The following is a 144,179-nucleotide window of genomic DNA, read 5'->3' on the forward strand; positions in this document are numbered from 1 at the left end:
AATCAGATCGAGATGGCAGCTATGTTCTCTGGTTCATCCCAGCTTTTGTTATTCATGGACGTTTGCAAAAATCTAAAAATAATCCGGGAGTGGGTGGGGCTGCAAGACCTAAATTTTCGAAGAAACTTAAGAGCGAGGGGGTTTGTGATGGGGGAGCTTAAAAATTTTCTAGAATAAAATTGAAGGATTTCGTGCACACTTTTGGTGAATTTTGTGAATTTTGCCCTCTCGATCGGCGGCCCCGGCTGCGTACGGTCATGTTTGCCATCTTAAAGTCTTTAAAAGGCCTATATTACATTGGTTTGAAACAATTTCGTTTGCAATAAGGCTCGTAATTTGCTGGAACTGCGACCCTGATCATGAAGAAACACCAGTCTGGGTCAGAAGGGAGGAAACAGAAGGAGCAAAAAGAACTCCAAGACTGTTTAATTCTCAAGAAATTTATTTTTGAATGTTATTAGAAACGCAACTTTTATACTCCATTTTTACACAAAGACCTTACCAAGGGGGGGGAGTCCCACAGCCTCTCCCACTCGATCGCTTCGGTATCTCACACTGTCAAAAATATTGTGCCCCCTTCGGGATTTTGCCCCCCCAAAACTGAAAGTGTTCCGGCGCGCCTGTGCACTACATATTCCCCTAACAAATATTTTGTTATGCCTCTGAAAGGGGGGGGGGGGCACGGGTTGGCTGTGCCCCTAACTGGATCCGCCACTGTCAATGGGCTACCCAGAATGGTAAAAGAAACATTGAAATAGATAATACATCAATAATCAATCAATTGATAATCTATCAGCATCATCACCGTTTTACGCTGGCAACAACTGTTCTTTTATGAAAATAAAACATGACGGGTGATGGCGCTCTCGCGCTAAGAGAAACGGTGCCATTTATTTCCCATCCTCGATGTGGAAACTTGTCATCTTCACTGGCAGACTGGGGTCAACATTAAAACAGATTTCCAAGATAGAAGAAGAAGGAAAATAAGAAGAAGAAGAAGAGGAAGAGGAAGAGGAAGAAGAAGAGGAAGAAGAAGAGGAGGAAGAAGAAGAGGAAGAAGATGAAGAAGAAGAGGAAGAAGAAGAAGAAAACAGATTTCCAAGAAAGAAGAAGGAGGAGAAGAAGAAGAAAACAGATTTCCAAGAAAGAAGAAGAAGGAGAAGAATAGGAAGAACAAGAAGAAGAAGAGGAAGAGGAGGAAGAAGAAGAAAGAAGAAGAAGAAAAGAAAACGTATCCGTAAGTCCGTAACGTAATGTGTGAGGGGAAGAAATGATGGATGGGAACGGATTATTAGTAGTACCCTTCTAAATTAGTCCGGCGTCTTTCAGCATGGACATTGGTATTTATTTTCTTTACGAATGTGTGCTCATTCATCCGTGAATAAATAAAACACAGGGCCCTGCATGGGAACGATTTTTGACAGTTGGGGTGCTGAAATCTTTCCTCAAAGGTGGGAGGGGGGGACATATATTTAGTTTTCAATTGTTCTTTTATACAAACACACACACACATTTGAGCAATGTTTGTATAGTTCTGAACAACAAGCGAATGTAACAAATACATAATAACTGCGAGCAGATATTTTTAATATACGCTCTGGCCTGATCGATCGACCTGTTATGAGGACTGTATGCAGTAACCAATGAAGGCAATACATATATCAACAATCAAATAATGCGAGCGCGAAGCGCAAGCTGAAAAAAAAGACATTCCGACCTAAATACAGGACATTCGAAACAATTTTTGTAATCATGAACAGGATAGGTAAATAACTATACAATTGATGCGAAGCGCGAGCGGAAACAGAATTGAGATTTCAGACCTAAAAACGAGACATTCTAAGCACTTTTCTAATCATGAACAGGATAGGTATATAACTATACAATTTATTGACGCGAGCGCGAAGTGCGAGCGGAGATTTCAGACCCCAAAACGGGACATTCTATTCATGTTGTGTAAATCAAGAAAATGATAGGTAATAGGATATCTTCCTACATTATTAATGTGAGCGCGAAGCACGAGCACATATTTTTGCTATTCTGATCTGAAACCTTATGATTTAAGCACGTTTAGAGTGGTACTCAAGACTGAATGTAAAATGGTTTGATCAGATAAAGCAAAATCAGACGAACAAAATAATGAAAATTTGATCAAAATCACACAAGGAATATCTAAGTTATTGAATTTTAAAGATTAGCATTATAATTCATGTGAAACACTTTTAGGCATGTCTTTACCAATATTCAATGAGCAAACGAATGATTTCCCACTTGTTCTTTTGTATTTTATTATATGAAATTAGGTTTATTAAATATTTTTCCCCTTCAAGAACCAAATTCAATTGAATTAACAAATGATTTAGTCCATTAGATATTCTTTGCTGCAACTTATTTCATTATTAGAGAGACATATCATTCACACTGGTATGCAAAAGTGAAACAATTTTTATTCCATGTAATAACTTAAGAAAATTCATAGTGGGAATGAAACATCATCAACCCATTATTACATATTCATGACGACATGCATATCACTGTTTAAAAAAAAATGTTGCTAAACTTGTTATCAGATCTTGATAAAAAAAAAATTATTTTGATAAAATGTATTTAATATAAATATTTTCACACCGGAGTACCCCCAAAACAAGTTGCGTATCTAAAAAAAAATTATGCGTGCGGCTGTTTAGATTAAGACCTAGTATCTGGGAATTTTAAATACCTTTTTTATATTATAAAACTCATTAATGCGAACGCGAAGCGCGAGCAGATAATATTTGATATTCCGATCTGAAAAAGGGTGAATTTAAACACTTTTTCAAGTACTATGTCGGAAAATTCTAAAGGGAGGGGGGTTCTACAAAACGTCGTTCATTTTCATTACATTCTGTCATTTATCATACCTACCAGATTTTCAGGAGGTGCTGCCTATGGAAAATAACACACGCAGCACCCCAAGAAAAATTTTGGGGGTGCTTTAATGCCCCCAGCATACCCGCTTCCCAGGGCCATGCGGCATTTCCAGGTACTCGGGAGCTAAGTACCCGGGTATATATAGTGGTGTATCCCCTATACCCTTTGCAAGTAAAATGCATTGGGCGACTAAATTGTTATATTACTTATATCATAGTGGGCGTCTTCAAATAATCATTGAAAATCACTATTTAAGGTGGTTTTTTCAAACCTCATTGATTCAAATGACCTCCACTGCTCAAAGAAAGTGCATGCCTTTTTGTTTCGTGTGTGTCTAGGCAGGGCCGCGGCGATTTGGCGCCATTTACGCCGAAAACATTAAAATGAAGCGAAATAAAGATAAACCAGACAGGTGATCAACCTTTATAAACCAAATGAATCCAACTGGCACGTGACATGCAATACAGCATGGCCATGCCATTTCTAATTTCATCGTGTTTATCATTGCAGGGCACGTGCACGTTCATGAACACTGATGCGTAATAAAAATTTCTTTATATTGTGTTCCCATTTATTACATTCCAAACAATTCATATTTAATACCAGTGTTTTATGTTTGGGCTGATATCACTTTTATTACTCTTTTTTGTAAAAAGCACTGTACTTTTGCCACTTTTTCGTCTTTATCATGTTTATTTTTTTTTTTACAGACATGGTGATTACAAGAAAGCCGGGACGTTTTCATTTATTAATTACTAGCAAATGACGATGTTTACTGCGTTGTTTTCAACAATTGGCGTTTGAAAAGGTGCAAATATATATGTAATATATTTTCAATATCAGCTCTTCTTTTTGTATGAGAGCATGTGCATGCCGCCTCAATTATTTTGGGGTTAACCAAGGAGTATTAAAGGGGTACTCTATAGGATGAATGTAGTATGATATGTATATACAAATACGAAAATCAAAGTTGCGACATTTTCAATGAGCAAACCCTACTTATTCTTTTGTATTATAAATATTTTATTCTACTGTAACACTATAATGTTTTTAATGATGGTTGATATATATTCGTAGTTATGGTAGCGTTCGATGGCGTATATATATATTGTGTTACAGTCGAATAAAGATGAGAAGACGATGATTATGCAGTTCCAATATAATATATTTATTCACCCTTCCTTGAAGGTAGAAAGGATGTAATATTGATGAGAAGTATACAATGAAGAAATATAAATAACAGTATATGTGAAAGCTATAGGACTCCTTTGTTTACGGCCATGGGATGGGCCAGGAGAACAAACTGTGAGATTTTATGCGGGGTGGAGCGGTAGCTCAATAACCCCAAAATCTATCTGAAATATCTATTTTGTACAACTGTATTTATACCCTGGACTTGGTATGACAATCACAATGTTTCTATGTTCTTGGACCAGTTGACTCATACTATTTCTGGGTAAGGAGGAAATGGGTGTGATAAGAAAGACCACAGTGAGTGAGAGTGGAAGAGAGAGACTGGGAGAGAGAAAGAGAGAACCAAGTATGAATGAGAAACCTTGAGTCCGTAATGGTCATTTTCATGGAAGAAACCTTGTGAGTGTGACGTAGTGATGAAGTGGACATAAACAAAGTAGTATTGGGTTAGTGAACCTTTGATTATACAGTTCAACTAATATCTCTTATTTTAAAACATATATTGATTATTTCTACTCTTACATTCGTCCCATTGTTTGAAAAGAAACGTCCTCGTTTCTAAATTATAAATGAATTCTGTTAACATTAGAAAATGCAGTACATGATACTACAAAAGTGTCATAAAGTAAAAGTCAGCCAGTTGAGATGAACGTACGGTATAATAATAAATGGAACTAAATTTATAGTAAAAAGTAAATGCGAGTAAATAGAAGAACAAAATACATGAATCAATTAAGGTTACATCTAAACTACACAAAAAAAAACAAAGCTATTATTACAGTATAACAAAAATTATTAACATTATGAACATGAAACTGTGCTATAAATAGAAAATAACAAACTTGCCTATGAATTATTGAGATTAAGAAATAAATGGAAAATCAATAATTCGTCAAATGTGTATATTATGTCAGGGAACAGTTACTCCAATATATGAAAACATGAAAAAAAATAAATCTTGAAATTGTATGTTCTGGACAAGAAACATCACTCAATGCCTGACCAGGTTTATGTCATAAACTGAACAACAGCTGGGAGTTAAAATCTTAGAGAATACATTTTGGTGGAATTATCAAATGTATGTACAAGTGTGTTGCACTTGTGAGTAAACTTATCTCTTGTAAGGAAATTGAGATAGCAATAGAAACATATTAGCAAACATTAAGATATCAATTTCTACACTAGAACCATAGCTTTATAACAACACAAATAATATTACTTAACACAATATAGATGAATACACAAAAACAGAGATCATACAAGAAAATATATATAATACAGCAGTCAAGCATACTATGCAAACGAAATGAATAACAAATGTTTGACATGAAACACATGCAATTAATTGTGGCTATAAACAAAAGAAAAGATTTTCAAAAGGCACATTTTCATCGGAAATATGGAACTCAAACTTAGAGAATTGATTATTTTGCAATGGCTGAACAATAGAATTGCATCATTAAATTGAAAATTTGAAACAATTTAAAAGATAATCAAGACAAAAGAACCTTAGGCCAAATGACAACTATTAAAAAAACATAAAACAATCTAAGGGAAATGTAGAGAGTAAAGGATTTGATGGTGGCCAATCATCCAAATTTCTTTCTTTAATCATTACTGTTGCTATTAATCATTTACATAAAAATTGCATAGATTTACTAAAAAGTGAATGAACTACATTTTCAACAAACTAAACTAACGAAAACAAGAAATACAGTAAATGCGGAATGAATCATGGTCAAAGTCAATCCAGTTCTGTTATCCAGATACATCTATCAATTTGTTATCAGCAACGTGTCATAAGAGGAGGACCAGGACCATGAGGGAGTGTGAGGGAAGTGAATCCATGGTGTAGACCATAGGATGTGAGTGGATCAGGGAAATTGAAGGAGGAGAGATGGCAGGTGTGAATATCACTTGCTTGTAACAAGAAGTTAAGATCGTCTAGGGCAACATTGTCCCGAGAAGATACTGACTTAATGTTAGTGGGGATGACCATAGTGTTCAATGGTTTGGAATTACCAGTGCTTACATGAGATCGGGATTCAAGATCATTACCATGATCAACAGGATCGGTATCCAAGGCTGGAGCTTTGTCAATTACAGTCTCTAATTGCGTTACCGTGGCAATGTTGGGGGAAGGTGGTACAGGAGGAGGAGGTGTAGAATGGGGAGGAGGAGGGGGAGAAGGAGGAATTGTCACACAAGGAGCAGAACATGCATCAAAATCATGACTACCTTCCTCGAAGTCAATCATAATCATGTTAGGTGTTGAAATGGCTGAGGAAGGAACAGTAGAAAGAGGAGATGAGATGGGTACATCTACATGCTGAGGGACCTGAGGAATTTTAATGTCAGGAGGGATCTCAGAGACAGGAAGAAATTCATCACTATGACATGGACTAGGACTAGGAGGTTGAGAAATAGGGGATGTCAGAGAGGAGTCGGGATCTGATAGGCACAGGGATGAAGAGTCGTCAGGAGATGATGAGGGATCAGGAAGATGTGGTGGAGGGGAATTGGTGGCTATTGGTTTCAAAGTGTTAGATGGTATAATGTAAGGATCCTGGAGGTCAGCATTTTTATACTGATCAAAGCCTTTGGTGCTGGGGTCAGTTTCACTAACACTGGTTTCATGATCAGTAGCAGGAGTAACTGGGGCAGATGAAAGGGGAGTCTCACAGGGGTCAGTGTCAGAATGGGACTGGGATGAGGTGGAAGCGTTGTCTAAATCAGAGGGCCTTTTTAGAGGGTTGGACCCATTCACAGGATCTATTTCCTTGATCAGCTCACAAAATAAATATGGAATGCTAGGACTGAAATCAGGATTGTTAGCTGGTGTGTAAGTCAGAGAGAAGGACTCGCGGTATTTAAGTCTGTCGAGAAAATCAGTCCCTAGAATTACATGGAAATCGAGCGTATCAACTACAATAAAGAAACATGGTGTTGACCATGAAATGCTTGCAGAATGGATTCTGGTAGCTATTGCCCCACAAATTCTAGGATCATCAATTCTAGCTTCTTGCAAATTAAGATAAGCTGATGCGTCTAAACCTTGAAGGCAGGGTAGGTTATCAGCAACGTATTTGCTAATGTAAGAATAGCGTGAGGTTGCATGAATTTGTGCGGGAAGAAATGTAAGTGAATTCTCAAACGTTACTACAATATGGGGTGTTTCAGGGTATTGCAATGAACCTCGTCTTAATGGGTTCATTTTTATCTAGGAAACTGCAAAGTAAATGAATGAAAAATTGAAAATTCATAATTGGAACTACATATGTATATAATGGAAAGGACTCACTCAGACCATGAAATCCAATATGATATAAATATATTAAAGAACATAAATATGTCCAAATCAAAAGTCTGCAGCAATCACAAGTTATGCAATCCAGAATGATGACCCTCTCTCGCCAGCACAACGTTAAGGAGCAATGAAAAAGAGAAGACGAAGAGTCGGGAATATAGAGATGTTGAATATTGGTGAAAGAAATGTCCGAATCATTGAAGAACCATGATCACAACTTTTTGGATGAATCTTGGAGAAGAAGACTTGATGCGCAGGAGATTCTTCCACAGGAACCAGACTGGTGATGGGAGCATATAGGGCATCAGAATAAAAGAGAAGTGAATGAAGCTCCAAACGAAGAAATAAACAAGTTTTGGCACTTTCAGTTATATACAATGTGTGAAATTGTTCTGGAAAGCGTCCAAACAAGTAGAATTACATAAGCAATCAAAATGCGAAGAAAATATAAAATACAGATGAAAATAGTTCATGTGAACTCCTGTTCACATATAAACGATGATCAGTTGAAAAGTATGTAAATACAAAATGGCATTTCTCCAGTTGAAGTACATGCAGCTAAACAATAAAGAAATAAACTCAGCAAAGCGTCCAAGTTAAATAAGCATATCGAAATCATCGATATGAGGTTGTATGTTGTTATTCGCACAGGAACAGTTTAAAGACAAAAAAATCCGAGCATTAGGTGCAAACCGTTTGCCGCTGCCACCAAATGTAACACTATAATGTTTTAATGATGGTTGATATATATTCGTAGTTATGGTAGCGTTCGATGGCGTATATATATATTGTGTTACAGTCGAATAAAGATGAGAAGACGATGATTATGCAGTTCCAATATAATATATTTATTCACCCTTCCTTGAAGGTAGAAAGGATGTAATATTGATGAGAAGTATACAATGAAGAAATATAAATAACAGTATATGTGAAAGCTATAGGACTCCTTTGTTTACGGCCATGGGATGGGCCAGGAGAACAAACTGTGAGATTTTATGCGGGGTGGAGCGGTAGCTCAATAACCCCAAAATCTATCTGAAATATCTATTTAGTACAACTGTATTTATACCCTGGACTTGGTATGACAATCACAATGTTTCTATGTTCTTGGACCAGTTGACTCATACTATTTCTGGGTAAGGAGGAAATGGGTGTGATAAGAAAGACCACAGTGAGTGAGAGTGGAAGAGAGAGACTGGGAGAGAGAAAGAGAGAACCAAGTATGAAGGAGAAACCTTGAGTCCGTAATGGTCATTTTCATGGAAGAAACCTTGTGAGTGTGACGTAGTGATGAAGTGGACATAAACAAAGTAGTATTGGGTTAGTGAACCTTTGATTATACAGTTCAACTAATATCTCTTATTTTAAAACATATATTGATTATTTCTACTCTTACACTAGTTATATCAACCTAGAATGAAAAAAATGGACCTACAACTGACTTAATGTGTGAGATGATCATTGCTTTTAAAGAAAAAATTATGCATGCATGTATACAAATATGGAGATGATTATGATATCATGTTCTAAAATAAGAAAATGGAAGGGGGAGGGGCATGATATCAGCCCACCTAATGAATATTCATGACGGCATGCAGTACTATTTACAGAGAATATTGGTAATTTTTGAAAAACACAAATTATAAAGGAAATGATTATACACAGCAAAAACTGTGGTGTTAACCGGTGTACATATTGGACCACACCAGTTATTTTACACCGGTATTAAATTGGTGGTGTTAGTTTTACACCTGTAGGTGTTATTACAACACCTTTGGTTGTTACATTTACACTCTTTGGTGTTATATTCAATCTTTAGGGTTTAATTTTAACACCTCAGGGTGTGGTCCTGTATTATTATTATTATCATTACTTATTATTTCTACTGCGCTTTTCCCATTAGGCCCAAAGCGCTTACAATGAATTAATAAGATGTAATATGTAAAAAAATTACAAAGTATGAAAGAGATGAGTTAATAATGACTTTTTGAAGATTGCTAATGATGGAGACTGTCTAATTATTAGTGGCAGGTCATTCCAGGATTTTGAAGCCGACACCGTAAAAGTTCTGTCACCAGCTAATGTACGGGTTAATGAATATGTGAGGCGAAGGTGATCACTGGCCGATCTAAGAGCTCTAGTTGGTGTATAAAGATTCAAGCAGTTACTTAAATACTGTGGAGCCTGTTTATTCAATGTTTTGTAGACAATCAAGAGTAATTTGAACGTAATTCTCTGTTTAAAAGGAAGCCAGTGAAGAGAATTAAAGAGTGGTTGGGAAGGATGATCCCGGGAAACCTGTAAAATTAATCGTGCTGCCCAATTTTGTAGTCGTTGAACATGGACTAATTGATTAGAGGGAATTGTAGAAAGGAGCCCATTGCAATAATCAATACGAGACAGAACCAATGAACGAACAGCATTGTGACAGGCAGACTGGTCAATAAACCTTCTGATTCTAGAAATGTTCCTTAAATAAAAAGTGACTGTGCTACAGATATGAGAGATATGGTACGACATTGACATGCGGGAATCAAATATGACACCAAGGTTTCGTATTTTTTCTGATGGTCTAATGAGTGTACCATCAACATCAAGTTGAACATTTGGAAGATTGCGCAAGTTATAAGTAGAGGCCGCAACAAAAAAAATCAGTTTTACTGTCATTTAGTTTTAGTTTATTCACTATCATCCACTGTCTTATATCTGATATTAGCACCGATTGGTGTCAGTTTTAACACCAAAGTTTTTACAGTGTATAAACTGATAATTCAAATATTTTATTTTGCATAAGGACTTATCTTATTATCTGCACACTAAAAATTATTAATTACTTTTCATCGTTCTAATTCTTTCAAAATCACAATATCACTTTCGAAAAAAAAATCGAAAAAAGGAAGGCCGTATATGTATTATTAAACACGCTTTAAAATTATTAGTCTTAAGGTATTTCCTTCCTTTGAAATACCTTCGGGTTATATAGGCCAATATATTTCATCTTTGAAGAAAAAACTCTGTAAAAGTGCATGGAGATCGTAGGTATCTTCAGGCAGTCTGCACACGCAAGGACAAGCAGTCTAACCCCCCCCCCCCTCCTCGCTGCCCGCCCTTCCCCTTCATGATTGTCTTCTTGGCTCTTTACAGCCGTGGTCATAGTCACACAAAAGCAATAAAATTATCAATATAAAAGAAGCCCCAGAGTAGTAAAAATCGCTTATTATCGAATAAGGATTAATCCACAGCCTCACTCAACATAACTTCAGCAAGATGACGTTTATGAGGTTGATTAAAGCATTAATAATTATTTTCTGCGTATTTTCTGGTAAGTATATAGCGCTAATCTCTTAAAGTTTTGATTTGATGTGATTTATTGTTTTCTTCTGCATTCATAACATTCGCATATAATATATTTTTTAAATTACATATAAGCAAACATGATATAATGGCTGTTTTTTTTTTTGGGGGGGGCATGAATCAAAAAGAAAAAAAATGGACTAAATAAACAGTCATTTTAAACAAATATGATCTATACTACCAAATAATGTTAACATTTACAGTTGCAGGGGAAGGATTGTCATTTTAAACAGATTACTTGAAAAAAAGACAACCCCGGCATAAAACTCATCAAATTAATAAATGTATTTATAAAGCAGAATGGTAATATTTGTTCATAATTTTTAAGATGAAGATGATAATTAAGAATGAGGATGATTGTGACAATGGTGAAGATGAAGGCCATGGATATGGTTACACTTCGTAATTCCGAAGGTTCTTTATTCCGAAGGTTCTTTAGTCCAAATGTTCTTTATTCCGAAGGTTCGTTAGTCCGAAAACGAAATAAGGTTCGTTAATCATTACGTTTTCGGACTATCGACCCTTCGGAATTACGAACCTCATTTCGTTTTCGGACTTACGAATCTTCGGAATTACGAACCATCGGAAATACGAACCTTCGGAATTACGAACCTTCGGAATATGTATGCTCATGGATATGATAATGGTGATGGTGGTTATGGGAGAGTATTTGGTGATTAAATTAAAAAAAGAGTGATTTAATGATTATCTGAGATACTGACACAGAAAACTTACTTCAAATATCCTGATGATAACATAAATTTAACGTTTGTCTAAAAAATGAGAATCTTTTAATAGGCTCTGGTATAGTGCTCCATATAAATCAAAGTTGAAAAGAGTGAAGATGTTAACAAAGAAATGAAAATCCATGTTTTATTGTTCGAAATGAAATCTGAAGTAGAAATACTCCGAAAGTTATCTTTGCCCAAAATTGATCGTGGGTCCGGCAGCCACTGAGCAATGCCTGATCGACTTAGCTCTATCCTTAGAATTGTTGAACGCCAAACAATGTAGCAGCAACTCCCATATTTTAGCGTCTGTTGGTCTGAGCAGCCAAGTAGCCGAAAATGTCACAATATTCAACCAAAATCACCTTAAATTCGTAGTGAAAAGCTTATTTTAAAAATTTCTTTCTTTTTTTTTTGCATGTAATTTTTTTCCTGGACTTAATGCACTCCCTCCCTACTTTTTTATTTTGATCTTTTTACTGAATCTTCTTCTCTTTTTTTTGACTTGTTAAAATAAAGCCAGCACCCCCTATTAAAAAAATCGTTCCCGGGCCCTTCATCAATATACAATAAGTGTTAAAGGGTGATGCTGAAACAATTTTCTGTCAAATAAAAGGGCATTATTATTCGTAGCTTCAAAGTAGTCGCCGTTATGGCCACAGTTAAACCCCTTTTACTGTGACCTTCAAGGATGCAGCATGGATCATCACGGATCTCAGTCCGGTGATCCGGGTGCCAAATTGATATTTTGCTACAATTGCCTGAGCGATCACGGATTTAGCTGGGCATGTACACGGAAAAGTAGGAAATGTACGGTTCACAAGGATAGACAAGGTAGCACTACGGATCTGCTTGATAAGCTTTCGGGAGTCAACACAGAATACACGGATGTTACTGGGTCCTTACACAGACCTTCACCATGTTCACGATGGCTTACGGTCTCTTCTGGGATATCTCTAGACCATTGGCCAAGATTGAAGTTTCTTTCACTTTTGCAACGTCTGAAGCGTACACAGACATGGCCAAGAACACGGACTATTGTTCACCTAAACAAACAATGGAAAATAATCGACCCGGAAGTAACCGGCATTAGGACCTCCCAGTTCTTGAAGGAGCCTCCCGGATGTATTCGGTAGCTACATGGATGTACAAGGTGGCTACGAGGATGAACGCGGATGAGATCCGACCGTGTACTCAGGGAAAAAAATTGAACATATATTCAACTTTTCTCCCGGATATGCCGGTACATCAAGGATGGCGCCAGATGAGAAGCCGGTATGTACACGGTAATCCCGGACTGTCCACGGATGACCCCAGATTGATAATCCAGGATGATCTATGTTGGATCCGTGAAGGTGTAAAAGGGGCTTTAGACATCAGTCCGTCACGGATCAGATTCGTATTGATCCGGGGGAGATATCCTACGCCCTGGGCATCCTTGCATGGTTGGGCGATCCGTTGAGGTTAGCTCGCCCTGTAGGTCAATGCATCAGTTTTGGGGAGGTCGAAAACATCCGGCGTCAGCAGTGGACTGCCTTGTTGCCCAAGCAATATGGTCCATGTAGCTACCGTGTTGGTCCGTGTAGTCTACGTGCTCTATACCAGTATGATCCGTGTGGATTGCCGTACGTGTGTACAGTCACGGACGCTCGCCGACGTTCATTCCGGGGCAAAACTATCACTGACATCCCCGGATCATTGCCGTGTAGATCCTTGAAGATCCTTCCTTATGTGACTGGGGGCTTAAGATTTCGTATCATTTGTTATGGGCCTGACTAGAGCAATAACACCAATTTCAACTGCGGTTGAGCCCATATCGCGAGGCACTTTCGCGTTATGCAATGTGTCACCTAACTCAGATATTGAAGGTTAACATGACAACACCAGATCGAGGCAAAGAGCTAAATCTCTGAGGAAAACATCACTATTCTAATTCAATTGTCATAGTTTATTCCCTATTTTTTTAAATGATAAAATTACTTTCTTCCTACAATTTCAGGAGAGGTATTACCCGGAGGATGCGATAAACAAAACAATCCAGTCGTCTGTGGTATTACCAGAAAGTCAGAAAACGGAGAGGCTATTCCTCTAGTAACTAAGGCTGCAGCACCATGTAAAGCAGACGTTATCAACAACCTTAGGTGCGGTATGCCAGGTAGGCACATTGATGATCCAGTAATTTCTCCTTTTATCGTTCTTTTACGTGTTCTGTCCGTCGTACGTGCGCACCGCGGAACGGAAACTCCCTAGTAGGCCGCTATTAAAGTGGTCGCGAACACTCTTACTTATTGAACAGATACCTCTAGTTTCACCATCTGTCTGTAGGCCTGCTATAGTCTGACCCCTGGGACTATTCATTACTTTTTAAAAGAAAAAAAAATACTATTGTACTTTTGGACATCATACACAACAGTTGGTTGGCATGGTTGGGGGAACATCTTAAGTCGTTTTACGTGCCCTTTTTCACCAAATAGGTTCGTATTATGTTAAACAACCCCATTTCCTACTTCTGAGAGAGTAAGTTCGTTCAATAATACCATGCTATGCCTACCTTTATCAAATTTTGCTATGATAATAATGAATATAATGATAGTCCGTTTTTATATAGCGCAAAACACATGACAAATATAGGCCCTACGTCTTTATAATTATATATGCGCTTCGGAAAACAAAGGAGAATTAGAGATGCGTTAGTGAGTTCACTTTGTTGAGGTTAGGTAAAATTTAAATAAATGGACTTTAAGGGCTGTTTTGAAGTTGTTAACTGACTCATTTGTTTTCAGGGAATTTGGGTGTTTGTTCCATAAAACAGGGGCTGCATGAGTAAATGAACGTTCACCATATGTTTTGGTTGATATTGGATCGAGGAACGATTACTGAATTCTTACCTTGTGAACGTAGATGACAAGTTGGCTTGTAGATATCAACTAAATCATTTAAGTATGAAGGATCAAGGCCATAGAAAGGCCTATACTAGTAACAAAATCTTAAAGGAAAAATCCACCCCAACAAAAAGTTGATTTGAATAAAAAGGGAGAGAGAAAAAAAGCGTAACACTGAAAATTTCATTGAAATCGGATGTAAAATAAGAAACTAATGACATCTTAAAGTTTCGCTTAATTTTACAAAACAGTTCTATTCACATCCTGGTTGGTATGCAAATGAGGAGACTTATGACGTCATCCACTCACTATTTCTTTTGTACTTTATTATGTGAAATATGAAATATTCTAATATTCTCCTCAATGTCAAGTATAACCATTAATTCCTCCTTGAACATGTGTAATTAGCATAGTTTAATACTATATGGTTCAATCAAGTTTGTCCTTATCTGTAAAAAATGAAAAGTTGTATATTTCAAGCAATAAACATAAAAAAATAGTGAGTGATGGAGATCATCGACTCTCTCATTTGCACGCCACTGAGTTGTGCATATCACTGTTTTGTGAAAAATAAGCGAAACCTTTCTTATTTTACATCCGATTTTGGTGAAATTTTCAGCGTTATGCTAATTTGATTTTTCTCTATCAAATCAACATTTTTTTTGGGTGGAGCTGACCTTTAATTTAGATTCAAAACTGGACCAGTAACCAATGTAAATGATGCTACGATAATATGGCGTTTACTTATTAATGCTCATAGAAATGTAACAAATTGTATAATGATTTTAATCCATTTTAATAGAGTATTTTGTATCATATATTGAGTGACAATGACTTTAATAAATGTCATCTTTTTTTCCACATCCTGTGGGGCTCCTGTCTGCCTCTGGAGATTGTCTTTCGAATCCTTGTAAAAACGACGGCACTTGCCTGGAGACATTGGACGGTTTCAGATGTGTCTGCGTTCCATTCTTTACAGGACCAATGTGTAGTAAGAATAGAAAACCTATTGGGTGCACAGCAAAAACTGTGGTGTTAACCGGTGTACATAGAGGACCACACCAGTTATTTTACACCGGTGTTAAATTGGTGGTGTTAGTTTTACACCTATAGTGTTATTACAACACCTTTTGTTGTTACTTTTACACTCTTTGGTGTTATGTTTAATCTCTATATAGGTTGTAATTTTAACACCTCAGGGTGTGGTCCTCTATTAACACCAATTGGTGTCAGTTTTAACACCGCAGTTTTTACAGTGTGGTATTCGAGTAGCCATAGTTTAGTTAAAGGGATGCTCCGGACTGAAAATATTTATATCTAAATAAAAGGAGTAAAATTTCATCAAAATCTGATAACGAATCGCGAAGTTATTTAACTTTTAAGTTAAGCAACATATTGTGAAAACAGTTTAATGTACATGTCGTCATGAATATTCATTAGATGGGCTGATGACGTCACATTCCCACTTTCCAATTTTTATTATGTTATTACTTGAAATCATAATTTTTTTCATTTTTTCATAGATGTGTGAATGTTAAGTCTCCCCTGTAATGAAATAAGTTGCAGCAATAAATATGTAATACACATAATCAGTTGTTATTCCAGTATTTTTGTTTCTTGAGGAAAAATTGAATAAATCTAATTTCATAATAAAATACAAAAGAACAAGTGGGGGTATGACATCATCTCATTTGCTCATTGAACTTTCATGAAGACATGCCTCGAACTGTTTCAACGGAATAATGCAAATATTTAAAATGCCATATTTTTTTTTGTTATTCCTTTCCTCCGTTTTTTATCAAATTTTGATTTTTTATTTGTTTTTATTTTACTTTATCTGGTCAAATCATATTATTACAAGCCTTGAGAACCCCTTTAAACCATAAATCTATTACATGGTTAAACCTGGGTTAATTTATGGGGTACCAATTGTCAACGAATTCACCTATTAAAATCATTTTGTATCATGTTGCAAACAGTTGCTAAGAAGTAACCGAGACATGATATGGGAAGAATAGGAAAATACGAAATTATTGTGAATTTTAATGAATAAATTGTTACATTAGTAAAATTTCCACAAATGCAGAACAAATTTATGAAGACCAGCATTCCATAAAAAGTGTGGTTTAGGTTGAATTATCAGAATCAGAATACCACCCAATTACCACTGTCATTCATTAATACAGATTATGCCATTTTGGGTGCAAGGAAATGTTGGATTTGGATAATCTGTCGTGAAAAAAAATCTACACATTAGGGTTGTGTATCCATCGGCACGATAAAAAATGAAGTGCTAATTCAGCACTTACAATGCTTGTATAGTGACTGCACTTCGAGTGATGATTTTCGAGTATAAATTTGAAGTAGAAAATCAGCACTGTAAGTGCTCAATTAGCACTTCTTTTTACAGTGTAAACATCAGTGTTGTTTTAAGATGAAAAGATCATGTGGGTGCTAGGCATATTACTGGACGATTTCACTTCTTACTCCGTAGGGTATACTTTTGTTGCCTGCTCTCTAACCATCAGTTTAGGGTATCATTATCGTAAAGGTCCGATACATATTATTAGCTAGAGTGTTAGAGTGTAAAACTCTTTGAGATAAAATGATATCCTTTTGTGGTCTGTTCTCAAAATGTGTCATTTAGAAGATGTGAATTAATGAGCTTATCTGCCATTGTTTGAAACACATTGTGACCTGTTTGAGGTATATTTTTCGGTTGAAATTCCAATATATATTTAAATATTTTTTTGTAATTCACAGCGACCTTCAACAGTCCTGGGGAATTCTGGAAGTAGAAGAAGAACTCTATAGAGTACCGAAGCGATGACCTCAGTTACCATGGTGCCATGGCGGGCCTGGTTCTAAACATGTGAACCCGCCGAATGAAAGCGGGTGCAGGAGAAAATTGGCTGCTCTTTTGGAATTGATCGCTTGCAACCTATTTTTCAGTCGTCTGTACTCATTTGCAAATACAAATGTGTAAAAACGATCTTCAGTTTGTTTAGAACTAGCCCGTCATGATGGTAACTGACGTCACACTTCGGTACTCTATAGTGGATTGTTGCCAATTTGAGACTGATGGCCATCACAACGGTGGATTACAGAAAGTTTGGTCCTGGAACACGTATTCGGATATCAAATTTTATCTAATGATTTAATTAATTTACATTTACCATGTTTACCGTTGGTAGCACTCTGTTTGTGATTGCCAATTCGTCTATTTCTATCTCGCCAACTCATCGTATAGTCTACCTTCATTTTAGTCTGATACCATTGCGTCCATCAACATTTCGTCTAACAACCATATGGTTCAATAACCATTTGGTCCAATCATCACTTCGCCTAATCACCAGTTCCTCTATGACCATTTCGTCTCATATCCTGTTGGTCTAATATCTATTTTTATTTTCATGCATTTCGCCCAATTAACACTTAGACCGAACGGTATATGGATTAAATGGCTATTGGACCAACTGGTAATTAGACGAAAATGGTGAGTTGACGAAATGGCAATTAGACGATCTTTAGTGGACGAACTGAGGATAGACCAAATGATAGTAGACGAGATGATAATTGGACGAATTGGCATTAGACCAAGAACCGTTGGTATTTGGTCTAAGACACTCGTAGGGTAAATCTTAACGTAGTCATAATACTGTCTATCGTACGATCTCCTTAGGGTGACGTAAGGCGATCGAGAAGAAAATAAACGTGTAAACATGGAGAGACAAAAGTGAAAACAGAAATTAACACAATACAGTAAGTGCAAATAGTGTTAAATATCCTACATGATTAACCGTTCTTAGTATTTCATTGAAGATATCGAGATCAGAAACTTTATACAGTTTCTGATAAAAATTGTATTCTTTCCCCGCCGAACATTGAAAATGTTCGGGTAAAAAAAAAATATTAAAAAAAATTCTGATCCCGCACCTGAGGCAAGTCTCAAACGATATACATTTTCACTGAAAGTCAGGGTTACACTAAAACCGAGTTCTCCGGAATGATTTCGGACCGATTCTGCCCGAATTCGGCCTAATTCGGATGGTTTCGGTGGATTCGAATGTTCCCGAATCCTTCCTGGATTTTCTCGCATTCGCGGAGGGAGAACAGAATACACCCGAAACCACCGAATACGTGTATTCGGATGGATTCGCAGCTGATTCGGTTCCGGTGTGACTAGGCCTTAAGCCAGGTTTACATCAAAACCGAATTCTCCTGAATAAATTCGGACCGATTCTAGCCGAATTCGGATGGTTTCGAGTGTTCCCGAAACCTTCCTGAATTTTCTCGCATTCGCGGAGTGAGAACAGAATACTCCCGAAAGCACCCGAATACGTGTATTTGGATGGATTCGCAGCTGATTCGGTCCCGGTGTAACCCGACATTATTTTATTGATAAATGTAAGGAAAGGAAAATTAAAGGTCAAGTCCACCTCAGAAAAAAATTGATTTGAATCAATAGAGAAAAATCAGACAAGCACAATGCTGAAGATTTCATCAAAATCGGATGTAAAATAAGAAAGTTATGCCATTTCAAAGTTTCGCTTATTTTTAACAAAATAGTTATATGAACGAGTCAGTTTCATCCAAATGAGTGAGTCTATGATGTCACTCACTCACTATTTCTTTTGTTTTTTATTGTTTGAATTATACAAGATTTCTATTTTTACGAATTTGATGATTAGGACCTCCTTGCCCGACAGTGGCGTAGCTAGGATTTTTTTCCCGGGGGGCACTGGGGGGTCCTTGCTTTTTCAGGGGGGGGGGGGCACCGGCCATTTTTCCGGTGTGTGTGTATGTGTCCACAAGGGCGGATCCGACTTTCGCCAATAGGGGACGGGGCCCGAAATTATCTTCACCTATATCAGTCACTTCTTAGTTTTATTCTTATAAAACAACATAAACATAAAATAATCTCATAAGCCTTATAAAAAAAGCGAGCGCGAAGCGCGAGCGATTTTTTTTTTAACTTTAATGTATTTTTTCCTGAAAATTTAATTTTCTGGGCAATGTTATGTGTGATCCTGAACAAGATTCGTATGTACCCCCAAGCGCGAACAGAAATTTTTATCAACTGTTCTAGCATTATCGAAAAGGGACCTGTTAAGGACTGCTTACAGTTACCCACGAAGACGGTATATATTTCAATAATGCGAGCGCGAAGCGCGAGCAAATTTCTAAAAAAATTTGTCATTCTAGGCACTTTTTGTATTAATTAATGGGATAGGTATGTAACTAAACAATTGATGCGAGCGCGAAGTGCGAGAGGAAGAAAATTTAGATTTTAGACCTAAAAGTGGGACACTCTATTCATATTTTGTAAGTCATAAATAGGATATAGTCAATTGGGTATCATTAATAATGCGATCGTGAAGCGTGATATTCTGATGTAAAACTGGATTAAGTACATTTTGAATAAAGAACATGCAGGCTATCGCGCATGTTTTAGATTTAGAATCTGGGCATTCTGAATACATGTGTTTAACTGAACATTATGGAATACACGTAGACAATATGAACTTGGCAAATCAAACAATGTGACCACGCAGCGTGAACTTAAAATGCTGATATGTAGACCATAAAACACTTTACAGAGCACTTAAATTTGTAATTGAAAAAAAAAATAATGAAAGCTCGATGTCCGAGCTAAAATATGTTTTGCATATTGACTTCAAAACTTGCTCCACATCAGCCTATTGAGCAAGATATTAATACCATCGAACTGGAAATTATGGCGCGAAGCGCCAGCAAAAATTTTATATAGTAACATGAAAATATTTTTTTTTATTTGCAAGTCCTCTTATCATGCTTATTATGTCATTCACTCGTCTTCCTCCTCTTATTTTCCTCTTCTTTTTTCTTCTGTCTTTCTTCTTCTTTTCCTTTTTCTTTCTTCTTTCTCCCTTTTTCTTTTTTTTGCTCTGCCAATTTTTCTGGGGGGGGGGCACCTGGGGGGCACACCAAATCTCAGGGGGGGGGCACGTGCCCCCCAGGCCCCCCTGTAGCTACGCCACTGTTGCCCGAAGCACAAAATGTTAAAATAATGGAATTCCACGTGTTCAGGGAGGAATGAAACTTCATTTCACACGAAAGTGATGAGAAAATCAAAATATTTCATATGATGCACCACGCCGTACACCGGGGTACCGTAGTACCCCGGGGTACGGCCAGGGGGTGGAAACTCCGCTTCTGCATCCGGTCAGAATTGAAGAAAATTTTGGAGGGTCAAAAGTGCACACTGCTCCCATTTTACATGTACAAGCCTATGGACACCGCAACTGCTTTGGTACACCAGCGAAATGGAGGCGTGGTCATAAACGTCCTTCGCGCATAGCGTAAAAATATGTAAATGAGCATTTGGTCACTAATTAGCATAATGCGCGACCTGATTTAATATCGTTTGTGATTATAACATCATTACACTCATTCATTCTTAAGTGCATGTAATCTTATTTTTATTGATCTATTTGTTCTTGCCTGTCACGATTATTACTGCACCTTTGATTTATTTTAGCTGCAAGTTGCCAGGATCTTTGCGAAAGCAATAACTGGAAACTTTATGGGAGGGAATTTAATTGAGCTTGATTTGCCCTCTTAAATTCATATAATTTTCTTTCTACTAATTACATTCACTATCATACAGAAGAAGATCCCAAAGAAAATGTTGCCATAATATTTTTTTCCCTTAAATCGTGTAAGTGTTCCTCGGTTGACAATAATGGTTGAATGTAATTACGATGGCATCTGTTTATGTTTCTGAAGCCCTTATTTGAAGAGCTCACTTTCAAAAAGGGGTTAGGTCCATTTTTTCATCAAATTTGATTCTTTTTTTGTCGCAATGTATAGATTTTTAGTAGCTCTATAAGATGATACCAAAGAAAATTTGAAATTCACATGAAAACGTGAATAAAAGTGGCAAAGAAAAATCACTTTTTAAATCAAAATTGATTGGATTCATTTCAGTATAGTTGCAAAAGGGTTTAGGTCCAAAATGATGTTTTACAGAATATATAGAAAAAATTGAAAACAGGTAGATTTCTTTTATACCCGGCCAATTTTATGTTCACATGATGGGCGAGTACATGACAATTTAGTTGAGTAATGCAATAGGTGAGAATAAAAAACATGGATTTTCTCGGAATGGTAAAAAGTGGACCTAACCCCTTTTGCAACCAAACTCTTTATTTATATTTTATTATTTTTAATTACAGAAAAAAAGAACCTTTATTTCATAATTTTGAAAAATAATAAGAACAAATCAAATACTTTTACATACTTATTGTAGTCCCCAATATAGGTCCTATTATGAATAGCAGTCGGGAGCACTTAATTTTAAATGGCGACTTCTATGACATTATCATATCAATAACCATGTCCTATATAGGTACAATATTTTAGGGGGATTCACAAAATTATCTAGGCAGGAGAGCAAACCGATCGTAAGCTATAGTATATTTATTTTTTATTTTCAACTGGAAATGAATCTGGTATAATTTTTATATGGAAAGAAAAATACATTTTATATACAGGTTCCAAATTTTGTAGAAATAATTCCCCTCCCCGTATACCCATCATGAACAGTAAGGTCTTATAATTGCTTCTTCTAAAACAAACAACTTTCTCTAACTGCCCCCATCTCCTGCCCCTTCTCTCGATCTCTTTCTCTTTCTCTCTCAGAAACTGACACACACAAATATATGCATAAACTGGCAAATAATTCTCCTGTCATTTTACATACTTTCCCACTCTTATCCTTATTTCTCTTGAAGAATATTTTGATTAACTGCTGTTTGCTCTCATGATGTCACAGTAGTATCACATTTGAGTACAAGGTGCAACATCTTGTGCCATTTGTGCATAAAAAATTTTGGTAGCAATATATCATCACAAATTGGTGATTAATAAATGAAAATGACCAAGATCAGATAATTTAATTCAAAATTAACATGTTTATTAAGAAATCCATTTTCTGAAACACTGAAAATAACATGACAACTAGAGTCTACAAGCATTAAATTAGATTTTAAAAAATAAAGGATTTAGTACATTTTCTACACTTAAGTCAAAATATACAATATTTATTAAAATTTCACTCAAAAGATGTTGATGAGCCTAATAATTAATATGAGGGATGCATCCAAGATTTCATAAAAAGAGCATAAAAATCTGAGATATTCTGTTTATTCTTTCCACACAAGTTTGTCACTCAAAAAAGGGTAAATTCCTTCCAAATTTGTGCGGACAAGAAATATTCTACTAATGTGAGAGCACTCCACATAAAAAAAAGGGGGGGGGGCATAATTCAAGAATCTCCCTAAACAGCTCCTTTCCAAGTCAGTGAATCACTAACAAAATTTGATATTGTCTACTGCAGAGGAAACCCATTTCAAAACTTTGAGTAAGATAGCAATAAATGCAATTTAATATCCCTACATAATTATTGAGCCATTATATGACGACTTGCAATTATGGTAACTTTGTCCAAGCCCATTGCAGCTACCATAAAGACCTTGATTTTTTGCTCAGCCCTGTTACCATGGTAATTGTCATAGTGACAAGATTACAATAGTAATAACTTGTTTATGGAATGAGTGATACTAAAATTATTTTTTAATCCTCTGATCACCTGTATTAACATTTATCTACGCATGATTTTTATTTCAAAATATAAATTTTTGTCTTGTATACAATAGTCCTTTAAACTGGAAATTATATTTAATTTCACAAAAACTTCTAAGAACTAGTAGAAATTTTAATTAATAAAAGGTGATACATTTGCCCTTCGAAAAAAAAAATTTCTTTCTTGTATTTTGAGTGAAATTTTGTATACTTTAATGTCATTGCCCGCTGATGAACCTGAACTCTTTTCTACAGATGTGCAGTTTAAAGAACATTCAGTGCTTTGTTGATATATCTATTCAAATTAATTTGAAGTAACTACTTATTAGCTTGGCCTTCATATATATTCCATCTTGGTACTTGTTGTGATACCAGTACTTAAACATCTTGGGCAGTGGGAAACCTGCATTGTAAGAAATGGAGAAAGAACAAAATGAGCTGCTGATGTAAATTATTTTTACTCATCTAGTCCAGTTTTATTAAGAAGATTTAAACTCTATTTAATACTTTTGTCACTTTTGTCCTACATCCAGATAAATTGATATATCAATATAACTATTTACAGTATGTTTTGATAATAAAGAGTCCAAATTAATTCAAATAGTTATCAGATGATAACTGTTAATATGTTTTTTATGTACATGTACATAGAAGGTATGGTCGGTGAAAATGGAAATACTGGTGAATCTGAATTCAAGCAAATATTAACTATCAATGGAGCTTTAATTGTACATGATATCTTATCTTGATTCAGCTTAATTAGCCATACCCCCTCCCCCCAAAAGAGGGAATATTTATTTATTTAGATTTATACTTTAGCTTAGATACAGCCTGTATTATTATCAAAACAACAAGCATATACCTTGGAATTTTCCAATTCAGATATCCTGTTCCTCATTAGAGTGAAACCCACACTTGCTGATCTGCATGGCTCTCAATTTTGTACCTCTGACTGGGTGTGAACTGCTAAAATCTTGGTCCTATTGGATCTGCAATAAACATTTTTTTTTTAAGTTTGAGAGTACGGTATTAGAGATAAATAAACTAACCCCAATAACTACTCTTCTTAAACAATATTTAAAAAAATTATCAAGCTGCCCATATCATTGGCCTAGATGAATACTCCAAAATTCATTATCTGGTCGGTCCAAAAACTTCAATCTCTCTCTATCATAAAGTTTCACAGAGAAGCATACCAGGTACCCGACTGTTTATTAAAGTAAAATGATTCCAACCAATATTGCCCCAGCTGTATAGCTGAATCAGGACCTGGTCTATACTGGTCCTGTATATAACTAAAGAATCACAACACATTTGAATGAAGTAAACACTAAGAACTTTTCAGAATACCACCCCAGGCCAGGCCCAGGGCATCCTGTTCAAATGGAAACTTGATTTGCGTCTAAGACATTTCATTCAAATCTAACACTAAATCAATTGGATTTCATTCATGATACTCTGAAGTAAAAAGTTTTTGAATAAAAGAAGCTGCTGAGAATTATACTTATTCATATAAAGATGAAATAGCGTGACGGACTAGACCTAAACTTCAACTTTCAAGCTTGAACTTAAGTTTGGGCCTAGACTAGTCCGTCCCCGCTATTTTCATACCCCATGACTACATCGACAATCTCGCTAGCCGGCTAGCACCGGCGATATCAAGACCGGATCCCGCTCTGACCAAAATCGAGTTTCTCGTTACTAAAACAGGAGGTCTGAAACAAGTCCACATCTACCCCTGATAATTGACAATAAAACTGAAATACAGGTTTACTTTTTGCCTACATGAAGCATTCCGATGAAGGTCTAGATCTACGAAAAATGGTAAGTTAGGCATATTTTTTTAGAAACTCAAATGACAGATGATTTATTTGGAAGTCAGGCAAAAGACATGGGAGTGACTGTATGGAAATGGTGGTTTACGTAGTAAAGTAATACGGGATGGGCCCCGAACCCCGGCAAACACATCACCATTGCAAGTGAGATCAAAACATGAAAATTAACTTAACTTACTTTTATTCTCATGGAATGTCAGTAGATTATTATTGATGTTCCCTCCAAGATTTTCTGCTCCAATGAAGTTCACTCAAAAATCACGATTTCGAACATCAATTCTATAAACAGATGATTAGTCGAGCTATTTCGTTGTAGAAACTGGAAATTCGCACAATCCAAAAGAACAACACTTCGCACAGATCTCGTGGGGAATTGTGGGAAGGAAAAACGTGTTTAATTCATAAGATATGAATAAAACATTAGCGTCTTAGCCAATCATGGAAGTGTATTTTGCGTAATTTGACGTCATTTCATGAATTAAACATTGACCCTCCAAAATCAACCTTCAAATTGTCCGCCGGCAGCCATGTTGGCTGTGTACAAAACCTATGGGAGAAAAGAACGCGCGAAAAGAGTTTCCTCTCTAGCTCCCTTCGGGAGCTTACGTATACGTAAGATCGTATCTCTGTGGGTACGGCGTTGTGCAGCGCCATCTTGTGTTGTAATAGTGTACAGTTACATTGTTGTCATGGTGATCACGGTCGTACGATCGGTGCGACAATCATGACAATGAATGGGGACAATGATCACAATGCCTATTTCCTTTCTTTGATACAATCTCATGCCAATAATAGAGATTATTAAAGATTAGCTTATAGTCCCAAAACTCGCCCTGGTACACGCAGTGGGGGTGGTGTAGGCTTATCACTCGTCCATCACAGGCACAGCGCAGTGCATGTGCAGAACGGAACAGAACAGAACATGAAAATTCGAATAAAGTTATCATTTGCATGCATTAATTGTTACATAAGATCACTAAAAAGAAAAAAAAATCTGTACAAAACATTAAAATATACTTGTACACATTTTTTGGTAACCCAGGGTACAGCGCAAAAAATAAAATAAATAATTCAACAAAATGGCAGATTATTATTTGGTACCCCAGGGTACCAAATACTGCATCATATAATAAAATACAAAAGAAATAGTGAGTGATGTCATCAGTTCCCTCATTTGCATACTGACCGAGATGTGCATATAACTGTTTTGTGAAATGAAGCGAAATTTTAAAATGTCATAACTTTCTTATTTTACATCCGATTTTGATGAAATTTTCAGTGTTCTGCTTGTTGGATTTTTCTCTTTTTATTCAAATAAAGTTTTTGTTGGGGTGGACTTGTCCTTTAAGAAATGAAAAGCGCAATAGACTTTTTGAACTGAAGTACATTTTAATAATTGAAAGAAATATATAATCAATTACGGAAATTACTTGAAGACTAATTGCAAAAGGAAAAGAATTGCATTGTTAGTGGTTTGGGTTCGTTGAGTTGAGATGTCAACTTTTTTTTACGAAGGGCTCGTAAGGCTTACATGCAATTAAAATCATGGATATACCTGGTTGATTTTAGGTAATGTAGTCATGATAGTGTAGAGACACATGTATTTATTGTTTTTCCCCCATGTTACATACTATACTAGGGCAAGTTTATTAATTTGCAAAGGTGGAATAAAATATCTTGTTAACCCAAATTAACCTTTCGTAATTCTCACACTCTGTAGGCCTACTATGACTTACTCATTGAAAGCAAGCTCTGGGTAGTCTGCTGTGCAAACCCTTCACTCGAGTCAGGGGTCTGAATGTGCAGCCTACTCATGCCTGGTGTACTGAAGGCTCTCTTTGAACCTATAGTCTTTGCATGGATACACACTTGTTGAACAAAGTTCCAATCAGGGTCTGTGCCTGCAGACTAAGCTCTGGGTGCATCTTACAATGATTTGCGAGTGATTAATATTGAACTCAAATGGCGATTGATCTAAATTTGTGTAGTTAAGAGATAGGGGTTTCAGATCAGTCGCAATTGCCGATAAAATCTATCGCAACTCTTTGTAAGACGGGGGCCTGTACCTATTCAAACTAGATTTACAAGTTCTAATTCTAATCTTCTTGAATACCGAGAGGGTAAACATGAAAATCATACAAATTCCGTCTATCATACTAGCATGGAATTACAAGAAAGAGGATCATTATTCTGGTAATGTAATAAAACTTGGCGTACTCCAAAGTATGCTTTAGGTGAAACTGTCCAGAATCATTAAGATTTTAGGACTTTGAATCTTGTTGCTGTGCTGTAATAAAGGAGACTTATGTGGCACTCTCTGAAAATGAATCACCATCTTTCAAAGAATTTTATCTACGATACCAGTCAATCTCCAGATGGCCTCCCACGTATGTTACGGTCTTAAAAATACACATCCAAGTCCGGAAAAGTGACAAATGTGGTCCACTGACTGGTTCACTAGACATACTGCATCAATTCTGAAAAATTGGTTGCTTTTCCTTCATGAATCTCAGGCAACCACCAATTAAGCTAGCATTTTCTTCATCATCACGCCACTTGGAATACGAAAGGTTGTAGGCCTAAATTTGGATACGTATATCAGCAAGTTTATGAAGTGGTCGGACACAGATGGGTATATAGCAGGCTATTTAGACGGAGACCCGCGGGATACTGTTATGTGGACTTATTTCAGAGTATTTTTCGGACACAAGAGCACTATACCCTTCACCCCCACCCATCCTCACATGTGAAAAAAGAGGGGCTTATTGACACGATGTTTATTAATTTTGTGCTTTAAAGATCATCAGTTCTATTCCGTAGTTCGTAGGTGGTACATCAGTCGGCGGTCTTATCTTCATTTCCGTGCGTTTAAGGGAGTAGTAATAACCATGCCATTGATACCAGACGATCCCAGTCCCGTAACTCTCTGATATCCCTCGCAGATATTCCCCATTAAGCGAGGCATAGTAGCAAGAATTGTACCACCAGGCACCATGGTACTCCCGGGCGCAGTTCTTGCTGGACCAGTTGTCGTTGTCACGGTCCTTGGTTGTGAACGGCTGGCCGCTGTGTGTCGTGAACGCGTCACCTGACGGATTCGACGAAGATGGCATCGGTGATGAACGTGGCGACGACGATGATGTCAGTGAAGAAAATCGTGAATAGGCATTAAGGTTTCAGTGGTGTCAGAATGGATCAAAAGAAGAAATGAAATGAGAATGAAAAAAGTTAATCTAATATATTTTGAACATTGAACACTTTTTGACCATTAATTTCACACAAATTAGTTCCTAATAACTTTTCAAACTTGATTCGATTCTGAAAGGAAAAGTTAGTTAACCCGGAAGGTAACCAATAGTCAGCTAACATTATAAACTCTTCTGTTAAACATTGTAGCCTATGGGAAATTAGTATTTAAAGAACTCATCGTGGGAAAGACATAGATTCACAGGGTTGATCCCGATGTAGAACGGAATAGGAGATAATTATTCGAAATTGTCATCAAATCATGAATATCAGGAAGAAAGTAACGCATCATAAAAGAGTGCATGATATGAGCCAATTACGTACGTGGAAGAAATTCATGCCCCATTCCACTTCCCCAAGTTTCGAAGACCCTGATTCAAAGGTCACCGAGGACCGAATGATCATGGGGCTACATTATATTCGCCATCATAGGCCTACAATCATGTCAACTTGACGAATGCATGTTGTACCCAATGTCGACTGTTCGTTGCCGACAACAAAAACTATTTGAGAACTGTTCCGAATAGACAATTATTCATTCGCAAACATTCGACGCAATTCCTTCCACAGTGGCTTGTTTTCATTTAGGACCCATGTGGTCACGTGGTCGCTAGAATTGGCCAATCAACATCAGCGATTCTGTCTTACAATAATTTTGACTATTTTGCAAATGCTCGCAAACTTTGCGGGAAATACATTCGCAAAAAAACATTTTGCTTGTTCAGAAATTGCGACAATGGAAACTGTAATTGAGAACGTTTTCACAATCTCTTTTGAGAAGACTGATTCTTTTTTACAAAACACTGAGAAATCCCATTTTGTCTCCTCCGCAAGCATTCGTCACTTGGCGAGAAACCATTAGCAATTAATATTCAACTCGTTGTGACTTACCAGCGGTGCCATGGTAAGAGCTAACAGTGACTCTATAATCCTCGTTCACATCACCAACTCTAAACACACGGTACTCTGCGAAAACTGTCACGTCGTTGAAATCTTCCAAATCTATCCTCAGATGGTACTCGTCTTGGGAAGTTAGGCGATGGATTTGGTCATTTCCGAGCCAGAATTCCCCATCCAAAGACCCGAAGCCCCGTCGGTAGCTCGCAAAGCCCCGGAAGAAATCCACCGAACCGTCCTGTCGCTTTTGTAGAACCTAGAAAAGTTGTGGTAAAGAATCATTTTATATTGTCCAGGATAGAATATTAGACATTATATTCAAAATTTATCCTCACACTAGAACCCCAATTCCACAGAGAACAAGACTGCTGAAAGACCTTTGAAAGACCATGAATTCTGGTTGATCTTTCAGAGGTCTCTCAATGAACCTACAATGGTCTTTGAGGTCTTACGCAAGTCCTGACCAATCTTTCAGTGGTCTTCGTGGTCTTCATGGGCTCCAAAACTTTTTGAAACGGTTCAAAACAGTCTTACAATTAACGTTCTTACAGGAAAATGGTCTTGCAGCAGTTTTTCGATGAACTTTCAAAGGTCTTAATAGTCTTTCCATTATCTTTCGGCAGTCTCTCAAGATTTTTGCGGAGATCACTGTAAGACTCATGAGAGATCATTGAAAGATCATTGAAAAACCAGGAAAGTCCATGGAAAGAATTCTGAAAGATCACTAGTTGCATAAAAGATCTCTGAAAGACCATTGAAAGATCTCTATAGGACTAGTCTAAGACCAGTAAGACAGGAGTCTTTCGGAGTTCTTTGAGAGGTCTTTCTGAGCCATTCGAAAGAGATGACAATTTCAGTGATCTGGAAGACCGTTGAAAGCTACCTCACTAATTTTAAGTCTTTCAGTGGTCTTTCAATGGTCTCCGTCCTTACATCATGTACGTCACCCTGAACCAAAGAATCATTTTCTCAACCCTATTACACTAACCCTATATCTTTCCAAAATAAAGATTGATGGGTGAACTCAAACGAATGTCTGGTCAATGAATAAATTCGAGAGAAGAGATCACCAAAGCACCTACCGTCCAACCCCCTCCGTCCGTCTCCATGTCACAGTAAACCTGGAATGGCCTTCCAGAGTCCAAGGTTTGGATGGTGTATACCCCACAATTTGTAGCTCCTCTGGATAGAACCTCGGAGCAATCCTTGGGCAAAGACAGAATGGAACCTGTGAAGATATACATGTATGAGGAAAAACAAAACATTCTGAATCATGTAGATCAATAGATCATTCAATAAATCAATATCATGAATATTAACGGAGAGCGATACATTAAGTTGCAAGATAAAAACAAATCCTGTTAATTAAATTAACCGCGATCACGATTCTACCTTTGCTTTCTCTATGGCGAGTGAATAAGTAATTGTAACGATGATGATGATGAAGATGATTATAGCATGATAATGTCACGTATAAGGTGTACTGAATGATACATAATATCACGGAAAATTGGTCTCGTAAATTTAGGTGATGATCGATGTCTCAAGAATATTCAAGGACAATTAGCATTGCTGATCTCCAATTTTTTTTCTTCATTCTACATGTTCTAATGAACACCCGATAGGGATACCAGAATGAAGTTATGACTACTGTGGAGAGTAAGTGGCCATGCTTTTCTGAAAGGCGATAATCAATGCAAGTCTCGTTTTGAGCTTTAAGTTAACCTTGTGTTGGTGTTGATCTCGGTATTGGTCACGGACCGAACTTAGCCTTGTCCTTGAGCAATGTCAGTTGCCAATAAGTCCTTTGTCCGGGTGGGTGTTTCATAAAGCTGATCGTAAGTTAAGAGCAACTTTAAGAACGACACTGGTGATCCTTTCTTGTGGTGAATGTTCATTGGCTGCAATGGTTTAGCGCGTAAGAATGGTTCACCAGTCGTTCTTAAAGTCGCTCTTAACTTACGAACAGCTTTATGAAACGATACCATGGGCCCTTGGCCCCGGCAGCGAGGCATTGCCTTGGGCGGCCTGACCTTGACAACGGTTTTGGGGCTTTTCTGGCTTTCATTACTCATAATAATACAATTCATGTATCAGCTAGATAGAAATAGTGTACCTAATGTCCTACAAAAGAAATTTATGAGAAACAATACTTTACATTCATATAATACGAGACAATCAAATGACTATCACCTAAAAGTAAAACAGTATTTTCTAGCAAAACTGTATTTTTCACAGGACCAAAACTCTGGAATTCTCTGGACAGAGAAATGAAAGAGGCAGCTAATCTTATCCGATTTAAATTACTCATCAAAAAATTTCTCCCGAATTCTTATTGATTCAATCTAATATTTGTGAACTTCATACTTATCCACGGTAGTATTGATTATTTTTTTAAGTCAATATTTAATTATGTATATAGTGTAAATACATTTGTGTTACAGTGTTTATATCTATATAATTTTATAGAATTTTGCTGATTATTTTACTCTAATTGTATCATATTACCCTTGTATAAAGTTTTGATAGGGGGTCTACATTTTACAAGCTCTGCTTTTTAGTAGGCCCCTCCACTTTTATCATTTCATTGCTACGTTTCAATCCTGCATATGTTATGCATTTTTTTTCATTGTAAACATGATTACGAAATGTACTTTGATGATTGTGGAATATGAATATATCAATACATAAAAAAAAATAAATAAATAAATACAACTGGAATAAAGGTCTAAACACAGAACGCTGTATCGTGCAGTATGATTATGGGGGAACTGAACTGAATGATGCATATATTGCGAATATAAAAACCGACAGACATTTAGGCCTTGGCAAGGTTCTGTTAACACCCTAGCACCCATGTTTACATACCCATATACACACACCTACCCACACACTCGGGATAATAATGAAAATACATGTGAATAAATGTATTTTTAAATTGAAGATTGGCTATTAAACTGGCCAAGTACTAAACGCGGTCAGGAGCTTACACTGCAAAAATGCCAGTGTTAATTTAACATCAGCCTGGTATCTATGTCCGTCCACACCCCTGCAGTTAAGAATCAAACCGATATTGGTTTAATACGAACTATTGTTGATGCTTTAATGTCAAATTGGTGTTAGCCTATATAACGCCAAACCAGTGTTGTTTCAACACATCTCTGGTGTAGACCGATACCAGCTAGTTAACACCGGCGTTTTTGCAGTGTAAGCCTAATTCGAATAGTGACTTTTCGTTTCCATCCACGACGTCCGACATATCCAAGAACTTAGGAAATGCGTTTGTCAATACCCTTAAAGGGATGGTCCGGGCTGGGGATATTTATATCTCGATAAATAAAGTAATATTCACAAACAAAATGCTGAAAATTTTATCAGAATCGGATAACAAATAACGAAGTTATTGAATTTGAAAGATTTGCATTATTTCGGTGAAATAGTTATAGGCATGTCTTAATGAATATTTATTAGGTGGGCTGATGATGCCATATAGCCCAACTTGTTCTTTTGTATTTTATTATATGAAATTAGGTTTATTCAAAATCTCTCTACCAAGAACTAAAGGACTAGGATTGACAACTGTGCATTAGTTATTTCATCACAATGGAGACACATCATTTACACATGTATGGAATAATGAACATTTATGATTTCATGTAATAACGTAAGAAAAAGGAAAGCGGAGATATGACATCATAAGCCAAACTAATAAATATGAATATTCATGACGATGTGCATATAACCATTTTCACACAAAATATCGATAAATTCAGTAACTTCGTTATTTGCTATCAAATTTTGAAGAAATTTTCAGCATTTTGCTCTGTAAATTTTACTCTATTTATTTAGACATAAGTTTCTGCCCGGACCATCCCTTTAATGACGATGAAGCCTTAGTCGAAAATTGGTGAATGGACTCTGCCCTGGACAAACGACATTATTTGCAATCTTTCGTCAGCTCTGAAACTTAGGAAGAAACTACTCTTCCGGTTCACCAAACTACGACAAAGAACTCCCAGTTGTTCATTGTCTATTTTGACGCTGAGCATTTTCAATACATTTGCTGTGTTCTTGAATGCGTTCCCGTTGTACTTGTGAACACTTACTAATGTTCACTGTGCAGGCCCTGTAAATTAAATGATACAGATGTTGGTACACTGTAAAAACTGTGGTGTTAAAACTGACACCAGTTGGTGTTAATAGAGGACCAAACCCTGAGGTGTTGAAATTACACCATAGAGGTTGAACATAACACCCAAGAGTATAAATGTTACCAATGGTGTTGTAATAGCACCTATAAGTGCTAAATTAACACTGCCAATTTAGCACCGGTGTAAAATAACTGGTGTGGTCCTCTATGTACGCCGGTTGACACAACAGTTTTTGCTGTGTACCTACCTAGAGTAGAAAATCCAGTTATATTTCCTTACTATTTTCTGTATAACTCTGAGAATACAACCTTTCAATGATATATATTCATTTGTTTTTAGTGTGTGGTTACACTTTCAAACATCACTGCATCACGATCCTTTTTATACAAATTCTGCTCAAATTCAGTCAAGATATTCCAGAACTCAATAACACCTCTCATACGTTGGCATTGAGTTTAACTCTTCTGAAAGTAGACCATTATTTTGGGAGATCAAGAAAACAACCGTACAAATAACAAGAAGGACTTCTGACCCGACACCGGATATCCGATATTATTTCCGATTTAACTATTTTTCTAGATTAGTGGCATATTGTTCCTGATTATACGACAATCGACGTTTTTGATTACCTGGGGGGGTATTCTGAAAAGTCTCGTAAGTTTCCACTTAAATATCCTTTTAAGTTACCCATTTAATGGAGCGCTAATGTACCTCCAAATTCGTATTCTGAAAACTCTATTAGCGCTCAATTAAGTCCCTTTAGGCCACTCCCCTACTGAGCCGAATTAACCAATCAAATGCGCTCTTACAACGTAAATTTTTCTCCTAGCGCGGAGTGTCTCTTCACTCTGCTGCCTTGCAGCGCAGCTAGCGCCCGGCTGCTGCAGGTGCACTGCACCACGAACTTGATACAAAGAATTTTTGCTGAAAAATAATGCTTAAGCATATTTGCATCGGAGATTAGAGGTTCGTTATGTTGTTGAAATTAACTGTTGTCTTTTCCCTTTCTCTCTCATTTATTGTACCTTTGTGCTTTTCTCTTTTTTTCGAACGCGTTCTGATTTTCACCACCCCTATCCATTGAATCCATTTGTAGCTTTCTTTTTCTTTTTTTTTTACAATATTTATTTGCTTTTGTCTCGGGGCCATGATAGGGGGGGGGGTCTTCTTTAACTTAATTCCTACTTTATTATAAAGAAATACATACTTTCTATTTATATGAGAAATCTCCAACAAAATTTGAATAAACATATTTTAAAAATTAAACAAGCATAATTTTAAAAAAGCCGAAATCTTATTGAAATTTGAGGTACAAACGTCATGACATAGGTTTTGATATGTGGAGAAAACGATGGCATCACTTCACTATTTTTTTCTTTTGTATTTTATTCTATATTCGTTTAAATACTAAAGGGGTCTATGCTTATTTTTCATTGTCAGAAACAAGGTTTAATTCACTCCTGCACATTGCTGCATCTGCCGTGATTTGGCAATTTCATTATTGTCAAAAAAAGTGTGCAAAAACAAAATAGTTTAGGATGCTAATAATAAAAGAAAATATAGAAAAATAATAGTCATGTTTTCCCCATAAGTACACAAATATTTCTGTCTCCCTTTTCCCCCTTTTCTAATTTATTTATTACCAAATATAGTCCCTCGGCCCTATTCCTTATTTTTACTTGTTTGTACACCACCTTTTCCCTCTTTATTCTATTCCTTTTGAGCTCTCTCCTTTATTCTCTTCCTTCCTCCTAGTATTAAACCGATTTGATGATATTTATACGAAATGAAAGCAACATTTAGCAAGATATGGTGAGACTTAATGGACCTCTTGTCACCATTATCTTTCCCCACTGGAAAGTCCGCTAATTGAGCGCTATGAGACTTTTCAGAATACCAAAAGTCTCGTAACTACTCAATTAAGTCTTCGCGCGGTCATAACGCGTAGTATTGCAAGTGCGCGCAACGCAACCCTGCCAAATAAGGAAAGGGGCACTTAAGTGACTTTTCAGAATACCAAAATGCTAATTGAGCGCTAATTGACCGCTAATTGAGCTTTCAGAATACCGCCCCTGAACTTCTGAAATATTGTTACTAAGCACTATATACGCTTTGAATAACCCTACCGTAGAGTGACCTGTAAATAAAAATCATGTGGTAGGAAACCAAAATAGCTCGGAACGTATGGGAATCGGGGGGGGGGGGGGGTCCTGGTTTTAATCTGAAAATATAATATTACAAATCTTCATTCATAATTACCATCATGGCTTTACTTGTATATATATATTATTGGACATCTAAGCCTATTTCTTCGGGTTCATCGGGGAAAAGTATATCCATAACTTCCCGTCTTATTTTATTTTCTTACCAGAATACAAGACAATTTACTATTTCTTTGTTAATTTTCGTCTTCTTTTTGTTGATGGTAATATTTCCATTATCAGTGCTGTGTTATATGAAAACTGAAAATTACAGCATTTGTGGTCTGCTGTGCAAACCATTCACTCAGGTAACAGGTCTGAATGTGCAGGCTATGATGCCTTCAATTGTGGACTGAAGGCCCTCTTGATCAGGAATTGAAACAACACGTTTTGCATGTACTAGTCTTTGCATGGAGACCCAATCATTGATTAAAGTTTCAGGGTATATGTCTGCAGATTACACTATTTGATTCCTTAGAGGTCCACGCCCATGGGTGTTAATCTTACATCCCCAGTGTCTTAATATAACACCTAACAGTGTTAAAGTACCAACCAAAATATGCTGTTTCTAACATTCTTGGTTGTTGCTGTTTGACACTGGAGTGGTGTGGTCCTCTATATGAACACCAACCAGTGTTATAGTTCTTGCTCTGTAGTGATACCTTCTTTTCTTCTATATTATCCTTGCTTGTATTTAGTTCACTGCAAAAACACCGGTGTTGATTTAACACCAGCCGTGATCGGAAAACACCATCAGGGAAGTGTTGAAAACAACACCAGTTAAGAATCAAACCGACATTGGTTTAACACTGATTAGTGTTGTTTGAATGTCTACCTGGTGTTAGCCTAAAGCCGAAATGGTGCTGTTTCAACACCTCTCTGGTGTTTTCCTATATAGACATCGGACTGGTGTTAAATGAACATCGGTATTTTTGCAGTGTTTGTTGAAAATATTAGGTAATTTCTGGGCAAGATGACGGCCCTGGGAAGCGGGGGTGCTGAAGCATCTCCCAAAATTTCCTTGGGGGTGTTGCGAGTATTATTTTTCCATAGGCAGCACCCCCAGGTGACCCTTCATTTTGTAATACCCCCCTCCCCTTTGGGGGCGGTGTTTTTGCCTTTCAAATTTACATCAGCACCCCCACTAAAAATCATTCACAGCTAGGGTTCGCACTTAATCTGCATTTGTTATCATTCGGAGCTTAAATGATGAGAAAAGTCTTATCTCAAAAGCACTTTCGATTTCGATTTGTGATTGTTACAGAATTCATGGTATTAAAATAAAACATCAAAATTATGCTTGGTTGGAATGACATGATCTGATTTGCATCTCAGTGTGAACTGTATTATTGTAAATTGTATTATTCGTAGGTCAACCACCGGAGATACAGGTCGTGTATTCAGAAAACACAAGTATCAAACCGGGTTGTCTGATTTTGTAATTCTGATATGAAAATACAAAGTGACAAATTGACAGGTGCTATTCAAAATCTTAAATTAATTTCTCGTCTGTTCTGCTTTCTCCTCATTATTATTATTATTATTATTTTTTTTTTTGGGGGGGGCATAGTCAACCAAAATATCAGGGGAAAATGACTTATACATAAGTGACAGAAAATGGTATTTAATTCAAGTGTAAATCATCAGTTCTTCTTAACCTGCCATGGAGGACTCAATGCAGTCTTTACCAATTAGTTTAGTCTTCGTTAGATTGCTGATATAGTACAGCGGATAGTATTTGAACCATCAATCTCTATACCACCAGCGTAATAACTTCCTCTCCAAAGGGGAAATGAGAGTCAAAACAAACACCATTTTCACAACTATCTCGGGTTAAAAGTTTGGAGTTTGTTTCATATGTACATTAAATTGTGATTGTCAAAACTGAACAGAATTCACGCTCTGCATAAATCTGAAATGAAATTAGGTTCAATAATACTAAATAGGTTCATTATTGCGGATTGAAATTAGGTTGTTGCACAGGGCATGGCATGAGAGTTCTTTTGAAGCTTGGTTTCAGCCCCGGGGGGGCACTCAGTATATAATGCATAGTGGGTATGTGCCGCGGAGGGGACCCCCATTTTCACACTCAAATTTCCGTTCCAAGGCATAGCATTTTTGCCTTGTTGAGAAAAAGAACAAAGAAAGCCGCTCCAAGGCATAGCATTTTCTTCTTATCGAGAAAAAAGAAGAGAGAAATCCGCTCCGAAGCTTCGCATATTTTTCGTTACGCCGCTCCGATCGCATTGAATGAGCTGCAATTTTGGTGAAACGCGGCCGCAGAGCTCCCCGGCGGAGGCCGCTCTAGCTGCATCATGCACGCACGACCGTTCCATAGGGATGCATACGCACTCACACGTTGGCGATCCGTTCCAAGGACCCCCGTTTTCACAAACAATTGTCGTTCCGAAGCCCGTTCCGAGGACCCTCCTTTTTACAATAAGCCCGCTCCAAGGCCCCCGTTTTTTGTCTCGCCCGCGGCACACCCCCCCCACTTTTTGGTCGAGTGCCCCCCCCCCGGGGTTTCAGAAAGGCAATACGATGATGTTGATCAGATGATGACGAATATATGACAATGATGATCACGACGATAATGATGATGGTGGTAATGACGATCGATGATTACAATGGTAATCGCAATCATGTTGGTGATGGAAATGATGATGATGATGACGACGATAATGATGGAGATTATTATGATTATGATGGTGATATTATGTGTGAGGATGATGATGGTATTACATAATGACGATGTTGAGGAGGATTATGACGATGATATTGATAAGGGGTAGCATGGATGAACTGACAAAATGTTGTTGAATACTGGTTTAAATATACACTGTAACTTATGATGTGCTAATTTAGCACTTACAGTGCTTGTATAGTGACTGCACTACGAGTGCTGATTTTTTAGTTCAAATTTAAACTAGAAAATCAGCACTCGTAGTGCCGTCACCATAAAAGCACTGTAAGTGCTGAATTAGCACATCAATCATTTTTTACAATGTAAAAAGACGTTGGCCTACTGTTGGATTTATGAAAAAACAACAACAGTGGGTAAAACAATGGTTCGTACTCTCCTCTTCATTGTGACAAAAGACTCAATGTAAAGTCCGTGAGGGCGCTATAGGCCTATCTGTTTTTATACACATTTTCCTTATGATCCATGTAATTTCATTTTCAAATCATGTTTTTTTTATTCGACCCTTCTTGTAATTTATCTGCGTTCATACTCGTACCAAATGTGAGAATACGGGTCTCTCTTAAATTCATAAAACTGCACCCGAATGAATAAAAGAATAAATTAGATAACAAAATGATGATGAAGCATTTAAAACATTCAAATATGAAAATATATTTTGAAAGTGGTAAAAAAACATCACGTAAGATATGTCTCTGTGGATTATTTGATAAAATAACTAAATATTTGCAATTCTAGTTACCATAGAAAGTTATAAACTCAGTCAGAACGATCAGATTATTTCATCATAAAAATTACAATTTCAAATAATATATTATGAATTCATAAATTATGAATTATCAAATTATGAATTCATTTTGCACGTTTTCTAGAAATCTGCAATATAATTTTCTGATTAACCGTGTTACAAGTTTAGTTGATAAATTCTTTATATAATTCCTTTGCATAGAAAGAATGATCTTTCATTTTCTTTACAAAATAAATCAATATCATTTCATGAAATGTTCGGTAATAACAAATATCTAACCAAGCCACTTGAACGCGTAACAGATATGGATTTATCACTGTTACTTGCATATTAAACATGTTGGAGTAAGGTGCTTGTGTTTAGTAAGTAACTACCTGGAACAGGAACTCCTGGTGTCTGGAAGTGCTTGAGGACAGTAGCCAGGTCCACTAAAGCTTCGGCCAGTATCCTGGTACCATCCTGTGACCCACGGGTCCAACCACCGTCCCCTCTACCGATTCCTCTTGTTCCATCCCCTCCAGCCCTACACTCCTGTACCAATTCCCGGAGCTGTCGGACTAGACTTTCCGTCTGCTTCTCCTCTGTGTTTACATCACCAGAGTTCCTTCTGCTGCTGTTGCTGCAGTTGCAGTCGCAGCTACTTTCTGTTGAAATCGGCACCGGCAGAGGTGGCGCCTGAATTGTGATATGTGGCCTACAGACGAACCTTTCCTGACTCTTGCTATCACCCGACTTTTGGATGTTTTCTCCGTCCGTGGTGACGTTGATAACATCTTGATATTGATTGTCCACTGATACTCTATTGACATGATTCTCAGAGTCTTCGACCGTCGTCTCGTTGTTCTGCGCACTGCAAGCAACTGCACATAGAAGAACAATCTGGGTTACAAGCCCCATGCCCATGTTTGCTGTCAGTGATTAGATCTAGGACCTATCTCTGAAACTATCCAGGTTAAAGATCACCGAACGAGCCACAAAGACAAGTCCGACTTATGATATCCAAGCAATATGTCAAAAGGTTATACTCGCAGCGAACATGGTCAGGAGTGAGATCCAGTACAATAGCCAACAATCATCACCGAATTACTTTCCAATTAAAACCTAGTTTCGAAGGACAGATAACTAGCCATCATAAATATACTTGGCCCCATTATCTCGAATGGTACAATGCCCGGTGACGTGAGCTGGGTTGCTGCTCGTCGGGAGAAAACATATCTCAACACAAAACAACGATGCCCATACTCTGTGATGGCAGGAAGAGCTAACACCGGATATCAAAGCAATTGAGAGTGACATCCCGGTCTCCGTAAGTTCCTGGCTTTTAAACGCGTCAGTGAAAACAGAACCATCATGGGAGTTCAAAACTTCGGTAAAATAATTTGATGGTGATTAGCAAATAACGTTTGTACACATAATAAAAAAAATGAGATGAGGGATTGATAAATTCATTATGGTTAAAATTATTGTGAGTGGAAATGGGTAAATATCCACCTATTTCTGTGATAAAAATACAAGGATATCTCAATCATAATTTGACATGCAGTGGTTATGGTGGTTTATTATTCACGGATTAGTAGTATCATAAATACGTCATCGTGGATAAAACTCACATTTTGTCATGCCGAGTATTTTGACGAAGCAACATACATCAGGAAACATTTAATTGTTTTTTGCTAGGGCAATTTATATCAAGACGGCGATCCCGATGAGGGGGCGGGGTATTTTCCCTTGACTTTGGTACTGCAGCCTATGGGAGACGGTCGTCACGTGACCCTTCCTGCATAGGGATAATAAATCTCATGGCATCTAAATAGTACCCAAGTGATGACGTTACAAAAAAACTTCTTAAAGGACAAGTCCACCCCAACAAAAACTTGATTTGAATAAAAAGAGAAAAATTCAACAAGCACAACACTGAAAATTTCATCAAAATCGGATGTAAAATAAGAAAGTTATGGCATTTTAAAGTATTGCTTATTTTCAACAAAATAGTTATATGAACGAGCCAGTTACATCCAAATGAGAGAGTTGATGACATCACTCACTCCCTATTTCTTTTGTATTTTATTATATGAAATATGAAATATTTTGATTTTCTCGTCATTGTCATGTAAAATTAAGTTTCATTCCTCCCTAAACACGTGGAATTCCATTATTTTAACATTTTGTGCTTCAGGCAAGGAGGTCCTTATTGTCAAATTCGTAAAAATTGAAATATTGTATAATTCAAACAATAAAAAACAAAAGAAATAGTGAGTGAGTGACATCATCGACTCTCTCATTTGGATGTAACTGGCTCGTTCATATAACTATTTTGTTGGAAATAAGCGAAACTTTGAAATGTCATAACTTTCTTATTTTACATCCGATTTTGATGAAATTTTCAGCATTATGCTTGTCTGATTTATTTCTATTGATTCAAATCAACCATTTTCTGAGGTGGACTTGACCTTTAAGCATATCAGACTATGGTGACACCATATTTTGGTAGAGCATGATGACCACACCCCTCCCCCCCCCCCCCCCACTGTCAAAATTTGGTGGTAGCGGCGGTTCCAGGGTGTCTTAGATATGACCTCATGAATACATAATTAACCCCATTGAACTCAGTGTATTATTGGCCTGGTACTAAATGTTTGGAACCAAGACGAGTTGATAGATGTTGTATCTTAATTGTTACTACATAAAATCATATTTTTTTCATTATTTCATACCTGAAATAATATGAATATTATGTCTCCTATAAAAATAAGTTGCAGCAATACATATCTAATGCACTGAATCAGTTGTCATTCTAATTTTTATAGTTCTTGGTGGAAAAAAATTGAATAAACCTAATTTCATATAATGAAATACAAAAGAACAAGTGGACAGAGGCGTCGATCCTGGGGGCAGGGGGGATCGCCCCACCATTGAAAATATTGCGGGGGGGGGGGCAAACATATCATTTTGCCCCCCCCCCCATAATTCCGGATATGGCAAAAAAATTGTAATGTTCAGCAAGTGAGAATGAGATACACAACTCGTTCTTTATTTAAAATCTTGCTCGAAATGCCCGCTTTTCTGATTGGAATATAAAAAATTTTAGCTCGCGCTTTGCGCTCGCATCATTTCTGTAGCAAAAACCCATACTTTTCATGATTAAATAGGTGAATGCAAATGTCCCATTTTCACTTTAAAGCCTCAAAAACCCCCTGCTTCGATTTGCAATCATCTTTTCTTGGATATATATCTTGTTCTTTATCAAAAACGTCCATTACACTGTCATTTTTTTCAGATCGAAAAATCAAAATTTTCAGCTCGCGCTTCGCGCTCGCATCTATTCTTTTAGATACCAATCTTAATCAATGGTACCAAAAAATCCTTAGAATATCAAGCTTTTAGGTCAGAATGTAAAGAAATTTTAGCTCACTCTCGGCACTCGTACTATCTGTGTAGTGAGATATGTATCCTCCTCAGAAGTTACTACAAACAGTTCTAAACAGGCACGCTGTTGCTGTCAGTATCACTCAGTAAATAAGCTCGCGCTTCGCGCTCGCATTAATTTGTTGGTGAGAAACGTGTCTGTGTCTCATGAGTCATACATGTATGTATATACGTATATATAAATATGTGTGTATATATCTATATATATATGTGTGTGTGTGTGTGTATTTGTGGGTGTCTTGTACGATCCAGCGCCTTTGGAACATTAATGATTTTGCCCCCCCCCATCTGAAAAATGATGGATCGACGCCCCTGCAAGTAGAGATGTGACATCATCAGCCCACCTAATGAATATTCATGACTGTTTTTACAAAATATTGCTAAACTTTAAAACTCAATAACTTTGACATTTGTTATCCGATTTTGATGAAATTTTCGGCATTTTGCTAAGTGAATTCTACTTTATGTAATTAGCTATACATACTTTCAGCCGGGACGCGCGTTTCCGTTTTACACCCTGGCGAAGGCATTTTCCGGAAAAGTAGCCAAAAAGCGACTAATGAAGAGTCTACGTCTACGTTTGTTTACATTATCAGCTGGGCGCGCGATCCAAAGTCCGCACCGAAGTTATCCGCAGAACATACCGTATAATGCAGCTGAGCTTATACTTTCCAGGTTCAATACGAATGTTTGCCTTGATCATTTGCCTTGCCGATTTGCTGATGTCTGTCTTTCTCTCTATCTGTCTATCTCTATCTATCTATGTAACTTCAGTATCTATCTATCTAATAATCTTCTCTGTCTCTCTCATTCTTTATCTAACATCTATCTATCTCAAATTCTCTATCTCTCTCTATATATCCGTCCATTTGTCTGTCTATACCCCGGTCTATACTCTATTTCTCTCTCTCTCTATGTAACTACAGTATCTATCTGTTAATTTGTCGCTCTTCTCTCTCATTCTTGATCTATCTGACGTCTATCTATCTCTTAATTTCTCTATCTCTCTATCCATCTATCTATCCATCTGTCTGTCTTTCTCTTTTTCTCTCTATTTATCTATCTATTTTTTAACTTATCTGTTAATTTGTTAATATTCTTTGTCTCTCTCCCTCTTTATCTATCTAACATCTATCTATCTCTCATCTATCTCTATCTATCCATCTGTCTGTCTTTCTCTATTTCTCTCTATCTATATATCTATCTATCTATGTATCTATCTATCTGTTAATTTGTCTATCTTCTCTGTCTCTCTCATTATCTTTCTATCTATCTAACATCTATCTATCTGTCTCTCAAATTCTCTATCTCTCTCCTTCTCTAGCATCTGTCTTTTTTTTCTCTCTTTTTCTTTGTCCGTCCATATTTCTATCTACAACATCTCTCTCCCTCTATCTATCTATCCTTCTCTCTCTCTCTCCCCTCTCCCTCTATATATCGACCTCTCTGTCTCTCCCCCTCTCTCTATTTATCTATCTATCCATCCATCTCTCCCTCTTTCTCTCTCTTTCTATCTATCCACCTCTCTCTCTCTCTCTCTCTCTATTTCTATCTATCTATCTGTCTATCTTGTCTCTATCTATTTATCAGTCTTCTATATCTATCTTTCGGCAGCTTCTAAGTGTATCAAGCCATCAAACTTCAATTTGTCTTTCCATTATAAGTATCTGTTTATTTTGATTTTGTCTGTCATTCTATTCATTTAGTTAATAATTTATTTTTAGAAAAAAAACTATCATAAACAACGCGACTGCAAAAGCATGTTCGGATTTCACTCCTGACTGCCGCTCTCTCTGTACATGAAGTGCCGAGGAACTCTGTGCTCTGATCAGTAGCTGTGCAAATTGCATGCGGTGGTGGACTCGCCTGTGTCGCACGCTGCATGCAACCAGCGACGTGTGTAGACTCTTCACTAGTCGCTTTTTGGCTACTTTTCCGGAAAATGCCTTCGCCAGGGTGTAAAACGGAAACGCGCAGCCGGGACCTTCCCTTTACGACCTATCTCTCTGCCTTTAAATCGGGAGAGCGCCCCCAACGGCTGATATTGAGTTTAAAGATAAGCTTGGGCGGTTTGGTGTGCGGCTGTTATCCAAGCTAAATCGACCAATCGACCCTGTTCCTTCAGTTTAAGTATTGATATTTCTTTCTCCAATTTGAAAATCATAGGAAAATACACCTTTAAAATGAGGTAAATATGAAAAGTCATTTTTAAAGAAATATTTATGTATCTTTTGATAACTTTTCAGTAACAGAAACCCAATAATTATGGACTCAGGTCTATGGATGGATACACGCAAATAGCTAGAAATTTTGGTACAACGAAGCTATATTTTGAATTGAAATTAATTTTAAAAACACATTTTGTTCTACATATACATTTTAAAAGCATTTCACTTGTTAATATGAAGGTCGAGAGTAAACAATGGCGTAATCAGCCAAAAATTTCGACTTTCTTAAAAACAAATATCCAAATTTGTGATAAGATTTTAACATAACATTGAGAAAATAATACTATATTTCCCCCTTTTCTCTTTCCTATTCTCTTCTATTCTTGGTCATGAAAACTTTGGGGGCCAAGCGCTCCCATCTGTACCCCAGAATAGAAAATTGCTGTTTTAAAACAATGTATTTATCCCCTATCAAAACATACAGATTAAATACCGTAAAGGTGAATGTCCTCTCCTTTCGAAAAAATAATACATCTAAACTTCATAGGACAAGTGGTTTGCCTTATTTCCTTCGAATAACACTTTTATCAATTTCTTATTTGTAGTGCATAGATTGTTTATTTAATTTCATGAATAATCTTTATTCAGTTTTGTAACATGTTGAGCGCAAAAAAATGTTTGTATTTCATCCAGATGTCTGTGGAAAATTGAAATAGCAATGTGCAGTTTTCATAGAATTGCTCTCAGAATTAAGATAAAATACTTGAACAATAAGGCGAATGACTATTTTTTAAATAAAAAAAAAAATGCATGATTCGTCTTCAATGAAGAAAGCTGCTCATTGTTTAAAACCAATGGCGATGCCCACATATCATGTTGTAAACTACATAAAAAGATTAATGTGAAATACCTACTGTATTTGTACAAAAATATTGTTTTCACCTCACACTACATACACCAATTGGTGTTAATAGAGGACCACACCTTGAGGTGTTAAAATTACACTCTAGAGATTAAAAATAAAATCGAAGAGTGTAAATGTAACAAACAAAATGTGTTGTAATAACACCTATAGGCGTAAAACTAACACCACCAATTTAACACCGGTGTAAAATAACTGGTGTGGTCCTCTATGTACACCGGTTAACACCACAGTTTATGCTGTGTAACAATAAAATAGCGTATATCTTCATACTCGCATGCATACATATAATGATCAAAACTGCGCTCCAATTACACGTCTATATTCTGCATTTTTTAGGCTAATCATTCATATACAGCAGACCCCAACATTTCTCTCATAAAATAAAATCTTTATCGTACTTTTTCCATACAATCATCAGGGGCCTGTTGCATAAAAATTTTTACCTGAGAAAACTCTGGTAAAAATTGAAAACTAAGGTTAGTCTGATTTCTGCCATTGACTTTAACACAGGGCAAATACTCCGGTAAGAACAACCTGAGATTTCTCAGGTAAAATGTTTTATGCAACGGGCCCCAGAATTACTTTTAAACTTCTCTTGTGATGTTCAGGACGTGTAATAGTGAAGCTATGAATACGGTTTTGTCAAATATAATCATGTAATATAAATCGCACGTCACCGAGGGGGAAAAAGATAAATGGCTGAAATCTTAGGGGTTCGGCATTATAGAAAGAGGAAGAATTCAATCACAGAATAAACAGATAAAAAGAGAGAGAATAACATAAATTGTACTGTTCAATGATTAAAAAAATACCATTTTCGGAGAATTTCAGAATTTATGTATGCTATCTACATAAAGAGTACTGCGAATATTATACGATCGTTATAACCTCTTAGCGTTTTCTCCTGCAAGCAGAAAAATACTTTTACAAATAACGAATACATCCAAAGCTCAAACATGTCAAACGGATGTTGATTTAAGAAAGCCCCGCATCCTATGTCATTCGTTGTGTTCTCCAATTTTCATTCAATCATTTCATGTGCATGTTCATTTATTGAATAAATGATTCACTGTTTGCTCGTGAGCCAAAAGGTCCCAAGACATTAAAAAAGCAACAATGGCAAAAGTGCAGTGCACAGGACCTACAAAATTGTAGAATAATGCAATTTTTATTGCTTTCTAAAATTTATTGTAAATGTAAGATAAAACACACCATTCTCATAAGGTCAATCGGTTCGCATTTCCAGTACATATTCATTAATATTCTGCTTAACATTTATGCTAATTCTTGCTCCTAAGGAAAAAAAATTCTTGACACGGTGATGCTTAGGACAAACGTCGTATTCCAGTACGATCTAGGGCCCTGTTTCGTAAAACTTGTGATGAAAACAAATTTGCAATAACATCAGTTAAAAGCTACTTGAATTATTCACTTTGATATAGACTTTTTGTATAAAACGTGCATTTGTTATTATAACAAGTCTTAATGAAACGGAATCCTGGTATCCAAGTCTGTTCAGGTTGTTATGGCACGTAAAGAAGGAGGTTCGGAGAGCCAGATACATCGGCGACCACGTCTGGAGTTGTGTCATCGAGCATCTTGGTTTTCAGTTCAGCAGGGGTCATCGATCCAGATTTGCCAAGAGCAATAGCTGCAGCACCTACATGTATATCAATAAATGTGTATTAGTGTTATAACCTGTTGTCTACTAGCCATTTGACAAGTAAAGGCATCGTGACTTGGCTATTATCTTCGTCAAGTAGTGGCAGAAACGAAACTAACGGTCGAAGACGAGAGCTGGCGAAACCCGGGTGAATGCGAGATCGAGCGACTTTCTTGTTCACCAGGGCTTAAGCGATTTTTTTTAAGTCGTTCAGTTTCTGAAATACACGTCATATCAGACACGATGCCTGTCTAAAGGGACAACAAGTTCCAAGGGCATCAGCGTAAGATGATCAACATAATTACCTCAAGGTTAGGGCCTATATACTAATTAACACTGGCATACAGAAAAAAAAATGATACCGTCAATCTGTATAAATTTTTATTTGTCATTTTCGGTAAGCATCCTAAAACCACCCGGAACTTATTTCAAAGACCAACAACCACCTTCTTATTCTATTTCTTTAATTAACATACTTTCAAAGCCTTTTTTCAAAGCAAAAAATAGGTTTGGATTAATTTACGACAACAAATCTTGGAGATATCGTCGCAGTACCGTAGACCGCGTGCCGAAATTCAATATGATTACGCGGCGAAAAACGACCGACATCGGAGGGGAAGGGGTGATAACTTAATGGTCAACAATTGGAGTAAATGCCTAGAAACAAAGGCTAGTTGAGAATATTGATCGAATGGGAGTAAACATATCCTGATAACAATTGGTTGCATAAATTACCTGCTACGTGAGGACAAGCCATAGACGTTCCGCTGAATGCTGCGATATACTCTTCACCGCTTATTGCCGCACTTGGGATATTCACACCCGGGGCAAACAGGTCAACACAACTACCATAATTGGAGAAAGAAGCTCGGCGATCGTTGATAGCCGTAGCAGCAACCGTTATGGCCTGTATGAGAAGAAAGTGAATTGTTTGTTGGCAAGGCTAAAGTTGAAACTGTTGCCAACGTTCTGACATTGTTCGGGTACTATTTACCTAGGTGTAGTCTACTAGCTTGTACTTATAATAATATGCAAGATATACACAGTTCTTAATACAATGTTTCTATATATGCGTTGCATACTATTACCCCCTATTACCCCGATTTTAGCACGCTACTCTTATCGGGCGCTCGAGCATTCACAGATTTTTTCCCTACCGGGTACCCATACCTGGGTGGAGAGTGGCAAATGTATATAGATACACGCCTTGCCAAAGGGCGCAAGTTCTGCGTTGCTATCATCAATCATCAAAGCAAATGTCGCAGGAGCATGTGTAGCGTCACCGAGTAAGAACGCGGGAGATATCGAATGGCACTGGGAAGCGAGGGTGCTGCGTATGTTTTACACCATTGGCAGTAGCTTCTCTAAATCAAGTTGGAATGATAAAATGTAGAAATATTGACAAATATCACGGTCACTTTTGAGAGACTTTTTTTTTGTTTTTGATCGTCATTTTTTTCTCCAAGTCAGCACTCCTCTGAAAAAAAAATCGTTCCCAGGACCCAGATAATTTTACGATGTGATATCAAATCTTGATGCAATATGTCTAGCTAAGCTATACAAAAATAAGTCAACAAACCTCTCTGACTCTGCTTGGTGAGAATAAACAGGAGTCATTGTTGGAATTGCCCGCCGCAACCATTGTGGTAACGCCAGCATGAAACATCCCTCTCACAGCATCGTCCAACGCCGGCTGCGCAAAGCCTCCTAGTGACATAGAAGCTATGGCGGGTTTCATAGCTGAACGCGCAACAAAATCACAACCTGGGTGAAAAAAAAGTATAAGAAAAATTTGAATTTCGAAATGTATCCACATATCATTGCACTGATCTTCCCGTCCAACAAAAAAAAATTGAATATTTAGTCCAACATTTACCGCGATTATGTTCCTATATATTTACAATACTTATTTAGTAACCTCATCTCGAGAAACTCTTAATGCCAAAAACTTCTCGCAGGAATCCCGAAGGAAGGCGCATTTGCGTAGTTTCATTGCAATTTTCTCGCATTTTCCATTTTAAATTGTCTGCGATGAAATGCAAGGACTGGTCATAAAAAGCCGCTTGCGGAATTCATGTTGGAGAGATTCGGCTCTGCATGGATTTTGACTAGATGAAGCTAACACATGGTCACATTTGTTCTACGGCGGCCGTACGGCGAGTCGAAAACAGCCGTTTTAACATTTTTGTACCAGCTAAATATAGGTGGTTTTGATAAAAATGAATGAAACGGCTGTTTTCGACTCGCCGTACGGCCGCCGTAGAACAAATGTGACCAAGGTATAAAGCCCCTACACCTGAACCTATTCAGCTGCGAATCCATCAGAATACTCGTATTCGAGTTATTTTGCTCCCCCTCCGCAAATACGAGGAAATTCGGGAGGGATCCGGAAAAATTCGTGAAAGAATTCGGCTTCTTTCGAAATGTCAAAACCAGCCGTTTAACCTCCAAAATACTCTAGAATGTGACCATAACAAATTTTATTCTGCCAGGGACCTATCAACGGAGGATTAGTCTATTGATACTGAGCATTGTCACAGCACCCCCAGTAACAATAGATAATCCTCCGTTGCCAGGTCCATGTATTCGGGCCACATTTGGTGTATTAAGATAACATTCGGTTGGATTAGGAGAGGTATTCGGAGTGTTCTGGGCAAACTCGGAACTGTTCGTATCATGAGAAACGGTACGAGAACGGCGCATTTATTCATATTCGTCCCAATACTGGTCAATTTTCGATTCATTATTCGGCTGTAATCACCTTTGGCTCTATTCTTGCAAATATTCGGGTGGCATTTGGCTTTATTCGGGATGGCCAAAACTGATTTGGGTCAATTCTTGGAGATTCTGCGCTGAATCGGGATGTATTTCTGACCCATTCGTTTCTAAGAAAAAGTTCCGAAACTACCGAATCCATCCAAATATCAGGCAATATTCAGTTCGGGCAGGATCGGTCCGAACTTATTCAGAATTCGGTTATGGCGTAACCCTAGCCTTACTTTGGGAGGGATTCGAGAACATTCGAGGAGAAATTGGGCTTGGTCTGAAGTGTTCAAATTCAGCCGAATACCCTCCAAAATACTCTCGAATGTGGCCACAACAAATTTTATTCCGCACACATTTTGGATGTATTCTGATGACATTCGGCTGGATTGGGGGAGGTATTTGTATTCGGGGCTTACCGGTCCGCGCTAATTGGCGCATTAATTCGGCCATATTCGTTCCGATCGCGTTGTCATTCGGCTGTTATCGAAGCAATCGGGACACATTCGGCAAGATTCTGAGCACCTCTGGTTCGATTCTTCTCTCTATTCGGCATGGCCAAAATTTATTCTGGTCAATTCTTACCAATTTTGTCCTGATTCAATGACCATCCACGGAGGATTAGTCTATTGTTACTGGGGTGCTGGGCATTGCCACAGCACCCCCAGTAACAATAGATAATCCTCCGTGGTCAGGTCCATGTGCTGATTGGGGACCTAGCTCTTCTGGACCCATTCGTCTCTACCGGAGGAGCTACCGAATCAGTGACGTATAGGTTCCGAACCCACCGAATCCATCCAAATCAGGCCATATTCGGGCAGAATTTATTTGAGGAAAATTCGGTTTTTATGTAATCCTAGCTTAAGTGGCAATCGTCTGCGATTGATGCAGAAAAGGCGACTCCTTTTATTTCAGGCGTGCACAAATAGCCTTTTATTTCAAACTACTGTTTACTGCATGTCCCTTGCTCCGAGTTTCTGAAAGCTCCCTATCGTTTTACCTGCGATGACGCCAGCAGCTGTACCGCTTCCTTGGCAGTCGAGGACACGTACTCCGAAGAGGTTAACACCCGGGGCAACTCCAAATATCTCCGCTCCTATGGTCCCGGCGCAGTGGGTGCCGTGACCATTGCAATCAATGCCCTAAAAAAAATTGACGACGACCACGATGATGATGAGCACTGATAATATAAATGGTGATGATGATTATCGTTCTGGCAATAATGATAACGATGATGTTGATGGTGAGATTGTCTTGGACAATGACGATATTGATATATATAATACTTGAAAATCATATAAATTTTATTGATTACAAATGAAAAGGATGCGAAGTGATCTTATATTCATTGCAATGGTATTTTAAAATTTGATTATGCTTTTTGCCTAAAGATTATGCAATAAAACGCCCAGACGCTCAAAAAAAATTGTCCCACCCCCTCCGCTCCACTGAAGAATAAGCAATATGGAGTGTAGATCTCGTGAAAATTATTATATATATCTAAACTTTCGCGGATCAATGCATTTCCAGTAGACATAACGGCCAAAAAGACCCTCCTAGAATTTTAAAAAGGGTTGGATCGTATCATTATATACCACTCCTCCCTCCCTTAGAGAACAAAAGTTTCACGAACTCGCCGCGCATGATGGTTTTAAATATTAGAGAAAAACAAAATCCAATCAAGAAAAAGATCGCAACAACCCGCCTAATTGATTTCACTTACATAAGCTTGTCCATCCCCGACCGAGTCATAGGCTACCTTTGCTCGACCACCAAAGAAAGAGCTACCTGGGAAGATCCCTGTATCCACGACGTACACATTGACTCCAGAACCGTTTCCTTAAAAGAAGATTGGAGGCAAGCAAAATGAAGAAAGCGAAAAAGGCTTAGTCTAGATCGAAAGACAGAAAAATAAAGGAAGAGTGGTAGAAAGAAAGAAAAAAACGAATGAAAGAAAGAAACAAAGAGATTGAAAAGAAAATGAACATAAAGGAAGAAAGGAGAAAGAATGAAAGAAAATATAAAAGAAAGACAGAAAGGTATGAAGGAAGGAAAAGAGTTCGTTCCTTGATTAGGTGGGAAAGTTCTCTGTGAATACTGCAGTGTTGACACCCTCTACGTTTATTGATACTTACCTAAGAAACTAAAATCGCCACTCAGTGGAAGGTTCCGCTGACCGATACGGTCTAAGACCCATTGAGCTACAGCAGTAGCGGTGACCTTACTATCTTGCGAAATGTAGTCGATCTCATCCCGAGCCAAGAGCTGAACCAGTCCGGAACCAGTCAAGGTAAATCGGATGAAATAGTTTAAAAGGTACGATAACAAAAGATACGAGAAGATAAGTTGCGTTAAGTCAAGATAAGATTTGAATTTTACTTTTGAATTTGAAGATAAGACAATAAAATAAGATAAAATACGATAAGGTAATGTAAGATAAGATAATGGATAGGGGAAGATATATAAAGATGAGATCTTGAAGATGACAAAATAAATGTCGAATTCGTTTTAAAAAATCAAATCCTGTTATAAAAGATCAGTATATGGGTAGCTATCTGCAGGGCCCTGGGAACGATTTTTTTTTACTAGGGGTGCTGATATGAATTTGACACAAAAAAAATAATCTGCATTTTGACATCTACCAGAATTCCAAGGAGTGCTGCCTATGAAGAGTAATACACGCAGTATCCCTTAGCACCCCGCTTCCCATGGCCATGCACATCTGCCACCAGTTATTCGGAGGAGGGGGTACTGAATACAATTTGTCATACTAAGAATGAACTTTTGGGGCACCGAAAAACTGACAATTTTTTTTTCTTGCAGGCCGGGTATGTAACCACTTGACATCAACTCTTTATTTCTAAAACTCTTTTTTTTTATAATTTGCTATTGATAATTAATTTCAATCAATGATCCCATGCCTATAAGTAACCACACGATTATGTGGACGGAAAGGTGTCTAAGCAACTAAGTTAGTTGGATCTGTCCAATATAAACCAATGTCCGATACGAGATTAGCGGATTATCTCATCCATACGAAATTCATGGTCTTTCCGCAAAAGGTACTTGCACTCTGCATGCCTCACATGCATATGTCGCCAATCCTAAATCAAACTAACCCTGACTATCGTTGTAATAGCCATTAAAAAAAAGAGATAAACCCGTTTAATACAAAATGACTAATGCTGTATTAGAGGGTCGTCATGCTCTTAAGTATATGTTAAAGTATCATATTGGCCAACAATAAATTGTCAGTCATGTTTACATCTTTGCAATCTTCTGTAAAAAAATATAATGGTGGTCTACCCATCAATGAGTGGAAAATTACATGACAGTGATTTCACCACTCTTTCACACGGTAAAAAAATGGTAAATTGAATGATATCGATTCCATCAGTGTGTGTCATATACAGCGGAGCAATAGTCGCCGGAGCAAATGGCATGGAACCCCCAATCCTGGCGCCAGTCCGGTTAAGGGGAGGGGGGGTCACGTGATATAATACAAAAAACTTATCTATTAAATTTTGGAGGTGCTGAAACTTTATTCGTGAAAACGCATGTGTGATTCAATGAATGCCATGGGCCGGGGGGGGGGGGGGGGGGGGGGGGTATAGGGTGAGAGGAAAAGAATTTGCGGAGGAGGGCAGAAGTGTACCTTACCTTTGCGAGAGCTCTCTCTGATAGTTTAGCGGAGAAGCCATTAATGGCCGTTGTGTAGGTGTGCTTGATATATGAGTCTCTGAAGATTCCAGACCGATCTAGTTGGATTAGCTTCTTGACAGCGACCACGTCTTCTTTCGGCTAAATTCAGTGACAAATTTTAAATTCAGTGACAATTTCAAATTAAACTCAGATTGAAATTCAAATTTAATCATCAGTAAAGTTCAAATAGATATTGAAAATAAATACTAAAACATCAACTTCTATATCATCTTGCCAATTTTACTTCAATACTTTCTATGTGTCGACTTGGAAAGATACGTTTCTCTCGGAAAGAAAAAGGTTAAGTCGACATTACATAACAAAATTCTTGCGATCTTGTTGAGCGGATGAAACTTAAAAGTTTCCGAATGTAACTGTGTTTCGAGTATGTAGTCTATCGAAATTATTCACTTGATTATAAGTCTACCTGGCAATATAGCGTATCTTGCCATGTCGAAACACAAATGTTGATTTGTCGACTTCGCAAGATAACTTATCTTACTGTGATAGCATAATACTTTTTATAAGGCAACTTGGTAATGCCCCCTTCATCATGTTCATACTACCGGAGAAAGTTCCCGCTACCATGGCTACGTCGTTGAAATTCAGAAAAAAGAAAACTTTGTTTTCTAAAAAAAGTGAAATCGTCAAGCAGATTTCTTTTATAAAAATGATAATATTCAAGATCCCGTGCAACATTCCAAACTGTGATCAGCTCTATCCATGCAAATCGCCATGTGCATATAACCGTTTTTTGAAAATCTGACATTTTTTCATAAATTTTCATATTACAACCCTGTTCGATTAAATCTTAATTACTAAGCCTGTTTGATTTTTCTTGTTTTAACTCGGGTTCGCTTTACGTTTGGGTGGAGCTAACCTTTTAGACATCGCAATTGTTTATCCCTCAATTTGTTTTCTCGATCGCAACATTTTGATTCTACAGTGCGTATCAAAAAAAAGTTTACACTTTGAAAAAGCCCTGGGAATTAAAAAATATACAACATGTGGGTAATTTTTTCACATGTAATTATGGGTTTGGGTCTCATCTATCCAATGAAAGTAAAAGTTTTGACAGAATGTTACACTTGAGTGAGCACTGTCCATTTTTGTAAAGCTCGCAGAAATGCTTGTTTTCACGCTGTGTCGAGGGGAAAGGGCAAAATCAAACTTACCTGCGAAGCATTTCTCATAAATTTCCCTAGCACTTTTAGCCAATTGAAATAAAACGGATACATTCAAGCATTTTGTAACAATTTTGCCGCCCAAATTTGAAATTTCAACACTTAGTAAGCACAACCTTTACCCTTTTTGTGCCAGCTGGATCTGAGGACATAACTGAATCTGAACAAAAGTTTATATCAGATATCTCCAGCATTTTTCACTAAGTTCTTATCATTTAAAGTTGGTTTACATTTCATTTTCATTTAATACTTGTTTCTCCACACTTTTCCCAAGCTTGACAATGATTAACAAAATGAAAATCAAGCCTAAGCCATTTCATGTAAATCACAGCTCAGTGTAAAGCAAATATCGTCACGATGGACTCGGTGTGTGGGGGAGTGGGATGGGGCGCATGCACTCTTCGAAGTGTTTTGGGCAAGGAAACAAGTTTAAAAAGGTAAAAGATATTTTCCTATCAATTTTACTTGTTAATTTCCATGTTTTCTTCATGATTAAGGTCTACTTTTATTCGCATAACTATTTCAAAGTTCTGCGCAAATCATTTTTCACCAACTTTTCAAAAGTAAGTGGTGCTCACTCAAGCGGAAATATTTTTCGACAGTTATATCGTCATTTGCTTAAATGGATCTGTACCAATGCTAAAATGTGGAAAAATCGTCAGGATATTACAAATATATAATTTTACAGGATTTTTCCGAAGTGTAAACTTTTTTTTGATACGCACTGTATAGTATCTAGCATTATCCAACTTCATATTGTATAACATCTTCATTAAATATTTTGCACGCCGAGTTGATTGTGGGAGACGATAATCACCATCATTTAAATGATAAGATTATTTTTATTTGAATCTAAATCTATGTATCGAGAGTTCTGACAATTATACAGATGTTTCGACACAGGATCTATGGCCTTTTTATCTAAAGATTCTCCAGTATAAAAGGTTAAAAAGAACATTTTTACGACTGTTGGATTTAAATAATTGTACAAATATAATTTTATGTGCAAAATTGTAACTTTAGTGAGCCAATGAAGGTCTTAGGCCCCCGCTTAGGCCTCCGCATCCCATTCCTCTCCACAGATCTCATGGGGCTAGGTGTCATATAATTTTCCACCTTCTCCGCCTGAACCCCATCCCCCAAATCCGGGCCCGTTTAAAAAAACAATAACAATCACAATTTGGACTAAGGCTACTGATAATCATTCAATTTATATCAAAAAGTGATTATTCCCTAACTTTCTCACCTTCATCACAACGATGTAGTGGTCTTCGATTGGTTCAGCAACCCTGTGAAATGTCACATTTCTGGCGAATCCAGTGGTAAAAAGGCCGGTCAAAATTGCGAAAACCAATTCCATTTTAATCATTTTCGAAATTTCCTGTGGTTCACGCACCTTCAATAAATCACCAGCCAAAGACAAGTCCCCCAGCGTTGAAGATGCAGATCGTCACGGATGTGTGATTACTCCACTGCCTGCGCGCCCATGGTATGATCTTGTTTGTGAAATGCTGAGCTTTAGACGCCAAGGTGAAGTGCATTAACCAATGCCACAACACAAAATCACACAATATAACACCCCCCCCCTCTTTTCTCTTCTCATGCGGTTGAGTTCATGTCAGGTTAAAGGGGAATGAAACCTTTGGAATAAATAGGCTTGTGTAGAAACAGAAAAATCAAAGAATAAGAATAAAGAAAGTTTGAGAAAAATCGGACAAATAATGAGAAAGTTATGAGCATTTGAATATTGCAATCACTAATGCTATGGAGATCCTCCCATTGGCAATGCGACAAGGATGTGTGATGTCACTGATGAACAACTTTCCCTTTGGTGGACTATAAAATACCCTCAAAATGTCTCTTTTTGCTTTTTCTTACGATGATACAAACTCTTTATCCATTATGTATTCTTAAAAAATATGTATTACATGCCCTCATGTAGAAAGAACACATGATCTGTGGATAGATGTGATAAAAGAGGCAATTCAAGTGAAATATATACTAAAGTAATGGGGAGAGTTGTTCATCAGTGACATCACACATCTTTGTCTCATTGCCAATTTGCTATCTCCATAGCAATAGTGATCGCAATATTCAAATGCTCATAACTTTCTCATTATTTGTCTGATTTTTCTCAAACATTCTTTGTTCTTATTCTTTTATTTTTCTGTTTTCACACAAGCTATCTTGTTCCAATGGTTTCATTCTCCTTTAAGCTCCTCCAGGTTTGGTGTAATGTTAGCAAAACAAAAAAAAAAATCCCAGACAAACAGGGATTGATTACAGGGGTTGAACCGGGGGGATTAGAAGGCATACGTGGGGACCAACCGGTCATCGTCGACAATAGCCAGTTTTTTTTCGCAATCCGCAACGGGGACAGATTCTAGAACATATAGTAAATGCATTAAAAATGCCCGTAATTTGAAAAGCTGAGAGATTTTTGTTGAAAATTGGTGAACCGGGAGGGCAGATCGTCCTAAGATTGGAAGCTGAGGTTTGTCCAGAGACGCAGACGAATAGACCAGTTCGTAGTTACTTCATGGGCAATTTTGGTCAAATGACCTTTCATTTCTTTCATCATGATATGCAGATTTCAAAGCAAGATATTACGTAAGCTTGCCTTACATAGCAGGATGAAGAAATTGAAAAGACCAGGTGACTTAAGAATAGCACACCAATGAAAACTTAATAAAGGTATTTGTTGCATTCCTACTTTGAATGCTTATCTTAGCATGTTGCACAATGTACTTGACAAACTGTGAGATACCAGTCGTTCGTGGAAGCATTGTTTTTTGTGGATGTAAATGAAAACGAAAATCTCATTAGATTTTAAAGCACCATGTCACTTTAGTACAAATGACCTTCTTCTGATCATTCATAGATCTTTTGATCATGCGCAGAAAGGAACTACGAACTGCTGTCATTAAGTGCTTTTGACAATAGAATCTCTACTTTCAAGAATATGTCTGCGCAGTGTTGTGAGAATTCCCTATACTGTCCCTGAAGCATAATGGCATGACATGTTCATGTACTTTCTGAAGTAATCCAGTTATGCCCAAATATCTGGAATTTGCATCCTATGTTTGCCATTGAATCGCAGTAGACACCCACACAGCTGCTTAAACACTGACGTTATAAGAAGGGTGGTTTTGTACTCGCGGCGAATACTTAACGGTCAAGTCCACCTCAGAAAAATGTTGTTTTGAATCAATAGAGAAAAATCAGACAAGCACAATGCTGGAAATTTCATCAAAATCGGATGTAAGATAAGAAAGTTATGACATTTCAAAGTTTCACTTATTTTGAAGAAAATAGTTATATGAAAGAGCCAGTTACATCCAGAGTCGATGATGTCACTCACTATTTCTTTTGTTTTTCATTGTTTGAATTACATAATATTTCAATTTTTACGAATTTGACGATTAGGACCTCCTTGCCTGAAGCACAAAGTGTTACAATAATGGAATTCCACGTGTTCAAGGAGGAATGAAACTTCATTTCATATGACAATGACGAGAAAATAAAAATATTTCATATTTCATATAATAAAAATACAAAAGAAATAGTGAGTGAGTGATGTCATCAACTCTCTCATTTGGATGTAACTGGCTCGTTCATTTTTGTTGAAAATAAGCGAAACTTTAAAATGCCATAACTTTCTTATTTTATATCCTATTTTGATGAAATTTTCAGCGTTATGCTTGCTGAATTTTTCTCTTTTTATTCAAATCCAAGTTTTTGTTGGGGTGGACTTGTCCTTTAAGGGTATAATGTTGGATCAAACGCTAATCTTTTTCTTACAAAAGTGACGCAAATTACAGGAACATGGTAATATTGTAAAGGAAATGCCATTATAATGTTTTGTTATTCTGGATGTAGGCCCATTTAGTAATTTTCTGAGATCAAGGAGATGGGTTTGTGTTAAAATTGATAAGATTGAACTTCGATCATTATCTCAAGAAAATTAAAAATCAATCCATTCTCAGATTGGTATTTGTTTGCTGTCCATCACTCTTCCCACCCCCCTCTCTCTCTACACACAAACTCTCATTTACATTCAAATGAAATTAGAAAAAAAAAGAAACATTCAAATGATTCAATTACATTCATAAGCACATACGTTTATTCTTCAAAATGGAACAATGAAGGCAAGGATATGTAGACCCTATGTAACTGCACATTAACACCCCCCCCCAAAAAAAAAATAACCCACACATTCCTGATCACATTGCATAAAAGTTACTTTCGTGGTATCTTTACCATCCAGTATTGTAACTTTACATGAAATCCTTGATTCTGATTGGTCACTTAGGCATAACCATGGTAGTTACCACTGGATGTCTAAGTTACTTTAACAGAAACTTTTATGAAAAAGCCCCAATTACATTATAAAAACAAGATTTACAAGAATTTTTTTTGTAAGATACATGAGATCAATCTCGGTAAAAATAATATTACATGTATGAGAAATTCACAAAAATACAATATGGTGGAAGTTGTGGCCAAGTAAATTTAGAACTACATACAGCCAATTAAACAATGTGACATAGGAGCAATGATACATAATCAATATACCTATATCTAATGTTTATAAGATTACAGTTGCACGTGCGAGAAAGGAACAATTTCTCTATTTTTATTTCTAATAAAAAAATCTAATATATATACATAGGGATATGCAACGAATCACGAATGGCATGAATATGTTTTAAGCGATCTGCTGGCTACAGTAGATGATTTGATCGATTTCCACCACTTTTTAAAATTTCTTTTATTATTTCATTCGGAACTTTCAGAAATCAAAAACATGACAGCATGTTCAATGCAAGAATAAAAAAGTATAAAAATACAATATTCTGTAGACCCTTGCTCACCCAATCAGGTAGCCGGGGTAGGGAATAGGCTAACTCAATAGCTATGGCCCACAGGCCATATCTCCCACACCTGATTGGATGAAAAAAAGATCATTACAATACATACAATAGAGTTACAAAATGGAATAACATGATAGTATAAAACGGGAAGGTTGCACAAAAATGAATCAATTTATGTTAAACATAACCACAAAAAACCAGAAGGAGCGAATATTTAATTAAAATAAGTGAGCAGGAATTGATAGGGAGCAATCGATATAACTTTAAGACGCATGAGATTAAACATATAATATAAATCAGAATTTTTGACACCATTTGGGAAAATGAAACTTGAAAAATGTGTTGTGGAAATGGCCTCTGACAATTAATTATGTAACCAATTCAGATATAATGAATTAAATCAAAATAAGTATGGTACATGTACTACATGATTAAAGATTTTGTGAAAATTTAGTATTAAAGATCATTAAAACTTTAAACACTACATGTAGATTCACTGACCTAAAGCAAGTAATTTAAGACCATACATGTACATGATGTAAGTCACGTTATAACCTGCAGTTCTTTTGACGGCCACTATTTTATTCATTCTTTTCCAAGTCCTCTACTTTTTCTTTAGTCTTTCAATTTCCACAGCTTTTGCCTCATTCAAATTTTCAAGTTGATGTAGGCGAATATCTACATCCTTTGTGAGCTCTATTTTCAAGTTGATGTAGGCGAATATCTACATCCTCTGTGAGCTCTATGAGCTTCTCAGATTTGACACTCATCATTTTTATTGACTCTATATCAAACTTATAGAATTCTCAAGATTATAACAATAGCCTCTGATGATTAATGCCTTAGTCCTCACTTCTAAGCGGAATAGATCCATGTTCTAAAAATAATTGAATTTTACTTTATTTTAGCATATTTCACAAATAAACCCATTGTAGAATATATACTCTCAAAAGACTCATTGTGATAAAACTTGGAGATGGCTTAATCATTCATCTAAATACAGTCATTACATGTAGCTGTACAAGGCAAAATACTAGCACCGGTAATTTAAAAAATGGTACTTGGTAATTTTTTACATTAATTTGCAAAAAAACTATGCACGTAGTTGTGTGTCCATATCTACGTCAGATTTTGCCATACAGTACGCACCACACACTGTTACCCCTTTGTTCTTTGGAACGCAGTGTATATTTTCGCCGAAGGCTGTATAATGTTATCTAAACGCACTTTCTTCCGCCCGAGCAAACCACCCGTCGACTTTCGCCTGGAAAAGATGTCAGTGCGAAAGGGTACATATTTCTCTTCGCCGGGGAAGTGAAGAATGTGTGTCGTAGACGTTCGCCGGGGAAAAATGAAGAGGCCAGTTTGAAAGGGGTATAAGTTGCATTTATTAACCCATTATCCCTCACAAGTTAATTTGGGCCTCTGTATCATTGTTCCACGTTGAGATTTGAAGCCAAGCATAGCTTTTTCAAAAGTATTGCAAGACAAACAAAAAATACAAAGAACATCTGGGGAGCGTTTCATGAAAGGACATGTCGGACGTTTTATCCGACAGCTACCATAGTAACAGTACCTCTCAGCCAATCAACATCAGAGAAAGATGTCAGATCTGACAACTTGTCGGATGAAAATGTTGATGAAACACTCCCCTTTTTCACCCTTGCAAAAAGTAACCAATTGTTACAATATATTTCAATTATATTGTTGTACACACGCGTTTAGCGGGGTGTTTGTTTTTTTCAGTTTTGGACGCCGATGTAAAAAAGGGGTAGTTTTCAAAGACTCGTGTAAAACCTTTGAGGAAGCAAGGCAGTTTCCTCAGCTACTATCTTCTGCACATCTACAACAATGACGGACATAAGTTTGTATGTGCTGAAACATACTATCATTGAGGAACTGCTTCAACAACTAAAGCAAGTCATCTGAGAATATATTATCAATGTAGGTTTAACAGGAATTTCCTTTTTTCTCCATAGGTTCGAGATTGCGTGAACTCTTGTCATCAATGAATGTGCAGGGTCATTTGAAGTCAAGGACCATTTCACAGAAATGCTTGAAAGTTGCAGTAATTACGATGTAACTAATACATGTCTAATGGATGAACATACTGCAGTTTTCTTCATTGTAAAGGGATTCTTTTGTATAACACTGTCATCACAAACAAAATTCCACTTGTGGTTAGAATAGAAGAGTGATTTTGATGGTTCTGTTTTTATTTTGTTCTGTTAGGTGACTTTTATAGGTCAGAGGAGGGATTTTCAGAACAATCACAAGACAAATAAGAGTAAAGAAGGAACTAGGAAATATAATACAGACAATAAATCTTGATAATGCACATGTATATCATTGTATATTCACATGTAAAATTTTACTTTTCTATTCATTAAAGATTAAAGAACATGAGAAGCAAAATACAGCATTCCTTTTGCTGCCTGAGTTGTTCCCAGGAAAGAGGAAAGGCGGGGGTATGGTCTCAAAGGAAGAGAGTGGATCATCCTTTACTGATATGCAGTGTGTAAGTTTAACACAATCAATTCTAATTCAGTGTGATACTATAAGTTGCAATATTGTTGATAATTGTGTATTTTCTTGCACTGTTATGTTCAGTCCAAGAAATGGTTTTTCTTCATAATGCAAAGTAAAATGTGAGAAAAATAAAGTAAACTTTCAGGTTTCTTCTAAAGAATGACATATTCAGGATACTGTCAAAGTAATTGAGCAAAATAAAAGAACTTTCCGTTTTGACATAATTTCATTATTTTATGCCATTGCACACCATATGTGATTCAGTACAAGATATATGTTGCTTAAGTTAGAAGCATCAGTCATCTTTTTTGGCATCTGACATGGCTGGGATTTGAATCACCAACCTCCCGATTATGTTTCGGATGCTCTGCCAACTGAGCTATGCAAAACATAGTGTTATTATGGCATCTGTGAATTTTTATAACCTGATACTGATATATTATATAAGTATATTTTGCAGATAAGTTCAGGCCAATTTCATTATGAAATCATGGGATTTGTTGTTTACAGTGTATGTCACTAATAAGGATGTTTTTTCTTACGATGTTTCTAATGTGAGATGACATTTAGGGATACATATAATGTTATTCATGTTACATCATTTAGGAGACTTCTAAGGTTTTTGGCACTGGTGGGCAGCAAGCCTTGTGGAGATTGCACCCCCCCCCTTGTCTGTGGTCAAGACATTGATCCTTTGCTCTCATTTTCATCTTCTTTTAGGAGTTCACTGATGTAGGTTTTTACATGCAGTCCACGAGAGGAGCACAACAACTTCAGCCATATGTACTGTTCCTTGGGGGTACAAAATTGGAACCACATCAGGTCTTTGCCATCATTGAAGGAAAGGTGGTTGAAACTAAAACTGTCACTGATGCGGTTGATCTGTGTCAGGGTGAACTTCCCCTTTAAAGACCAATAGGCATTCACCTGTTTTTCATATATTTTTTGGTTGTTGTTTATAATTCAAAAGGTACTAATGCACCTCGTTTCAACAGGTTTTTTTTATTAAGGTTTAGCCTTAAGAGATTCTTTCAGTATTTACTGACACCCCAATTTTGATCATTGCCATTTATAGAGCATAAGTTGTTCAAGAATGCATGTTCTTTGAAGATATTACAGGGGGGGAAACTACATTGATATCAATTTTTGGTTCTTTTGATCTGTGTTGTAGTTGAGAACTCTTATTACCATTATCATGTGTAAACTGAATAAGTGTTACATATAGATGGTGTAACATGCAAGTAAATGGTTCATGGCCTTCTACTTTTAAAGAGCTCTTTGTGAAGTAATTGCAATGGAGGAACCTTTATAGATTTAATAGTCATATTCTATTGTAATGACTTGTTGATTTAATATGCCAGAAAGATACAATGGTAGCTTGTTCCGCACCTGTTTTGCAAAAAAAAATGAGTTAAAATCCGTTCAGTATTCATTGTGCACTCAACTTAATTATTAATATTTCAAAGTTTTTTTCTATAAATTGTAAGAATGCTTAAAGTTGATATCACTCTCAAGACGTCATGTCAAGTCTTTTAAATTAAAATGGGAGAACATTCGATTGCATTTTATGTGTAGCATAAACATAATGCAATGACACATTGCTCCCTATATAGGTTAAAATTGTCTTCAGTTCAGGCTGCAATGCCCAGAATCCATCGCTGTCTATTGAGGCTATCGACTTAAAATATAATTGATTCCAATGTTACACTCCAAAAAACAATAGAAAATTTTGATGTGCAAAACATGTTGAGCACTTTTTTACCCAATACTGCGTTAAAAGACATTCGCATGCGAAACGACTACTCTTTACACTTTGTCAAAACAGAAATGGCAAGTAACCAACTTATTGAGTAAAAAAAATGTTATAAGGACGATTAAAATCTAACCTCATAATGGGTAAAAAGCAATTTAACCGCTAATAGTAGGTGTTGTGCATTTTTTTTACCATAGGGTTAGGGTAACTCAGTGGTTACGGAAACTACTGCAAGAATGACGCATGCTTCCAGATGTAAAATCTGCTTTACGAAGGTAACTTTTTAAAGGTTTCATTGATGTATAAGGGAATAAAACTTTGTGTGGTTGAAGACTGGCCCGACCCACACAGGGTGCCGCTATTATGAGGCACTCGCACAGTGGAGGACCATACAGTGTAGGCCTAGGCTACTAAGTGAAACTTAGCAGTACACAACCGGGTACACAACACAGAGTAAAAAGGGTCTTAAAATATAATTATTGTAACAACAAAGAAATATTTCTTCCGTGACTAATGTGTCTTTTATTATTTTCTTTGCTGTCAACTTTTTTTTTAATCCCAAGAGGCAAGCGCACTCAAATCTTTAATTCTGAGCACATTTTTGCAAGGGCCAAGGCCCTCCATAATTTGGAATTGTCAAAAACCAAGTCAAAAACTGGAGGGCCTCACAAATTAAAGATTTGAGCGTTCTGATGAATAAAGAACAACACAACAGCCAAGGTATAAATGAAAGACGGATCATTCATGAGTTTTTTGTCACAGTAATCATATTTGTATTGGTTGTGTGCTCTCTAGTTGCACTACACTACAGACAGGGTGGTCCACCACTGCACCAGCACAAGATTGTGCATTGACTATTGAGTGTTATGAGGCAGTGATGGCTAGACTCCACTTTATCCCCCCCCCCCCCAAAAAAAAAATCTAAATAAGGCACTAGACCAAAATTCAGTCATTTGCATAAATATGATTGTTTGGTTTTATAGAGATAGATGAGCGGGAGAGAAGCCAGCCCTTTATCCTAGCTTTGGGAGGGACCATCGCAAAACCCCAACAACAATTCGCAGTGGTGGAAAGAGCCCTCGAGACAAGAACCTTGACTGCAGCGGTGGACCTGACATACAAGATCTACCAAATCCTGAACTTCCAATATTGTTCACAGACTCAGGGTATTTGGATTTTATTGACAGTTTGGTATACGACGTGTAGGTGGAGCATGAACTTGGAGCAGTAGAAACATGTATTTGAGTTTTGTCAGACGTGTATCAATCAGACATTTCGTGCCTACTACCATTTCAAGACAGCCGAATGAAACGTCAGTGATTTGGACACTCAAGTGAATGGTATGAAGATGATATAATACATTTGGAAGAAACTGGAAACAGGAAATTGTATTGTGTTCAATATTTACAACTAAAACTAGTGATGGAACTGACTGATGAAGGATCAGTGATTTGGACCCTCAAGTCCAAATGAGTATTTGGGAAGAAATTGAAAATGGAAAATTGTTTTATGTTCAATATTTACAACTTATACTCGTTATGAAACGGACTGATGAAGGATCAGTGATTTGGAACCTCATGTTGATTGATCGATGATGATTGGATATTTTTGTAAAGAACTGTATTGAAATAGGTGAAACTTTACTATGTCCAGTTTTTACAACATAGACTTTTATTTGATATCATCTTTGTTGGATTTTCTTTCATTGTTCAGCTTATACAAACCAACTTCAGGGTGAACCTTTCCTTTAGTAATTACCTCTACTTATACCTTCATGACAAAGAGCTTGTAACATTTAGAGTTATTAATAACAAAAAATATATTTAAAAAAATCAAATTAAATCAAATAAATCTGATTTAGATCAAATAAATCCGTTTTTTTTATCACGATTTTTGCCAACCCTGCAGTACATTGATTTTTGCTCAGTTGTAGTCATTATGCATTCTGTGTTTTTTTGCTTCAGGTGGAGCAGGATTTTCAGATGACTATCTCAAGAGAAGCTTCCAAGAGGCTGCTGTTGGCATGGCCAGAAATGTCCAAACGAATTATTGAATATGTCAACAATGTAGACGCCCGCAGAAGTTGGGAAGAAAAAAAAATTGGTCCGTCTGTGGATATCAAGGATTTATCAGAAGGTATGATACATCATATACAATATGCTTTTTTGTCTCGCCCATCAGAGGTGAAGGCGAGACTTATGTATCCAAATGGCGTCCGTCACAAATTTTAAAGTTTATTTGCAAGACTCTCTTATGAAGTATAACTTGGCAACTGCTGGTCCAATTCCAACATAACTTGGGTGGTGGATGCACTAGGGGTACCATCATGTTGCGGTGCTGTCGGAGGTCACATGTTGAGGTCATATTGTTATAGAGTCCATGCAAGACACTTGTTACATACATTAAAGTATACCTGCAAGACTCTCTCATGATACATAACTTATCAACTGTTGGCCACTTTTCAACAAACCTTAGATCTTAGATGGGGAACCTTCATGTTACAGTAGTATTGGAGGTCACATGGTAATGTCACATGTCATTTCATTTCAAACATTAAAGTTTACCTACAAGACTCTTTTATGACACATAACTTGGCATATTTTGCTGCAATAGCAACCAAATTTTGGTGGTAGATGCACTTGGGGGTACATTCATGCTATTGTGCTGTTAAATCACATGGTAATTTTAACGGTCATTTTATGTCAAACATTAAAATTTACCTCAAACATTTACATCAATCTTGGTTAGGGATGTTCTTGGGGAAAATTTTGTGTTATTTAGCACGAGTGGGCGAGACACAATCTTGCTATTGGCTTGTTTAATGAGCAGATGTGAATGGGCCCTGTTTTTCTCACACATCTTTGTCATATTCAATTCCTAACATGGATGTTGAAAGCACATTTATTTTGTAATTTTAGGTCACAAATTTAATTCCAGCTCATCTGGGCTACAAACCAAATTCGTTAATTTGGCTTCTGTCACTTATCTCTGATCTCAAGTTTATTTAAAGTGTTGACAGAACACGCATTCATGAAAAGTTGCATGGCGAAGCAGTCACATAGGTGCACTATAGGAACGTTCATGTTATGGTCACATTCGAGGTCACATGACAAGGTCAAAGGTCATTGGGGTCAAATTGTTATAGTTATGTTGAGTCATGGGTACACTATGAGAAGCCTCATGCTTGACATACTTCAAGGAGATGTGACAAGGTCTGAGGTCATTTCAGCTTTCAACTGCTTAAAAATATATATTGCAAGATCAGGGGACACTAGTGTTTCGAGAATCCCCTTGTTTCAAAATTTAGATGGTTTCAGAGAAAATGATTAATAGGGCTTTTAGATCTCCTAAAAGTCTACAAACATAACCCATTAGAGGAAATTTCAATTTTCATTATAAATTTTCCAAACCTATGTACATTAGCTTTTGTCAGAAATGAAGTCAAAATTTACATAGAGATGTACATATTATTATTACTTAGTTGATGGTTGAAGGTAGGGGATCCCTTTTTCATACCAAAATATAAGATTAATGTAAAAAAAATACAATTTTAGAATCTCCCGTGAAGTTTTTGAAGTCAAGAATGACATTTTGTGGAATTAGATCCACATTTAAAAAAATTGTTTTCATTGTATTGTATATACATGTACTTGATTTAGTAGTAAACTTTTGATATACCGTAAAATGTGGTGAATAGGGACAGTTTACATAAGTTTTTTTTTAAATTTTATTTCTCAAAGTGAAAATACTGGACTTCTCATTTTCTTGCACATGGGTAATACATGTTTCTTCTACCAAGTCATGGCCAACTTGACTTCAAATAATGAATAACTACTCATGCATGAAAGAAAGTATGGGGTCTTGTAAAATGTATTAAATTAGGGCGTGGTCACAACTTTGCTTGTATCTTTGGATGTAGAAGGGGTTACAATTTCGATATTGGCCAAGACCTCACAAATACTGTCTCCTGTGTTCTGTAAAATAAACAATATTTGGTGAATTTTGGTTTTGAATAAAAAACTGATTTTAGTCATTTTCTAATTTTTTCACCCCTGGGTGGTGTGAATAGGGAGAGTGCCCCATGAAGGCCATTTGTATTCAAAATCTATTGTTTGGGTCTGAATATCATCATTTTAATTTGTCTTACGTTTCTCATGAGTAAAAATGTTGAATGAAATCATTGAAATATGATCAAACAAAATCTTAGGGTATGAAACAAAATCCAAGCTAAATAAGTCAGGGAGAAAGCTTCAAGTGCGCAAACCAGTAAAGTATTCCCATTATCAGATCCGGTAAAAGCTTATCTTGAGCAGCCAGTGATGATGCAGGCAATTTTATCCTACAAAAAAAGATGAAATCATTTTGTAGTCATATAGAGATGGTCAGTTCTTTACAGAAACTTTTACTGAAGCAAATGAAGAAGCACTTGTATTTCCTATTCTGATCTACAGTGATGATGAGCCAGCCAATCCACTAGGTCCAAGAAGAGGCCAACATAAACTAAGGGCATTTTATATGCAGTTTCTTAATATTCCAAGGAAACTTCAAAGTAATCTTGATCATATATTCTTGGTGGCACTTGCAGAAACAAAAATGGCCTCCAAATATGGCATTGATGCCATTCTCAAAGTACTAGTTGATGACTTGCAAAAGATGTATGATGATGGGGTGTATATCAACAGTCCTTATGAGTTCCAAGGACATGTTAAGCCCAAGCTGTTTCAGATCTGTGGGGATAACTTAGGTGTACATCAACTTCTGGGGTTTGCTGGTGGCTTTACTGCTAACTTCCCATGTCGGGAGTGCAAGGCTCCAAGAGAGCTATGTCAAGAACAAGAAGAGGAAGATGGGGGTCTTTTAAGAAATATGGAGAATTTTGCTAGAGATGTGGAGATCGGTAACTTGTCTGAAACCGGAATTTCCAGAGATGGTATAATGAATGAATTGAGCTACTACCATGTAGTATTGAATACTATGTTTGATTCAATGCATGACTTCCTGGAGGGTGTGATTCCCATGGAAGTTAAATTGGTGATCAACTCGCTGATTGATGAAGACTGCTTTACATTACTTGAACTCAATAGTAGGATTGCATCATTCAGTTACGGTTTTGTAGACAAGCAGAATCAGCCATATCCAATATCAGCTGCATCGTTAGCAAAGCCAAAGGGGCCTACTGGACACACAGCTTCACAAATGCTGTGCTTTTTTACTTATCTTCCACTTATAATAGGGGATAAGGTAGATGAAGATGAAATCTGTGATGTTTGGGAATTACTGTTAATTCTGCTTGACATATATAAAACATTAACAGTATGTAGTATTAGTAAGGAGGCTACCTTCCTACTAAAAGCACAAATCAGAGAACATCACCACTTAAGGAAATTTTTCCTGAGTATCCTCTTACACCAAAGCAGCATCACATGATACATTACCCAAGAGCAATACGGTTACTTGGCCCTCCTCTCTCACCATTCTCATCAATCTGGTTTGAAGGTAAACACAAACCGTGCAAAAAATATGCAAAGATGTCATCAAATTACATAAACATATCAAAAACTGTTGCAAAGAAGCATCAAGTAGGTCAGAGCTATGCCTTCCTGCTGAAGCAAAATGTTATGCTCAGAGGAGTAGAGATCTTTGATCAAGAATTTGTTCAACCAGCAAGCTTGCTTGATGCAGAGGAGGTATGTGCGTTGCTTGAATGTTTATATCGAACTTGGCAGCTAAGCTGCTATAGAGACATCGCAAAATGAAGTCAAGGCTCAAATAGAAATACTGAAGAAAAGACAACACCTGGCTGATGAAGAAGTGAGGTAGCAGGAGTGTCAATAGAGGGAGAGAGATTGGGGAAAGGAGGATGGAAGTGGAAGAGCGTAGGAGGAGGGAGGATCGAGCTATGGTATTGGAAGACAGGAGAGAGTCAAGAGCATTCAACATGGCCTTAATGAACATCATGGAACGCCAAAATAATATGCTTGCAAGGATGATGGGGGACATGACACCAGGACCATCGTATGCCAGTCATGGACCCCTACATGCCACATATCAACAATACCCACCCACATCCCAACAACTATTTCAGGACCCACAGCAGTCAGAGTTAGACAAGGACTATGTGAATTTGTAGTCTGAGCTCAGGGTGAAGAAATTGTGCTTCCGGCAATGAATGTTGTGTCTCCCTCAAAGTTATCAGATGTTTAGTTAGCTTTAGTCCTTTGCAGTTTTTTGCCCAAGTAGTAAAGTAGTTCATACATTAGATGGGTTTTTTTTTGTAAGGAGTGAATTGTTTTAAGTGAATGATACTGTCTACTGTCCAGAATTTTTTTCTTCAAGATTGTTTTTGTAGAAGTGGGGGTCTTGGTTAAGTGGTCATGACTCGTCTTTCATTCTGAGAGACTAAGTTAGACTCCTAGCCATGGCACGTTTTCCTTCACAATTTGCTGCATTCAACCCAGGTGAGATTTAAAGGTACCTAGTAGGAATTTATTCTTTGAAATGCAGCACACGTAACAGCTGCTCTGCTAAAGCCAGGGTAATTATGTTGCATTATTGTAGAGGGCTTATTATTATCATTAGAAAATCACTATATTTGGTTGGATAGAAAAACATTAATTATGTAGATTATTTTAAGTGAGCATTTCATTTGTTATTGTCATCTATCTACACCAGAGGAGATTCTTTTAGAAGAATATTAGCATAATTTCATCGTGTTTAAAATGAATATTTCATTGATATAGTTTGCAACTGTCTTTAAGAGGTTCATTTTTAAAGTAGAAAATTATTTTTTGGGGAGCTTGTCAGCACTCTAGAAATTGTAGTTACATGAAAGCATTGATTTGTAGATTATTTTAAGTGAACATTTCATTTGTTATTGTCATTTATCCACACTAGAGGTGATACTTTCTTAGAAGGATATTAGGATAATTTCATCGAGATGAAAATGAATTTAACATTGATAATGTTGGCAACTATCTTTAAGTGTTGTTTTTAAGTAGAAAGTCATTATTTTGGGAAGTTTAAATACATGTTCTATTGTCAACTCTTGAAATTGTAGTTACACAAACGCATTAATTTGTAGTTTAGTTTAAGGGAACACTATATTTATTCATTGCTATGTTACAGATATTAGATTGGGGGCTACATTTTTAGATTAATATATATTTTTTTTTATTGAGTAAGCAGTGGGTTTGACAGTACATGGAAAAAGGTCCAGTTTATCACCATTAATGGAGATGAATTTGTAGATTTTTTTTTGCTTTCTGTATTTTTTTTTATGAATGGCTCTATAGAGATGCATGTAAATAAGAGAAAGATACATCTAATTTATATTCCAGTGTTCATGGCAATAACATTTTGCTGAGAACGACGAAGACACTCAACTTTACGGAAAAGAAGATGAGCTCCCAAAACAGCCTCGACAAGCGCTGTTGCAGCTCCAGGCACGAGACAGGAAGACGAATCTCCAGCTCCACGGGCAGTTCGGCAGGATAACTCAAAACGAGCTTACAAACTAAAACGGTCAAGAAAATTTCACGTGCAATGGAAGGAAGAATTCATATAGCTCGATTTTAACGAAGAGGTTGGCATGTTCTGCACAATATGCAGGAAATTTCCAGCCATTGCTGATGAGAATGGTTCCCTTTTTACAGGAAGTAGGAACTTTCGTAAGCAGTCTCTTCAGATCAGCACCACAGCTCTCGCCACCACAGAGAGTGTGAAGAGGCTCACAAACTTTGTGATCGTGGGTTTACGCAACAGCCGTCTACGATTCCACAACACATCCTGCGACTGGATGCTACAGCACACCAGTGTCTTGTGAAGATATTCAACACTGCTTACTTTGTGGTTAAGTAGGAATTACCATTTACGATCTATCATGGAATCCTTAACTTGCAAAAAACAAATGGTGTGGATCTGTGCTCCACTTATTCTAGCGACAAAGCTTGTCGGAGGTAAGCCAATTTTTTATTTTAACTTTTCATATTTTTATTCAAAACTGATGAACAAAATTAATCATAAAAAATATCATGGTCTATCGATTGTACTTCAAATGCATATTTTCAGTTCAAACTTTACAGGAAAATGTATATGGTCTTATGATAAATTCTTTTATCAACTTTGAATCATGTTTGAATAACTTATTTCTCTGCAGTACTATATAGAGATTGTATATATTTCGCTAAGCCTGGCTAAATAAATGCAAACAATATATTCGATATGATTGATTGAATTTATTGATTATCTGTCCTTAATTTTTAGAGGATGCTGGATTGCTTTAACAACGCCTTTGAGGAGAGCATTCCTTAAAAAAACTTAATTTAAAAATATATTCTTTAAAATGCAGGGGGGAAGAAAGAAGCAGACAAGAAGTGTGATACTAAATGGGCTTGAGACATTGCAGGACAGGTGTCCTCCTCATTTATCTTCCTTATTCTATTTGCCATAATAATCAACTTTTGATTATGATTGCTTTGTCTGCAATTCCCACCCCACAAGTTAAATTGAATGACTGGTGGGGATATGAAGGCCTTCCAACTAACAAAAAAAAAATGGTTTAACAAAATGAAAATCCTCACTTCTGATTGGCAAGCAAATTCAATAAATACCATGTAATATTCCGCTGATGATTTATTTAATTATTTATTTTTATTTTCAAGATTCACAGATTACATCTACACGGGCGTTCAAAAACGAGAACTAGAACAAGGATACAATGCGAGATATGTCAGCATATTGGTGGATTCCTCTACAGATGTGAGCAACAAGGATCTGGACATTGTGTACCTCCGGTATGTAAAGAGTGGATTGCCAATCAACGTCTTGGGAGATGATGAATTGGAAACTGCTGATACTGTTGGCCATAAAGCTTGAATTTCTATTTAATTCCTATTGGGACAGTAGCTTGATCTTCAATGGAAATGCACAAATTATGAAAGACTTCAATGATTTTACTTTAAGCTTTCAAGTTTCAACCCCCTCAATACCTTAGGCATGTAGATGTGATGTATGTCAGTGGGGTTAACTGAATTTTGAATCATTTCTAGAAAAAGCCTGCTCATAAAACTACATATTTACTAGTCTCTTTACCCATGCCCAAAGGATCTCCACTGACGACCTCAGAATTTATGTTGGCCGCCGACCAAGTGATAGTGGCTGCGACAAAGACTACTAAATTACTCAATTACTAAACTACTAAATTTGCTTAGCCAGATATTTCTAAGATGTTTCAAGCAATCGAGATAGGACCTGATGATGCCCACTTTCACAGATTTGTGTTCCGTGAGAAGCCTACTGATCCTGATCTGAAAGTACAACTTACTGACACTCCCAGGAAGGGTAAATTTGCTATAAGAAAATGGCAATCCAATGCCAAAGTGATCTGTGACGAGTCTAGAGATGATAGCAATGCTATTGTACTTGGGACCAAGTGAGATCTCACCAAAGACACACTAAAGGTTAAATAAGTCGACCCACATAAAGATGTTCAACAAAACGTAACATTCTGGGACAGCTAGCTTCTATGATATCTTCGGCATCTTATCAGGAATTCTTGGACGCCAAAAGATACTCTCGCAGAGGTTATGGCAACTGAACTTTGACTGGGACACATGCCTAGACAGGAAGATTACACTGTATGCCATGTTAGATGGGATATACAAGGACCTCCAGCAGATTGATGGTGTAGAAATTCCTAGATTCCTGATTCCAACACATTTCCAACACATGTCGTCGGGTTTCCTCAGATTTCTTTGAAAATTCTATATAGAGTGGATTGGACGGCACACCAAACAGATTCAAGAAAAGAAGCCCAGAAACACAGAAAATTTGCCTATTTCTTGCCAACAAAAGTGATCTGTTCCATAAAGTTCCTGCACGCCGAGCTATGTTTTTTGGCAACTTTAGGAGATCAGATAGGCAAGTAAGGACAGTATTTGCCAAAAAAAAAGACCATATGGATCATTGAAGGAGAAAGATGGGGTGGTAGGGAGACGTCCGGCAGAGACGCTCTATTGCGTGAAGCGGTCTAGTGCCACATCCACAAATTTGCCCTGCAAGAATCTCATTATTGTCGGGCGAACAGTCGATGTGAATGACCTTTTCGAAGATCTAAATGCTGAGATCATTTCATCCACAGCATGTACAGAGAAATTTGTTTCTTCATCTCTTTACAGGAAGGTTCTGAAGGAGATGAATATCAAGTTTCATCATCCGAAAAAGGACATTTGCCCTTTGTGCGAAACCTACAGACGTGGGAGTTCCAAAGGGCAGAAGTTGCAGTGGCATATGAAGCTCACATTGCAGAGAAAGTAAAGGTGAGAGAGTTGGAGACTTTCAAAGCAAAGAGCCCCAGTTGACAAAAGTTTTGTTGCTGCAGTTTTTGATCTGGAGCAGGTCATTTACTTGTCGGAATCCCAACAATCTGATATTTTCTACAAACGTAGACGGAACAACTACGACTTTACAGTGTATGAACTTGCAAACAAGGACAAGTTTTCTTCCACACGAGTGTGAAACAAAAAAGCGGATCCTGTGAAATTGCCTAAAATATCCATCGGTACCTTAGAAGTCTTGATGAGAGGGGTGTAAAAAAGTAGAGTTCTACTGTGATGGATGTGTCGGTCAAAAGAAGAACTCCATCATCCCAGCAATGCCGCAACATTTCATTGGGAAGGCTAGGTCCGTTGAATCAGTCACGGTTTATAATTACTTCCCTACAAACCATAGCCAGAGTGAAGGGGACTCAATGCACAACACCATTGAACGAAGTGGTAGCTGTGTGAAAGAAGTCATGGTGCCGACTCAATTGAGCACACTTGTTTGATTGCTCGTGTTCACCCTCATCCTTATCACGAAGTGAAGGTCCAATCATAGGATATTGATGATTGGAAGTCTGTTTGTAAAAAAGGGTATTATTAGAGTTCAAACCTCAGAGGTAAACTGGAAAAAAATTCATGGCTATGAAGGTACAGAAAGCTAAAGCAGAATCCGTGTACTTTTCACACTGATGAAGAATTTGATGTGATCAGGATAAACCAGACACGGAGGGGTGTAGAAGAGGTCACTGAAGTAACACCCGAGCCACTCTACAGGAATGACCCACCAAAGCTATCTTTGGGTAAATATCAGGATCTCAAGGCCCTCTGCAGCAGCACTACACCTGTAGTCATATTGCTGTACACACACATGACCAAGGAATTTCCAAACACCACCTAAACAAGCTTTTGGGAAAAAAAACCCCCGAAATACGTTTGACCCCGCGATTGACCAGTCTTTCAAATAGACCCTTTTTTCTTGAAAATCAGCGCTTTTGATACCCTTAACGAGTCCACGCGCGGACCGCGTCCAAAACTGAAAAACGCCCCTTTTAACACGTTTTTTGGTCACGCGTTTGTACAGCAATATATTTGACTGGCCCCCCTCCCCCGGGCCCAGTCCACCAGGCTTTTCATGATCAGTAGCCTCACTAATAAAGTATGCCACGAGAATGATATCAGTCAATTAATGCTTTAATATTCTTTGTTTCTATAAATAGTTATCTTGAATCTTGTCATAATGATCAATTATTATATAATCATCAGTAAACAATGAAATTGGTGGAAATAATGATAATCTATCAAATGTCTGATTGTCAAATATCACTGTTTGTATTCGTAACGAGTCGTATTTTTTTGTAACATATCAACGGACGCGTGATTTGTGTCAAAATGAAAGAAATGACTAGGTGAAGATATTACATTATAGATGAATGAAAGACAGTTTAATGAGTAAGTTTGAACCACTGTGAGTTGAAAAATAAAACAAATGAACGAACGATGAGTTTGAATCGGGAGATCAGATAAATGAATAGGTGAATATAATCTACAACAGTTGAATTTGATTCAAACAGTGAATGAATCAAATCACAAGATTAAAGATGAATATATGAATGATTTAAGAATTGAAACTTGGCTGAATTACTTTCTTATTTCCCACGACAAGAGTTCCCACTCAATGATTAAGCCATATGGGAGCTGATTAATTGGAGCTCACTGCTCGTTGAATGATAACATGGGTCCTAGTATGATCCATGTTGATAACAAGGGAACAGGAATCTGACACTTTATATATGTTCCAATATATTATTTGGATGATTCCGGCTCAGTTCTGTTTACGTAACAATGAAATTGATCGACAAACGACGATGTAATTGGCAGCTGTATCTTCTCTGCAAGTCTGCATGAAACATTCACTTTCCGACGCTCCCCACCTCCTTGCTAGTCGGCACTATCAATTTATTTACTGTGCAGATTAAAGGAAGTATTACACTTGTCGGGATATCGATAAAAAGAAAGAGCGAAAACCTAAAGTTGTTAAACTCTTTTAAGATAACCACCAAAACCTGCTCGTATTCCGCCTGTTTGAGAAATTCGGTACTTCCACCCTTATCTCGTTATCAGAATCTCACAATCCCCCGAATTACTGAACAAAGACCCCTTTCTTTTAAATTACAATATACTGTAAACACACATTTAGGGTTAATGTTGATGATTTCTTTCCACCATTATTCTGGCTTCATCAACCATATCGAGTAGACATGGCGAACAGAACGTGCGATGTATGGAATCATTTCATCGATGACGAGGCAGAAATGGCATATGCACACTGCAATTATTGCAATGCTAGGAGGAAGGCCGAAATAGAGGGACGAGCAACCTGCATCGTCATCTCACGGATTGCCTTGCTTACGCTCGTCATCGACGTCGTAATGACACTGCTGTTCCTCAAGCTGCCGGCGACGCCGAAGCAACAGCAAGCACCCAATCGTGAACGTGAACGACATCCATCGGCCTCATCCACGAGATGGCCATGTGCAAGAAACTTTAGCGGAAAACATTGCCAGAAGGGCTAAATACAGGAGGGATAGCGTCAGATCCTATGAAATAGACATATCCCTCGGCAAAGTGATGGGTTTTGATCTTAGACCCTTCAGTATCGTCGAGACGACGGGTTCAAGCAGCTTCTTGGGAAGCTGGATTCTCGATACAACATCCCATCTCGTCCATATTTCTCTGAAACCGTGGTGCCTGGCCTCTCCAATGAGATGAGGGGGAAACTCATCTTTGACATACAAAATTCGATCCCTGGAAGTATCTCCCTATTGACAGACTTGTAGAGATCTCATCAGAGCATTGAGTATATGTGGGTCACTTTCCACTGGATGGAGCTGCATGAAAACTCTGTAAGTAACATTTGAATTAAATTTGCCAGGTTCTCTGTTCATTAAATATGATCTATTCGAACTTTTGCATTATATCTCAAGTTGCCATAAGAGGTTCAGAGTTCAAGCAAAGAAAATTACCCCCCTTTTCATTTCTTCATTGTATCTTTTCAAAGTAAAGACTGTTCTCTAATGTTCTGAAGTAAAGTTGGTCAGCAGGTCAGGTTCATATTTTATTTCGATTTTTTAAAAATCTTATTCTCCCACAATTCGTCGCCGACATCACGAACTGGCATTTTATGTGTAAATTTTGCATTTTGAGATTTTTACATATGATGATAGGTCATACCAAAATCTACATTTTCACAAATTTTTTATTTGATATTTTTTAGATACAGGAATTGCAAAAAGTCGTCACAAACGCTTTCACAAACGAACTGGCGCAGACTAGTTGTGTCGGTTCATGAACAGTGTAGAAACCAGCCTGTAGGGTGCTAACGAAAAAATTTAGTGGCCCCCTGAACTGGCACAGGAGCCAGGAGGATTCGTTTGCGGTTTTAGAATCATTCAGAAGTACAAAGCTATTATTAAGTGTGGTAGATTTCATGTAAAATCCTTCGCAAGATGATTAATTTTCATGCATCAAAGCAATTTAAGTTGTAACAAATAATCTTCCCAAAGATAGTGTACTGTAGTACTAGTGTGTAGACCCATACGGTGCATTGTACGTTGGGTTTTCTTGTCTTATCTTAAATCCCCCGAAGTTGGCCCGTCAACGTTCGGTTAGCCGTGATTTTATGGTAGTCAATCTGTGGTACTCATTTTCAGGGCTGGGTCAAAGTCATATAGCAATGGTATAATGATTCAATTCTTACAACTTTTTAGTGATAGAGTCTAGACTATTTTTTTTTTTTTCAACCCAGCCTTGCAAGAAATGAAGTCTCTGCTTGAGAAGTGGCCACTCATGTCAGCATGTGTCCTGGAATTTGCCAGACATGTCTACAAGGACTAGAAGACAAGATTTCATGTTAAAGGAAAGAGAGACCGTGATTTCACTGAAGGCACGGTGGCTTGACTTGTTTCTGCTGCAGTGGATTAAATTGTGCATTTACAAATAGTTATTGGTGAACTTACCAACACATTCCACGATCGATGCTCACCACTTTATAGGAAATGATAAAAGTATTTATCCATAATTGACGATTCAAGTTCGATGTAGGTGTTAGCATTCAAAGCTAGATTTAGAGTGTCTTTCACAGCTTCAAATTTAATCTAGGTTTACAAAAATCATCTGGGTTTACAAAAATAAACTGGGTCATTTTAATGTCACTGCAAAATCTAGTGATATTTATTCCAAGATCAGCTTCAATTTCCGTTTGGTGCTGTGCAGATGCTAAAGTTTACCGTATGGTGTAATTTATTTTTTTTCCTTTCTCTTAGTAACAGTAATGAACATTTATCTCATGTTCTGGTTATTTCAGGAAGTTGGGAGTTAAAGTCTTGTATACATGTAGCCGTAGGAATATCGGATCACCAATCCTGTATTTGATCTATGAACCATTAATGTGCTAGAGAGTCGAGATGTCCCTCACTATTTATTATGTTTTTGTCTCACCTGTAATTGTCTTTAAGAACTTCCTGATACCCTGATCTATTCTTGTTTTAAGTTTGGAATTCATTGGCAATCTAGATCTATGAACTCATATATTCACATTATTCGAACAAATTAAAGATATTGCTATAACATGCAACTGTCCCCTAAATGTACACAGAATCCAGAAGGAAGACCACAAAGAGGTCCACGGGACCTGAAGGACCCTTTTGAATTGTATGATGAAGAAGCATTCAGGATCAGATATCGGTTTTCCAAGGAAAGCATCATCTACATTATCAACATGCTTGGAGCAGACTTGAAGAGGAACACAGGGAGAAACAATCCTCCACCTGTCGGTCTACAGGTTTTGACAGTTCTATGATTTTATGCCGTTGGTGAGTAATTGATGTACCGTTGATATAACACCAAAAATGTATCTTTTCTGAGAAAATAAAGATTGCTTTGCTATTCCATTGATCTGAAATTGACTGAAAGTGCATTCTGATTAGATGTGAAATCATGGGGTTTTACAGAGGCTTACACTTATCTTGTAATTATATTTTATTCAGTTGAATAGTTTGGTCATAATGATATGGGCTTTGCTTTAAGTGATGAATGTCCTTAATTGGATTTTGGTCCATCAATCTTTTCTTTTGTTTTCTGATATTTAGTTCTCAGATTTGAATAGCTTTTTGATACGGCTATTAAATTACTCATATTGTGATTAATATAAGGATTATCATTATTATTATTACTGCTGTTGACATTAACTACTTCTAGGGGTAGTTTCATTTAGATTTTTTTCTTAATATTGATTTGATCTCACTTTCTTTTTAACATAGGATCTTTCCAGAGGATGCATGGTGATGAGGCAACAGAATCACAGTCATCTGATGGTCAGAGATGTGTCAGAAGCTATTGCATGAAGGAAGAAGGAATTCATGACCTTTCCTGCATCGAGAGAAGAAGTTGAAACAACCCAGCAGCAATTTTACGACTACTGCAGATTTCCAGGGGTCATTGGTGCAATTGATGGGACTCATGTCTACATCCATAGTCCTGGTGGTGAGCAAGCCATGTACTTCTTGAACAGGAAGAACAGGCATTCCGTCAATGTTCAGGTTAGTAAATTTGGAATTTTAATTTCCCATCCGAAATTTAAAGTTTTTGGGGAAATCAAATTAATTTTCAACTAAAAAGCTCCAGAATTATGTGAATAATGCAATACTATTTAGGCCAGCTCAATTACTTTTTTTTAAGCTCCAAAAATCTGGACTGCTCCACTGTCAACACGTAACGAGCTAAATATTGCGGTGGGAGGGAAGGGGGGGGGGCGAGGATGCATAGCTCCCTGAAACGCTTGAAATATGAAGCCTTCTTAAATGGCAAAGACGGGTTCGAAATTAAAAAAATAAAAATCCCAACATACTACAAAATATATTTATAAAAAGGATTAATGGCTTCCTCAAATGAATGGTTGTTACATATGTTTCTGCATTTGTTATTGAGATTCATGTTTAAAAGCAAACCGAATAGGAGGAAAACCATCTGATTGATCCTCCATAATAGGGTTATCGAATGCTAGATTACACAAATTCCAAGGAAATCAAGCATAGAATTTTCAAATACAGTCATGCTTTTGTAAATTATTAACCTCAATTCCAGATTAATAATAGATCAAACTTTTATTATTTTTCACCTTTTTTGTACCAACTCCCACGCGCCACTCTGCAGGGCTCTGGGCGCCACAAGTGGCGTGCATGCCACCATATGCGAATACCTGATTTAGGCCATGTTTCAATACTAGATTGCAATTCTTAATTAGAATATTATAAATGTCATCTATTTATACCCTTCATTTCAATATTGCAAATGGGATATTGCAAAAATTGAAGTTATTAAACTATTAACTTCTTACCCTGCCAGTGATAATGAAAGGGTAATTTATTTGTTTGGTTTATGTTAAGATTTTACATATCAGTTAAAGAATGTAAGTGCAAGGAGACTGAATATAATTTGCCAAGACTCATTTGAATTCATATGTAGGGAGATTACTGCAGGCAGTTGAGTCAAATTACACATTTGGAAGAATATGTTGCAATAATCAGGAAAGGAAGTGCAGTTAAATTACCTGCAAAGCTTGAAGTTCGATGTACATGTAAATGTGTGATTCACGTAAGTATACTATTTTTCAAATTTAATAGGTAGTTTGTGATCTTGCTGGGAAGATAACAAGTATTGTGGCAAGGTGGCCTGGCAGAACTCATGATTCCCGGATTTTCAATGAGAGCTCTCAGAAGGAACAGCTGGAGGCAAGGGCAGATGGTGCTGAGTGGCTTCTTGGAGATAGTGGGTATGTACATTTGTCATTAAGTGTATCCCTTTCTTAACCTACACCAAAATATCTAGTTTGTTATAATCTCAATGACTATTGAAGGATAATTTGAATTAACGAAACTTTATTAGTGAGATGTCACATGCACCCAAACTGTGGCACCCCCCCCCCCCTCATTTATTAATCTTGTAATTCAAATTCAATTATTACATTTTATTTTTTTCTTAATGAAAAAAAGGGATCCATTATTCCTACATAAAAAAAGAACCCACTTCATCAGCATAGTTTTCTTTGACGGAAGGGGGATGAGATATTAATGTGGTTTACTGAGAAAAGTACAATAATTTTATCATTAATTCATTATTAGTATAAAGTAGAATTTGTAAATTATGGATCAAATTTATAAGGCTACAACTTCAGATTTGGTTTTCGTATTTGTATTTGTGCAAACAGCTGTAGCAAGAATAAACAAGTGGAATGCCTCTGGCCGTCTCACCTGCATCACGCGATTCAATATAGCAGCAGTGCTGACTTTTATTCTAACTCGCACAAGATATACATGGTTACTCTTATGTCCACTTTTCATGAACTAGACCAATAAACTTACAGAGATATGATGGTTATTCAACAAAAAACCCCAACATGGCCAAAGTTCATTGACCTTACATGACCTTTGACCTTGATCATGTGACCTGAAACTCGAACAGGATGTTCAGTGATACTTGATTACTCTTATGTACAAGTTCCATGAATCAGATCCATAAACTTTCAAAGTTATGGTAATTCAACAGATACACCCAATTCGGCCAAAGTTCATTGACCTTTGACCTTGGTCATGTGACCTGAAACATGCACAGGATGTTCAGTGATACCTGATTACTCTAATGTCCAAGTTTAATGAACTAGACCAATAAACTTTCAAAGTTATGATGGTAATTCAACAGATACCCCCGATTCGGCCAAAGTTCATTGACCCTAAATGACCTTTGACCTTAATCATGAGACCTGAAACTTGCACAAAATTTTCAGTGATGCTTGATTACTATTATGTCCAAGTTTCATGAATCAGATCCATAAACTTTCAAAGTTATGTTGGGAATTCAACAGATATCCCCAATTCGGCCAAAGTTCATTGACCCTAAATGACCTTTGACCTTGGTCATGTGATGTGAAACTCATGCAGGATGTTCAGTGATACTTGATTAACCTTATGTCCAAGTTTCATGAACTAGGTCCATATATGACATTTCAAAAACTTAACCTCAGGTTAAGATTTTGATGTTGATTCCTCCAACATGGTCTAAGTTTTGTTTTTATACAAAGGATAGTCAGACTGTGTACTTTATTTGATAAGGGGATGTTTAGTTCCTATCAATAATGATGAAGTTACAGCTCCAAGTATGAGTCAAGGTGTCTCCAAATGTAACGTGAGTAACCGTGGAATAACCCACATGTATCTTCCACCTCATCTCATATACAAGTTTTGTACTACCGTTTTTTCTGTTATTCACCAAGAGAAAAGTCCAAAAGAACGTTTGTGCTAGTCAAGTCAGTTTTCTTATAACATCTGGTGGTTTTGTGTCAAATATAAGGATCGTACAATAATTGGAACATTTTGAATATATTGGAGGATTTCTACTTAGATTTGTCTACATGCCTAAAGTCGGTAAATGGTGCTTGGATATTGTCATTCAATCATATAACCAACCCCCGTTTCAGTATAAAAGTTAAAATATTGCATATTAAAATATAAAATACATGTGTGTATATATCTGTCACATAACTTTCCCTTTTCCCGTTTTTCAAGTTATCAACACATTCTTTTCAGAATGACAGTTTAGTTTTCATCATGATGATCATATTAATCTAAATTAACATGGTGATTGTATTGATCATGAGAATCAGAGACAGATCACCTAATTCATCCTCATGACGAATTAAAATTTTAGTATTGTTATTGTGTTTGTCTCTTTAATTTTTCTGATCACTTGTTAATATTGTAATTTGTTCTTGATCATATAATAAATACATAAATATCATTTATAAAAGTTATACTTGTGTTTTTCACGTGGAACCAATGAATTGGTATAAGAGTAATCTTATGCCCTATTCTTTTGAAGTCAATTGAAGAAGGGTTTCTATTTGCTACAGGGTTAAGGTGCTTTCGACATGTGCACACAATCTTAAACAGAAGCTAGGAGAAATTGGAATACAATCAAGACATGACTGACAATACTTCTGTCAATAGACTGTGCATTTGCGTGGGAAAGACAGACTGGTTGAATGTGACACTCAAGCTCAATTGGGTGCCATACTCAAAACAAAGAAAACATCTTTGGACTTGTATGAGAGGCAGGTTTTGAGCATGAAAGATGATACTTCGGGATTTTGGAGAGACATCAAAAGATTGTGAGTACAATAAACATAAAAGATGAATTGATCCGTGATTGTGGGGGTATTAGAGGATGGCTTGTCGGATCAATTGAAGGCAAAGGATGATCTGACATTGGAAAAAGTTGTACAAGTGAGCAGACAGGCAGAGGCTCGCAAGGCGAACAGACCAGTCGTTCAAGGGAATTGTGAGCCATCAAGCATGCATGATGTTGCCCCAGCAGAACAAGAAAGACAAAGAACTGTAGCTGACAGACCAAAACACAGCCAGAAGAAGTTTGCAACTCAAACACAGGAGAGCTGAATGCTTTGTGGCCAATTGAGGCATGATGGTGCCAAGTTTCAGAGAGAAGAGATGCCATGTAACAACATCGAATGGCCAAACAGGCCATACACAAACCAATCTGAGAGCCTAAATAACTTTCTAACCAGGCAGTAACAAGTGATGTCCTTTTGGTTTTCTTTCATTTTAATGTCTCTATTAGCAGGTATTGCAGGTAATATTGAATTAGTTGTATGTGGTTTTTGTATGGTTGTCTCTATTATGTTTAAATTCACATTTGTACATTTCTGTTATCAATTGAAATCTGCTTCAGATAAAAAGAAAGGCAAAAAGAAGACTCCTAAAAGAAAGGCAGAGCAGGTGACAGGGCATCAAAGATTCATGCTACATTAGACCAGATGAGGAAAGTTGTGCAAGAACAGGAGGAAAGGCAGCAGAAGGCAGATGAGGAGATCATGGAGATTGGCAGAGGAGGATGACCCTGGAGGACCACAGGAGGAGAGAGGATACAGATTTCAAAATGGCAATGACAGCCATGATGGAGAGACAAAATAACCTTTAAGAAAGAATGATAGATCTCCAATCACAGTCATACAACATTCAGTAATACATATGGAAGAAGTCTTTTCTGGTTCACGGTGGGGCAGCCTCGTCAAAGGCTTTCCATAAGCTACACGGTTAAGGTGCTTTCATCATGTGCACACAAACTGAAAACAGAAGCAAGGAGAAATCAGAATACAATCAAAACATGACCAGCATACTTCTATCAATAGACTGACGTTTGTGTGGAAAAGACAGTCTGGTTGAATGTGACACTCCAGCTGAATTGAGGGCCATACTCAAAACAAGGAAAACATCTTTGGACATGTATGAAAGGCAGGTTTGGGGCATGAAAGAAGATCTAGGCTACTTCAGGATTTTGGAGAGACATCAAAAAGAAAAAAATATGTTAGCAAACAACATGATAAAGTGTCAGAGAGAAGAGGGAGAGATGCCATGTAACCACATTGGATTGCCAGACAAGCCATACACAAACCTATCTGAGAGCCTACATGTAAATAACATTCTTACCAGGCAGAAAGAAGTGATGTCAAAAGTTCAAAAAAGCAGAATCCTTACTACAAAGCTTTGCTCTGTGAAAAATGTTTGGGTGGAGGTCCCTCATCACCAAATGAATGAACTTCTAGTAACCAAGGCCTTGGCTGGAATAAATGACGAGTACACCTTGTCAGAGAGAGTGGCCTACCTTGCTGTGAAGCAAGAAGACTGGTTTGCTTGGAGATCTTCATGGTGAGCATTGTACCTAAAAAAATTACTCTTACCCTTGATGACATAGGAAACAAGTATCTTTACCAGCTGATGACAACAAAGTGAAATGTCAACCAGGTCAGTAGTTGGTACTAGTTGGTACCAAGAAATTATTGGTTGCATCAAAGGAGTGCAAGCAGGGTTTTTACGCTTGTACATTGTTCAGAAACCTTGTTGGATTTGATAATGATCAAGTGATCAGAAAGTCCTATCATGTAAGAACTTACAAGGTCGAAGCCAAGTAATCACATCAACATGTGTTGATGTGATGAAGTTCTGCCAGGAGGAAAGATACAAGCATTAAAGGACCTCAATCCAGGAAATTGGCAAACAACATTACAAAACAGAGATATTTCTAGACAAGGGCAGAGAACTCAACAGGGCTGTAGACAGCACCCCTTACGCCCACATACTTCATTCACTAGAAAAGGCTATCAACAGTTACTGAACATGAGATGACCAAAGATTCACAAGTCAGAGACCATACCAAATTTGATGAGAAGGAATGTGCCAGGGATGGACTTTGAGGACAGTGCAAAGGAGAAAACAGTGGAGATTATTGGAGAAGTGCGTCGTTAATGAGAACAAGCTGTTGAACTCCTCCAGAAAGTCCAGTTTGCCCTGTGGTAGGTGCAATACTCATTTCTCTATCGGTTAGTGTCAAAGGGTAATGTAATAATTGTAACTTGGGAGTGTGAGAAAGGGTGTTTAGGGGCAAGATACAGTGGAATGTTTGATGGAAATCTACACATTGCAATAATCTTCTCTAGAAATAGTTTTCAGAAGGTGGCAACAATATCAAAACTTCTGGAGCTACGCATGATAAGCAGGACAGCATTAAACAGGATTCAGAAGTTGTATTGCTCCTGCTGTCCAGGATTTGTACTGCAGCAGACAAGAAAAGTTGCAGTCCTCAATACAATGCTCGTTTTTCCGTCTGGAGAAGGAAGGGCTGACCCTCTGGGTCATAGTGCAACTTTCTTTCTTTAGTGAGAGAACTAAGAAAATCCTGCACACAAAACGACATTATGGTGCAGGAAGCCAGTGGAAAGTATCCGAATATCAAGCGAATAGCAGTTGAGAGGGGGCTGAATTTCCTGAGGACAAAGGTGGAGGTTCAAACGATAGTAACGGATGCACTCTCCCAGATTTAAGTGATGATGAAGCGCACTCTCAAATATGAGGGTATTAAACACCAGCGGGAGGTGTGGCATGGCAGCAAGAACTTGGTGAAAAAAATCAGTGCTGCAGTCCAAAACAAGAGTGGGCATGAATTGTTGCCATGTATACCACAGAAACCATTATTGGTACTGCGCGAAGTCATGTGGTGGTGATGCAAGCAACCTCACCGAGTCTTGTAACCATCCTGCATCACATTGTCAATGAACATGAATGGCTATTTACATTAGATGGGAGAGCAGGATCATGTGAACATGTACCATTAGACCGTGAACAGGATGTGTCATGGTTGCGGCCAGGCAGCCCAGCCCATGAAAAACTATCGTCATGGATAAAGCGCTTCATGAAGACCCTGCCCTATTATCGGGACTTCCTCCACACGGGTAGCTGGAGTCCTTTCACTGAACACTTCTAATGTATCCTCTAAAGAGATCATTTTAATTTTTGTTTGTTATACCACAACGACGAAGCTGGCTGTACTGGACTTCAATTTCCATTCTGAGAGGAAAAAGCAAAGATAAAGGATGGCAAACTGAAATGGGCAGAGATGGGAAAAGTGTACCAAGCGATTTGTGGTATACCCAATCATGGAGCAGAAGACCTACACCCAATACCAGAGCTGATGATCATCATTTTAGTTTGTTGGTTATACCACAAAGACGAAGCTGGCTGTACTGGACTTCAATTTCAATTCTGATGAGAGGAACAGGCAGAGACAAAGGATGGCAAACTGAAATGGGCAAAGAGATGGAAAAAGTTTACCAAGCAATTTGTGGTACACCCAATATGGAGCAGAAGACCTACATACCAGAGCTGATGATGATCAAGGGAGTGTTTCAGAAGAGGGCATCAGGTGAAGGTCACCTCTTTTAGCATGTGTCAATGGCTAAAGTTGATATCCGGAGACTGCACCCATACCAGTGCAATGAGACCTTCACCGGATATTGCAACCCTGATTCATGAACAGAAGAGTCAGTTCTCAACAGAGTAAGAGCATGTATTCACTGCTTTCAAGAAAATGAGGAGACTTCGAGCAAAAAGAAAGCAACAAGATCCTGACTTTTCTTCCAAAGAAAGTCAACGAGTGGAAGCACTACGCAAGAAACACGTAAGAGGAATGACGCAAACTCAGCTGACTGCATTTCGCAAAGCAGCTGCTGCAAGAAAGCAAAAGTCACGTGCTAATAAAGTCAAAACAGAATCAGCGCAACTTCAGAAGGCCTACAAGAGTCCTCAGGGTCTTGGAAGAGCAACCAAGAAAACTGAAAAACTTCTACCCAGGTCACCCAGGAAAAAGAAGGAGGTAGTCAGCAACCTGGCAAAGAAAGTTGGTCTCAGAATCCACCCTGATCCATCTTCATCCTCATCTTCTCATCGCTCCTTACCAAAAGAAACTGCCCCCCTCCAGCACTTCTGTACAACACACTACGCCCCTTTTCAAGGCTCCGCAACCTAGACCCACACCAATCCAGACCCCCCCCCCACCAGCTGAACAACTACCAACACCAACAGTTCTCGAAGATAAATATGTGCCTGAAGATGGTCAAGTAAGTTTTAATGTGCACTGTAGTAATGAGCGACTTAATGTCTTGGTGAAATGTGGCTTTTACCTACACTGGCTACAGTCAGGCCGCAGTGACCTGTGATGAGCAAATAGGCCAGATCCTCTCGTGGCTGAGTCCTCCCTACAAAATTTTGTGAATTGTGAAATTTTCTTTCTAAGAATTTAACCACTTTATCATCAAGTAAAATTAGATAGTATTGTACCATTAGAAAGAGTAAATGTTACTCTTTTATATCGGTAATTTATTTTGTCTAAACTATTTTGATAAGTGAATTTCAGGTGTGAAAAATGTCTCAAAACTGAATTTTCTCTCCCTGTTTTCTTTTGCAAATGGTGTAAAGCTTTTTATTTTGAGGAAATTTGAGCCTCAATGATATTTATATCATCACAAAGCCGAGATTCTGTACTTTCTCACAATATCACTCTTGATATGTGGGAACTTTTAATTGAGTCAAGATCACACTTTTCCATCAAGATACAAGACAAGATTTCTGACATTTGAGAGTAGCAGGAAATCCATAATTCTGATTGGTTGAATAAGGTTTCAAAACAATTGGCGCATGTAATTTAAGATTACATTTACATTGAGAGTGTGACCTTGGATAGGCCCCAGCTTTCAAACCTTTGGCGGGTGCGCAGCGTGGTATCTTTGGCCATAAAGAGTGAAGTATTCTTGTTTTCAAGCTTCTATACATGTTTGGCCTATGAAAAGTGTGATTTTGACCCGATTAAACCAAATCTTTGAATCATATATCATATTAAAGCTTAGATCATCAGCTTTGTCATTGTTTAAATATCATTTGGGCTCGAACAGAAATGAAGTGTTAAAACAACAACTTGTCAAATGAAAATAATTATTTTTGACCATGATTTAGATTGAAATTTCACTTACATGTACATCACATTTTTATTAATAAACTCAAACAAATCATCTGAAAGAATAATTCTTCCTCTTTACAAAGATACCAGAAACATGAAATTTGATAAATATTTAGAGCAGCAATGGCCAAGTTATACTAAAGATCTTGTTAGTCATGAATATCACGTAGATGAAAGAAGCTACTTTTGGAGGACCTGTCTACTGACTGCCGATGTTGGCGTCAAGCCCATAATGTGTAAAGTGTAACATGCAAGCTTTTATTACTAAAGTTATCATGTCTTTGATAATAATGACCTAACTACACATGGCATATTCAGATTCAGATATGAGGGTTGGAGCAATCTTTTATGTAAACAAGTGGAATGCCTCTGGCCGTCTCACCTGCATCACGCGGTTCAATACAGCAGCAGTGCTGACTTTGAATACTACTCTAACTCGCACAAGATGTTCAGTGACACATGGTTACTCTTATGTCCACTTTTTATGAACTAGACCAATAAACTTACTGAGATATGATGGTTATTCAACAAAAAACCCCAACATGGCCAAAGTTCATTGACCTTACATGACCTTCGACCTTGATCATGTGACCTGAAACTCGAACAGGATATTCAGTGATACTTGATTACTCTTATGTACAAGTTTCATGAATCAGATCCATAAACTTTCAAAGTTATGATGGTAATTCAACAGATACACCCAATTCGGCCAAAGTTCATTGACCTTTGACCTTGGTCATGTGACCTGAAACGCGCACAGGATGTTCAGTGATACTTGATTACTCTAATGTCCAAGTTTAATGAACTAGACCAATAAACTTTCAAAGTTATGATGGTAATTCAACAGATACCCCCGATTCGGCAAAAGTTCATTGACCCTAAATGACCTTTGACCTTAATCATGAGACCTGAAACTTGCACAAAATGTTCAGTGATGCTTGATTACTATTGTGTCCAAGTTTCATGAATCAGATCCATAAACTTTCAAAGTTATGATGGGAATTCAACAGATATCCCCAATTCGCCAAAGTTCATTGACCCTAAATGACCTTTGACCTTGGTCATGTAACGTGAAACTCATGTAGGATGTTCAGTGATACTTGATTAACCTAATGTCCAAGTTTCATGAACTAGGTCCATATATTTTCTAAGTTATGATGACATTTCAAAAACTTAACCTCAGGTTAAGATTTCGAAGTTGATTCCTCCAACATGGTCTAAGTTCATTGACCCTAAATGACCTTTGACCTTGGTCATGTGACATGAAACTCTAATAGGATGTTCAGTAATACTTGATTAACCTTATGGCCAAGTTTTATTAACTAGGTCCATATACTTTCTAAGTTATGACGTCATTTCAAAAACTTAACCTCAGGTTAAGATTTGATGTTGACGCCGCCGCCGCCGCCGTCGGAAAAGCGGCGCCTATAGTCTCACTTTGCTTCGCAGGTGAGACAAAAATTATTTAAAGTGGGATAGGCTTATAATGAATTTAAAATCAAGTAACAATGATAGGTATTAAATTTATTATTTGTTTGCAATCAAGGTAACTCCTGCTGTATGTTCATTCTCATTTCAAGGTGTCCTTAGGAGCAGGTATAATCCTACCTGCAGAAAAAATGGAAGCGATCACTGGGCAGGTTAAGAATAGCCTCATGGTGAAAAACCTCGCAGTAGCAGTGTTTGGAACGCCTCTTTTAAGGGAAAGTTCTGTAACTGGGCAGACGTGCAACAGGTACAAAGACCATGCGGTACGGCCTGCACTTGATTCTGCAAAGCTGAAGGCAGTGAAAGGTAACAAAATCTCTTTCCTTTTGTTTAATTTTTCAGATAAGCTTATTCCATGGCATTCGTTGTTCGTCCACAATATCAAAATGCTTCTTCTTCGCACTTAAAGTTCTTCGCACTTGTATTCTTTTTCTTTCAAGAATAATTTGAAAGTATAGCCTAAATTGTGCTGATTCTGATTGATATTTGTTCCTTATAGTATTTTGTTACCATAAATGAATTAAATATATTGGTTGTAATTCTTATAAAATTGAAAGTAAATAAGGTGGCTGGACAACTGTCCGGAAACTTGATTGGTATGGACCGATAACCACTGGATGTATGTTCACGTCGCGTTTTATGGAGGAACAACGCATCTTGTTCCTTTGATTGGACTCTGATGCCGCGATCGTTATCAGCAGGAAAAGTAATCTGGCGAAATCCCTTTTCAAATCTCCCGCGGCGGTACTGCCGCTCGTAAAACTTGCGGAAGCGATACCGCGCAATGCATTATGGGACTGTGAATTCCGTAAACAAACATGGATGCGGCTTTTACTAGTGTACCGAGTGTCAGTGAAATGGAGGATTCTACGACCGAAGAAAATCTTATTTTGGATGCAGTGGACTGGGAAACGGAGGCGTATGAGGGCATTTGTATCTGTTCTCTGCCGAAAACAGATCAATTGATTGCTTGTTCGTCCGAAACTTGCCCAATAGGCCTGTATCATGCGGAGTGTGTCGGACTTCAGCTGAATTGTGATCCCGCCGAGCGTCACAGTGAACTCGGAGTTGAAGACGAGAGCTCCGCTGCCGGGACCCCTATGGCCAAGGCGGGGAAAGCGGCTGGTATTGGGAGCCGAAGTGGTTCGACGCGGGGGACATTGAAGCGGAATTTATGGTCATGGTATTGCGAATTTTGTTCCAATGCCAAGGACACTGAAACTGACGGTAATTGAATTTTGCTCTCTTAACTAAAGTTAACGTTAGGAATAGGATGCTATCACTTTTATTATAGGACTATGACTTCAAACATGTCTGAATCTGATCCAATAAATTCTGAAATTGTCATGATCAAATTTTTACTAGGTTTATCTACATTAAAATAAACTAACAAAAGTATTTTTACTTTCACATATGGTCTGATCGTAGGAGATCTACGTTATGTTAGTACATGTATTTTCTGGCCCATTTTTTTCTTTTAATTTCTCATATGAACTAGGATTTTTTTTCTTTAACTCTTGGAAAAAACCAAGAAGGATCTAAGCAAAAGCTTAAGTTTTCAGCTTTAGATCTAGTTCCGAATCTTATTTGTTTTTCCAAGAGTAGAGCAGAATTTAAAAAAAAACTTCCTACAAGAAATTAAAATAAAAATGGGCCAGAAATTGTTTTTCTTGTCAATTTTTTTTCTCCAGAACTAAATTGTGGCAAGTTCCCCCAAATCTGCGCAGTCCCCCCTTGTCTGTGCACATGCGTTATCTGCGCTATTCTGGTAAAAGTAGATGCAACGAGCACGAACATTACACACGCAATACATGACAGATATTGATTAAAAAATTCGACTCAAAATAATGGGAAAATAATGAATTTAGGGTATTTCGTGTCACGGCCTCAAAGTGCAGCCTTTCTCATTAAAATCCCCAAATCATGTGCATAGTAAATGAGTGTGCAGACATGTGGTTACATTTTTTTTTTCAATCTGAAAATGACAGCCCGAGGTTTCTTCAAGGAAATTGTATATTTTCTTTCATTTTTTAATGAGAAATTTGGTACGCTTACTCAAAATAATATAAGGAACATTATTAACTGAAATGTTTTGTGAAATACATGTACATGTAAGAAGAAATTCATGTTAAATCTTCACTCAAATTGGTTGGTGCGCAGACTTGGGTTCTACATGTACGTAGTGGAATCTTTTTTATTCTTCTAAAAGTTTTATTTTCATTTTTTTTTTTTTTTGGGGGGGGCTTTCATGAAAACCGGCACCCCCTTTACTTGAAAAATTGTTCCCAGGCCAGGGCACTGATCTGATGAATGGAAGTTTGATACATGTTACTCATTGTTTCCAGAGTGGGATATCAAACTAGACTAAAGGGAACTCTTAAATAACGTTCTACATGTAAGATCAAATAAAGACTGCTACAGACACTCCCTGTATCCCAAGACCACCCCAGAATGAAACCCAGGGCCAGAGCCCAGGAGTCCACAGAGCAATTAGACATAAACACAGGACTTGAGTAGATTGGGGTCTCACTCTCAATAACTTACTTTAAAAATGCGAAAACAGCAATTATGCACTTACCACGATTATATGGATGATGGTCTATCGTGCGACAGCATCCTGACATCGAGGCAAAGACTGGAACCTCAAGAAAACGAAAAGTTGTTTTGCGATACGTACCTCCTAATTTTTTTTTCAAAATTCATAACAAAATGGCTTATCGAGACTGGGGTAGAAGGAGAATAATCGCGACAGAACTTTTCATTGTTTTTTTTTAGGTTCTAGTCTGTGCCTCGATGCCAGGATAATGCCATACAATAGACCTTCATCCATATCGTGATAAGTGCACAATTTTTGTTTTCACATATACATGTAGTTAACGGAGCAGTAACATTTTCTTATTTGTTTATTCTTCTGTTATTTTGCTACAGATCCTAAAAGAAAACCGACAGCTGAGCAAAATACAGCAATTGATGATGGGTCCCATGCAGGCACCTCCACAACTGGAAAGAAGAGGGTGAAAATTCCTTGTAAGTAGATCTTAATATTGAATCAGTCTAATTAAGTACAGCTTCAAGCAATAGTTATGCTCAAGGAACACCTCTTACAGATAGTCTATGTCCATGATATGTCCAGATCAAAGAACAAATAAAACAGGCTTGTGCACATTTTTGTTCCCTCTATTATTTACATCTCTAGTATCAAAGGTGGGATATTAAGCGCTGCAACAGGAGAGATGATGTTGGCTTGTTGCAAGATGCATTATTTTCTGATCTTATTGTGGCAACATTGATCTTCTTTTCTCTCTTGACCTTTTTCATTAATTATTCATATTTTATTATCAGTAAATAATCATTAAGTTATTATTGTCATTACCACCATTATCACATGTTTTGGGGGGCTGGTGGCAATCTCAGATAGCATTAATTTTAAAGTGTACATAGAGTATGAATTATTTTTTTTTAGATTTATTTTTTATCCTTTTTTAAGTTACATGTGAAATTCGACATGCCTTATATTTGCTATGTAATTAATTTATTCATTAATGTTGTGTTTCACTTGTGTTCTTATTATAGCACAAAGGTCAAAGGTCCAAATGTCCAAGGAGGATTTGCTGAGAGACAGCACTGCAATATTCCAAGAGGCACTGCATGCAGCTGAGAAAGAGGAGCATTTGAAGGGGACAGAGCGTGGGCAAAGTGTCTTGAGGATTTGTCGAGGAATACTGCTAATCTTGAGTACGACAACACTTCTTGCATCCATAAGAGTAATCATAGAACAGGTCTACGATGCAGCAAGTGCTGGAGACAACGCTCGCATTGGTTCCTTCGCCAGTAGTAAGATGTGCTCAACCTTCCACAATTTGAGAATTGATCCAGAAGTTTGCCGAGTATGGGAGGATCTCATTTCTGCAACCACTTTAGTTGTGCCATTAGACGTCATTCGTCTCACTCAACAATATTTGATGAGAAAGATATTGTTCATCATTACTAAAAGGAGGATACAGCAGGATAGTGACCAAGCTAGAGGAGAAGCGACATTAACTGACCATGACCAAAACGTTATTCGATATGTGGCAGGATATATTCCTCATGCTCTTGTGAAGAGATATCAGAAACAAACATCAGAAAAAGCAAAGAAATTTTTGAGCATTCTCAAAAGCTGGAAAAGTGGACAAGAGGACATTGAAGCAGAGTCCTTTCTGGAATATACCTGCACGTGGACAAATTTAGTGAACAGAGGTGGTCTGTTTACAGTTAATGACAAGGTCTTCAAACTATTTCGGGCCATGGAAATTGAAACACAAAAAACTTTGAATATGATTATCGCAAAAAACGAAAACTTGAAAGATGTCCTTTGTAAAACCGTATCAAGTAATGAAAATGTCATACGATGCTGGCAAGTTTTGTGTGAGTCCTTGAGTTCTGATGATAGTGAAATCCTGTTTTCATCTGTACTAAATTACTGGGTGAAGATCAGAGTTAAAGCATATGTTAGAGTCTATATGAATATTTTGAGAAAAGAAGAAATATTGCATAAGAAACAGGAGCTTTCAAAAAAAGGAGAAAAAAGTTTGCGCAAAGGTTTGGAAAAGGATAAATGAGACCTTGCAACACAAAAGTCAAATATCTTTCTACATGTATTTTTGTATTCTCTTCTTTCATATCTTTGACAAATAACACAAAAATATAGCTCTGACAATATACAAATTGAATTATCAACACAGAACTCACACTCATACGTGTATTGATGTACATCTATATGTGAAGAATTATGTGCAGCTCCCTTTGTTGTAACATAATAACTGAAAATGCAAGTACAATGCACTTTAATTATAAGTTTTTGTTCAATAGTCATCTAATAATTGATATTCAAACTCTTTAGGGAATTAATACTATGTTCCATGGTTCTATTCTTGAAAGCCACAGTGTATGCCATTTAAATGTCTACTCACAGTCCAACTTGTCTGTTTATTACTATCTGAAGACCATTTGCAATTTTGTTGGTTTGTTTTTTATAAGAGTGGTGCAAGCATGATAAAAATTCTAAATCAAAAGTTCACAACGCAATTTTTTCAAAGATTGAACAGGAGCATTCTCTTAGCAAAGTCTTGTCACATATTGCCATCTAACAATCTAAAAGTTGCATGTGACCACTGACCACTCCATGTACCTTTATTTAACTTATCTCAGTTTTCAGATACACGTAATTTCAAACACATTGTTTCACGGCAAGAAAAATATGCAGCCGTCGTAACACTATCTGACAAAACTTGTTTGATGGAGGCAGAATGTGTGACAGGTCCTTTTACAAACATGCATTTACATTGCATGTCTATATTTCGTCAAATTATTGTGCCTTATATTTTTTAAATCCAACATGCAATACATGTAAGTATTTATCGACAGATATATAATATATGGAACATCCCGATTTGAATACTATTGTTAATGTTGTGTTATTGCAAGCAAAACATAAAGGGATTAAAATTATCCGCCATGTAAAGTTTGGGTGGGACGTGCAAAACAACCCTGAACTGTATACATGTACTATTACTTAAACAAAAATAGCTAGAATAATAATGATCAACCATCATACTTATCACTCTGCTACTTAATTTTATGATCTAAATATTCTCAATATTTTCAAACAATACCAATATTTGATAGTATAATGAACAATTTTATTAATAATCACTTGCCACATAGTTTTATTGTTTTCATTCATAGACCATCCTTACAATACGAGAAATAGAGAAAAACAAATGCTAATCTTGACAAAACAATAAATTTCATATTCTGGTCCTCTATGGAATCATCTGCCAAGTAAAACTAAATTGTAAATAGTGTAGATATGTTCACTAGAAATGATCACAATTTTCTGCAAAAGTAAAAAGTAGAATCAGTACTGAATTTGATGTACAATATTGAGATTTAGTTAAAATTATTGTTTGAACTATGATGACATTGCTTGGGGCTAACCTCTATTAGCATCTTGCTAGTATGTTAGCTCCATTTACCAAATGTTTTGTTTATATGTGATGTACTGTTACATGTAATTGTACCTGACAGTGATATTCGGTAATAAATGAGTTCAATTCAATTAAAAACTTGCATTCCTAAATATTTTATTGTGCTATGTTAACTGGAAATTCATATATATATATATCAGCCAGAATTCATTGGAGAGATGCTGAACTCGTCTCCACCATTTGCGACAATAGGAATCTGCCGTTTGGAACTTTCCAGGAGGTGGTAGCACGATTTTAGGTTTCATAGTCAACAGATGATTTGGTGTTAGAGGCTCAGGAGCATCTGGAGAACAAAGGTTTGTCGTCGAAAGAGGTCTAGAGTTGACTATTGATTCAACCTCTGTTAAGAATGTTCTGAAAGACTCATCGTCGAGCTGGTTTCCTGAGCTGATTAGAAGGGGCTCTAGAGTACGACGAAAAGTAGCAATTTGTCTTTCCCATACTCCCCCTATGTGAGAAAGATGGGGAATATTCAGTTGATTCCATCTCTTAACAGCAAGAGGACGATTATCAGGCACTTGGACTTGATCTGACTTGAAGGGTGCAGGCATTTCGTAATTCCCATCTTGACTCCTTGTTATTCCCTCCTCCAAGATATCAGGAGACCTCACATCGTGTACCGATAGTGATGGACGACCTTCCTTCTCCTCTTTGAAGTCGGCTTCCAATGCTTGAATGGTCTTTTCAGGGCCGATATTTGTCTTAACCTTGGTCTGGAAACTAGAGTTGGGGCATGAGTTGACTGAGATTTTGTGACAAGTTGCAGACTTGAGTTCTCCAGGAGTTTTACGCACTCTCCCAACTACTCCCCATCCAAGCAATGATCTCTGGGCATATGGGTCATCTTCATTTCCACTTATGATTTCACGTGGTCTAACTGCTCTTGTACAATCATTACCGATAAGTAACGATACTTCTACATCTTTCCTGTATGGCATCATTTTACTTGCTACGCTGTTTAGATGGTCCCACTGCTTGACTACCTCTGGCTTAGAAGCTCCTTGGTTGGAGCAATCTTTCATGTAAAAAATTATTTAAAGTGGGATAGGCTTATAATGAATTTAAAATCAAGTAACAATGATAGGTATTAAATTTATTATTTGTTTGCAATCAAGGTAACTCCTGCTGTATGTTCATTCTCATTTCAAGGTGTCCTTAGGAGCAGGTATAATCCTACCTGCAGAAAAAATGGAAGCGATCACTGGGCAGGTTAAGAATAGCCTCATGGTGAAAAACCTCGCAGTAGCAGTGTTTGGAACGCCTCTTTTAAGGGAAAGTTCTGTAACTGGGCAGACGTGCAACAGGTACAAAGACCATGCGGTACGGCCTGCACTTGATTCTGCAAAGCTGAAGGCAGTGAAAGGTAACAAAATCTCTTTCCTTTTGTTTAATTTTTCAGATAAGCTTATTCCATGGCATTCGTTGTTCGTCCACAATATCAAAATGCTTCTTCTTCGCACTTAAAGTTCTTCGCACTTGTATTCTTTTTCTTTCAAGAATAATTTGAAAGTATAGCCTAAATTGTGCTGATTCTGATTGATATTTGTTCCTTATAGTATTTTGTTACCATAAATAAATTAAATATATTGGTTGTAATTCTTATAAAATTGAAAGTATAAATAAGGTGGCTGGACAACTGTCCGGAAACTTGATTGGTATGGACCGATAACCACTGGATGTATGTTCACGTCGCGTTTTAACATTGTTATTTGCATATATTTAAGAAATTCATTTTTTAAGTGATATTTGATATATACTGGGATATTTACCCTGTGAGTTGGAAATGGATGTGTGTATTTGTTTGCCATACATGTAGGATATATTTAATTGTGCTGTGGATTATTTTTATTCCAATGAACTATATTTTTACTGATTAGGTTTGCTGATGGGTGTTGTGCTACGGTTTGGGATTTTGTTTTGTTCCATGAGCTAAGGTCGTGTGTCTTATGTGTATTTTTTGTAGTGGCACGTGTCTAGGCACGTGCTGTGTGTATGTGTGTGTGGCCGTGGAAGTAGTTCTTTAGGCTTATTGTTTTTAATTAACTTTAAAGTGAGGCAGTTGAGACATGTTTGTTTGGTTGGTGCGGCATCCATTTTGTTAACATTTACTCACTCGTGTACGGTTTTAGCTCTTTGCTTTTGGACTAAATTTTTATGATATTTCGTTCGATTTAAGTGATGATTGCTTGATTTGTTTACATCGTTATATCCTCTTATTTTATTGATTCATCGTTTTTATTTCTGACATCGATTTGTTTAATTATAATGGTGATTACAATGAAGTTGTGTTTGTTGGAGGTTTTCGAGGTACGATCCGTGACCAAGTCAAATTATGAGTTTATTCGTGGCGCGGCCATCGACGAGAAGAGGGGAGAAGTTGTTGAAATTCAAGTTCCGTCTAATGAGAAAGCAGTAGAGACTGTAAACAAATTGAAGGCGAGGGATTTTTTCATGTTCATGGACCCAAGCTTGATTTGTTTACATCGTTATACCCTCTTATTTTATTGATTCATCGTTTTGATTTCTGACATCGATTTGTTTGTTAATCATAATGGTGATTACGATAAAGTTGTGTTTGTTGGAGGTTTTCGAGGTACGATCCGTGACCAAGTCAAATTATGAGTTTTTTCGTGGCGCGGCCATCGACGAGAAGAGGGGAGAAGTTGTTGAAATTCAAGTTCCATCTAATGAGAAAGCAGTAGAGACTGTAAACAAATTGAAGGCGAGGGATTTTTTCATGTTGATGGACCCAAACGTTGTCACGTCAAGAGATGGCATCCCTCAAGTGAGAGTCACTAAGAGGACTAAGGTTGGTTAACATTTAAGATCTAATTCTATAAGAACAAAGATAATCATTAAGTTTAAAAATTAAGTAAGATGGTTAAGCCTAACGTTGGCCTACTTAATTTTGACAAAATGCCCCATAGAAATAGGGAATTGAATTCATAAAATGTAGACTAGCATCACTTATTCAATGAACAAGGTTATGATATAATCACCTTGTTTTCAGTTACATCTCTCCGTGTGGCAAAATGAGGTTAACAATGTTTGGGTAATTTTCTCTCTTCGTTTTTACAAATGCTTGATTTTTTTACACTGTCAGTTTCCATTGCAGCTTTTCATTATATAACTTGGCTCTTAATTAAATTTGATTTTTTAAATTATTTTTTCTTTATTAAAAATAGAGCTTGAAAAATGAAAATGTTTTGCCATATTACTTTCCAGTAGGTAAGTGACATAAACAAACGTTTGGCTCTGGCATCCATCGAAGTGGGGACCGGAAGAAGAGGCATAGCTGATATTTGCGCTATTCTGAACATGCCTCCACCATTGTCAGAGAAAGCATTTGCACGTCAAGTAAAAAATGTAGCATCTTCAGCTAAAACCGTTGCAGAAGAAATGGCTGAAGCAGCAAAGGGTCTACGTGAACTCCTGATGGAGGAGGATTCATGTGTCATCTCGGACTCAATTTTAGATGTCACCGTCTCATATGATGGAACCTGGATGACGCGAGGCCATCGATCAAACATCGGGGTTGGCCTAGTGATATCAGCGGATACAGGCAAAGTGCTGGACCGCCACATCCTTTCCCGAATATGTGAAGAATGTAAACAGCACAGAGGCAAAATGTAAAAAGACGAATTTTGAAAGTGGCAGAAGCAACACAAAGAGAACGGGAACTGTCAAAGAAATCATGATGGTTCAAGTAATGCTATGGAGGCTGCCGGGGCTCTTGTCCTATGGAAAAATTCCATACAAAAGCACAACATGCGATATAAGTGGATGATTTGAGATGGCGATAGCTCTGCATTCGAGGCAGTTAGGAATGTGTATGGAGACAGCGAAGAGGATGTGGTGTAGCTAGACTGCATTGGACATGTTGGTAAAAGGATGTACAAAGGTTTAGATAAGGTTCGGACAACAACCAAGGGAAAATTGGCCGATGGCAAGCCAGTTGGTGGTGGGGGTGGTCGACTGACTCTAAAAATGTGTGAAAGAATGGGTGAACTGTACAGGAATGCCATACGCCAAAATACTACCCAGTCAAAACAAGAAGAAAGAAATGCCTGCATTACCAACATGTCCAATGCAGTCTGGGCAACTCTTTATCACGAGACTAAGCTTCCAGACGATAATATCAGACATCAATACTGTCCATCGGACAGCTGGTGCCCATACAAACTCAATGGGAAAATGGACAACCAGAGGCACCATTTGGACCCAGTTTTCCTAGACTTGCTCAAAGATCTGTACAAAAGGCTGTCTGACACAAATTTGTTAGAACGTTGTTTGCCTGGTTTTTCACAAAATCAGAATGAGTCTTTGAACGGGCTAATATGAAATAGGGCGCCCAAGCACCAATGGCGTGGTCCAATTGGAGCAGAAGCCGCGGTGAATCTTGCAATCTTACAATTCAATGTTGGGGGGGAAGGGAGAGAAAGGGTAATGAGAGCCATGGATATCCCAGGAGGATATTTTACAATACGGGACTCTGATCTGAAAAACAAAAAGAGACTTTATGATGCCACAAGGAGGTCTAGTGATGTAGAGCTAAAAAAGCGGGAAGCAATGCAAAAACGAAAGCGCAGATTAGAAGAAAGTTTAAAGGGCGTACACAAAATTTGCCCAATATTCAAGCTTATGAGTGCTCTGGCCAATACAAAAATTATTCTGAGTTACTACTGAAAATTGAATTGCAACTGTATGGAAATTAATAATTCAGAGTGATATGTAGGTTTGAACTTTTTTTTTATGTGTATTGTTGGTTTTGGAGGCTGCTTGTTATTTAATGTTAGTTCATTTTTGCAAAAGTAGGTTTTGTAAGACTGTTTTGGGTATAAGATTAAGAAATTGAAGCCAAAGATTAAGTTTTGGTAACAAGCACTGGTTGATATGACATGGATTGGTGTTGCTGAGATGAATTATACATGTATATCATATGATTAATTTCTAATTTATTCATATATTTTTTTTTTGTTTTGCTTAAATGTAATTATAGGTATGTTCAAGATGTGGAAAGTTTGAAGTTAGACAAGAAATAGTAGAGTACTTGAAGCCACGTGTTGTTCCCGTTAGGACTGCAAAAGAGTCGCCAGCCAAGAGAAGAGTGTCAATTACAGGAGTTGTATCAAGTGTAAGTTGTTTGTTATTTTAAAAACTGATTTTTTTTTTTGAGGAAAAGTATTTGTATGGATAGGGTAAATTTATTCAAAGTTGTGACCAATTTTATGGGTGTGATATTATTGTCTTTGATGATGTAACAAAAAAGTGGCGAGTTGAAGACTCATGGCCATTTGTTAAATTTTGAGATTTTATGACATAACACATTAGGAATATTATTTATTGAGATACTTTAATAATGTGTATTGTTTTTTGTAATGTGTTTAATACACAATTAAAAGTAATTAAAAGGATTATATTGGTGTTTGTATGTTTGGGGATTTTGGTAGATAGATGTATTGATATTTAATACTTGAAGTATTGTTGATAAGTTGGCATGAGTTGTGGGTCATATAGTCAATGTCAAAGTTTTTTAGGGTTAATGACCCTTACCATGAAAGTCAGCACTGGTGCTGCATGTATATTGAATGGTGTGTTGAAGGTGAGACTGCGAGAGGTTTTCCACATGTTTTGGAAATAGTGTTCATGTACATGTACACGTAGAAGAATAGTTATTATTTTATAAATAATGTTTTTTATTATGATGGTGAGTTTTGTATATATATAATTCGATATTTTATGTATTTTGAAAACATCAATTTATATTTTTGTGTTTTGTGAATTATGTGTAGGTGTCTGATGTTCGAGGAATTAAAAGGAAGTATCGGGAGTTGTTTGTGATAGATGACGATGACCAAGTCAAGGTGAATAATATCATTTTTAAAAAGTTATATCGTAATTTTGTTTTTACAGCATTAGATATGCAATAGCAGATTATTGGTTTATTGTATGATTAGAAGGTATTTGAAGTTAAATGGGAGGATGATTTAAAGCCTGTGTATATTTTTGGTAATTGGTCAACAATGAAATTGATAACTGAATATAATCTAATATGACAGACTTACTAACGTTTAGAGATTGATAAATATTTTTTCAACTGCCTTTGTTCTGAGAAAATGTGAAATATTAAATTCTTGATATAGTGTTATCTTTTGGTGATGTTTGTTTTTAAAAAGGGTCCTTGTGTACTTTTTGTATTAATTTTGTGATTATAGTAGGTTTCTGTAGGTTTGTTTAAGTCCATACATTGAATGTTTATGTGCATATTCTGAATACAAATAAGGTTTTTTTTTTTTTTTGGCTGTGTTGGATGATTTTTGTAACAATTTCTATATGTATGAATTTTAACCAAATATGTGATCTGAAGCAAAAACAAAGGTTTTGAGAAATTTGTAAATTCATGGTATTGTTCATTTCATTTCATATCTTTCACATCATAACTATTATAGGTTATATCCATATTTATTAATTGGCAATGAATTGAAATGGTGATACTTTAGGTGCATTTTGGTATTAATGAAAACTATACACAGGTTTTACATGTTACATTCAATAACAAGTCATGAGCACAAAGTTAAATATTTCATTATGCAGGTATTCTTTTGAATAAAGTTTTATATATTCAATGTAGTGGAAATCAATATGGTCTATTTAATAGCGAGTGGCATTAAGGAGTTGGCCAATTAATGGTGTCATTATGGGAAAAAATGGAATATCCAACAGGTTATTAAGAGAAATGTAACTAATGAATTTCAAACATGGCAAGAGTATACAAACATTAAAGGTCAAGTCCACCTCAGAAAAATGTTGATTTGAATCAATAGAGAAAAATCAGAAAAGCACAATGCTGAAAATTTCATCAAAATCGGATTTAAAATAAGAAAGTTATGACAATTCAAAGTTTCGCTTATTTTAAACAATGAACGAGCCAGTTACATCCAAATGAGAGAGTCGATGATGTCACTCACTATTTCTTTTGTTTTGTTTTGTTTGAATTATACAATATTTCAATTTTTACGAATTTGACGATTAGGACCTCCTTGCCTGAAGCACAAAATGTTAATTCCACGTGTTCAGGGAGGAATGACACTTCATTTCACATGGCAATAACGAGAAAATAAAAATATTTCATATAATAAAATACAAAAGAAATAGTGAGTGATGTCATCAGTTCCTCATTTGCATACCATCCGAGATGTGCATATGACTGTTTTGTGAAATGAAGCGAAACTTTAAAATGCCATAACTTTCTTGTTTTACATCCGAGATGAAATTTTCAGTGTTATGCTTGTTGAATTTTTCTCTTTTTATTCAAGTCAAGTTTTTGTTGGGGTGGACTTGTCCTTTAATCATTACATTGTAATGTATATTCAGTTGTTTGTCTATACATACATAATTTGTTTTAAGACAAACAAAGTACCTGTATCGTATTTTTTCAAAGTTATCCTGTTGTTAAGAATTTGTATCATTGGAGTGAACAGAGAGCCCTCAATTCATGTTATACCGTGCTGAAAATGTTTCCCACTTAGTATCCAGATGACTTGTCTCTTTTTGATAAAATAAATGTGAATAAAGAAGTTCTTTACAAGGCAGGAAATGGCAAGTCATTCCCTGATAGGTGGAGCGTCAAGTGCCAATGCATAAATACAAATACCAATACCAAAAGACTTACAAGCAGGATAAAGACAGACAAATGGAATACGAGGGCAATCCGTTAAAGAATGAGGATGTTATGGATGTTTTCATTTTGTGATGACAATCATTCTCACTACAGAGATATAGAAACATGGGATAAGGACATCATTTTCAAAGATTGCTATTGTGTTTTATTTCTTGTCAAATTGTTGAACTTTACTATAATCTTACATTTCCTTTAAAGTTCATATGCTCATATGAGTTTTCACCCTGCTCTAGCTCTAAAGAAAAAGCGGCTGCACAGCATCCAAATGCGAGTGTAAAGTCAATGAAGGAGGCTGCCAAGAATATGAGAGGAAGCTCCTCAAGAAGGAGTCCCTGAAGACCCCAACAAAGTAAATATGCCAAGTAAAGAGGGGGGGGGGGGGTGGGGGTCTCCATCAACCTTGCCCAAACACCTAGATTCGATTTGATCTTAACTCTGCAAAAAATCACATAAAACCTGGAGGTATTTCATATTGGAATGTGATATTTTATAGACAGCTTAGACCAAGGATGGATCAACCATAACATTCAAGCACAAGTACTCTGACAAAACCAACCAATTAACCCGCTAGTAAAAAGCAAGTTGAGTGATACTCCCCGTGCTGGAACTGGCCAAGAGTTTCGTAGCCAATCAATGGGCTGTTCTCTGCCGTGTGGATGTATAAGGTAGAATAATTTCTAAAACTGATAGATTCTGCAGCAAATCAACGGTTTCAGATTGGAAATTGAAGTCATTACATGTATGTACTTATTCACGTCACTGCAGCGCTTGTTCTTCCTCTTGGTAAGCAAAGCTACATATGGGGGTTAACTCGATAATGCAGTGGAGCGCAGCTGGCTGGCTGCATACCACACAGCCTGTATGCACGTGTATATTGATGCCATAAGAAGTCCAGTCGCCGAGTCACTGGCATTAAACATCTTGAAAACAAGAAAATTCAAATCTGTTGGTCCTTATGTGGTTCAACAGTTCTTGTGAAGAACCCTGATGAAGACAATAATTTCTGGTCATTATGTTCAAATACAAAGACATCGTGATAGAATGTACTACCTTTATACTGTACCTCCTGACTGAACCATCAATAGATTCTACAGATTTTATGATCAGGGGAGCGTTTCATCAATATTTTCGTCCGACAAGTTGTCAGATCTCACAACTTTGCTGGATTCTCATTGGTTCAGAAGCACCGTTACCATAGTAACTGTCAGATAAAACAGGACTTGTCGGATAAAACGTCCGACAAGTCCTTTCATGAAACACTCCCCAGGGATTACAGATAAATGCAATGCACTATAAATTACTTAAGGATAGAAATGTCTATATCCCTCTTATGAATATTCATGAGTATTCTAGATTAACGATTGGTCAATTCGCAATCGTGTGACAAAGTATAATTTTATTAGGAAACACATCGCTGCAAATAGATCTGTATAGTTTTCTTGTGGCTCCGTATATTTTTCGATATACTTTCATGGGCAGAACTGCGCATGCTCATGCTTGATATTTTCTCTCAACGTTGGACTGCTCATGCTCCCTGACTTGACCCAGATCATCTGTAATCGATCATAAATAAATTTAAAAGAATACAAACTCTCGATCAAATGACCGCTACCAACAATTTGAAAAAACACTGCAATTGGGTCTAGATTACAATGCAGAAAATATAATTCCGACTATCATTCATACAGGATCCTTAAATTTGGAATATAGGCCTACGTAACAAGGCGAGTCAAGATCCGATACTAATTTTTAGAGCATAACAGTTAGAATTTAGACCTATATTTAGCCTGCGCATATCTATTTACATTTTGAGTGCAACTGTATTAACGGCCAACGCAGCGCAGCGGACCTCTCATTGAGTGCAGTCGTGTAGAAGCCGCGCGAAGCCTAAACAGGAACTGCTTAGCATTGGCTCAACAGGCTTAATGTTAGATTAGGACTAGGTCTGGCAACGTTAGATTTGGTCAAACATCAGCAAGGACTAGGTCCACAAGTTAAAGAGGGGATATAAAACAAATAAATCAGGCGTTTATTTCGAAAGCATAGTGGGAATTATTAATCCTCGGTTGGACTGGCAATGTAACTATTTTTCTCAGGAAAAATAGTAATTGCCAGTCCAACCTCGGATAAATCCCACTTTACTTTCTCAAGCCTGATACATGTATATGTGCATAATATATCTCTTTTTCCTGTCAACTCTACCATAATGTAAATTTGTAGCTGGTAGAAAATAATCCATACTTGTGGAAAAAAAATTGGGGTCACAAGTCAAAAAGTGGTTCAATTTCGCAAAAAAAAGGGTCAAATTGTTTTTTGTTTTAAATGTTTATGTTATAGGTATTCAATAATGAAAAAGTTGTAAGTCCCAAAATACCTTTGTTTTCCTTTTTTAAATGGCTCATTAACTGCTAATTAATACATTGACATCCATGTAAATATGATTTCTCGAATGAGTTTTTTTTCTCCAAAATTGGACCTGCTCCACAAAAAATGGTGTCATAAGTTCAAGCTACATGTTCATTGGATCACTCTAGTATTTAGCATTTTCAATCTTGTAACATCAATACTTGAATCCATAACAGAAACAAATAATCTGTTATTGTATGCATATTAATTACACTAATTGATTAATAAGGTTTAATTTTACTTATTTAATATATTTGGCCTATAGTTCTAGCTTCAAAATGAGATATTAATCACCAAACGTGGCAACAATTTATCTGCGACATGTGTGGAAAATTGTTCATTATCCACCCTTATTGCTTTCAATGTGACCATTGGAGAGTTGTAGACATGAGTGGTAAGAGTTCAATTATACTTTGAGCACCTCAACAGGAGAGTTTAAAATTTGCAGTCTGACAAGTTTGCCAACACAAGTGTCTGACTCTATAGTCTTACTGAGGTACACTGTACATGAAACTAACAGATTTTAAACAGAACAGACTTTGCTCGACATGAAAGTATTTACACAAAATGCCTCCCAGGCAAAAAGGTGTGGTATTAAAAATGATTTTCTCAACAAAAATATTCTGCATTTAAATAAACACACTATGAAAAAATATTCCATTACAGACCGCTTTATCATCACAACTCTGTTCATCAGATTAGTGATCCCGTAGAGAGGCTCACAGTTTGTATCATACCTTATTACACCTGTGTGAAAACTCACATATTTTCCTATAGCAATCAAATCCTGGCCCTCGTCATACTCTGTCAGCACATATCCACTAACCTGCAGCCCCCAAGTTCTATTGTTCTGGTCATGAAAGGTCAAAGGTTGCAGCCATCACCTCAGTCCACTGGTAGAGGGGCACATATAGTTGCCTATGCCAAAGGGTCGGAGATGATAAATCGCATATTCCAACGTGTACATCTCTTTAAAATCAACAGCATGGAAAGTGACTGGATACTCCTCACAACAACTCTCATCCTGAAAAGAAAGATGATAAAACAAGTTCATCTCAAAAAAAGGTATCATTTGTTATAAAATCTGGTAAGTGGGAAAGGACATCGGGTCTATTTATAGTGGGAGGAAAATTGTCTGGGAAGATATACATTTACACATGGAAAGTTTATGTGCGATGGACCAGACAAAAAAAATGAAATTATTTTATTTTGGGGGCTACCTTTCACAACTTAACTGCCTAAATATGCTACATTGGATAAGCTTTAACACTGCAATGAATGGGGATTCTTTTTTAATTTCCAGGGCAACTGACAAATGTTTTCATGTTAGACCACCCACAGGTGTGCAATGTCTTCAAGTGGCAATGGGTCAAATGCATAAAAAGTAGCAATTGCTGGTACGCAACTGCTCGCCAATCATGGGGCCTGTTGCATAAAACTTTTTACCTGAGAAAACTCAGGTATTTTTACCTGAATTTTTGCCCTGTGTTAAAGTCAATGGCAGAAATCAGACTAATCTTAGTTTTCAGGTTTTACCGGAGTTTTCTCGGGTAAAAAGTTTTATGCAACAGGCTGCAGGTGCATAAACATGATTAAAAACGCGAATGCCCTGATCAAGCAAACGCTCAAGCTGCTCTGACGGAGCTTGAAAAAAACCCAAGCAAGTGCTTAAATGCACGAGTAAAATGTTCACTTTATGCATACACTTTTTAGCAATGGCTTAATCGTCAAGGAGTGCAAATAGAATAGATTGCTTGAACTTATTACAAAAGCATTTGCTTGCTAATTTCTGTGCATACCAATCAGGCAGAAGCCAAGCAAAAGCAATTGCTACTTTCATGCATCTGACCCAATGTATCCATGAGCTTAATACAGGAATCATTGTTGGTTCATTCGGGAGCACGATGACCCCTATAAAGTATAAATGTAAAGTGGTTCTGAACTCTTAACAGATTTGGGGCGCCAAGGGAAAATAATGTATAATTTCACTTTTTAGTCTAATACCCTATTCTGCTGTTTACACAATTTCATGTGTAATCAAAGCCAAGTCATCCAATGACAATGAAGAATTTCACATATCAATTATTCAACCAAAAGTGCTTGACAACTAGGAAATGGTCCATTAGCTCTGTAAAAATGTTTTAAATTATTTGCCTTCTTTTCCCTTTTCAACTGGCAAGTGAATATTTTGCTGAATATGAGGGATAAGCTTTCAGGAATGGGAAATTCAGCTAATAACACACCAAAAAAGGAACTAGATGGACAATACATGAATGCATACATGTAGATCACTTTTCCGAATTTAAAGCTGTAAAGTTTCATTCAGACTCATTTTGTTCCTAGGCCCACCTGTCTTTCTGGGTGTTCAATGTATTTCAAGTTCCACTGCATACGGCTGGTAGCAAGACGAGGTAGTTCCAATTCAGGGACCTTCATCTGGAATCTGAAAATACCAGACTGATCACGTCCATCCGTCAAGGAGATCACATCAGTGTTCCTGAAGCAGGATTCCAACACCTCACCATCATCAAAACCTTGCAGGAATCTAGGGGTGCAGGTGATTAGGGTAGGCACTATTAGTTCCATTGCATAGCGGCTCAGGACAAAGACAGAGCCGTCTGTACCGGGTCCCTCGAAAACTTGGCCGATGTAACCCAGGATGTTAGTTTGATGGAGCTGTACAAGATGTCTAAGGTTCTCTAAGACCACAAATCCATCATAGGGCACTTTGACAAACCAATCAAACTCTTCTACAAAACTATAGGCCTCCTTCAGCAGGATCTTAGTCCTTGACCAAGAGTGAGATTCCCCAGGTTTAAGGTCTGTCCGAAGAATGTTTGCTTGCACACGGATGGACCTGTCGCTAACAAACAGAACCTTGCTGCAATGTTTCCCCCATGTATTCTGTAGGGTTGTGCTGTATGTGGCATAGCTTGCAACGTCCAGTCCTGCAAGTGCAACCATGCAGAGGATCTTTGTCTTGTCCTTGGAAGGTTGAGCATCGAGGGAAGTATCAAAAGCATTTCCTGAGCCTATATCCTTTAAGTCTGCATGGAGTTCCGTCGCTTCCTTCTTGTTTTCCCCACCCTCCGCACTCTCACGCTTTGTCCTACCCATATTCTTATTTCCTTCATGACTGAGCCACTCTTCTCTTCTGTCATCATCATTGATTCTGCCATCATCTTTCTGCTTCGTCTTCTCCGAGTCTCTCCTTTTGAGGAGCGATACAAAGTAGAAGGTGGTCCCTCCCAATGAGTATTCGGGATCAGGTGCGATGCTTGGCATGACCAATGCCTGGTACTGCAACAGACTGATGGCTGAAAGTACTCCAGTGAGCAGTCCTAGTAATAAAGGAACAATATTCTTCCAATTCATCTCATGTGTGAGTGTACTGCTCTTGGTGTGACATCATCAGTTGAACTGAAAGAGAGACCAAAAAAAGGGGAAGACCACATTAAGAAAAATATACAGTAGTATATGCGTGGATCTTGATAAAATTACTGGTAATCATTCCCCTCTTTCCGTATTTCCCAAGTTGTCAAATAAGATCTAGGTTAATGTATACGGATTTGGTTGAATTTCTTGATTAATATCAAAGCCATTTAAGGCCAATTCTTTTCAACACTCAATGCATCTAGACAAACACAAAGTATGTACACTGTAGTAGGTATGACAAGTAACTACATGTACACATTCTTCAGCTTTATGTCAGACATTAAACTTCAGAGAATTTTGTTTACAATGTACATGTAGAACTTTACATCAGTGTTGTAGTCAAGGCTCAAACCTCCAAGGCCGAGGCCAAGGCCAAGGCTTTAATACCAAGGCCAAGGCTTCAATAACCAAGGCTGAGGCCAAGGCATGGAAACCCAAGGCCAAGGCCAAGGCCTGAAAACCTCAAGGCTAAGGCCAAGGCCAAGGCATTTTCAAATTTTCAATATATGTAACAATGGGACAACAATTCTTAGGCGGCAGACATGACGCACAAGACAAAGTGTATAAAAGGTGTGAGCGAGTGAAAATTTTGACCCTTGTACATAAATGAAAATAATTTCATGATAGATTTAGACATATGTTACTAAAATAATGATATAGTTACCTTTGTTCATTTAATTATTTTTCTAGGCGATTTAGATTGCATTGATTATTACCGGTATTACCAAGGTGATCTGATCCTGGCATGACCAATCTCAACATATGTCTTTCTCTACTCCCTGAGACAGGAGAGGCAGAACATATTTTTGTTTGGGGGAGGGGTCAAAGCTAAAAAATAGCATTTAGTGCAAACAGATATTTTCAAATGAGATTAACAACTGCATGAAGAAGTTGTGTGTTTTGTAGAATTTCAGTTCAGCAAAGCCTTTTTAGGTGATTTCTAATTGATAGGACAGATATTTTGACTTAGGCTTTACTTTTCTGCAAGAAAGCATAGCGAGCAAGCGGTTTTGAAAAAAACAAATCAATTCTGAAGTTGTAAAACTTGATTTTTGGTCAGTTATTGCGATAATCACTGTTAAAAGCTAGGGCAGCCTTGCGAGATGTTGCCAGCACAAATCACAAGCTCAAACTTCTGGACATTTCGTGTAATAAGAAATGAAAATGAAATATTCTGAGCTGTTATTGTAATCATGAAAAAGATGTGCATCTTACTAAAGAATTGAGCGTGAGCTTAAATTTTTAGTGACCAGAAAGGAAGCTGTTCTTGACTACATTCAGTGACTCATAAATAGGATACTTATTTCACCAATCAAATTATGCGAGCGCTAAGCGCGAGCTCCAAAATTTACAAATTTGATCATTCCAACCTGAAAACAGGACATTCTTAGCGTTTTTTGTGTGTGAACAGGAACAGAAAGAGAACCTTACTTTAAATAATTTATGCGTCCGAGCGCGATCCAAAAATTTGGTGATTTTGTAACCTAAAATGTATCATGTTTTACTATAAAATATGTATTTCTTTTTTAAAAAGGGCATATTTAATTTGGGAAAAAGGGTAGTTTTGATTTTGGAAATTAGGCATTTTTTTCCTACAGAGAATTTTCGGGGGGGGGGGGGCAAGAGAGCACAAAGCACAAGTTGAAATGTTCAAATGCTGACCTGAAAACGAGTCATTTTTAGGAATCTTGTCAGTTTTGTTTGTTTATTTCCGTGAAACTAGTGAAATGAAATTCACTGCCAAACCATTATTTTGTTTTGTCAATCTGAGACACTAGACCCAAAACAAAATATAAACAATTCAATTAGATGTACTGTCAATCAACATATTAACCGATTTTGCAGTATTTTCTACCAAACCAGCCCCCCTTCTTCTCCTCTCTATCTCTCTTCCCATTCCTCTTTCTTGCCTGTTTAATAAATAACAGGACACCCCCCCCCCCCGAAAAAAAGAGCGAGACAAGAAGTTCCACCACCAAGAATAAACATATTAAAAGAAATTGATATCATTTTCTGAACATATTGTCACAATATATCACAAAATTAGCTTTTCTAATAGTATAAGGGTGAAAAATTGTGCTCGCTTCAATTGCTTTCAACTTTTTGGAGCAGAAATTTTGCTCTAGATGCCATGCTTAGCCTCTCAAAATTTTGGCTCATCATGCCATTGACATATCCTATTTGGAAATGACAAAATTAAAGATTGTGTTCAAGTTTACAAAATCTTTTCAGATAATCATTAAGACTTAAAACATTCTTGTTGGTCAAAGAAAATAATACAAGGAAAATCCTAATGGAATAGAAATCAACCTTGTTATCATTCTTTAGAGTTAGCTATTTTTAAAGTCTGAAAATTGTCGAAATTGCAGTCGGATCTGTTACAATTATTCCTGTCATAAAATCACTATAATCTTTATCATAATCATTATTATCATTATTATTAATATTGTCATTATCATCATTGGTCATGATATTACCAATAAATAATGTTATTTTCATCACTTCTCTTTGTTATGTAATTATGTGATGATAATTCTTGATAATGGTGATAATCACAATTGATGGCCCTGCTAGTATATTACTACTACAGCTGCTACTACTGCTGACTGGTAGTATTGACCATTTGTGTCATTAGATATACAGAACAATTTTAACATTTATACTTACTTTTATAAAAGCAAATAAAAGTACAAAATACAAAATGCCTTGAAAAAGCCTTGAAAATGCCTTGAAAATGCCTTGAAATTTCAAGGCTCGAAATCCTCAAGGCCAAGGCCAAGGCCCTCTCAAGGCCAAGGCTTGAATGTTCAAGGCCAAGGCTTTGAAAAAGTAGGCCTTAAGGCGCCTTAAGGCCAAGGCCGAGCATCAAGGCACTACAACACTGCTTTACAATTATCATCTGACAGACAATGTTTTACCTGTTTTACTGTACGGTTGTTCAGTTTTTTATTATTTTACGCAGGACTAGGGTGTGGTTAGCACAGGGGAATGGATTAAGTGCTACATGCATTTCACACACTGCTAAAGTTAGATTTTATTTAAATACTCAAGAGTGGCGGGCAGACAAATGGTCAAATAGAATTTGTACATACTATAGAATGTTTAAGGATACTTTGAAGTTTGAAAAGTATTTACAGATCCTGTGTAAGAAAGACTTTGTGTTACTATAAAATTCAGATGGATTGCCTGTAATAAGTGAATGTTTGATGCAAGCCTGATAGATGAACTGTATTGTACTCTATGTTCACATGCAGACATAGGAGATGAATTTCATTACATTTGTGTTTGTCCCTTTTTTCACGGAGACTTTGGTATTTACCAAGTAATCTAGCGGCCAGTAGACCAAATGCATTGCACATGGCTAAGCTATTTAATTCAAATAATGCTTGCCACTAAAAAATAATAGAAAAAAGTTGTCAGAATAATGTTATTGCATTTTTCAATACCAAAGACAGTAGTTTTTATAGAAAGTATAAAGTAGATCTAGATCAGAATGTGTGTACACATAGTTGTAGGGTAGTCAAACGCCCTAAACGCCTTGACTTGTAAATATTTTATCTTTTATTTTCACGTACATGTTGTACATATATTATCGCTTATGTTTTCGTATTATCACTTATGCTTTTGTATTCATGTATTGTAATGTTTGTACTCTCATTCCCCGAGAGGGGGTCGGTAGAGTCGATAAAATCTTACAATCTAAAGCCTGTAAGTAAAAAAAAGCTTGACAGTATGACACCTCACAAACCCCAAATAATTTGATACCATATTTACAGTAGAGGCGCATGGCCAATATGGGAGACTTTCTCCCATGAGAGAGATTATCTCCAATATCAGAGACTTTTGTAAAGAATTTGGGTATCCCATTTCAGAGACAGTCTCCACTTTGAGAGACTAATTTCCTTTGTTTATAAAGTTTGTCTACATTTGCTGCAAAAGGCTTACCTTGGTGGCAAATCAAAATGTGATACCAAATTCCTCATGAAAAATTACCACTTTTCACCGTCTACTTTAAATTTTCAGTCAACTTTGGTTTTGATAAGGATTTTTGTTCTCATCCACACACAAAACAAATGAGCTTCTGACCTTAGTGAGAAAAAATTTTGGGTGGAAGAAATTGCACTTTTGTTTTTGTTCTCTTGCAAAGCAAGTCTTGAATATGGGAGATTGTATCCCACATTGAAGAGAGCAAGAGTCCCATATTGGCCGTGCGCCTCGACTGATTTATGTGGCAGTTAAGGTACTATCGCTTGGATGATCAAGAGGTATTACTTGCAGTGACGTAAATTTTTACTTGCACCAAAGTAAGGCATGCGCATGACTGCACTGATATTAATGAATTCAGATGTCCATGTACCTCAGGCAAGGGTTCAGATAGGCTCCATTGCACTCCACCCATTCGGATCTGGAGCGGAGGGTAGCAGTAGTGAAGCCTATCCAAACCACTCATTCAATGAACAAGGTTATGATATAACATTGTTCTCTCCTTCTACCCCCGTCTCGATTGGCCATTTTTGTTATGAATTGTAACAAAATGGCCGATCGAGACGGGGGTAGACAGAGATGCCAAGTTCAAAAAAATGTTATGTGTGAGATTTTCATGACTCGACGTCTCTGTGCGCGCGCGGCCATTACACTCGTACGTACGTTGCGAAAAGGCGCACGCGTGCATGAGATATGGGCTTCAAAACCATGCGATGCGATATGCACGCACGCGATTCATCGTATTACGTACTAGCTGTGCGCTGACTGCACTCTCGATTCGTCTCGCGTGCCGGGCTAGAGGCGAAGGCGGTCAGCTAGTCGTATAATCTGGCGAATAATGCTACTTTTTCTTTTTTTTCTGTCGGGTCCCGATGCGTGAGAAAAATGGGTGCCATGCGTTAGATCGTGAGACGGACTCTGAATGCGTGAGTCTCACGCACAATGCGTGAGACTTGGTAGCTCTGGGTAGGAGAGAACTTTTTGTTTTTTGAGGTTCCAGTCTGTGCCCAGATGTCAGAAAAACTGCCACTCCTTCCTACCTATGGATACCTATGGATGCTTCTGAACGCAGTCTAAGACTCTATATTCAGTTCCAAATTCTGTCTCCTTTTTAGGTTGGCCGGGTCATGTCCTGGTGGGTCAGCATCAAACTTGAACTTCACAGGTTCACATCTCCAATATTTATCCAATCCATTCTCGAAGCTGTGGACACTGGGTGCATTTACTAATTCATTACTGAGGCTATTCCAAGGTTTCCTCATTCTTATATAAAAGGAATTCTTACGTTTCTCAGTTACTGACCTCGGAATGTACAATTTTTTATCATGACCCCTGGTAGGCCCCTGCACCTGTCCCAAATCTGGCACTACTTCCTGGTCATACCTGTGAAATAACTGGTATGTTACGATCATGTCTCCTCGCGCACGGCGATAAGCTAATGTAGGAAGTTTTAGTTGAATCAATCTTTGTTCATATGGGAGGTTCTTAACCTGCTCAGGTACCAACTTAGTGGCCCTTCTTTGTACATTTTCTATTGCTGCTTGAATATGTTTGGACTCCATACTGCATGAGCATACTCCAAATGAGGTCTAATCAATAGTTTCATCCATATAATCGTGGTAAGTGCTTGATTTCTGTTTTAACTATTTATTCGGAGAATTATTTTGACCATACTTCACGCTTGTCAGGTGAGTAGGGCCTATGGCTGCCAAATTGCACGTACTGACGTAGTCGTAGGCCTACCTACGCTACGATCCCCCATATGATCAATATCATATATCATAACCTTGTTCATCGAATGAGTGCGATCCCCTGGGTACCGGGTAAAATACTGGATTGCCGAGGAGACCTACCATACTCTACATCCTGGGCCGGGCTTATCTTGAGAATTACTCCAGTCAATCCAATTAAAACGTCTGTAAGAATCAGATCGAGAGAAACTGCTGATCATTCCACGTGGCCATACAAGCAACATTTTGTTTACATCGATCCGGGCCTATCATGCCTAGCCTAGCTATCAGAGCAGTCTCGATGGCCGCGCAGGTATCATAGTCGAATTGGTACCGACAGCTCAGAACTTATCGGCGGCTCGTTTACCCGCCGATTTATTCCGGATTTTGTCTGGTGGTGAGGTGCGATCGTCATCCGCCGTTAAACACCCCTGGAGCAAAAGGTAATATTCTAGTCGTCATTTTAACCCGGGGGGGGGGGGAGCACTTACATTGCGCGACCCCAAAAAACACGTAATGATCAGGGTATCTATTTTCGATGAATTCAAAATCTACGTGTTTAGGGTAAAATTTGCGAGGGGGTAAAAAAATCAAGAGGAGAATGTTTTATAAAGGATGTACCGGTACTTGTTGCCCCAAGAGATAGAGTGCATGATCAAGATTTACGCAAGATGTTGGAGGTGCATGGGGCTGCGGTACCCAACGAAAACCGACGACCAACGTCCGTGACATATACGGTAAAGGCTACTTTAATTTCGATATTACTGCTATCGATATTGTTATTATCAGGTTACTATAACATCATTTAGGGGCCGTATATACACTTGTTCATTATTCTTGGATTTATTTTCGAGTAATTGCTACATCTGAAAATGGGGGTAAAAGACTCCTCATCTTTTTCCCGCTTTTTTTAGGGGGATGGGGGTCGGTGTGCTTGAAAAGTGTGAGTGCATTGGTCAATGAGAATTCCCTGTGCTTATTTTGGCACCCCGTTGTTGGACTCAATCAGGTATTTTCAATTGTTTTATGTTTATTTATTTATGCATTTATTTATTTATTAGTTTATATTTATTTATTCCCTGTGCTTTTTTGCACTCTAAATTGTTGGACTTAATTAATCAGGTATTTTAATTGTGTTCATTTATTTATCCATTTATTCATTTATTCTTATTTCTACTTTTGAGATTTTGATGAGCACAGGGGCAGTTCTTTACCCCGCCCAAGTCGCCAATCCAATCCTATTTCTTGCATGAGTAGCTCCAATTTCAAGCCAGCCATACTATGGATAATCAAAGTTAAAACCAATATCGCTTTATTCACCCGATAGCATGGGCGTACTAAAGGAAGCACTGTGAATCGGGCTTGACTCAAGATCAGGGGTGTCCTACGTACTATTGTTTAAACACCCCCTTCTGCCGACACAAGTCATGCATCTAATTTTGTCTGAAGGAGAGCAGCGAGGCTACCCTATTCTACCGTTGATCGATGAACAGGGATAGACCTACAACATCGTTGGAGAAAACTAAACTAATAATGATTCGTAAATTCCCGTTATAAGATTCTCAAATCTTCTGTTTCTGTTCTGTGGGTGTGGTTTGAAAGAGCTATATGGTTGAAAATGCCCGGGGCCACTTCCATTGACGAGTGGATACCATGCATGACCATGGGATCTCGAAAAGCACCCTAAACAATTATTTTCCATATTCTGAAAATGCACCCCTTAACAATTAGTATTGGCGGGTGAAACCCCCGGGGGGGGAGGTCACGATCTCCACATGGCTACGCACCCGCGTCCAGAAAAAGCGTCGAAAAGGGTCCCGTTTCAGGCACTCAGGCGTCATCGACGTCTTTGGCAAAAAGAGTTGCATTTCAGGACCATTCGCTGGTAAATCGCTGTTTAGGATATAGCCTTTTCTCTCTCTAACTTCACGCCATTTAGGCTAATTTGGTTACGCCATGATTGAGGGTTGCAAATAATAGATCTACGCCATTTCCTGCCATTTAGGGATGCAAATTTGACAGTACACCATGAAGGGTGTGATTTTAAGGGATATAAAACAAATCCTCGCACACGCCGGCCAGCGCATCACTTACATAGGCGGATCCAGGGGGGCCGTCCCCCCCCCCCCTATTGGCGGAGCAAAAAAAAGGGAAAAAAGGGAAAAGAAAGGAAAAAAAGAAAAGGAAGGGAAAAGAGAGGAGAAAAGAAGAAACATAAGAGGAGGAACATGATTGAAAAAAATAACATGAGGGGAAGACTTTGAAAATAATTTTTTGAAAAATCTGTTTGTTAGGATATAAAATTTTCGCTCGCGCTTCGCGCTCTTATTGTCTTTTAGGGGATTGCACATCTTGCTCAATATTGAGCTTGAAATATTAAACTTTGAAGTCAATATACAAAACATATTTCAGCAGGGAAATTGAACTTTCATTAATTGTTTGATTTACAAATTGATTTTTAAAAAGTGCTCTGTAAAAATGTCTGTGTTATGGTCTGAATATTATCAGGCGCGTACGCAAGGGGGGGTTTCGGGGGTTCAAACCCCCCCCCTTTCGTTTCGTTTCCTTTTTTTTTTTTTTTTTTTTTTTTTTTGCTTGTCTCCCCAGAGGTCGGTCTGGTCAAGGAGTTATCGGGCAAGAGCCTGATAACTCCTTGGTCTGGTTACGGACAGTTCCCCTACCCAATAATGTATATGACAGCAATAATGAACAGCCTCATGTTTCCGACGAAAAACACAGAAAAAATTTCCGCTCGCTTCGCTCGCTCCATTTTATTATATCTTTTATTTCCGCATGTCGCCGACATGATCACGGTATCGCCATTAACAAGGCCATACATGATTATCATGATGTATACTTATGAATACAAGTGAACCAAGACAAAGACATACGTTTTCTTACAAAATATGTTTTACCAATATGAAAACCAAAATGACGGAAAACGCTAAAATGTCGGTTAGCTCGCTCCGCTCGCTCGTAATAATTTATGAAATTCCATAAGTATCTTGTCTCCTGTTCAAGGCCGTATTATGAGTGTTACGAATAGAAGGATATGTAGCATCGACTAATACTTGATTTACTAACAAACTATTGACAAGAAATGTATGTTTTGACGGGAAAACGTGAAAATTTCGGCTCGCTCACTCCGCTCGCTCGTTATCATTTATGAAATTTCTTGAGTTTCTAGTCTCTTGATCAAGGCCATATCATGAGACTTACGAGCAGAAGGACATGCATCATCAACTAATATGTAATCATTACCAACAAGCTATTGAGAAGAATTGTATGTTTTGACGGAAAAACGCAAACATTTCGGCTCGCTTGCTCCGCTCGCTCGTAATTATTCATGACATTTCTCAAGTTTCTAGTGTTCTGATCAAGGCCATGTCCAGGCACGTAGCCAGGGGGGGCGGTCGCCCCCCAAAAAAACGTCCCCAAAAAGAAAAAAAAGAAGGGAAAAAAGGAGAGGAGAAAAGGAAAAGGGAAGGAAGGAAAGGGAAGAAAGGTAACTTTGTGTTTTTTCTATTTATTCTTTATTTTTTTCTCAAAAGAGAAACTCCTTCACTCTTCTTGCTTTAAATTCATATATGAATTTTGCTTCCGCGCTGCGCGCGGTTAAATGACAATATTGAAGTTCTCCATTGTTCCCCCACCTTTTCTCTAACCCTGTTTTTCCACCTCAGCTATGTGCTTCTTGCCAGTTAAAGTTAAAATTGTATACATTAGGGCATGAATTTGAGTAAGGTTAGGCCGAAGTAAATGTATGAAGTTATCTTTTTTTTTCAATTGATCGCGCAACTTCTGGTCTGGTCGGCTCCGAGCGGGTAAAATCTTTATATCAGTTTCTGCCGTCACCTCCATAAAGTCAGCTTCTCCCGCTTTTCAGCTCATTACTATATAAACGACCATAATTTGGGGGCAAACAGGTTCCTAATTTAAAAAGAGGAAGGTATGGAATTCGTGTCGTATTAAATAAAAAAGTACAATATATTTTTTTTATCAAATTGTATTAAACTTCATGTCATTTCCCTGTATACATTCATCTCCTGTCCTGTTTTGCGCCCTCAGTTTGAAATTTTGAATGACACTTAAGTTTCTTTATATTCAAAATGAAACGCTTCAGGATAAGTCAAAAAAATTAATCATCCTTTATTATAGAGATAGATAATTTCAATAAATCACAGAAGTTTCAACTTTATGCGCACTATTTTCCTTGTAATGAAGTTCAATAATCTTAGAAAATCAATTGAATTAGAGACGATTGGGTATTAGAGATATCTACATTTGATGAAACGTCCGCCCTTTGAAATTTCAGAGTTTCATTGCTCATCGCGGGGAGGAATATCTTCCTCTACCAATCTTCTCCTCTGTTTTGCGAGTTAAAAATATGCACTGATGCTAAATTGTTTGTAATCAAATCTGATCTTTCCAAAGAAAGTTTCAATATATCTTTGAGAATACCCTTTTCTCGGGACCCTTTTTATGGCAAGAAAAATTGATAAATCACTTTAGCTTCCGCGCTTCGCGCGGAGTTATTATCATTTTAATTTCCTCCATTGTATACCTCTTTTGTGCGTTTACAATCACTTTTGAAAACAAGGTTCAAAATCGCAATATAGTCAACCGAATTGGAGGTACTAGAGACAAGAGAAACGGCTCCTTTTCATTTTAATTTATGAAACACTAAAAGCTTCGCGCTTTGCGCGGGAGGGGGAAACTCCCCCTCCCTGCACCCACCCCCTATGGAGCGCGCTTCGCGCGCTCTGTAAGTGTTGGCACGCTTCCCGTGCATTTACCGCCCCCTCCAAAATGAAATCCTGGCTACGCGGTTGGCCATATCATGAGTGCTACGATCCGAAGGACATGTAGCATCGACTATGATACCATGGACCTACCACTCTCAGTGGTAGGTCCATGATGATACCAACAAACTATTGACAAAAAGGTTATGTTTTCAACGCAAAAACGAGAACATTTCTGCTCGCTCGCGGGTCATGACCGCACTGTTTCATTTCATTTCATTTAGGTTTTATTTCCACAAATCCGTTATGTTACAAAACTTTGATATCTTGCATAACTAAGCTGAACAACCATTACACACGTAGGTTATATAAATATAAATAGCAAGCATTCTTAATCAATACATATTAATACATGTTTAAGTATACATAAAACGGAAAAGTGGAGGAAACCTTAGAAGCAGAATGCTTGTAGATAAGGTTCCCTTTTTATACATTACTTTTGATATAATTACTTTAGAATAATACACGTGACAACATTTTATAAATCAAATTATACCGACAAAAACAACACAACACAGAAACGTGACAAAAGAAAGAAACGAAGAAATAAAAGAACAAAATAAATAAAACAAGCAGCTGCCATCCAACAGAATTTAAGAAAGTTCTTGATTAGCTCTGTGGACAAAAATACAATAGAGCATGCCAATAAAGAGCAATTCAGTTTGTTTCATTATATCGAAGAAGAAGCTTTGCTTTCAAGTGATGTTTGAAAATATTACAATTTTGTAGTTGCTTAAGTGTCGTATCCAAGGAATTCCAAAAAACTGGACCAGTATATACTATCGTCCTTTTCCTAAGTACTGTTCTCAACCTATGCAAGTGAAAGAATGACGACTGTCGGGTAGGATAAGTATGCAAATGTTGATTCTTTTGGAATAGTGATGTAAAAGCATGAGGAAGAGCATTTGAGTTCAATTGAAACATAAAACACCCTAAAAAGAAATTATATAAATCATGCACCTTTAATACTTTATTGTTGAAAAATAAAATATTTGTGTGACTTAACCTGTCAGAGTGGCAAATTATTCGCAATACCCGTTTTTGAAGAATTAACAATTTATCCAGTTGGTAATTAAACGAATTACCCCATGCAAGTATACCGTAGTTCAGATAAGGTAAAATAAGTGTTGAGTACAAACCTTTCAAGATATGCATAGGAAATGACGATTTTAGTTTATTGATTACCCCAACATTCCTCGCAAGCATTTTACTTAAATTCAAATTATGCTCTTTCCAAGAAAGTTTATTGTCAATAATAAGACCAAGAAATTTTAACGAATCAACTATATTTATAACAGTATTATTAATGTAAACATTACCGGGTAACTGTGAAATAGAATTACTGAAAAACATACCTTGAGTTTTATTTATGTTAAGGGAAAGTTTATTAGCGCATATCCATTCTGCAACAAGTCTGAGTTCAATATTAACTGTTTCTAATAGGATATTTGGGTTTTTATGGGAAAAGAAAACGGAAGAATCATCAGCGAATAGGGTAAATGACAGGACCCGAGAAGAGTTTTGAAAGTCATTCATATACAAAATAAAAAGTAAAGGTCCAAGGAGGGATCCCTGAGGGACACCACAAGGTAGCTGTTTAAAAGACGAATTAACACCCTTAATAGAAACGAATTGAGACCTTCCTATGAGATAGCTTCTAAACCACTCCAAGGCCTTCCCACGAATACCGTAATGAGAAAGTTTATACAGTAATATTTGATGGTCAATGGTATCGAAGGCCTTGGAGAGGTCCAAAAATATTGCAAGTGTATGACAATGATCATCATTAGCAGAAGCAACATGATTAACAAATTGTAAAATTGCATGTATCGTGGAATGTTTTTGTCTGAAACCAAATTGCGAATCTGCGAAAATATTATTACTTACAAAGAACGACATAGTACGATCAAAAATAAGTTTTTCTAGAACTTTGGAAATTGACGATAACAGTGATATTGGCCTATAATTATTGGAGTCTAAAGGATCACCTTTCTTCAATATCGGAATAACTTTAGCGATTTTCATTGCGTCCGGTACGACACCTTGACTTATAGATAAATTGAAAATGTGCTCTAGAGGTTCAGTAATTTCATTTATGATATGTTTCAGCAAGAAATTACTAACTTCATCATATCCCATACTTCGCTTGTCTTTCATATTTTTTACAATTCGTAAAATTTCTGATGAATTGGTTGGATTAAAAAATATTGAATTCTGATTTTTGTTCTTCAAAAAATTATGAAAACTTTTTTCTGCGTTAGGAATTTTCTTAGCCAAATTTGATCCGATGTTTGCAAAGTATTCATTAAAGTGATTGGATATAGATTCATTCTCATCTAAAACTTTATTTCCCTCACGGATTTGGGTTATATCTTTAATGAGACTCCTCCTATTCAAAGCATTATTTATTATACCCCATGTTTCTTTTATGTTGGACCTTTTCTTTTCAAACTGATTACAATAATATTTCCTTTTCTCAATCCGTAAAATTCTTGTTAATGTATTTTTATATCTATTATATTTCTCACGACGTTTTGGAGTAGGATTTACTCTAAGTTTGTAATACATATTGTTTTTTCTGTTAATGGATCTCAGTATAGACTTGGAAACCCATGGGTTACGAGGTTCATGTTTGTAATTTGAAAACTTACACTTCTCCGATGGAATACACTCATCGAGGGCGTCTTTTAGAATGTTATTAAAATTGTTGTAGGAGCCGTTAATATTATTATTCTCCAACACCTCTGACCAACTTGAAGTTTTGAGTTTCTCTTTTAAATTATCAATTTTAGGAACCGTAAATTTCCTTATCATTTTTAAAGGAGGAGGCAGTTTTGTAGTACCTAAAAAACTATCAATTTTGCAGTAAACTGGACAATGGTCCGAAATATCAGAGAGTATAATTCCTGATTCTACCTTAATGTGATCAATATTTACAAATATATTATCAATAAGAGAACAAGAGTGTGACGATAACCGTGTAGGTTTTGATATTGCAGGAATAAATGAGTAAGAAAGCAATGTGTCCAAAAAGTCACGAGAAAATTGATTGTCTTTACATTTTATCATGTCAACATTATAATCACCCATTAAGATACAATGTTTATTTTGAAGGAGAGGATGAACAAGTAAGTGCTGGATTTCGAGTAGAAATTCGGGGTGACTAGAAGATGGTGGGCGATAAATGGTTCCAACAATAATGTTCTTCTTGTTTTCAAGAACTATTTCAATGAAAACTGCTTCCATAGTTTCATTCATGATATTGAGGTCACTAAGTACATTAAAGTTAAAATGATCAGGAACGTACATTGCAACACCCCCTCCCCTCTTATTGACACGATTATTAAATACGAAATTATGATGTGGTAGAGAGTATAATGAGTGAGGCTTGTCATGCAACCATGTTTCCGTAAGGCCGATAATGAAATTACTGGCATCAATGTTGTCCAGCAGTAAGGTTAAATATTCAAAGTTCTTACTTAAACTTCGGATATTCAAATTCAAGAAATGCATATCGTTTTTTATAGTGCTTTTATGCATACGGATAAATTGATTTTGAGTATAGTATTTAGACTCATTTATAGCGTGAATATCATTGGGATCAAAATCAAACAGCATTTCATCAAATTTCTTATTAATATTTTCAGAGATATAATTTTCATATGCAGTATTACATAAAGGATCATGATCAGCAGTTTGCAACGAATTAAACAGAATGTCCAAGTCAAGGTCGTTTGTTTCAGCAAAAGGTAATTCAGCCATTACAGTATTCATAGCTCTTTAATCTCAACAATAAATTGCAACAAAATATGGAAATAATAAGACATTGTTGGCTAGCTGCATAACAAGAAATAAAATCAGACAAGAAACTTAAAAAGGTAACATGAAAAAAAGACATAACAAGAACATGGAACAAAACAATCATGTTTGGCAGCAATATTATTGGAATAACCTGCGCTAGGTCCTGAATTCAGGATAAAAAAAAACAAAATGCAACAAAAACACATGGTATACCTAACAAAAAATTATGCAAGAGTTGGGCTCGTAACTGTTAGGATTATCTGATGTTAAAAGCATCCAGCCCTATCATTAATATCTAATTATAAAACTAACTGCTGTACAAACGTACTTTAAGATTTAACTGAATAATGTTGAAGTACGACAAAGTGAAGTCTGTACATTGAATCTCATCCTATTTGCTACTCACATTGACAATAAAAAAAAAACCTTACTAAAGATACGAAGACTTAACCGTAGAGCTAGTAGTAGCTCTATGATTTAACCAAGAAGGCATTTGAATTACGTATACTATTGTTGTACATTATTGCGTAAATGCTACGGACTATCGTCATGGCGTAAGTTACACTTAGGAATGTTTATCACCTGTGAATAAGAGACCAGTGAGTCTGAGTGCTTTATGGAAGTTGCAATGGTACATCATACATGGGTTAAAGCAAAACACCCAGAGATAAGCATAATAACAATTTATCATTTTGTTTCCCATAAGATTTTTAATCTTCAAATGGATATTTTTATCAAAGATAGGAATAACAATATCAGAATACTAAGCCATAGTACAAAATATAAATACTAATAAAATGTTTTGAGGTCCTAGAATGTTTTAATTATATACCTTGTTTTGAGCCCTTCAAATGTACATGTACAGTATGATTACACACACACAAAATCAAAATGATATAAAGTTATTTTTACCCTTTATGCAGAACAGTAAGCATAATAGTGAGAAATAAAATATGCTTTTACTTAATTGTGATGGTTTGATCATCATAATTCTCAAATACAATAAACTCGTTTGTTTGAAATTAAATATTTCTACCATGCCTACAGACCAAAGCTTAAATATGAGCATTTGACTCTAATACAAGGTTAACACAAACAGTAAGATGCATCACTAGACCTTATAGTAATGTATGAATCTTTCTTTTACTTGTATTAGCATTATAAATAACTTATAATAACATACAGAATTTATAAGCTTTTAAATTTACAAGCTTTTAAATTTAAAATGCATGACTTGTATTTTGTTTTAAGTCTACACCTGTATACAAAATCAAATAAATAAGGAGATTCTTTACCTCTCATGTAAAATTGCAGGCATAATACAACTTAAAGACAACCAGTGTCTTAAAAAATATGCTTCTAATTAAGTGATATATTTTGCATATTCATATACCATTGATATCGCATTTTCATAATATCAAGGATGTAAAGAAAAAAAAAAAACTTTGAGATACTGCATTGAAGCAAACAACATGAGCAAATAGCATCAAGCTAGCCATATATCTTTGGCTGAACAAAGAAACAAATAACCATGATTTTAATGTACATGACGTCATATTGATACCATCCTTAGATATTAAAAATCAAAGAAAATTGATCAAATAAGGCTTCATTCAGTCAGTTTTCTTCAAAATCCTGTTAACATATTTCCATATGTATGATAAACAAAAGTTTCATAGCTAGACGATATCCTGATCCGAGGTTGATTTTAGCAAACAACATGTAATGGCTATCCTTATCAATTGATATTTTTCCATTCTGCATTAGAACCCTTTTCTCTGACCTGTAGGCGAAGCTGGACACCGAACAGTTTCACTCTTGTTGATTTATTGTGGTCCTTCCTGAGCCTGAAGGCTTCTTTCTCTAACAGGTACCTCTGACGTTTCAATTGTGGTGGAAGATCCATCATGATTCTAAGAGAGGGATAAGCAATAGGTGCCGGTGGTACAGTTGGCGATTGAGCACCTCCTACCCTGGCCATCCTCTTCACTCTTTGTTGATATGCGCTGAATACTGAATCTCGGTCTATCATTGAGCTAAATCGGATAATGATAGGGTCTGGGCTGGCTTGGTGCTGATCATCGCCCTGCTGAAAACGACGTGGCAAACGGTGGATATTTACGAGTGGGATTTCCCGGGAGATTCCTAGATCATTGAAGACATGCTTAGCCACACCAAAAACATTCTCTCCCCTTTCATGCTTGATACCATAAAACAACAAATTAGCTTTCCTGTCGTGTATTTCAAGAGCAAGCATCTTCTCTCTCATCTCAGTCTCAACGCTCTTGTATTCCTGCTTCATGAGTGGTAACGTTTCATTTTCTAATTTAGTGATTCTAGCTGAGGAGTCAGCTGTTGTTACCTCCAAGTCAGCAACCGAGGCACGAATTTCTCTTACTTCCTTTCTCATTGCCGAAATATCTGAACCTAGTGAGTCAAGTTTTTCGAGAATTTTATTAGACGTTTGCAAAAATTCATCACGACTTACCGACTCTTTCTCATTAGCCTTAGGCATAGTGACGGTAGTTGGGCCTACAGAATCAGACGTAGAAAGCGTGTCGGGCTGAACGGGGTAAGTTACGGCGTCTTCGAGGGCAAGTGTTCCGTGCGTGTGTGTAGACGAAGTCTGGCCTCGTGGTTCTAAAGTTTGCTCAGGATCTTTATCCTTTTCCTCTCTCGAACGAAGAAAATATGGTTGTCTTACTGTCTTTTCCTTGTCAGGATCACTCATAGTACACTTGGGGAAAGTTCTAGAAATAATACATTACGAATCCAGGACCAAAGCGAGGTTATTTAACTCCAAATTACATACCCATCCCCACTTAAATGTTATTGTCTTATTTGCAGCGCTGAAAAAAAAAGAAAAAAAAATCATCACCTCCCCCCCCCCCCCGCTCATCACTTTTTAGAGACTGGGCGGGAAATTAAAAAAAAAATCAGCTCGAAAACCCCCCCCCCCTTTCAAAAATCCTGCGTACGCGCCTGGTCTGAATATTATCATTTTCTGCTTGCGCTGCGCGCTCGCAAATTTTGATTTGTCAGGTACCTATTATTTTCCTGTATTCCATAAAGTGCTCAAAAAGTTCCCTATTCAGGTCCGATTGTCAAAATGTATCAGCTAGCGCTGCACGCTAGCATTTTGATTAGTGAGTTATGTAAATCTCAATATTAATTCTAAATCAAACTATACTTTGATGACAGTTTATCAAAAATTTCGGCTTGCAATTTGCGCTCGCATTGATAGATATCATGCATCTTATGCATAATTACAAAAGTGCTTTAAATTTCTAGTTTTCAGGCCATTATATTAACAGATTTCGCGCTCTCATGCTTAGGAAGAGAAATAGGAAAATCATCATTTACTTATGATGACATAATGCCCTTATAGAATATCCCGGTCCTGTGTATAAAAAACTCAAAGAAATAATAGGAAAATACATCAGCTCTTTTTTAACCGTGATGGATCACAATTCTTCCCACAAAGTGTTTGCAATACAGAGCTTAAATTGACCCTTTGTTAGATCGGAATATCATATATTTTTAGCTCGCGCTTTGCGCTCGCTTTATTGATTTTCATAATAAGAAAGGTACTTAGAATAGCCAAATTCTAGGTCGAAATCTAAAACACACGTTAATTCAGATACGCAGATTGTTCTCTATTTAAATCATTATCCAGTTTCAGATCACAACATAAAAAAGTGTCTGCTCGCGGATAAATAACTTATCCTATTCATGATTTACAAAACATGAATAGAGTGTCCAGAATTTTTTTCCGCTCGCGCTTCGTGCTCGCATCAATAAAGTTTAGTTTATATACTTAGAGTCCTTCCAAGATTACAAAAAGTGCTTAGCATTTCCATTATTCAGGTAAAAAAGGTCAAAATTTTTCAGCTCGCGCTTCGCGCTTGCAATATTTGAATGTTGAAATATGTAACGTCTTCATGGCTAAATGCAAGCAGTCCATAACAGGTACAATTTCGAGCAGTTCAAAACGTATACAAAAAATTTCTGCTCGCGCTCTGCGCTCGCATTAATAATGTAAGGAAGATCGCCACTTACTCATCCTTTTCATGATTTACAAAGCTAATTGAATAGAGTGTCTTGTTCAGTAGGTCTAAATCTCGAATTTTTTTGCTCACGCTTCGTGCTCGCATGTTTAATTATATACCTTTTCTGTTAAGTTACAAAACGTGGTAAGAATTTCCATTCCTTAGGTAAAAATGTCAAAAAATTTCGGCTCGCGCTTCGCGCTCGCATTATTTGATTTTTAAAAATGTATAACGTCTTCATGGCTAATTGCAAGCAAGTATTTAACAGTACCTTTTCCATCACTTCATTTCTGCTCACTCTTTACGCTCGTATTATTAACTTGCATACACATCTTTTTTCAGGAAAACAAACAGTTCCCAGAATGTTCAAAGTTTTAGGAAAAAGTACATAAGGTTTCCAAAAAATTTAGCTCGCGCTTCGCGCTCGCATTTTATAAATAAGGGATATGGTATTATACATTTATGTTTCATAAGAATAAAGCTAAAAAGTGACCATTAGGACTACCCCTTTAAGAAACAAAAAATCCCGGCAAACATCGTATTCGAGCGGCCGATCGGGGAAAATATGGTTAAAAAAATTTCCGCCCCCCCCCCTATTGGCGAAGGCTGGATCCGCCCCTTGCTTATTGGGAGAGAATACCCCCGTACAGTATATCAGCCGGGGGGGGGGGGGGTTACTCTCCACATGGACTGCTATCCACCCGTGTCCGACAACCTCAGAAATGCACCCTAAACGGCGTAACTACATTAACTAAATTTGCAACCCTAAATGGCATAGCCCATGAGAAAAGCCACCCTAAGTGGCGTTAACAGGGCAAAAAAAACCTAATTCGATACCCTAAGTGAAAACATATCGAAATTGATTAATATGATACCATATTGTTTATAAAGCAGGTATTAATTCCCGGCATTTTTAAAAGTTACTGCAAGTAAGGCCAGCATCATTTTTTCTCGATGACACCCCTCTTAGCCATTTTGAATAGCCATCTTTTAGCCGGCCTTTTAGCCTAAATTAATGAATGCAAGTGAAAAAATGTTGCTTCCCTTTACTGTGCATCACTTATAGTAATGATGATCACTAATTTTTTAATAATAATATTAATGATAATAATAATCTATACTAAGGATGCAGGCGCCTATCCAGTAATTTGCACCAAGGGGCGACCTGATTTTGGCGCCCCTAAAAGTAAACATAATTTTCAAAAAATATGGCACCCCCTCCCCTCCCTCCCCACCAGGCAAACATAAGTCCCATCATTTTTTCTTTTTGCATACTACCGTCACCACGCCACGTGCAAAAAATCCTTCTTGTAGTAATATTATACGAGGATAAATACCAAAATATTATAGAATTCTTAAAAATTACACCAAGATATATTTTGAAACACTATCCTCAAAGTAAATAATTATACTTACTACCTTCGAAAATTTGGACACATGTGGAACCAAACGGTGGCTCCCCTTTCGTATCGGCCAAAATTTAAACGAGTCATTTGGATCTGGCAGGCCCGATCGACGACTGGAGCCGTTTGGTACTGGCGAGACTAATCGGCTAGCCGTTTTGGACCGCCAGTCCACGGTTTCATTCGGCGACTACACCTGCCCCACGCGCCCAGATTGAGAGAAAATGGCGGCGCCCATGGGAGATTTTTATTCGACATCGAATGTTGGAGACGCAGAAAAAATCCATGTGAATAGACAGGTATCGTCCATATTTGTGAATAGAATCTCTCACTTTTATTGGCTTAACTGCATTATGAAATTCGAAATCAGGTCTGTAGCTCTGTAAAGATTTACCACCAGTAGGTTCGTAAGAGATTCACTTCTTCAGTCCCATTATCCCATACGTATAAATTTGTGTTTATCGACATTGTCATTGGGTCCGAGCGCTCGTTACGCGGGAGCTAACCATGGAGACGTATAGGTCTCACAGGCCTAATTCATTCCCCATAGACTCATGTGTTGAATTGGCACTTTAAAAAATTCATAAAAAATAAGGATGAAATTCGGGGGTTGAATGTTTACTATCAGTGGATAGGATTTATATCTTGCAATCCATATCTGACCAGAAAAGAGTCCCTCGACCGGCTCATTTTAAAAATAAATTGGCGTGTTTGTAGACACTGTCGGGGGGAGCAGATTCATCAACTCAAACAGCAAAATAGCCCTAATCCTTCCGCCAGTCAAAATATAGTCCAAAATTGGTGATATTTCTTCCCAATTACTAATTAGGGAAAAGGAAGTTCAGTAATTACCAAAAATAGAATCAGTGTTAGATGGACAATCATAATGCATACACTTTGTCAATCAGCCATATCAATGCCAATGGGTTGGCTCGAATGAATATCTATGGCCTACCACTAGTAATAAGGCCCGTGAAACCTGTATTGTATGGCACATGAAGGTTTCTTTTTAATTTACCTTCCTGGCTTTTCTTTAACATCTGTACACTCACTTTATCACAAAGAAATGCATGAAATATACAGATGTGTTATGTAATGACCATTTCTAATGTTACTCCTAATGTCTAGCACTTGTTCACTGCTACCACCCTGCCTGTGGGGAATCTACAGGTAGGACTATGGTATGCCAATGTTGTACAGAGCACACACTTTAAAAAATCATTAAAATATCACTTTTGTGACCAAAATTACTAATTTCCATACAGTTGCAATTTATTTTTCATTAGTAATTTGGGAATAATTTTTGTATTCACCAGAGTGCTCAAAAACTTGAATTTTGGGCATATTTTTTTGTACGCCCTCTATTGGTGGAAAGTAATATGGCAAGAAAATTTTCATTTTTTGATCTCTATTTTTAATTAAGAAAAAAATAATTTAAAGAATAAAATATAAATACGAGTCAAGTTGTATGAATAATAGGTGTAATGGAAACTGTCAGTGTAAAAAAATCAAGCATTTGCCCCAAAGAAAAAGAGAAAATAAGCCGAACATTGCCACCCTTATTTTGCCACACATGGAGATATAAGTGAGAACAAGGTTATATTATAACCTTGTTCATTGAATGAGTGATGTCTAGTGCCCTATGGATTTACACACATCCTACATGCCTATATGTAGCTCAACAATGGATGCAATGTAGGGCCCAAATCCTATAATGCAAATTGTAGATATGAATAGTGTGCATATCTGGATTCAAGATCTGCCCACAATATAAATACCAGATTCACATGAGTTTAATTAGATAACAATAAAAAGAAATGAGAATCAACATACAAGCATACTATACATTCACATCTTCCTATGACAAGGGCCCAAGCCAGGGTGTAAGAGAAAGAGACGGGGTTAGATGGCTTGTATTCTAAATGGATGGGGGCTAGTCTGGCTAGAAGTCAGTAAAAGTTGAACAAGATAGCAGTAGAACTCATTCTCAGCCCCCCCCCACATACTAACTATGCTTTTCTCTACCCCCCCCTCCCTCTTGAATCCACCACTCTTCAGCCAAATTCTAAAGTTTTCTCTTCTCATTCCCTTCCCCATGAACCAATTTCACAAGCGCAATTGATGCAAGGCCTATCTAATGTGTACTTTATCTCGTGATGGGTGCAATACACGATTTACAGCAGCGCTCGTCGGTATACGAAAACACACGACAACATGCAAGCAACCCAGTGACAAACACACGCACAGCCTACACAGCCTAGCCTAGGTACACAAACACAGAGTTAGTTACTAATAACAACTTGTTACCTGTACCCCCTATGTAGCCTGTACCCCCTATGTAGCCTTGTATATAGCCATGAAGTTCAGTTTTTGGACCTCTTGATGATTGAAACATGTCTACTAGTGAAAACAATCTGCTACTGAAGAGTTGGGCAGGTATTTCATCCACTAGGGAATTCCCCATGTAATAGGCTATGGTCAAGGTTAGAGGTCTCACAGGCCTAATTCATTCCCCATAGACTCATGTGTTAAATTGGCACTTTAAAAAATTCATAAAAAATAAGGATGAAATTCGGGGGTCGAATGTTTACTACCAGTGGATAGGATTTATATCTATTTATAGGATAGGATATATATTTATAACTCGGACCACGGGACATCTCGGACCGCGGGCCGAGTTGTCCCACCCATTATGAGATTTTTTTTCACAAGTTTGCGTCTATTTTTCCGTCATTAAAATCTTGTAAAGATTTTCTAGAGATAAGGTCTGATATGTTCTTCACTTTCTATTACTTTTTTTCGCTGTTGTCCCTGATTCGGTTGGAACTACCCCTTATCGACCACCTAATCTTCTAAGCATTGTATCTGCGAAAATATTCATCAATTTTACCCAGTTTTCATCTCATTTGTGCAGAAAATTGAGCAGATCAGATTCCCATGTTTCTCACTTTGACTCCGATTCAATCATTGTATATATTGAGGAACAACGAATGCGACGATTTTACATTTGCTCATTTGCACCCATCTTTTGAAACCGACCACCCGCGATACACTAAGTTTACGGCCTATTCTTGTCGCTGTGGCGAAGTATTTTGACTCTTCCAAATCAGTTCTGTGATGTCAACATGCTAAATGATCGTCTCACTACTTCCATAGCCCGGCACATGATTCAACGATTGACGACGGATACTTGTTCTAAAGCCGTTTCCTATCGGATTTCTTGTTTCTTCAGCGGGGTTTGGGTCTGGTCAATACAATTTTGATTAATTCTACTAAATATTTACTTTTTGTTGCTTCTTTTTTTTCTTGTTATCAGATTAGCGAGCTCCAAGTACTTCAGAGTGAACTTTCTTCACTGAAGAAAAATGCAGTAAGTAGGTCTTAAAACCCTCTCTTCAAGGCAAAGAGGATTTTTTTTGGTATAATTGAGTATTCATTGAAAATACAACAGCATAATCAACAAACAGAATTTGAAAACAAACAAGAGAATTACAACCATACATACTACATAGTAATACAGGTATTTATTAACAGTGCCTAAAGATTATCTTCTTAATATACAGTCAAACCTGTGTATAGTGGCCACCGAAGGGAACGACACAAGTGGCCACTATAGACAGGTTGGCAGCCATCTTGGATTTGCCATGTATTGTAAATATTGTGCAATACACTGGACATAGAATATGTGTTTTTAATGACTTACTTTTTTTATATATAATATTGCATATCTGGATCTATTCCAATACACCAAATACTTATGTTTGATTGTATAATCATTATTTTAAGAGGTAAGATTTGTGTTTAGATGTGGCTGCAAGTGTAAGGACTAGCAAATTCAATAACTGTCAGAGTCAAAAGTTTCAGTTTACCTGATTTTAGTGGCCACTATAGAGGGTGGTATATTGACCAAGGGACGAAAAATGAGTGGCCACTGGTCGCATAAGGCAGGTGGCCACTATAGGCAGGGTCTGCAACACATGAATTTCCTGCGGGGGAATTGAAGTGACTAGTATTAAGCAGGTGGCCACTATAGACAGGTGGCCACTAAGACAGGTTTGACTTACTGTCTTAACAAGCCTCTGAAAATCATTTTCATAGTTATACTTAGGCTTCTGTTGTTTTGTTGTTATTGACTTGATCCCACGATGCTCAAAGCATATGTGTGGGTTCATCATTTGTTTGGTTGTTAGTCACGGCCCTCATTGGTATTCATGACATGTCAGATTTGATTTATGATCATTATTTATAACTCCAAAGAGTTATATTCTTTAAAAGTAAGACAGGTAGTGATAGTTAAAGGATATGAAGCCAATTAAAAAATGGTCTAAAAATGACTAACTTTCAAGAAAAAACTCAATGATTTGATATTCCACTCTATTGTATCTATTACTTCTACTACTACTACTACTACTACTACTACTACTACTACTACTACTACTACTAATAATAATAATAATGATAAATTAATACTAATAATAATAATAATATGGGATTTTTTATGGTGCATTTGTCCACCTTGTTTGGTGCTCAAGGCACTCCTATCTTACCCCGGCAAGCTAGTCTACCTATTCTGGTGCTCACGGCTCTTTTGAGGAATTACTTCCTGCTGGTACCCATTTACCTCGCCTGGGTTGAGTGCAGCACATGTGGGTAAATTTCTTGCTGTGCAATCACACCATGGTTGGGAATTGAACCCACGTCCCTCAGATTGAGAGACGAGAGTCTTAACCACTAGACCATGACACTCATATAGTTTTGAAGTGTGGTACATGTATGAAATACAACTAAAACACTTAGTACATGATCAGAGAAATATGTGATTTGACATCCTCTCTTTATGATCATTTCAGAAGGTCTACACGCAACAACAAAATAGCAATGTGTTCTTCCTCTCGGACAAAGCTCATTGTCAAAGTCGGTGCAAGAGTAAGTATACAAAATGCCACTTGATATTAAGCTATAAATCAGAATCTAGACTGTTTGTAAAAAGGTCAAGTCTAAAGCATGGGGACATTGATTTGAATCATGTAACTGTAGAGAAAAATCAAATGGGCAAAATTTCCTTAAAATTGGATGGGAAATAAGAAAGTGATGACATTTTCAAGTTTTGCTTAACTATACAAAACAGTCTCATGAGTATCGGGGGGGGGGGGGGGGGGTGTTTCACAAAGATTTATGTGAGATATAGTGTTACACTTAAATTCCCAGTTGTTTGCAGTATGAAAAGATTATAAACTGCATTTGTCAAATGATGATAAGAGGACATGCACTACTGCATATTAATCAATAAGATTGCATGTAAACATTTAAGAATGATGACTCTAACTGGGTGTTGCAAGAAGCATGCAATAAATTGCAAGTCAATTTTTGGTCCCTAAATTAATTATGTCTTGCAGTTAATTGTAATTAGTGATTGGTACCGGTAGGAAGTAATTCCTTAAGAAGCTGTGTGCGCTATGAACGCCTAGCTTAGCCGGGTAATATAGGAGCGCCTTGAGCACCTAACAAGGTGGAAATGTGCACAATATAAATATCCTATATTATTATTATTATTGATTGCTAATTTGCTCCTTGAAACAAGAAGTTTAATCTGATTTGCTACAGCTAACATTGATCTATCAGTTGTAAAATTGCAACAGATTATTTGCAAAGAGATCAATTAGGGCAATTCCATAAAATATGTACATACTGACCCCATATATATGGGACTTTCATGAAGTTTTCTGTCTCTGATTTCTTGTTCTTTTGACAGTCTGTAAGTTTTCTCAAAGGACCATGACTTGGTCAGTTTATGAAGTGAAGTAAGACTTGAGAAAAATGGGGGTTGGACGTACAAAAAGATTTATAATTTTAAGTAATTGCCCATTAGTTTCTTTCTGAGGGTGTGCAATTGCCAGCATTTTCCTAATGGAAAGATATGACAAAATGGTTCACCTTTTCATTGCACCCTGTATAATATTATTTTTTTATCTTGTAGGTCAGATCGAGACATTGGAAAAAATGAAGGCAAAACAAGAGCAACGATGACAATTAGAAAAAAGTAAGATTATTTGTACACAACTGAAATTGATGCAAAAAAGGATAATAGTATAAATTATTTGCAAGTGTGTCAAATATACCCATGAGTAATGCCCTCTGGGAATCGTGGGGGCATCTTGCTCTAGTGGTTCTCACTATCTTTCAATCAGAGGATCTTGTGAACTTAGATAGGGCATGCTCTCCACAACAAGAAATTTGATACCCACGTTGGGTTGCATGCAACACACTGTCGGTGGATGGTAATCCAGCAGGATGAATTCCTTGAATGCACAGGGCTAGAAACCGCAGCCCTTTCAAAAGGTTTATTTCCATTTGGTCCAGTGCCAATTCGTCCAGTTACTATTACTCGTCTACTATCATTTGGTCTACCGTCAGTTCGTCCAATATCCACATGGTCTCATGCCATTTCGTCCACTCACCATTTCATCTAATAACCAGTTGGTTTAGTAGCCATGTAGTCCATATACTCTTTGGTCTAATTAGAGTAGGTGTTAATTGGGCAAATTGAATGAAAATAAAATTAATATTGGACCAACTGGCTATGAGAAGAAATGGTCATAGACGAACTGGTGATTAGAGGAACTGATGATTGGACCAAATGGTTGTTCATGGACTGAATGGCATTAGACTAAATGAAGGTAGGCCATCTGGTAAGTGAATGAGTTGGCAGTGGGCGAATTGGCAATTAACCTTTCAAAACAATACTAGTGCTTCTCAGAATAGATTATTTCTACATATTTTTTGTAAATGACACTATCAATGCCTATTTTTTTTTTTTTTTCAAATCAGCTCTTACATTATATAAGAAAAGCCCCATCATTCCTTAAAAAAACCTTTGCTTAATTCCTGTAGTTGGAATGAGGTAACTCGAAAGAGGTTTAAAAAAAAATCTAATTAGACCTGGGGCCCTGAGGTCAAAGGTCATATACATGTAGGTTATGAATCATTGTTACATTAATATCAAGATCTGATAGCACACCTGGGGAGCGTTTCATCAATATTTTCATCCGACAAGTTGTCAGATCTGACATCTTTCCATGATTTTGATTGGCTGAGAGGCACTGTTCCTATGGTAACTGTCGGATAAAATGGGACTTGTCGGATTAAATGTCTGACAAGTCCTTTCATGAAACGCCCCCCAGAATGTTGTATAAAATCTACACTGTATACTTACATATACATTTTTGCCGCTTATAATATTTTCTATAATTTACAATCCTTATTAGTAGATAAATCAGAATTGTTTTTGTTTGTGTATGCATATTTTGTAGGAGTGACTGTCTGATAAGATTAACCACCATTTTTAGGATACATTATTTCAGAAGTTTAGTCGATGATCCATCTAAATTATATGCCATTTTTTTTCTGTCACTATTTAAACAGATGTGATAACTCCTACATACGGATAGGTGAGTAAAGGTTTCACCAGTCACGATCTGGACCAGATGGAAAGTTGCAGATAGGCAGCAATGGTCAGTGCATGTATCGTGTTGGTTTCAATCTTTCGCAAGAAACTGACGAGATGCTTAATCGAGCAATTTGTTATTACCAGGGAGGTGCTCACAGATACTTAAATAAATCTAAAGAGTCTATCTTAAAGATGAATACCACTTGTGGTAACGATCTCAGAATTCGAACAGAATCCAATGAAATGTTAGTATGTATAAATAGAGATTATGTGCCAAATTGCTGTGAAAAATGCGTAAATTAATGCTGAGAAATTAGCAAAATAAGCCTGGAATTCCATTGAATGTCTGGTATTTTTCGTAGCAATATTAATACAGTGCCACATATGCTTTTCTAATTTTCACTTTGTCTAATGATTATATTTTTTTCTTTTTCAAATGAATAGTTGGTTCAGGAAAAGTTAATCGTACCATATAGATAAGTGGTGGCGAATAAATATCAGACCAAACTAGACAAAAAGGAAGATGTTATGAAAATGTTTTATTCGAGTTTTGGCCTTTTTAGTTTATTAACTTTCAATTTGTAAATGATTTGTCAATTTCAGTTGAGGGTCTTTAACATATCAAAATTAACATCGAATGAATATCAATGGTGCCCTTCATCTTGATTTTTCTCTGTTCATTCAAATCAAATTGTCATTGGTATGGACTTCGATGTCAATTGTAAATCTGTAGGATGGGGAGATTTTATTTTCAAGAAATTACCTTGTTTTTGATATTCTATATTTCATCGATGAGATATAAACCTGTTGATTTCATCTATTCTCATTATGGTGATAAGCTGTACTTTTTCTAATGTAAGTTTTTATTTTCAGATTACTTGTATATTTTACATGTGATTTGTTACACAAAATCATGAAAACCCAATAAAAACTATATAAAAAAAGTTTCTGTTCAGAATCATGTTTTGAAATAACAAGTGGAATGCCTCTGGCCGTCTCACCTGCATCACGCGGTTCAATATAGCAGCAGTGCTGACTTTGCATACTACTCTAACTCGCACAAGATGTTCAGTGATACATGGTTACTCTTATGTCCTCTTTTTATGAACTAGACCAATAAACTTACAGAGATATGATGGTTATTCAACAAAAAACCCCAACATGGCCAAAGTTCATTGACCTTACATGACCTTTGACCTTGATCATGTGACCTGAAACTGGAACAGGATGTTCAGTGATACTTGATTACTCTTATGTACAAGTTTCATGAATCAGATCCATAAACTTTCAAAGTTATGATGGTAATTCAACAGATACACCCAATTCGGCTAAAGTTCATTGACCTTTGACCTTGGACATGTGACCTGAAACACGCACAGGATGTTCAGTGATACTTGGTTACTCTAATGTCCAAGTTTAACGAACTAGACCAATAAACTTTCAAAGTTATGATGGTAATTCAACAGATACCCCCGATTTGGCCAAAGTTCATTGACCCTAAATGACCTTTGACCTTAATCATGAGACCTGAAACTTGCACAAAATGTTCAGTGATGCTTGATTACTATTATGTCCAAGTTTCATGAATCAGATCCATAAACTTTCAAAGTTATGATGGGAATTCAACAGATATCCCCAATTCGGCCAAAGTTCATTGACCCTAAATGACCTTTGACCTTGATCATGTGACGTGAAACTCATGCAGGATGTTCATTGATACTTGATTAACCTTATGTCCAAGTTTCATGAACTAGGTCCATATATTTTCTAAGTTATGATGACATTTCAAAAACTTAACCTCAGGTTAAGATTTCGATGTTGATTCCTCCAACATGGTCTAAGTTCATTGACCCTAAATGACCTTTGACCTTGGTCATGTGACATGAAACTCGAATAGGATGTTCAGTAATACTTGATTAACCTTATGGCCAAGTTTTATTAACTAGGTCCATATACTTTCTAAGTTATGATGTCATTTCAAAAACTTAACCTCAGGTTAAGATTTGATGTTGACGCCGCCGTCGCCGTCGGAAAAGCGGCGCCTATAGTCTCACTTTGCTTCGCAGGTGAGACAAAAACCTTCGGTGTGATCCCAACCATACAGTTAAGTGTTTATTGAAACGGAAGAAAATTATGCTTTATATTGAGTATATCAAAAGTGAGGTCAATAAGGTGGTCTTAAATGAAATTGTTTTTCATTAGAAAATGTCATTATCTTTATTCCATTAATCTTCACAATAAATCCAAATATTCATATTACAATTAGGCTGCTTTGGCAGTAGAAAAGTACAACATTCATCCCATTGAATGGGGCGGGGATTGATGAACAATGCGAAATAGTTGAAACAGTCACCATTTCATTAGAGTAGGCCTATTAAAATAGATTAAGAAACAATCTGGCCACAAATATACTTACATTATATATTTTCAGGCATAAATATAGGAATAATAACATTACTTTTCTAAGGCCATGCATCACTGAACACCATTGTTCTGTAAATACTGTACATGAACGAAAATTGCAGTTGGTCCTTAAGCATGGTACAGTATATTAGTCACAATGGACATAAGTCGGCAATATCTTAAAAAATTGAACATTTTGTGGTTCATATCTTTTGTGTCTTTTTTTAACCTCCTAAAGATATTACAAAATTGATAATATGAAATATAAAAAAAATCATTTATTGGAGCAATTATAGTAATGAGCATTACTTGTAATGCTCACAGGTAGACATGCTTATGCTATGCAACTTTTTAGAACACTGGTGTTCAATGATGTTCCTAGAAACCTAATCAACATGTAATTCAAATTGCAACATTTTGAATCTCTTTCAGCACAATTGTCATTCGGCATGTTTCGACGGAGAATCGTTCAACCCGCGGAATCCTGAATTCCGGAGAACTTCCCCGTAGAAACTGACGCGATGCGGTTTATTGATAAACCGCATCACGCAAAATTTGGTTTCTGATAACCACCTCTGGGAGGTGGTTATTGCCGTGTTTACCCATTTATTTGCAACACGGAATGTGAGTTACAGATTAGTAGCTTTGTAGAAATAGGTTGGTTTAAGAGCAATATGTTTTTTTCGATTCTGAAAAAGATAAAACGTTTTTAATGATTCTCTGTAGAAACACACCAATTGACTCGACTATTTTTCTAAATAAAAAAGTAGATTTTTTTTTTATTAAGACACCCTGTATGTATCCAAGAACCATCCATCCAGACTCCCCTATTTTCTAGCAACTAAATTTGTTCTCTTTGTGATCCATGCATAGAAATATCAAAACTCTCCATTTACATATTCCTCCATCAAAAACAATTTTTGGTCACAAGATTTAAAACGATGTAATGATATCATATGTGGCTATATAAACCAAATCAAAGCATAATTCCTATAATACTATACTATACTAGTTTTCTTAACACAAGTATAAATAATCTTACTGCATGTACATGTATACAATTAAAATTAAATACATTTGAGTAGATTTTCATGAGTACATAATATAAAATCACTGAATCACAAGGCACATTTTGATGAAAATATTTGATAAGGCAAATACATGTGTGATATAATACAGCACTTCTCAACCTTTTTCTTACTCGAGGACCACTTTGACTCTCAGATTTTTTTTTCAAGGCCCACCTACCAAAAGTTTAAGAGAACATCCATTTTGATGAAAAAATGTTTCAAGAAAATTTGAACACAAAGCTCTGAACATTCGAAATAAACAGCTTGAGAACTACTCTGCATTTGCAAATGTCCGGTAAATGGGCGACAATTAACTACACACACTTTATGCATGCACATGAGGTTCACATTAAAGATGGATAAAAGACATCATTGTGTGCATGCTTTGCAACATGCATGATACCTAACTTTAGTTTTGTTTGACCCAAAATGAAATATACTATAGTTTTTCCCCTATTTTTTTTTTCTCCCTCTGGAGCTTCTTGTGGCCCACCTGAGAGAGCTTCGCGGCCCACCGATTGAGAAGTGCTGATATAATAAATTCTAAAAAGATGACAAACTTCATGCATATAGGTTTCTGTTATGACATACAAGTATCATTCTAATAAAATTTTTGCTAAAACTTCATTCTTCAATGCCAAATTGCTGTGATTATATAGTTACCATCTCTCGAAAAACATGATCAATAAATTGTCTTATTCGGGAAAACACCTCATTGAAATTCCCATATTGAAAATTCATATCAACTTGTTCTTGGATGGGTTTGGCTACTAATGTCATCAAATCAAAAATAAGGTCTAAAATTTTGCATGATTTTTCTGATGAAATAGCTAAACAATTTGACTAAAAAACTAAAAAAATAGTCGTTTTTACAAGCCAAGTTTGCCCCAACAAAGAATAACCACAGAAAATTGAGTGATCAAAAAAAGAAAATTAATTACAATCATAATTATGTAACATAGGAAAACAAAATACAAAAGCGATTTCATTTTAAGATTTGCATAAATGTATTTTCACAAAACGGTGATATGCACATCCTGCTCAGTATGCAAAGTGAGGAAACTAATGTTTTTCGTTTTTCGCATATTCTTTCATTTATATTTAATCACAAGAAATATAATTTTTTTCACTTTAATAAATATGATAATAATCTCGTCACTATTAAAAAATGACAAACTGATTTATAATCATTTTACCTATTTCACACGGAATCAAACTAAGTTTTTAATTAGCGGAGGAAAATGAAAGAAATCAAAATAAAAAATGTAGAATAACATACAAATGATAGAATGAGCAAGTGATGTCACTGGCTCACTCATTCCCATAACACCAATGGTATGCAAATCAGTGCTTTGTGAAAGTTAAAAATGCCAGAGAGTGTTAATGAATTAAATCTGATTCTTGCGAACTTTTCCTTATTCATCTTCGTTGATTTTTCTCTTCACTGTATACAGTTAAAGCCGGGGTAATAATAATAAAAATAACAATGCACCTTGGAATGGATTATTTCTAGATAGATGGCGCTATATAAATGCCTGTTATTATTATTATAGTCGACTCAAATCTGGGCTGCACTTGACCTTTAAAGCTTGTGTATAGTTTTGGTAAATCCACCAAAATGCACCTATCACTATTCCAATTCATTGCTAGCTAATATGAATGGATATGCCCTATAACAGTTATGATGTGGAGGATATGAAATGAAAATGCGTTTTACAGGATAAATTTTGCGATTTTACATGGAAATTTAACTTGATCGGGTCACCCGATCAAATTAAAATATCTGTGTGTTTTTGTCTTTCAATTAAATCCTATTCCAAATCATGGAATGGGCTGAAACTTTCAAGATATGTTCTTTGTAACTTTTGGATATCTAATCACTAAATTTATAAGATAAGTGCTTGAATGCCCATTTTTAAAATTTAAAACAAGCATCGCGGAGAGAGGGCGCTATATATCCAAGATTTGAATATTTGAAATTTTCTTAGAGAAGTGCAGTTGGAAAAATATCTAACGGTCTCTACGCTTCAGTAAGACTGTCATATTAGATGATATTCGATTATCAATCACATTATTGACCCTTTACCAAAGCTATACACAGGCTTTAAAGCTTATCCAATCTTGCAGATTTAGGCAGTAAGTTGAGAAAAGTAGCCCCAATTTTTTTTTTTTTTGCCCATTTCAAATGAATAACACATAGGTCAAACTGTTTTCAAGACAAATATAAACTGGTAATGATAGTGGGCAAAGCCCAGGGTAGTTACACTGAAACCGAATAGAACATTACCTGTGAGGTGATCCTACACAATATGTTGGAGGACTAAACAATAAGAACCTGTGGAGAAGGTTTACGGTTCACCATAGGGGAGAACGGGGTTAGTTGGAACATTGAAATTTTCTTTAATAATTCAACACTGTTATATTATTAATAGCAACGAATTGAGGGCAGTATTGCATAAATTTATTTTACAGGCTTCAAAGAAAATTTCAATGTTTCAACTTAACCCAACTAACCCCGGTCTCCCCTACACATGGTGAACTGTAAACCTTCTCCACGTTATAAACTCCACCATGCAAACCTACAAAGATCAATAAGAATCTGTTCATCAAATTGTGATAAACCATCGATTTTTATGGTCTGGCGAGCTTTTCTCTTGTTATGTCCCCCAATATGACTGCTTGTCACAAAACATGGGAAAACAGAAAATTTGAAGTCTTATTTTTGTATGACTGGAATGCACATGTTAAAAAAGAGGTGAGCACATTTTCACTTCATACAGGAATAACGATGCAACAATTGCGCATGTACCACTTATACTAATACTATATAAAACGGCCCCGTCTTTCAGCGTTACGATTGGTCTGATTAGTCTGGTCTATTATGCATGTTTGTTAAAAATATTTTCTAGCTGTGATGTACATGTATATTCATGCATTCATTGTTTTCCTGAAAATTTCATGGCGCTTCTCTTTGCATACAAAGGACATTGCACATGCAATTTTTTGTAGAAAAAAAATTATGACACTGATGGATTTCCATAGAGTTACGATTGATCCGATCAATTGTAACTCTTTGTATGACGGGGCCCAAATCTTTTTCTAGCACCTGTTAAAATACAACTAATGGAGTCATAAAATAGCCCTCTGCCAGCAAAGGCCCGCCTTCCGGCATGACAGAGAGCAATCAAGACTCGAAGATATTTATGAAAATAGATTATAATCTTTACAAAGTACAATAGAAATATTACTTCTGGTAAAGCATAAAAAGACACAATAACATGTAGTTAAAAGCAAAACTTGATATTTTGATAAGAATATGAAATGATGAAGACATAGTGTGAAAACCTTGTATTGTGTAGATACATTGTAATATTTCAAATGATGTACTATCCATACCCCAGGATAAATGGTGTTTCTTAGCTGTGATTGTACGTTAAAAGGACTTAACATTTCTTGTGCTAAACTTCAAAATGATTTAAAGGACTGCCAAGCAGAAGGCTGTAACTCCAAAATTTATTTAAGAGAGCAGCCATGTTTGACAATATTCTACCAACGATATCTATTGAGATGTGATGAAGTGATTTTAGATTTTTAGAGTATATTCTAAATCTTTTAGAATAACTGTTTGACAGTTACGACATATTTATTGCTAAAAAATCAGTCAATCCTTTGAAGCAAAATGATTTGGTTTGTTTACTTGATTACAAATTCTCAAAATGGCACAAACTGAGTTACAACCTTCTATAAGGATTCCAGAATCTGTGGGTGATGCTGAATTACTTGTCTATGGTACCAAATCCTCAAAATGGCAAAAATTGAGTAATGTCCTTCTGATCGTCAGCCCAACATTTGATTGCCATGGTATTGAGGCAAGTAGCAGCATCAAATGGTCAAGGTCTCCCCTCCGCATCTAATCTCTATGGATATCATCCCTTGTGTCTTCATTGGGAA

At 37.0% G+C, this 144,179-nt stretch overlaps 6 protein-coding genes and 1 long non-coding RNA gene across 12 annotated transcripts in view; 1 reads left to right on the forward strand and 6 right to left on the reverse strand.

Moving 5' to 3' along the window:
* Positions 1-5,890: 5,890 nt before the first annotated feature.
* On the reverse strand, positions 5,891-12,414 carry LOC121425984 (protein TRACHEARY ELEMENT DIFFERENTIATION-RELATED 7A-like). Its single transcript, XM_041622113.1, has 2 exons — positions 12,400-12,414; positions 5,891-6,892 (listed from the first exon to the last, which is right to left on the reverse strand). The coding sequence occupies exons 1-2, from the start codon at positions 12,412-12,414 to the stop codon at positions 5,891-5,893; spliced, it is 1,017 nt and encodes a 338-aa protein (XP_041478047.1).
* Positions 12,415-22,750: 10,336 nt separating this feature from the next.
* LOC121425849 lies at positions 22,751-25,453 on the reverse strand. Its single transcript, XR_005971542.1, has 3 exons — positions 25,014-25,453; positions 23,863-23,989; positions 22,751-23,403 (listed from the first exon to the last, which is right to left on the reverse strand). It is a non-coding gene; the product is annotated as an uncharacterized LOC121425849 (long non-coding RNA).
* Positions 25,454-27,478: 2,025 nt separating this feature from the next.
* On the reverse strand, positions 27,479-40,072 carry LOC121426578 (ficolin-2-like). Its single transcript, XM_041622930.1, has 4 exons — positions 39,154-40,072; positions 30,061-30,206; positions 28,973-29,234; positions 27,479-27,923 (listed from the first exon to the last, which is right to left on the reverse strand). Exons 1-4 carry the CDS (start codon positions 39,680-39,682, stop codon positions 27,616-27,618), a joined length of 1,245 nt encoding a protein of 414 aa, XP_041478864.1. The 5' UTR covers positions 39,683-40,072; the 3' UTR covers positions 27,479-27,615.
* Positions 40,073-46,435: 6,363 nt separating this feature from the next.
* Positions 46,436-56,171, reverse strand: LOC121426794 (aqualysin-1-like). Its single transcript, XM_041623193.1, has 8 exons — positions 55,857-56,171; positions 53,385-53,525; positions 51,860-51,989; positions 51,448-51,563; positions 50,725-50,866; positions 48,541-48,725; positions 47,697-47,868; positions 46,436-46,958 (listed from the first exon to the last, which is right to left on the reverse strand). Exons 1-8 carry the CDS (start codon positions 55,977-55,979, stop codon positions 46,822-46,824), a joined length of 1,146 nt encoding a protein of 381 aa, XP_041479127.1. The 5' UTR covers positions 55,980-56,171; the 3' UTR covers positions 46,436-46,821.
* Positions 56,172-106,107: 49,936 nt separating this feature from the next.
* Positions 106,108-115,582, reverse strand: LOC121426541 (glycoprotein-N-acetylgalactosamine 3-beta-galactosyltransferase 1-like). Of its 2 annotated transcripts, none has more exons than XM_041622887.1 (3): positions 115,373-115,582; positions 108,454-109,524; positions 106,108-107,128 (listed from the first exon to the last, which is right to left on the reverse strand). In XM_041622887.1, the coding sequence occupies exons 2-3, from the start codon at positions 109,477-109,479 to the stop codon at positions 106,985-106,987; spliced, it is 1,170 nt and encodes a 389-aa protein (XP_041478821.1). In that variant the 5' UTR covers positions 109,480-109,524; positions 115,373-115,582; the 3' UTR covers positions 106,108-106,984. The 2 variants fall into 2 exon arrangements, with proteins under 2 accessions (XP_041478821.1, XP_041478820.1); XM_041622886.1 differs by having other exon boundaries at positions 115,377-115,581.
* Positions 115,583-129,474: 13,892 nt separating this feature from the next.
* LOC121426817 (ASNSD1 upstream open reading frame protein-like) lies at positions 129,475-137,590 on the forward strand. Its single transcript, XM_041623213.1, has 5 exons — positions 129,475-129,607; positions 132,625-132,678; positions 134,159-134,234; positions 135,286-135,348; positions 136,731-137,590. The coding sequence occupies exons 1-4, from the start codon at positions 129,533-129,535 to the stop codon at positions 135,333-135,335; spliced, it is 255 nt and encodes an 84-aa protein (XP_041479147.1). The 5' UTR covers positions 129,475-129,532; the 3' UTR covers positions 135,336-135,348; positions 136,731-137,590.
* Positions 137,591-143,428: 5,838 nt separating this feature from the next.
* LOC121426244 (natural resistance-associated macrophage protein 2-like) overlaps positions 143,429-144,179 on the reverse strand; it is a 44,422-nt gene continuing 43,671 nt past the window's right edge. For all 5 annotated transcript variants that reach the window (XM_041622467.1, XM_041622468.1, XM_041622464.1 and 2 more), the window contains one exon: positions 143,429-144,179. This exon is cut by the window's right edge and continues 112 nt beyond it. In XM_041622467.1, coding sequence (XP_041478401.1) covers positions 144,139-144,179 — 41 coding nt within the window. In that variant the 3' untranslated portion in view covers positions 143,429-144,138.

Source organism: Lytechinus variegatus, chromosome 13, assembly GCF_018143015.1.
Source record: "Lytechinus variegatus isolate NC3 chromosome 13, Lvar_3.0, whole genome shotgun sequence".
NCBI lineage: Eukaryota > Metazoa > Echinodermata > Echinoidea > Temnopleuroida > Toxopneustidae > Lytechinus > Lytechinus variegatus.

Excerpts from the sequence above, each read along its gene's own strand:
- LOC121426541 (XM_041622887.1), bottom strand. The coding sequence starts at position 109,479 with ATGAATTGGAAGAATATTGTTCCTTTATTACTAGGACTGCTCACTGGA. Across the intron at positions 107,129-108,453 it reads TTGAACACCCAGAAAGACAG|GATGAGAGTTGTTGTGAGGA; the intron begins GTGGGCCTAGGA and ends CTTTCTTTTCAG.
- LOC121426817 (XM_041623213.1), top strand. The coding sequence starts at position 129,533 with ATGGCGGCGCCCATGGGAGATTTTTATTCGACATCGAATGTTGGAGAC. Across the intron at positions 132,679-134,158 it reads CTTCACTGAAGAAAAATGCA|AAGGTCTACACGCAACAACA; the intron begins GTAAGTAGGTCT and ends TGATCATTTCAG. Across the intron at positions 134,235-135,285 it reads TTGTCAAAGTCGGTGCAAGA|GTCAGATCGAGACATTGGAA; the intron begins GTAAGTATACAA and ends TTTATCTTGTAG.
- LOC121426578 (XM_041622930.1), bottom strand. The coding sequence starts at position 39,682 with ATGGGCATGGGGCTTGTAACCCAGATTGTTCTTCTATGTGCAGTTGCT. Across the intron at positions 30,207-39,153 it reads ACCAGGAGTTCCTGTTCCAG|GTTCCATTCTGTCTTTGCCC; the intron begins GTAGTTACTTAC and ends ATATCTTCACAG. Across the intron at positions 27,924-28,972 it reads CTCTTACCATGGCACCGCTG|GTGACGCGTTCACGACACAC; the intron begins GTAAGTCACAAC and ends CGAATCCGTCAG.
- LOC121426794 (XM_041623193.1), bottom strand. The coding sequence starts at position 55,979 with ATGATTAAAATGGAATTGGTTTTCGCAATTTTGACCGGCCTTTTTACC. Across the intron at positions 47,869-48,540 it reads CACCAAGCAGAGTCAGAGAG|GCCATAACGGTTGCTGCTAC; the intron begins GTTTGTTGACTT and ends CTTCTCATACAG. Across the intron at positions 46,959-47,696 it reads GGCTTGTCCTCACGTAGCAG|GTGCTGCAGCTATTGCTCTT; the intron begins GTAATTTATGCA and ends ATATACATGTAG.